General features: G+C 42.0%; 1 protein-coding gene across 2 annotated transcripts; it reads left to right on the top strand.

Annotated features, from left to right (window-relative positions):
- The first annotated feature begins 11317 nt into the window (after nucleotides 1-11317).
- GTF2I (general transcription factor IIi) lies at nucleotides 11318-104673 on the top strand. 2 transcript variants are annotated; one of them, XM_075852870.1, is made up of 33 exons: nucleotides 11318-11591; nucleotides 17306-17405; nucleotides 21003-21141; nucleotides 21557-21676; nucleotides 25332-25515; nucleotides 27793-27821; nucleotides 27964-28006; nucleotides 29628-29671; nucleotides 30004-30081; nucleotides 31438-31485; nucleotides 32002-32106; nucleotides 33691-33756; nucleotides 34864-35047; nucleotides 40076-40134; nucleotides 40239-40310; nucleotides 48620-48803; nucleotides 52988-53046; nucleotides 53219-53290; nucleotides 53991-54174; nucleotides 55852-55910; nucleotides 60856-60909; nucleotides 62929-63015; nucleotides 66852-66917; nucleotides 67653-67836; nucleotides 68321-68373; nucleotides 69450-69521; nucleotides 90371-90454; nucleotides 91556-91739; nucleotides 96876-96904; nucleotides 99573-99587; nucleotides 101447-101488; nucleotides 102468-102527; nucleotides 104064-104673. In XM_075852870.1, the coding sequence occupies exons 2-32, from the start codon at nucleotides 17310-17312 to the stop codon at nucleotides 102515-102517; spliced, it is 2745 nt and encodes a 914-aa protein (XP_075708985.1). In that variant the 5' UTR covers nucleotides 11318-11591; nucleotides 17306-17309; the 3' UTR covers nucleotides 102518-102527; nucleotides 104064-104673. The 2 variants fall into 2 exon arrangements, with proteins under 2 accessions (XP_075708985.1, XP_075708984.1); XM_075852869.1 differs by having other exon boundaries at nucleotides 11319-11591; nucleotides 99573-99614.
- Nucleotides 104674-121880: the final 17207 nt, after the last annotated feature.

Below are 121880 nucleotides of genomic sequence, written 5' to 3'. Positions count from 1 at the left end.
TTCTCACAGTAACACAGCTGCATATGCTCTACAATGAAACACTTTCATATTTTGCAAGCAAATTATATAGATTTCAGTTTGTAAAAAAAAAAAAAAATGTTTTCATCAGGCACAGATGCTGTTCATGGCGCTACCCTGAAATCTCAATTTGCTAGGAGAATAGTTGGTTTGAGAGTGTTTATTCTGTAATTAAACTACTTTTACTGCCATCTGCACACACTCAAGATTCTCCTATGTTTAGCAACTTCAAATGATCAATTGTCCAATGTTCATAAACACGGAAATTCACTTAAGTGGCAAAAACAAAATATTCAGTTCTGAATTTCAGTTCTGATAATTGTGGTAAAGACACTGTAGGCCCTAATACTTGGAATACAGTGAACGGACTTAGGATCTAAAAATAAAAACATCTGAAAATCACAAAAAAGGGAGGTCAAGAAAAAAAGATCTAAATGTTTCCTCTTTTCAGTATCTGTTAGGGATTCCGTACTGCACCTCGGTGTTTTTTTTCCCTCACGGATTCCATGAATCGGTGAAAAAATAAAAATAGTGGCACGCACCATCTGAGGCATTTGTCGGGTATTCTTTTCTAGAAGCATTACTCCTAGAGAAGAATGTGGTGCCTCATCAAACAATAGCACATGGAGGGTCTACAGGTCCATAATACAGACCCATAATACTCTGTGATGCTGGACAGACTCTGTTCACACAGCTGGGGCTGCACCCAGACTTTAGTTGCATTAACTGAAACTGCTGCGCAATCGTTGTACGACTTGTGTTCAACATTTCTTACTCCATTTCTTTTGTATTAATGTATTTGTTGTTTGACAGTCACACGAAAGTTGAAAGAAAATGCAACTCAATGGAGCAGATTGACTATTGGTATTGCACCTTCTTTTTGGCAGAAATCATTTTAGACAAATTCATCAATTAAATGTGCCAAAAAGAACAAATGCTTGGGACTCGCCCAACAAGGGGCATGGTTGAACAAAAGGGTAAATGGTGCAAGACAAAAAAAAAAAAAGAGGCTCTGTCACCAGATTATAAGCGCCCTATCTCCTACATAATCTGATTGGCACTGTAATGTAGATAACAGCAGTGGTTTTTATTTTGAAAAACAATAATTTTTTAGCAAGTTATGAGCTAGTTTAGATTTATGCTAATGAGTTTTTCAATGGACAACTTGGAGTGTTTTTACTTTTTACCAACTGGGTGTTGTACAGAGGAGTGTATGACGCTGACCAATCAGTGTCCTACACTTCTCATTGTTCCAGCCCAGCATGATCCACAGCACAGTGTGATTGTGCAGTGAAACAAGTAAACACGCCCAGAAATCAGAGAAAACACGCCCAGTTGTCCATTAGAAAGGCTCATTTGCATAAATATAAAATTGCTCATAACTTAGCCAAAAATAATCGTTTTAAAAAAAACAAAAAAAAACGTTACTGTTATCTACATTGCAGCGCCGATCACATGCAATAGGAGATAGGGATTTCAGAATCTGGTGACAGAGCCTCTTTAAAGTAAGCCAAACAAGAGGTGGTATAAAGTTAGACAGAAGTGTCTACAAATGCGCCAAATTTATCATCCAGCATGAGCCACTGTAATGAATTTGGGGCATATAGTCCAATTCAGAGCGGTCTAAATTTAAGACACTATTAGTAAATCTGCCCCAATATATTCCTATAGACTGCAACTTATGCACTTCAAAAAGTCAGTGTGTAGCCACAGCCTAAAATGCTGTTACTTTGTTACTTTACAGTTTTCCCTAAACTAGAATAGAAAAATTATTAAAGATTTACTAGTACAGTACTGTGATTGTCCTTGAACAGGCAACTGTCACTGTACTCTGGGGTTGTAATTATGGTGATTGAGCTACGGCGAGTAATATAGAATACTTTCCAAAATGGCAAAACAATAGTGTGTGGCCGGCTATTCTCTTCAAAAAAGTAATGCCATTCAAAATACACAATTCTCCTAATGCATCTGAAGTCCACCTACTGGGCTAGCACTTTCTGAACTATGTTCATCAAGAAGAGGTGCTGAGGCCGAAAGACAGAAGAGAATGTATACAGCTGCTTACGTGCTTTAACCCATCCCGCCTCAGGATGTATTTTGTATGTCATGGCTGGGAAAGGGTTTGCGCGTTGTGCTGTACTGGTAGGGCACATTTGTGTTCCGGACTAAGATATGCTAGCGCAACCCGGAAGCCTAACAATGGCCTCCTGATTTGCCATGCACGGCAGCGCATTGGGCCCTAAAAATAATAGGCGCTTGTGAGTTGAAAAGTTATAATACACTACACTACATAAGTAGTGCAGTGTATTGTACTAGAAATCAGAACTGAAGGTCCTCAAGCCCCCTGGTGGGACTAAATGGAATTACAAAAAAGTGTTTTAGAAAAATGAAAATTTCAAGTTATAAAAACAAAAATCTCCTTTTCTCCCTTATCAAATATTTTACAACTGGAAAAAAAAAAATGAAGAAAACAATATAGAATCGGTATCACCGCGTCTAACAACCTGAACTATAAAAATATCACATTATTTATCCTGCATGGCAAACGTTGGGAAAAAATCAAGAAAGCCAGAATTGCTTATTTTGGGACACCTTGCCTCCAGAAAGTGAAATAAAAATTGATCAAAAAGTCACCTGTGCCCCAAAATGGTACAAATAAAAACTACTGCTTGTCCTGCAAAAAATAAGCCCGAGCACAGCTCCATCGATGCAAGAATAAAAAAAGTTGTGGTTCTCTGAATATAGCGAAACAAAAACAAGATTTAGAAAGTGTTTTTTATTGTATAAAACGCAGTAAGGCCTCATGCACACGACCGTATCCATGTGCACGGCCGTGATTTTCGAGTCGGCCGGCAGCGGACTGTCAGCCGCAAGCCACCCGCAAATTGCGGGCAATGCACATGGCCGCGGCCATTATTTTCAATGAGCCCGGACCGCAGAAGACGGCCGTAATAAGACAGGTCCGTTCTTTCTGCGGTGCGGGCTCCCGGGCCGTGCACGGACCGTAAAAACTACGGTCGTATGCATAGAATTTCGGGGGAATTGCGGCCGCAAAAGCACGTTCGTGTGCATGGGGCCTAAAACTTTAAATTACATAAATTTGGTGTCGCCATAATCGTACTGACCCTCAGAAAACAGTTAACATGCTATATACCGCATGGTGTTCACTTTCTATAGGAATGCTCGAGAAAGCCGTGTGGAGATAGTCTAGTTGCAGAAAGAAACCAGCAAGCAAGACTGTAGAGCCTAATTGCTCAAGCAAGGACCAAAGGGTGAGATTACCTTATGTACCCGATGTGCTGGATGAATTGGAACTAGTGGCCAACAGAGAAGTTGGAAGAGAGCAGCAGATGGTAAGGCCGCAAGTGGCGTGGTGGTGATAGAGGTGCAGCGTCGGCCAGGAGTCAGAAAATGCGGCGGCGGAAGGCAGCAGCTGGGGACGCAAGTTTGCAAATATGGGATATTTTGTAGGCAAATAGGGGCAAGGAATGTGTTCTGCAAATAGAGATTCAAATGTTGGGAGGTATGCATTATACTGTACATAACAGAAAGACTACTGTCCGTGCTTCTATGGTGTGTACACACTAGGGCTGGGCGATTATGACCTAAATCAAAATCACGATTAATTGAACATGTAACCTCGATTACGATAAACGATTATTTAGACCACACCCCTTTTTGCATGCCACGCCCCCTATATGCATGCCACACCACTGAATTAATATTTATACCCTGAGCCTGCTGTATATAATATACCCCCTGACACAGTCCCCACCCTGTATATTGCCCCAATAGTGATCCCCACAAATAATGCCCTTATAGCTGCCCTCCGCACAGTATTAATTTCCCCATAGATGCCCCTACACAGTATAATGCTCCCCATAGCTGCCTCCACACAGTATAATGCCCCCCATAGCTGCCTCCACACAGTATAATGCCCCCCATAGAAGCCCCCACGGATTATGCTCCCCATACCTGCCACACAGTATAATGCCCCCATAACTACCCTCCACACAGTATAATGCCCCCCATAACTACCCTCCACACAGTATAATGCCCCCCATAACTGCCCCCACAGTATAATGCCCCATAGCTGCCCCCACAGTATAATGCCCCATAGCTGCCCTCCACACATTATAATGCCTCATAACTGCCCCCCAGTATAATGCCCCCATAGCTGACTTCCACGCAGTATAATGCCCCTATAGCTGCCCTCACACAGTATAACGCCCCCATAACTGCCCCCACAGTATAAAGTCCCCCATAGCTTCTCCCATGCTGTATAATCCCCCCATAGCTGCCCCCAATAGTGCCTGATAAAAATAATATACATACTCACCTAACCCCGTTCAAACGACGAGTGGAAGAGATCCCTCTGCTCCTCCGGTCTGTGCGACACGGCGCAGACAGCCGCGATGACGTCACTGCCTCGCTTCCAGCGATACTTAGTGAATGGTAGAGTTGGGTCCTTACTGAGTTCAACTGTATCTGAATCCTGGAGATGCAGATACAGTTTAAACCGGGAAACATAATCTGATCGGCGCTGTAATGTCGATAACAACAGTGGTTTTTATTTTGAAAAACAATCATTTTTGCGCAAGTTATGAGCAATTTTATACTTATGCTAATGAGTTTCTCAATGGACAACTGGGCGTGTTTTTACTTTTTACCAACTGGGCGTTGTACAGAGGAGTGTATGACGCTGACCAATCAGTGACTAATCAGTGTCATACACTTCTCATAGGAGTGTATGACACTGATTGGTCACTGATTAGTCAGCGTCATACACTTCTCTCCACAACGCCCAGTTGTCTATTAAGAAACTAATTAGCATAAATCTAAAATTCTTCATAACTTGCTCAAAAATGATCGTTTTTCAAAATAAAAACCACTGTTGTTATCTACATTACATTACGATCAGATTATGTAGGAGATAGGGCATTTATAATCTGGTGACAGAGCCTCTTTAATTCAATGAGGCTAATCAAGCTTTTCTGTGAGGAACCCATGAGAAGAATGAGCATGCTACAAAAAAAATTCTACCGCGCAAAACACACAGTCTGCACAGATTATTTTTATGAATGTCAATGGGGTTACAAAACTCCACTCGCTTCATATGTTAGCATATTGCGAGCAGATTTGATAAAAAAATTTCGAGGAAGTCCTCATCAAATCAAACGTGTGAACATAGCCTAAGGTGCTGAGGAGCTATTTTCATGAAAATCATGGTAGCAGCAAAAGTCCGCTGCACCTATAACAGAAGTAATGCTGACAAATGTTGCTAGAACTTCACACAATGGCTTCCATCATTAAGGTTCAGGAAAAAGCGGTAGTCTAAATTATCTCCGCAGACTGTGCTGACACCTAATATTAGATGTCAGTAGTCTTCTCTAATAAGATGGTCGGAAAAGGACTAGAGTACGAATTTAAGCAATAGTTAAAGAGGCTTTGTCACCAGATTATATGTGCCCTATCTCCTACAAAATCTGATCGACGCTGTAATCTAGGTAACAGCAGTGGTTTTTATTTTGAAAAACGATCATTTTTGAGCAAGTTATGAGCAATTTTAGATTTATGCTAATTAGTTTCTTAATGCCCAACTTTTGACCAAGTGGTCGTTGTAAAGAGAAGTGTATGATGCTGACCAATCAGCGTCATACACTTCTCTCCATTCATGTCCATTTGTATTCACTGTACAGCATGGTCTCACGAGATCACACTGTGCTGTCACATACAACTACATCAACGTTACTGAAGTGTCTTGAGAGTGAATAAACATTGCCTCCAGCCAAGACACATGATGTCTATTCACACTCGACACTTCGGTAAAGTTTCTGTGGGACTTTATTATAGCACAGCATGATCCCGCGATCCCTCAAAACAGCTGATTGGCGGGGGTCCCAAAAGTCGTATAGGTTATACTCTGTCAGTGAGCGTTAGTAATTTTAATCATGTGTGGTTTTTCAATGTGTTCTAAACTGAACCAATAAAAGTTAAATTTTAAACTCAAATAAAGAATCTCTTTGTATAGGTAGTTGGCCCTGTCTCCCATTGTAGAGCTATTTTGTCTTATGACTGCCAAAGGTGATGGCAGGTTTTTGTCCAAAAAAATTCAATCCAAGTAGTCTGTCTGCTGAGGCAGCATTCGTCTTCTCTATTGATAATATGCCACTCCACCACTCTGACATCCACACGGCTTTGCAAAAAACATATAAACAATATGTAACATCTTGTTGGGAAATAGCAAGTTTGCAGACATACATCCAACAAAAATTGTATATAGAGGTCTATACATTAACATTACACCCAATTCCTATCGTAGTGATACGACCTTCATAAAGGGCTGGGACGCCCTAATTGAAGCTAAGTCACAAGATTTAATTACACAGGATGAGTTTAAACGGATGTTCAACCCTAGCCCTACCTTGGCGGTGAACAGTTTTTTAAAACTGGGAGAGCTACCATCCACCTGCACTGAAGAAAGGTATACCGATAGGACAATAGTTAGAGGGAATGTGTCGCTAGAAAAATATATATATTTTTTTTTAGTTAAACAGTTAGTATATAAATGATTAAACATTGTTCTAATTTTTTCACAAGTCAGGAAATATTATAAATTAGATTCTAATTTATAACATTTCCATGTGCTGGTCACTAGAGGGAGCAATTCCCAAAATTGCAGCATTGGCATGTGGTAAAGCAACCTCATTGCTTTATGCTGCAAAATTGGCGAAGACACACTCGCTCTAGTGAGCTCAAACAATACCCCCTCCTTTATCCTGGCTAGTGCCAGGAGAAAGGAGGGGGTTGAATGTTCAAACCTCCTACACTGTGTGCCGCCATTTTTTGAGCGAATGCACAGTGTAGGAGGATTAGATACAGTGGTAATCACACAGTATAACACGAACATACACACACATCGCATACACAAACATAACTTACCTGCTCCTGCCGCCGCCGCTGGCTCCGCTCCCTGTCCTGGCTTCTGAACATATGGACGGAAGCCGCGACCGGAAATTGTCATCTTACTGTCCGGCCTCGGCTTCCGGTCCACATGAAAATGGCGCTGGAAGTCGCTCTGCCGAAGACCTTCCTTTTGGACTGTGTGGGAGCGGCGCATGCGCCGTTCCCACACAGACGGCGTACACTATAGTGAATTGAACGGCTCCCGTTCGTATTCTCTTTGGGGATGTATGTGCCGTATTCCATCTTATGTGTCGTTAATCGACACATACAGAGATGAAAAAAAAAATGTCAGCCCCCATACAGAAGTAAAAGAAAGAAAAAAGAAAAAAAGTACAAAACAAAAACACAAATAACATTTATTTTAATGACATAATAAAAGCAATAAGATATAAAAAAAAAATATTTTCGTGACACCTTCCCTTTAAGGGCTAGAAGTAACTGCTCTGATGAGCAGACCTTTCAATCAGAATGTGACAGATTATATCAAAAATTTCTAGCACGGGGCTATCCAAAAAAGGGTCTACATAGGGCCTATACCAGGGCCAGGGCGACCGATAGAAAAGACCCTCTTTATGGTACAAGTAAAAAATCCAGTAAGTCCTCTTTGAATATTAGATGCATAGGAACCTTCAACGTTTTTTCTTCGAAGATTACCAACATCTTACAGAAATATTGGCCTATTCTCCAGGCTGACCCAGATCTTAGTGATGCCATTTCTACCACCCCTAGCATCACGTACCGTCGATGTAAAATTCTTTGCAAATTTTTGGTACATAGCCATTATTCCATCCAATCCATTCCACGAAGTACTTGGCTGCAATTTCCGGTAAAGGGGTCTCACCCTTGTGGTAGATTCTCCGTTTGTCCCTTCATGCCCACCACCAAGAATTTTTACAATCTTTAAATAATTCTCATAATTTCCTGGTCCACCTGGACTCAGGTTATAACCACTGTTTAATGACATAATCCTACTCCCCCTCTTAACTTCCTCTTTCCATCAACTTTTGCCTCCCCCTTTTTCGTCTAAATTCATATTTTGCATTTTTGCTCAATATATTATTGATCTATCTCATAAAGGCCACTGAGCATATATATTTTGCTGTTGCCCATCAGTAGCAACAGTATGGATATAGTGGCTTATAGCACCTTATAATTTACTTCTATGGTTGCTATCGATATATTAATAAACCTCTACGTTTTAAGTCCACAAGTAAGTGCAACCAATACATATAAACCTTTTTATTGAATTCTTTGGCTCTCAAAGATGTCTAAGTACCTTGATATGCGTACTAGATCCATTTGGATACTCAGACTCTGATCCACCTTCCGTTCGTTATGTGGATAGTGAGCATCTGGTCTTCAGTAACTAAGTGCCTAAGCATTTGCAATGTACTGACTTCTAAGTGTATTGACATGCGCACTAGGATATCTTTTTGTACTTAGACACTGATCGTGGCATCGGGAGGCTTTTGATTGGATGGACGTCTTAGCCTATCGATTGGACTAGTTATACGTCCACCTTATTGATCCCCTGCACGCAACTCTATTGGCTCTACATTATTACACACCTATCCGTGCGTCATCCGGAGGTTTTAAAAGGGGGGAAGTTCGAGCATGCCGTTAGTTGCCGTTATATGCTTTCACCTCTATCTTGCTTCGGCACTACAAGAAGTGATATTTGAGCATCTAGCAACAGGCAAGAGCATTGGAATGATCAGTTTCCCATAGCTCCTGTTACAGCTTCCACTTTCAACGGGGCTCTGAGGCTTGACATGTAATTGGTTGCGACCAGAAATTGCTTACAGTAGATTTTATATATCTCCCCAGAATTTACGTATCTGCCACAGAATAACGGAAATGCAGCAAAATAAGTGCCATGAAGCTCCTTACATTATGAGTGGGTGGCATATCATATTACCCTGAAGAAACTCTATACACGTGGCACACGATTGCTCCAATTTAAGCGCAACTTACTTTTTTGGAGCTCTGAAAGGCGTAAAAGTCTACAACTTTCAGTATTATAAATAAAAAGGTATCAGAACATTAACCTAAAAAGCGTTATCCCAAAAAGACATTTTGCCATACGTACAGTATTCATCTCTATAGAGCTGTACAGGCCTGACATAGTAACAACTTACTATTACATTTAGGGTTCCCCAAAGATATATACATATGAATGAGTAACTTAGAACAATCAAAAGTAATGAGCAAAAAAATATATAAAAATCAGGTATAATTGCACAAGCGACATACACCTTTACTGCTATCAATGATTATTTTACGTATGAGTGATCATTTATCTTTATGTGCGTCTGAACTAGGAAATAATCGCTCAAAAACTAATGAATCAGACCGATTATTGCTACTTGTAAACAGGCTTTTGGGCCTAGCTTGGTAAAGTTCTCTCATTTTCTCAGTTGAGTCCCCACTGATTACAAGGGAATACACCCGTAGGTGAAGTGACAAGGGATGCCAATGGATAAATCCCACCGTAAGCCAACATACCAAAGCCCCACACAACTCACCGCTGCTACTGTACACAAGATCAGCACTTGGGCACGATATATATGTGGCACTATATAGGAAATATATAGCACCCTTTTATTACTCAGTTGCTTCAGCTTTAATTCACACATGGCGTCATTTGTCTGCAGCAACATCCGTATATATTAAAAGCAGATTTGCTGTGGAATTGCTACGAATTTTACCCTTTTGAATTGCAAAGGGTGAAATTCGTAGTAGCCCACGGCAAATTCACTTCCAAAATATGCAGATTTTGTGGCTGATTTGCTACAGACAAATCTGTGGCGTAAAAATACGCCTTGTGTGATTCCACCCTAAGGCCTTGTTCACACAGTGCACATTTGCTGCCTATTTTGCATGAATTTTTAAGCGAAAACCAGAATTGAATCCAGACCTATTGGATCCTTTTTATATCTCTTCTGTTTAGGTTCCATTCCTGGTTTTGACTTAAAGGCTATGTAAACCTTTGAAAGTGATTTATTTATTTTTTTATTATAAATAAAAAGGTGTACCAGTGTGATTGGTGCAACTTTATAAATAGTTTTTATTAAAAATTTGTTTTACTTTTTGAGATACAGCTGCTTTGTATTCTCTATACAGAGCAGCTGTATCTTTCGCTAAGACCTGTATCCGTCAATCCTGCAGACCTGATAACAGTGCTGGCAAACCCGGGCAAGTGCTGAGGCCCACTACCCTTCGGTAGGGCTGGCTAGGCCGCCGTGTGCTGAGGCTGCCGTCATGGCTCCTCCAGGAGTGGAATCCCCGGCCAGAGTGTTGCCAACGAGATTCTGCTTCTAGAGGGAGCCCCTGTCTAGGAGGCAGCAAAACTACCGCTGTAGCAGCCATAGCAGCTGGTACAGGGCCTGCGGCATGAGGGGGCCCGTGCTGCCCACTATCACGGCCCCCTTGCCCAGTGGCCCCGCTAGAAGCCGCTACGGATGCTACAGCGGTAGCGAGGCCAATCGATCGCTATTTATTCCATCAAAACGACGGAACCCTTGCATAACGGAGACAAACGGAAATCATTGGAACCAGGTACGTTACCATTGAAATCAATGGTGATGGAAACGGAAACCTATGGTTTCCGTTTGCGTCTGTCAGGCTTCCGTTCCGCCAGAAAGCTCAGATGTGAATGAAGCCTTAGTTATGAACTTAGATGCAATAGATTACAAGTGGATCCTGCGTGTCTCGCGGACTCACCGGATTCAGGTCTTAGCGAAATATACAGCTAGCAGCTCTGTATAGAGAATACAGAGCAGCTGTATCACAAAAAGTAAAAATAATTTTTAATAAAAACTATTCAGAAAGTTGCACCAATCACACTGACTGACCTTTTTATTTTTTTAAAAAAATCCCTTTCAAAAGGTTTTCATAGCCTTAAAAAAAATATGAAAAATGTGCAGCAAATCTGCACTGAGTGAACAGGGCCTTATATTATGCATTATGAGTTGCCATTTGTCTGCAGCTACTGTTTCGGATTTTTTTCTGTGACATATTCCATGTGACCAAACACTTACAGATACTGCCCATTATATACCAACATTGCCGACCTCCATCTACAGCAGCTATAATGTGTTACCCTCAGTATCCAACGCTGCATCAACAGTGAGAGCTGCAGTAAAGCACGTGGATGAGTTCAGCTACTACGCCTCCCACTCTACAGATCAGACGGGCAGCCATATTACAGCTAGAGAGGCCACTGCAGATCCAATTGCTTTGTTCTCCAGTACTGCACGTCGCGTCGTTACAAAAGGATGCTGGGATACGTAGTCCTTCAACCATCATCACGCTCATCAGTTACTGAGTTTAGGAACCACAACTCCCAAGGTGCAGCGCGGGAATGCGCATGCGTGGTTCATTACAGCTGGACAGTAAGCTAGGAAAAGAGAGAGGAAAAGAAAGAATTAAACAAATGAGGAGGTCAGTGTGTAGAGAACGGTCCGGACCGTGAAAGAACTATAGGGAGAGCCCTAGCCAGCCGTATTAATACAGTGGATGGCTCTGTGGTGGGTACAGGGAACGACAAGCAGCGCCTGAGCAGCTTCTCCACATCCCCAGAATCTGCTGAAAAGTTCGTGGTGTAGGTAAGACGTAGTCGGGGTCGCGCTGGTAATATACTAGTGGTCATTTTCATCTTTTTGTGCTTGCCCTATTGTCGCCCTGCGCGTGAACTTTCTAATCGGATTTTGATTGGCTGGCATGATATGCAGGGGCTGGGCTTGTTCTACAAAGACCTATGATTCTCCAGCGGTTTGTGGTTAGGAATCTGATATTCGTCAATATTATAAACAGATTTTATAACATGGACAATGTGTTTTTTTTTTTAATGATTTAAAAAAAATATATATATATTTTAGTTTGATATATCTGTATATTTACCTATGAATTATAAGAATTGTTAATTACAACCAAAAAGCAAATTCTACCTCCTTGGCATTAACCACTCGCTCTGAAATTATTTCCCTGCCCATAAAATAGATCAGCCATAATATCCATAAAATATTGCTAGCTGTAGTTCCTAACACAATAGCACCATTAAAGAGGCTCTGTCACCACATTATAAGTGCCCTATCTCCTATATAAGGAGATCGGCGCTATAATGTAGGTGACAGTAATGCTTTTTATTTAGAAAAACAATCTATTTTAAACCACTTTATGAGTGATTTTTAGCTTTATGCTAATGAGTTTCTTAATGCCCAACTGGGCGTGTTTTTACTTTAGACCAAGTGGGCGTTGTACAGAGGAGTGCATGACGCTGACCAATCGGCATCATGCACTTCTCTCCATTCATTTACACTGCACTAGCGATATAGATATATCACTATGTGCAGCCACATACACAAGCCCTAACATTACTACAGTGTCCTTATAATGAATATACATCACTACCAGCCTGGACTTCATGTGTATTCAGAATCCTGACATGTCTGTAGCGTCTCTGAGATTCCAGCAAGGCAAACGTAATCTCGCGAAATTACGATGTAACCTGTCATTTCAAACGAGATTACGCTTGCCTTGCTGGAATCTCACAGAAAAGATTCAGAAGTGTCAGGAGTCAGAATAAACATCACGTCCAGGCTGGTAGTGATGTATATTCATTATCAGGACACTGCAGTAATGTTAGTGTTTGTGTATGTAGCTGCACATAGTGATATATCTATATCGCTAGTGCAGTGTAAATGAATGGACAGAAGTGCATGACGCTGATTGGTCAGCGTCATACACTCCTCTGTACAACGCCCACTTGGTCTAAAGTAAAAACACGCCCACTTGGGCATTAAGAAACTCATTAGCATAAAGTAAAAAAATCGCTCCTAAAGTAAAATAGATCGTTTTTCTAAATAAAAAGCACTGCTGTCACCTACATTACAGCGCCGATCTCCTTATGTAGGAGATAGGGCACTTATAATGTGGTGACAGAGTCTCTGTAAGTCGTTCTCCAGTTTTCTGCTCTCTTTTGGAGGTGACAGAGTCCGTGACCTCTGTCACTTAGCAACGGTCCAAACATAATGGATCTAAGACTTCGTAAAATATGAATTGGGGCATCTGAATAACTCCTTGATGAATACATATAATGGAACACGTGTCCAGTTGAGTATAGACTCCAGTTAAAGAGACTCTGTCACCACATTATAAGTGCCCTATCTCCTACATAAGGAGATGGGCGCTGTAATGTAGGTGACAGTAATGCTTTTTATTTAAAAAAAACTATCTATTTTCACAACGTTAGGAGCGATTTTAGCTTTATGCTAATGAGTTTCTTAATGCCCAAGTGGGCGTATTTTTACTTTCGACCAAGTGGGCGTTGTACAGAGGAGTGTATGACGCTGACCAATCGGCATTATGCACTCCTCTCCATTCATTTAGACAGCAGAATCGCGTTCTTACTAGAACATGATCTGCAGCCACATACACAGCGATTCTGCTTGATTAACGTGAATCCAGTGTCCTGATAATGAATACACATGACCATCCAGCCTAGACGTGATGTGTATTCAGAATCCTGACATTTCTGAATCTTTTCTGTGAGATTCCAGCAACGGAAACGAAATCTCGCGAGATTACGGAGGTAAACGAGATTTCGTTTCCCTTGCTGTAAATCTCACAGAAAAGAGTCAGAAGTGTCAGGATTCTGAATACACATGACGTCCAGGCTGGATGGTCATGTGTATTCATTATCAGGACACTTGATTAACGTTAATCAAGCAGAATCGCTGTGTATGTGGCTGCAGATCATGTTCTAGTAAGAACGCGATTCTGCTGTCTAAATGAATGGAGAGGAGTGCATGATGCCGATTGGTCAGCGTCATACACTCCTCTGTACAACGCCCACTTGGTCGAAAGTAAAAATACGCCCACTTGGGCATTAAGAAACTCATTAGCATAAACCAAAATCGCTCCTAACGTTGTGAAAATAGATCGGTTTTTTAAAAATAAAAAACATTACTGTCACCTACATTACAGCGCCCATCTCCTTATGTAGGAGATAGGGCACTTATAATGTGGTGACAGAGCCTCTTTAAGAAGTCAGTGGCAAATATGTGTACGTTTTCAATGCATCAAAGTGTAAAAATTTTAGTAAATAAAGGTCTGTGAAGTGGCTGAGGCCCCATGAACACAACCGTAATTTTGATCTGCAATTACTGATCCGTAATTGTGGATCAAAATACGGGTCCATCTATTTCTATGGCCCACGGACACCTTCCCGTATATTTATGGGAAGGTCTCCGGGCCATAGAAATGACCCACAAAAAATAGGACATGTCCTATTTTTTTTTAATCTGCGGACCGTGCTCCTATACTTTATAACAGTAGCACGACCCACAAATGTGGGTGACAGTCCGTGGCCGTAATCAAAAAACAACTTTTTTGTAGCATGGATCTTGTGTGACAGGATTCTGTATCCATATCACAAAGGGTTTTCATAGTCAGCGTAGATGGGCTGGTTGGTTTTTAAGTATTGCCCTTTTTGTTTTGGTCTATACATTTTGTTTTATTTATTTTTGGTTAGCTTTTATATATGTATATACAGATAGCTGGACAGAACCCAGTCTTTTAGTTTTCACTTGCTAATAAATGGAACATGTCTATGGCCACTTCTCAGAGAACACGGACCAGACAGTCCCATTCTCAAGATTGATGGTCCCAGACACTCATACATTGCACAGAAAAGTTGTCTCTGCTGCAGTCGTGTCACATACTGCCAGATTTTTTTTTTCTCAAAAAAACATGTAATTGAACAGCCCTCTTTTTCTTCCGAAAAACCCCTTTATCCTCGACCAGTCCTATGATGTACACATGTCATGGGGTTGTGCAGACACGGGAGCTGTGTTACACAGAGAGAGGGAGCTCTCCCTGTCAGCCCATTGACCCTCCCGCTAAATGATTGTGGGGTGCGATCGCCCTTGGTCTGCCATCTCAGCACACCTATTAGGCCATGTCATGCCTAATAGGAGGCATGACAGGCATATAATACACTGCAATACAGAAGTATATAAGTGCACATAATTGGCATTGCTGCGTCTCTAATGACCCAAACTATAACAAGCCCTCACAACATTCTGTCAACTGAAAAAAAGTTATAACTCTTAGTATGGCGACACAAAAAAAAACAAATTATTACTTTGTTTAAATTGTTTTCATTGGACAAAAGTAGTAAAACATAAAGGAAAACTATATAAATTTGGTATTGCTGTAACTTGATTGACTCTTATAATAAAGTTATAAGTGTATACATATATACAGCATGGTAAACGCCTTAAAAACAAAAACCCAAAAAACAATGGTAGAATTGCAGTTTTTCTACAAAATGTTTTAATAAAAGTTAAACAATACACTATATGTATCCAAAAATGGTGCCATGAAAAAACACAACTTGCCCTGCAAAAAACAAGCTCTCATATGGCTGTTGATGAAAAAAATAAATAAATTATGGCTCTTGGAATGCAACAATAAAAAAACTGCGTCTTCTTTTTTTTTTTTTCTTTTTTATTGCTCCAATGCATCTAAAAAAATAAAACTGCAAAATATTACCTTAATTACCGCCAATACTAATTTTTACGGCGGTCATTAAGGGTACCTTTTCACGGAGCTGTGTCATAAGCACGGCATGGCCGGGCTGTCCTGCATGTTACCTCCGATGTTAAAACCCTTTAATGCTGCGGTTAATAGCAACCGCGGCATCTAAGTGTTTTAAGAGGGAGGGGCTCTCTACTTCATCCCATCGGCCCCTTGCGATGCGTTCGCGGGGTGCTGATGGACATACCTCTCAACTTTCAATGAGCCTAAAGAGAGACAACTCATGCATGCTGTGGCAATTTTTTTTTTTGTTAAGCCAAGTTTCTGATCACGCCCAATCCCTGACCTTACATGCCCCAAAGTTCCCTTTGTGCCCCCAAACAGTAATAGTCCCCTCTTTTGAATAACAAACAGTAATAGTGTTGCCACACAGTGATGAGACCTCCCTAGTGCCCCTCACAGTAAGGCCCTGTTTACACAGAGTTTTTCCCGATTTTGGGGCACATTTTGACCTGCCTGCACGCTTGCCTTGGTTTTTCTCCACGTTTTTCCGTTGCGGCCATTGAGGGCAAAAAACGCAGCAAAAACCGCTTTCTCTGCGTCCAATTGATGTCAATGGGAGGTCAGACACGGAAGCGCCCAAAGATAGAGCATGTTGCTTCTTTTACCGCTCGTGGGGAAAAAACGCCTCCTCCTCGCATTGAAATCAATGGGAGGCAACCTCGGGCGTTTTTTAGCGGTTTCCACGTCAAAAACAGCTCCAAAATACTCTGTGTGAGCTACTACTCATAATGCTCTTTTAGTGCCCCCACATGGTATCCTGCCCCCAAAGTAGCCCCCCAAACAGTATAATGCCCTATAGTGCCCCCCCACAGAATAATGTCCCTATTGTGCGCCAACATAGTATCATTCTCCTATATTGCCCACCACACGTAGTATAGTGCCCCCCCACACAGTATAATACAATACAGATTGCATAGTAAAGTCCCATAGTGGGACAAAAAAAATAAAAAATAGATCATTTTATAATTAAAAAAATAATTTCTATTCACTTCTTTGGGAGTTATGGAAACAGCGTAGCTCGCCTATATCCGTGCTCCTGGCCACCTCACAAATCAGTGGCCGGAGCACAGCAGGATAGGGAATAACGGGGGTCGGGGGCCCCATTCTAGAAATAGGTGCGGGTCTTACCTCTGTGACCCGCACCTATCGGATATTTATGCCATATTTTGTGGATATGCCATAAATATCCAAGTTGGGAATACCTTTTTAATTTTACATAATTTTTTTGTGACATTATTTAACAGACAAATACTCTTTAATATCAAGGTGAATATATATACTCATTACAAGTATTACTCACAATATAATTGTATGCAGAGCTATACACTCTGAAATCATGAAGCACAGAAAGTAATTTAAAATGATTCCTCTAGTTGAGCATTGGTTGTCAGAATTGGGATGATAAAATGTCCCCTGTATCTTTAATACACTGGTGCTGATCCATTCGAATAACCCCGGTTCATATGTCCTATTCGGGTATATGGATGTTATATGGGGGGTCCCATATTCAGGACTCTTTCTATTAGCCAGAGTGGACTTAGGAGTGTCCAGTTAAGAGTGTCTCCCGCTTACATGGTGTATCATTCATTTGTTTGGGGCGCCATGTAATACTACAGTAGATACCACAAGAAATATGTAGCCATGCTCAACTTCCCGGCTGATCGCTGGGGTTTCGCTAGTGTAATCTGAATGTTGAATTTTTTTTTCTTCTAAACAGGGAGATGTCTAACTTTACATCATGTGTTTTGCCGATGTACAATGAAACACTGGAAAGCAAGGAGGCAGTTAAATATATCATCTCATCCCTGGAGTCAATGGTAAACTGTATTACAAGAAAATTTGATTGCCTATCTTAGGCTGGAAAAACATCTCATTAAAGGGGTTTTCCAGTCCCAAAAAATTGATGGCCTATCCCGTTGAAGTGAATGGGAGAAAGTTGTAATACTGTGAACCGCCACTTCAAGTGTGTCGGCGATCCACAGTGTGAGCAGCAAAGGAAATGAAGGGGAAGCAGCGCTCGTACGAGCGTTACTGCCCCATTAAAACAGTTGATCGGCCGGGAGTCGGGCCCTCGACCGATTAGATATTGATGGCCTCTCCTGAGGATAAGCCATCAATTTTTTGGTACTGGACGACCCCTTTAAGGCCTCATTCGGACGAGCGTATTGAAATATTGAGCACTATACATACAACAAATAAGCCACTTATTGTCCGTATGTACATGCGTTTCAAATGTCAGTATTTTGTCAGTGTTCATATTTTCACCCATGTTTGATTCCGTATTTACATCTGTATTTATTCTGTATATTCATCCTTTTATTACTTTCTGGTTTCTAAAATTCCTCCCTAACATTAATTTACAAAAAAATACAGACAAAAAATGCATGAAATACGTGCTAAATTCAATTAAACATGCGAGTCGCATATTTTACATACATCCTTTGAACTTCAATGGGGTGTGAAGTTCTGGGCATGTTGCAATTTTGAAAATGCGGTCGTCGTGTGGAAAAACGAGAGATTGCTAAAATGCTAATAGTGTTTGTTTGCCCTTTTTACACAACGTATTATAGAATTTACTATATACGGTCAAAATACAGATGTTAAATACGCTCGTCTGAATGAAGCCTAAAGGGAACCCTTAACTGGATGTCCTAATAATGCAGAACTGTTGGGTGCAAAAATATCTTGATAGTAATGATGCTCCTCTGGTCTTTGTGTCCTCTTAGTTGTTTATCGGAACGGAAGAGTTTAACCCTGACTCCATAGAAACAGGGAGAGCCAGGAACCAGTGAGGCAGGGATCATGCAGGTGGCCATTTGTGTGGTGTTGTTTTGCCAACTGATTGAGCTTTGTTAGGTTTATTTAGGGATGCCCTAACCTAAAGAGAACTTTAGCTATAATGGTAATAAAACTTCCTTTAAGGTGGCCATACACATTAGATGTATGTCAGCCGAACTGGCCGATTTTGAGACCAGCCGATTGTCTAATGTGTATGGTGGCGCCCCGACTCTCCCCTGACCGGAGTAGTTGGGGGAAAGAAAGGTTGGGCATGTTAAATTTTAACATGCCTGATCCTTTAGTTCGTTATTAGATAAGCCGGCAGCGGCTTTCTCCCTGAGAACACATGGGATGCTCAGCCGAGCGTGTATGTGTATGGAGTCGGGAGGAATAGCTGTCGGCTAAACAATGTATGGCCATCTATAGGCTATATGCACTCAGCAGAGCTTTGTGCAGAAGACCGTAAGGCAGCACAGTCCCTGTGGATCTGTACTATGGGAGCCATAGGCACTCTCTGTGTGTTCCATGCGGCACTGTATTACGCGGCTATTCTCCCCTAGAATCAGTGCTCCATAATTAAGGCATCCAATGGAGAATGCATCTGTATGCCTCTATATGAAATTGGAGGCATACAGAGGTTTGTCAGGAGCTTTGTACTCTGTAGGCAAAAGTTAAAGGGAACCTGTCACCAGCATTTCACCTATTGAACTCTCCTCACCCCTCACTGGCCGCTACTGTTAAAAGTTCATTGCCGTTATCCCCTCTCCTAAACTCATCCTCCGAACGTAGATAACGGTCCACAAATATTTTCTCCTTTTATGGTAATAATCCGGCAGTCTCATTCGTTCCTCTTCATATGCCCGCCCACTGCTGAAAACTGGCCAATCCTGAATGCTGTTAATCAAAAGTAAGCTGTCACTGAAAAGTAAGGAGGCGGGGTTAACTCGGAAATGCTTGAAGAATGAAGATATGACTCTTTTCGACTGAAGATATGACTCTTATGCTCATTAGCATACAGTACAGGAACACTAAAAACTGAATACTAAAGGTAAAGAGCCGACTTATAATTCTAGGTTACATAAAAATGATTTTTCACCCACTTCCATAAGGTACTGCTGGTTTAATAGGTGAAAAAGTGACAGGTTCCCTTTAAGTTAGCTGCAATCAGATACTCAATGTACTCTGCTGTATTATAGCCTTCTGCCTACCATGGATATATGTTCAACATATGAAAACTTCCATTGTTAACCCCTTAATGACCGGGCCATTTTGCACGTTAATGACCAAGGATTATTTCTTGTTTTTTCACGCTCGCATTCCAAGAGTCGTAACTTTTTTTTTATTCCGTCGACATAGCCGTATGGGGCTTGTTTTTTGCGGGACGAGTTGTATTTTGTAATTGTACCATTTTTAGATGCTTATAATATATTGATTACGTTTTATTAACTTTATTTTAGGAGAGAATTGAAAATAAGCAGCTATTCTAGCATTAATTTTCACGTTATAAATTTACGCCGTTTACTATGCAGCGTAAATAACATGTTAACTTTATTCTATGGGTCGGCACGATTACGGGGGATACCAAATATGTAAAGGTTTTATATGTTTTTTCTACGTTTGCACAATAAAAAGCCTTTTAGAAAAAAATTACTTGTTTTTGCATCGCCGCATTCCAAGAGCCGTAACGTTTTTATTTTTCCGTCGACGTGGCCGTATGTGGGCTTGATTTTTGCGGGACAATGTGTCGTTTTCATTAGTACTATTTTGGGGTACATAGGACTTATAGATTAACTTTTATTTTATTTTTTATGGGGGGAATGGGAGAAAAGACAGAATTTTGCCGTTGTTTTTTTCGTTTTCTTTGGACGCCGTTCATCCGGCAGTTTAATTAATGTGTTCATTTTATTGGTCAAGTTGTTTCGATCGCGGGGATACCATATATGTGTATGTGTGATTTGTTTTGACACTTTTACTAAATAAAACCACTTTTTGGGCCAAAAAAGTAGTTTTATTTGACTTTGACTGTAATTTTATTTATTTTTTTTCACAAACTTTATTTAACTGATTGTAATTTTTTTTTTAAGTCCCATCAGGACACTTCACTATGCGATCTGTTGATCGCATATATAATGCTTTGGTATACTTAGTATACCGAAGCATTATTGCCTGTCAGTGTAAAACTGACAGGCAACCTATTAGGTCATGCCTCTGGCATCGCCTAACAGGCATTTGCTGAAGACAGACCTGGGGGTCTTTGTTAGACCCCCGGCTGTCATGGAAACCCGACGGCGACCCCCGATTTGTTTGCGGGGGCGCCGATCGGGTAACAGAGGGACCTCCCTCCCTCTGTCAAACACATTAGATGCCGCTGTCACTATTGACAGCGGCATTTAATGGGTTAAACTGCCGGAATCGGAGCGTGCTGTGTATAACAGCCGTGCTCCTGCCGCTGATCGCATGGGTACGCTGTCAGTACCCGCGCGATCACAGGACGGATATATCCGTCCTCCTGCGCGAACTAGCAGCTGCTGGGGACGGATATATCCGTCCTTCGGCGTTAAGGAGTTAATGTTGTTGTTTTTATATTGGTAACATTTTATTGCATATAATCTGAATGTTGCCATTGTTCTCTGCAGTGCAAGCAGTTTGCCAGGGTGAATGCAGAAGTAGCATGCATCGCTGTATATGATTCAGAAGCTTTGATCGTTGGCAGCAGGAAAGGAAAAGCTTTCTTTGATATCAGGACGGATTTCCAGAAAGATTTCATTCAGTATTGTGAGTATACCGGAACTTTAAGACTGGGTTCACACCTGCATCGGTATGCTCTTTTGTTCTGCTCTGTCAGATGAACAGAACAAGGGATAACGGAAGCAACGGTTCCGTTGCACGACGGATACCACCGGCGGTGACGGAACCCATTAGCTTTAATGGGTTCTGTCGGCTTTCCGTCGGGGTGTCCATCATTTTACCAGAGGCAAAAGCAGAGCATGCTGCAATATTTTCTTCGGTAATCACTGCTGGATCGGCGTCAGAGGCCCCTAACGGAGCCTCCAATGCAGTTGTGAACGAAGCCTTAATGTTGCTACACTAGAGATTTAACTTCAGAAGACTTTTTGAAAATACCCGTACACTGTAATAAAGTAATGCATATTGATCAATTCAGTACTGGTTGTTCTTTGGTTTCTTGCAGGTAATTTGGATGAAGATTGTACTTCAGAACCTGTAATGAAGACACTCAGATTAGCAACAAACTGTGCAGAGGTTGAATCACTCCGAAAATGTGTTGAAGATCTGTTCTGTCTTTGCTATGGTACAATGCTTATTTGTAATTTATGTATGTTATGTATCATTTTTTACAGGAATTTGCAGCTAGTTTTAACCCACGTACTTCTTTATATTCTAAAAAAAATCGAAAATCTGAAAGCCAATGTTGTCATCTTATACAGCCTATATTGAAATAAATGCAATTCAGCTGATATTGGCCTATTGTACATGAGTGTCCAAAACATATGACAAATGACTGACAGATTCTGGAGGCATTGGGGGGGGGGGGGGAATTTTCAACTTTTCTACAACAGTTTTCTCAAACGGTAGAAAAGTCACAAAAGTCACAATTTGCAGGAGAAATTGCTACTTCTGCGTCATTGTCACCGCTCACACCACTTTTCAGAGATTAGCAGATCGGTTGGGCGCACCCGCGGGGGAACATATTTACTATTATTTACTCTAGAAGCTGGCGTAAAACCACTTAAATGCCGGAGTCGCTATTTACTGTGGCATCTAAGGGGTTTAGCGACCGGGATCCGAGGTAACTCTGATCCCAGCCATTAGAGCAGGCGCCCGGCTGTCATTAGACAGCCAACACCCACTCTGCCGTGTGGTAAAGGTGGTCATTAGGGGTCAAACGGAAAGTGGCTGCTGTGTCAGTTTAATAAGACAGCTGATGCTGTAGCTGCCCGGCACAATTATCAGTGATTTGTAAGTGTCCCAGGTCGGGCGGCTACCACATCAACAGCTTTCCTAATTGACAGAGCGCCTCCAGTGGCAAATTAAGTAGACATGTGCTGTTCCCCAAACTTAACCCCTCCTTCCCCACCGCTGCCTTGCCACACCGTGTTTATAGCCAACACAATTTTTCTGTTCTAGCATTGACGATTAGGTGTTACCATTCCCATTGTCAAAGAACTTTGTCCCTCAATACTGACCGTGTCTAATCATCGCTGACAGAATGAGACTCTGTAGGGACACATCTTCTTAACAAGGGGAATGCTAACACTTAGTTGTCATTTTAACCTGGGCTACACTAAGATTTTATGTGGAATACAAAAATTTACTATAACAGAGATGTCAGGAGAGATGACAGGTCCTCTATAAATCAGGTGATATCTTTTCTGATGAGTCGTTCTCTTTGTTTTTCTTCTTCACCCGGCCTAGAACTCTATGACGTCTTCTGACGACTGCAGAGTTTCCTGCCGAGAAATTTATGACCTCTCGCTTCTGCAGCCATCCCCAGACTCTATAACAGCACAAATAAATTCAGACCCCGGACCAGTCCTCTAAATAAATATAGACCCCAGATCAGATCCCCTAAACTAATAAAGACCCCAGACCAGAGCTTTTAGATAAATATAGATTCTTAAACAAAGACCCCAGACAAGACCTGTTAAACTAATACAGACCCCAGACCAGAGCTTCTAAACTTAATATAGACCCCAGACCAGATCTTTTAAACTAATATAGACCCCAGACCAGAGCTTCTAAACTTAATATAGACCCCAGACCAGAACCCCTAAACTAATACAGATGCCAGACCAGTCCCCATAAATAGACACCAGACTCGTACCCCTAAATACAGACTCCTGACAGCTTAAACTAATACAGACCCCAGACCCCCTAATCTAATACAGACTCCTGACCTGTATCCCTAAATACAGACCTTAGACCCCCTAAACTAATACAGACCCCCTAATCTAATACCGACCCCAGACCAGAACGTCTAAATACAGACACCTAAATAAGCAGCTCCCACTCTCCTTCTCTGTAGACCCTTGTATCTCTGTCCTTTGACTTCAGTGCCTGTACATATATGGTCATATGACCTTATGTGTGTAGCTCCTTCAACAGTAAAGAGGACCTGCACACATGTGGTCATGTGACCTTATGTGTGCAGGTCCTTTTGCAAGTTCTGAACACATTTACACAGTGCAGTTTTTTACCGTTACTTGCGGCAAAAAACCTGACCAGGTTGGAATGTGCAGAGCCTCTGCGCCCCCCCTCCCTCAGTCCTAGCTGCGCCTGGTGCACATGCCCTAGCTATCCCCCCCCCCCAGCTGCGCCCCTGGATGTTCACAGCTCCAAATATAAATATGCAGAGTGCACACACATACAAATAGATGCGCACACATTTGATAGAAACAGTCATTGACCTCATTGAAAAGTGAGTACTACATAGTACACATAAATAATGCTGCCAAACTCTACAAATAAATAATGCCTGTTTACAGTACACAAATAACGCCCTTTTAACCCCTTAGTGACCACTAATACGCCTTTTTACGTCGGTCACTAATGGGCTTTAGGCTAGGCTGACGCCTTTTCACGTCAGCCTAGTCTAAGTCCTAAACGGGTCTCCCGTGCAGGCAGGAGCCGGGGCTCTGCTGTCTGATGACAGCTGAGCTCCTGCTCCAATGCCCGCGATCGAAGTTTACTTCGATCGCGGCCGTTTAACCCGTTAAATGCCGCCGTCAATAGCGACCGCGGCATTTAACTTTGTTTACAAAGGGAGTGAGCTCCCTCTGTCACCCATCGGGTGCCCGCGAATGCAATCGCGGGTCTCCGATGGGGTGTCATGGCAGCCGGAGGCACGTCCTAACAGATTGCCTGTCATATTTACACTGACAGGTAATAATGCTCTGGTATACGAAGTATACCAAAGCATTATAGCAGCGATCGGAATATCGCACAGTAAAGTCCCCTAGTGGGACTAATAAAATAAGTCATTAAAGTGAAATACAGATTATTAATAAAAAGTACAGTAAAAAAATAAATAAAACCATTTTTTTCCATAAAAAGTGGTTTTATTTAGTAAAAGTGTAAAAAAAAAAAAGGTACACATATGTGGTATCGCCGCGACCGTAATGACTCCATTAATAAAGTTAATATGTAATTTAAACCGCAAAGTGAACACCGTAAAAAAAAACGCAAAAAACCATGGCGAAATTGCAATTTTTTTCCATTGCCCCCCAAAAAAGTCATAATAAAAATGAATCAATAAGTCCCATGCACCCCAAAACAGTACCATTCAAAACTACGTCTTGTCCCGCAGAAAACAAGCCCAAAAAATCACTACATTGATGGAAAAATAAAAAAATTACGGCTCTTGGAAAGCGACGATGCAAAAACAAATAATTTTAGTTCAAAAGTGTTTTTATTGTGCAAAAGTCGTAAAACATAAAGAAACCTCTACATATGTGGTATCACCGTAATCGTACCGACCCATAGAATAAAGGTAACATGTTATTTACGTCGCACAGTGAACGGCGTCAATTTAAAAACGCATAGAACAATGGCGGAATTTCAGTTTTTTTTTATAATCCCCCCAAAAAGGTTAATAAAAGTTAATATAAAAATTATATGTACCCAAAAATGGTGCTATTAAAAAGCACAACTAATCCCGCAAAAAACAAGTCCTCATACAGCTATGTCGACGAAAAAATAAAAAGGTTATAGCTCTTTGAATGCGACTATAGAAAAATGAATAAAATAGCTTGGTCATTAGGGCCTAAAATGGGCTGGTCACTAAGGGGTTAAAGAGAAATTCCAACCAAAACTAAAGTTTTCCATGTGTTCCATTAAGGATTTCACGTGTCAGTCTCTTGCCTGTTCTTTTTTTGTAAGTTACATATGAAGTGGTTTATATATGCATTCTTTCCGGTCATATTTTTCTCTTTGTTTTTTTTTATCAGGTAAAGCATTAGGAAAATCAAATCCAGTACCTGTTCCCTATGATAAGATGGCTAGAGACCCCACTGCTGTCTTGGTGTGTGGCCTCCCAAATGATGTAGCAGTTAAAGATCCAGCAAAATATGACCTACACACTATACAGCAGATCTTGGAAAACCAGTCCAGCATATCTTTTACTATAAAAAGGTGATTACTTGTTAATTTACCACAATCACTGAACAAAAACAGGTTAATCGGGAGACCACTAGAGCCGTCACTCAGGCAGAGGGCAGGGCAGCGTGCAGTGCTGTGCACTTGCCTGCCTACGCGGCACTTGCAATTGCGGCGTTGAGGAGAATTAAAGCGGTTTTCCACGAACACAAAATTTTGTAACTAATATTCTATGTAACTATTTAATAAAGTTCCCAATATACAGTCTGTATTAAATCTTAACACTTTCCTTCCTATTCTCCATACCTCTGCCCTGCCAGAAGTTCTGCTTTTCATTTGTGTCTTTTTTTTCTTTTGACACAGGCTCATGCATGAGCGTTATTATACACACAGGCCGGTGTCGATACCGCACTGACCTATGTAACGACACAGGGCTGTTCTTTACTAATTATTCCGCCCCCTCTATGTGTCCATTGGCCCTCCACACTAGCTCTCCCTTCCCCTTTAGTTTATCCTGCCCACCTGCTATTCTGAGGTGCGGTCACCGCACCTCAGATATCTAAAGCGATTTCCATCATCCCTAAATATATGTACCCCATATATATGTAACTATATATATATATATAAAATGGTGCTGCTATTGAAGTACAAGCAAAGAATGAATGGAGCAGATATTGAGGAGGTTGTGGATCAATAGACTGCCTCAAACCCGGGACTTCAGGTTTGAGGCATCCTATTGGTCCACGGCCTCCTCAATATCTGCTCCATTCATTCTTTGCTTGTACTTCAATAGCAGCACGATTTCCTTTGCGTGCATGCTATTCCTCAGTGAACATTGGGGAATAGCATGCATGCAGAGAAAATGGTGCTGCTATTGAAGTACAAGCAAAGAATGAACGGAGCGGACATTGAGGAGGCTGTTGGACCAATAGGATGCCTCAAACCTAGGACTTCTGGCGTAGACCCGGGTTTGAGGCATCCTATTGGTCCACAGTCTCCTCAATGACCGCCCCTTTGATTACGCCTCAGTGCCCGCCCCATTTGCCTCTTATTGCTAAAACTCCCCATTGCTCGTTTGCTCGTGCGCTGCCTGGCATGGAAAAAAAAATGTCCCTGGAAACCCCCTTTAAAGGACGGGTGTCGCGAAAAATTATTTTTTTATATCAATTTGCTTTTATTTGTGTGTTTTGTGTTTCACATTTTTTTTATTTTTTAACGTTTTCTTCCCTATGGGGGCTGCCATTTTTTTTTTCATCTCTGTATGTGTCGATTAACGACACATACAGACATGGAATACGGCACATACAGCCCCATAGTGAATGCGAACGGGACCCGTTCCATTCACTATGCTGTACGCCGCCATTTTCTTGTGGACCGGAAGCCGCGGCCGGACAGTAAGATTACTACTTCCGGTCGCGGCTTCCGGACTTGTGCACTTGGAGCGGACGGACTGGAGGGAGCGGCGGCGGCAGGAGCAGGTAAGTTAGGTCTGTGTATGTACGTGTTTTACTGTGTGTTTACTACTGTATGTAAACCTACTACACTGTGTGTTAGCTCAAAAAATGGTGACACACAGTGTAGGAGGTTTGACCGTTCAATCCCCTACTTTCTCCCGGCACTAGCCAGGATAAAGGAGGGGGGGATTCTGAGAGCTCACTAGAGCGAGTGTGTTTTCTCAAATTTTGCAGCATAAAGCAATGTGGTTGCTTTACCACATGCAATGCTACAATTTTGGGAATTGCTCCATCTAGTGACCAGCACTGGGAAATGTTATAAATTAGAATCTAATTTATAATATTTCCTGGCTCGTGAAAAAATTAAAAAAATTAGAACAATGTTTAATCATTTATACAATAACTGTTTAACTAAAAAATGTTAAAAAAAATTTCTAGCGACACATTCCCTGCATAACCGAGACAAAAAGTATGTTTACTATGCCCTCCTGTATATCGCTCAAGGCCTCAAAACTGCTGACAGATTCCCTTTAACAAATATGTTTTTTATGGCATCCACAGTTGTAAACTGTGTAAAGTGACAGATACAAAATTAATCCTATGCCTAATGCCTAGAAATCTACAATCCTGCGCTAGTGACCACAATGCTTGGAAGTGCTGAGGGTGCTTTTCAAAATGTTCTGGCTCTTTTCCAGCGTAGTGACTGATTCTCCTGGATCTCAACAGGACTATGTAGATCTGAACTTGTCACCCACTGTCTATGCTCTTTGTTTTTAAGAAACAGCCCAAACCAGTGTAATGCAAATAAAATAATTCAGAAATTTATACTGAACTCTATTTTATGTTTTATTTTCCTCAGGCCCTTTCTTAATAGGAGAGGCTCAAGAGGTAAGTACCTAACAAGGAATCTATTATTTATTTTTTTCATCCCCAGATTTATTGTGTTTGGATTATCCATGCATATCCATCAGTTTATATCCATATCAATAGGCCATTGATAATTGATTCATTTCTCTGTAATCTGTTGTAGATGAAGGAGTTACTGCTGAATCAGAAGACTCTCTATCTGAAAGGTACTTTTTACGAAATAGTGACACTGTCCATTTGGTGCGGAGTGTCAGACTGTGTAGAGACACATCCTCCTCTTGAAAAGGGGAATAATTGATTTTTCAGTTCATTTTTTTTCATACATTTCGAGGTGGAATAAAAATAAAAAGAATAGATGCTCCAGAATTTCTATTTCATCAGGTACAAAATAATTTACTAAAATAGACGTGTGGAGAGCTGACAGGTTCTCTTTAAAAGGGAGGTCTACTGAAGACAACCTCCGTCTATGTGCCCTAGAATACCATATGGACGTCATAGAAGGGATGGTCAAGCAATACTAGATTTTCCCTGCAGTAGCCGCTACTGAGTAAGGGCTCATGCACGCGACAGTATATTTTATCCGCACTTACGGATCCGTAAAATACTGACACATTCATTTCTATCGGCCACGGACACCTTCCCGTATATTTACAGGTGTGTGTCCGGGCCGTAGAAATGACCAACAAAAAATAGGACATGTCCTATTTTTCGCATTTACAGGCCGTGCTCCTATACTTATTACTGTGACAGTCCGCAGTCCGTCCGTGTCATAATGACGGACTGTGCACACCTCTACGGTCCTGTGCATGAGTCCTAAATGTCTGGCTGCTCACAGCTTCCAGTTGTGAGCTGGACCAATAGTTATTATTTGGTAAGACAACCCTTTTAAGGAACTCGAGAATACTTTCGCTTCCGCATCACATCAACCGTAAAGTTTTTATTTTTACTATGACATAACTGTATGAGGCCTTGTATTAGTATGGACGAATTAGCATTTCATTTATATACATTTTTATTTATGGCAGAATGCATAAAAAAAGCAATTCCGTCATTCGCCAATCATCATAAATAATACATTAGCATACTAATTATTTGGGTTGTTATGGTGACATGAATACCAATTATGTATGTGTTGTTTTGTGACCATAAAAATATTTGTTTTTAAAATTCCATGTATTCAATTTTTTTTATGTTCCATATCTTTTTTTTAATTTAGTAACACACATAACTGTTGGCTGCCTGACTGCTTTTTAGATATGTTTAATGGCAGCAGCTTTGCTATAGTGGGTACAGGAGAATGGAAGTAGTCAGAAATTAAAGTTCTGTCTCCTGATAGGCTCAAGCTGCTGATCTGTTCCCCATGATTTACAGTGCAGCTCTGCTTGTTCACATGGTATTTGAGCTCATCGGGAGGCTAAAGCATTCAGTGTTGATTTACATTACATCAAGGATAGAATGATTATAAACTGCACCACCAGTGATAAAAAGAGGATTATAATAAAACTGCTACACGTATAATGAGGAAAATGATCCTTCGTAAGGGGGAGCCTGGAGATCTGTTTTTATGGTTTAGCAAGATTCAAGATGTACTTTATATTAATGTTTGAAGATGTATAAGATGCTTGCTATGTATATAAAGAATGATATTAAAAATATTCATGTTTGAAGTTAGAATTAGATTGTTTTATGATTCTTTGGCAATATATAGATGATAGAAATGAACAACACTGCGTGTAATTTTCATGCTAATTATTAAAGCATGTTAATGTATTGGAGTGGATATTTTCTGAAACTTTGTATGCTTCATTTTTTTTTTTCATATTAAAGCTATTATCCAGTCCAAGTGAAAGCAGAACCAAGTGATGATTCCGGTATGTCATATACCTTTTTTTTTTTTTTTTTTACTTTAATCGGCAGACTTTAGATGTTTATTTGCATAGATCAGATGTCTGCACAATGTCTGGAGGTCTGAAGCCTTCACGATCACCTATATTCGCATCTTGAGCCGGAGCTACCAGTCACAGATGGACATGACTTTTAACATTGGGGCAATATTTAACTATATGAGCACTTTTTAGAACTTACCTCCCCCATCAATTTTACTATATATATTTTTTACTCAGCTCTTTTTTTAGACCGCTATGAATATACATGTGCTACATTAGGAAAAACATGATAATGATCCTGCATGTTTTTAATATAGAAAATTCATTTGAGCTTACAACGGTGACAATAAAACAAGAGGCCGATGAACAGGATTACTATCAATTCAGATTCCAAGGTAAACCTTTTTATTTTATTTTTGCGTTTTCAATATATTTTTGGCATATTTTTGATTTTGTCACTTGCAATTCATTATAGGAATTGTCTAGGTCTTATTAAGGTATATAGAATACTTTAATAGCTTAGTCAACGTCCTAACCTGTTTATGTATTTCTGTATCTTTCATAGAGAGTAATGAAACGAGAGACGAGGCATCCCTATTCTCAGCATAAGTGGGAATCCTATCCGTAGCATCCCCACCGATATAATATTTGTATGCCACAAATGTTTATTATGGCAAAACCCCTGTAATATAAGCTTATTATTCACTTCTTAAGTAGTCCCAAAATCTTGCTATTCGTCATCTTTTCAGTTAGCCATTAAAAAGGTATCAAACTTGGTGTTCCTCCCAGTTTCCCCCCCGCCCACGCCTGATCTCAACAATAAGGGCACGGCCAGACATGGCGGAATTGCTGTGGAATTCCGCTACGGACAGTCCGCAGTGGAATTCTCCAGGGGCCATTTTTTTACAGTTTCAATAAATTTTTAGGCAAGTTAGTTCAGACGTTGCGGAAAACTCCGCTGTGTACCATAGGCTGCGGTGCGGAATTTTCCCTCCGCAGCATGCACTGTCTGTTGCGGAGAAGAAGCGGAATTTCACTGCGGATTTCAGCCTTTGCAATCCAAAAACTGAAATCTGTGGCAAGTCCGCTGTGTTTTCTGCAACATCTGAATTACCTGTCAAATATGCAAATGTTGGTGCAGATTCGTTGCGTAATTGCCCCAAATCTGCACCAACATTTGCAGCGGAAAAACTCTGCCACGTCTGGCCGTGCCCTTAGTTTATTTCATTGTGCTCATGTATAATTTTTTGTGTTGCTGTACTGGATGTACATTATTATGTATAGATCTCGTGTATTAGTGTGTAATGTTTTTCTCGTTTAATAAAAATGTATTGATATAAAAAAAAAAAAGGTATCAAATACTGCGGACTCTGAATTTTCATCCTTTTTAGCAGTGAGGATATTCTAAAATAAAGCGTGTAAAATAATAAAAAAAATAGCCTGTGTCTACTGCTTTTTAGGTGAATATATAATGTTGTAACTTGCATTCGCTGACAGATTCACCGGCCAATTGCGGGCAAGCGCAGCTAGCTTTTTATTGAAATCCGTCTGGTTGTAGATTTTAGCGTCCATCAATCATACTAGTAATATAAATAACAGTCAACAAATGAATTCAATTTTTTTCTATTTAAACTGCTTTTATACAACTATTTATTACATAACCAAATCTCACCTTAGTGAATAATAAAGCTTCTGATATGGGTCATATAGTGAAAATATCATGTCATTATACAAATATTCCCTGTTTCAAGGACAAGCTTATGGAGAAGAGTCTAATAAAGAAGTGGATCACCATGGAGGTAAGGGAATAGAAAATAATTCATAGAGAACTGCAGTGCAGATTGTTGATGTTTTTACTGTATATTTTTATACGATGCATGCATAACAAAGCTGGTGACTTCACGCAGTAGAAATGATGCAGGTTTTTTTACACCGTTTTTTATAACCCCGTTTAATCCTCAACAAGACGTACATGTAAATAAATATGTTCGTACATGTGGGCTTTACTGTTCCTCTCTAGATGACACACCCTAGTGTCATGGCTTCCGTTTTTATAAAATCCCGGGCTGATGTGACACATCTGTTATGATCCTTCATGATCTGTGATGGTCCATTGGAGTCCATTTTTTACCTCCGTTGACCTCTGTCCCTTCTCTCGTCAAAACCATACTATACCGTAGCAGTTTACTCAGTATATGATAACTAGTATTTAGTTATTCGGTGCTTATGTACAAATAGTTTTCAATAGCACTTGGTGTAGCCTACTATTTTTAGGAGTCATGGGTTCCTGTTTTTATTGTTTGCTTGTTTTTAAGAAAAGGAGTATGTTCCACCACATAAGAAACAGAAGAGCGCAGAAATTCAGCCGATCATTGACCAATCTGTGCAATGCAAGAGGAAAACAAAAGAGTTTAATTTTGGTAAGGTGCCTCAGTCACAAATATAGTATTTACTGTGGAGAATCGGCTATAAAATACATAAAATAAGCATACATTAGTACGAATTGTTCACTAACTGCACGGCAATACCAATAATACATTCTGATAGTAAGCACACATGCCTGTTCTATCAGCAATTTCTATCAGTCTGTGCTCTGTGACTGTTCATCTCACAGGTGCTGTTGCAATGTCCGTTCACACATCATGGCATTTTCTGTAATAACTCCATTCACAGAATACAGGCTGCTTTGCATGTAATCTGCTGCTATGCCTGGAAGGAAGTAGTGGGGCATTCAACTTACCCACAGATCTGCTGCCCTTTTAATGAACTTGTTCTAATGACAATACAATATTAACTGCTCCCCGCATTTGGATCTAAATGTACTCCATCAGCAGTAGGTATTTCCCTGCTATTCTGACAGACATGATCGCAATAGCTAAGGTCACATAAATCTGTTCTCGGCCATGTAATTCTCTTGGCACCACCGTCAGTGTTGATTGCGATGCTGTCCTTTCACTGTGAACCTTGGCCATGGGATCTCCTGGATTTTCCTATATAATAAAAGCCTGGGGCCTATAACAAATCCACCAGGAATGTCCTGTAACTATGCCTATCAGGAAATATTTTAGGTGTACCCTAACAGATACATGTGCATACTATTGTGCACAGGCATAATGTAGTAGCCTAACAATGTCAGTACATTACAGTTAAAAAAATAAAAGAAATGTTGAAGGGTTGTCCAGCATTAGAAAAACAATGGCGTTAAACTGCAATACCAGAGACAACCTATGGACAGATGTGGTGCTGTTTCTAAAATAAATTAGTCATGTTTTTCTAATTCTGTACAACCCCTTTAAGATTCCCAGATGGATCAAATATAAAATTATTTAAAAAAATTTGCATAAGGAAAAAGTTAAGAAACACAATTCTTTTCCATTAAATAAAAGTCACAAAATAGTAAAAGAACATACATATTTTGTATCACCATAATAATCTGTACAACTTATTTAATGTGTTCTTTATGATGTGCGATAAATGGCATAAAAAAAAAACTATTGCAAAATCACTTTTTTATAATTCGGTGTTGAACAAAAATTTATATAAATTAAATGCTAACTTATGTGTATCCTAAAATAATGCAAATCTAGAACTTCTGCAACACAAAACCAGACCTCTCTCGATAAGCTATGTTATAGCTACATAAAAATAAAAGGCAAACGGAAAAAATGAAGGTAGTAACGAAAATGGGACCCCTACTCTTTTTGAATAGGAATGCTATGAAAGTCTGGTTGGTGGGGGTCTGACCTGTGGGACCTTCACTGATCCTGAGAATGAGAGTCTAAATTCATACCACAGAAATGGCCATACCTGCATGATCATTCTCCATTAGAGTGAATGGGAGATATGAAACAACCAAGTGAACGCGCTTGGCTGTATTTGTATATCACGTGTACTTTATTGGAGAGGGAGCGGACATTTCTCTGAAAAAAAAATGGTCTGTGATATGAAAGCCGCTTTCAACTTACAGTTGTCTCCTTTAAATTTTCATTTCAATCTATTTTCAGAGAAATGGAACGCAAGAATTACTGAACTAAGAAAACAAGTGGAAGAATTGTTTGAAAAACAGTATGGTATGTTAAATATTGTATGTTACTATAAATGTATAACACGACCGGTCTGACAATGCTATGCTGGATACAACCTCCACAATACAGATTCTCTGAGTGGGAGATTCATTCAAAATCTCAACAACTGCCTTTTATCTGATTCCAAGGTTTTGCTAATATTATGTCTGGGACTATACAACATTCACAACCTCTGAATTACTTACACGTGGTCTCCACTGCTTCTATACATTAGTTAGAGTGTGAACTACAATCCCACCAGGCTATGCTACCCTGAAAGGAAACATAAAAAACGTATAACTGGTCTTTCAAGTTTCTGCTTTTTTCTTTACTGGATAGAATAGTGAAGCATGCTACGTATTATCGCCGTTAAAAAGCTAAATAAACTTGACGCATAAAGAACTAAGGGTCCTCTTACACGGCCTGACGCGGACTGGGAAAAGCGAGCACAGATCAACGAGACCGCTCGTTGATCGCGCTCGTTTGCTCCTTTCACAAGGAGATATGTACAGGGACGAGCGATTGTTATTACGATCCCTCATCCCCATACGTTTCTATCAGGTCTACCGACAAAAATAATATTTAAGGCATTTAAAATGATACAATCAGCCGATTAACGAGCGTTTGATAGTTCATCGGCTGATCGCTGCCCTGTTTACACATGGCAATGATAGCGAACGAGCGTTCTATGAACACTGCCCGAAAATTGGCCCGTGTAAAAGGGCCTGAACGGAAGCACATTTCCAAAACAATCATCTCCTCATTTGTAAACTGAAATCCAATTTGCACACAGTCATGATTTGGCAATACACTCTTCGCTTTCCCAATGCAGCTTTTTAATTCCCAATTGCATTGTACTCTTTCATTTGGTTGACTGTGTACATGTTAAACGGCATTTCCACCCAGTATACATTTATACAATCAGCATTCATATATAACATTAAGGTTTATTAAAAATATATCACGCATAATTGATTTTTTATTAAAGCTCACAAATTCTTAACTGCTCAAAGATGCCATCTTCTAAACATAGATTTATTTTATAAGTAACATTTTTGTTCAGTTCAGCATCTTATAATGATGAAAACTGTGTTTATGTATTTTCCTTAAAAGCTGAAGCCATAAATGTGAGTGGCCCGGTATCCATTCCATATCACCTTTTCCAGTCTAATTCAGAAGACCTTTATGTGGACGGGCTGCCTGAAGGAATCCCATTTAGGAGACCGTCAACTTATGGAATACCACGTCTTGAAAGAATATTGCTGGCAAGAGAAAGGATCCAATATGTCATCAAAAAGTATGTTCATTATAGTTCCCAAATCTCATAGTTTTATGCAGTTTGCATATATTGAGGACAAGAATATGTTTAAAGGAGACCTGTCAGGTCATTTATGCTCCCCTCGCTGAGGGCAGCATAAAGTACTGTCAGACCCACTGATTTCAGCAGTCTGTCACTTCTGTCTGTCTGTGGAGTACTTTCTGTGTACTCTCACAGTGAGCATTTCCGCGTGATGCAGAGCGCTGTGTGGAAGGAGTCCGGCGTACCGCGCTTTTACATATACAATGTTATCATCTCAGCTGGAAGCAAGGCCACCCATATTGTACTAGGGCAACACTTTCCAGCAAAAATCCCCAAACTGCAAACAAGGAAAGGACCCAAAAAAAGGTGCAGGGTGCGTTCCAAAAGAGGTTGAGAATGGATAACATTTATCCGTGCAAAACCTGCCCTGAAAGTCCTTACCTGTGCATATAGGATTGCTTCAAAGCGTACTAAACATCCATAGATTAACTTTTTTTATTTATTTACCCAATTATTATACCACTGCATTATGCCCTGATGTACTCTGCCCAGCTTACATACGACCCAACATTCTAAACTGAAACACAAGTAAATCTCCAAACAAAACTACTATTAAGCAAAATCCACACCCTAAAAGAAAAATGGCGGTCCCTCAGAGCCCTCCGCAGTTTATGACCGCATATGGGGTATTACAGTACTAAGGAAAACCTGCTTAACTATTTATGGGATGTGAGTCACGATTGGTACAAGCTGCAGAAAAAATATCTTGGACCCTAGTAGCTGACAAAAAATGCCTTTTTCCCATGCAACCTAACTACATAATCATGAAATAATAAAATGTAACGTTTAGTAATTAAATGAAAAAAGGCCACAAAAGGATTTAAAACCCAATGCCGTCCAATAGCTAAGACAGTTAGTGCAGATGACGTAATTGGAATCTGCTGCCGTCAGTGTAGTTATTGAGGCGCTGTATATTGTATTAACCAAGCAACTGACGTTTACTGTATTATGAGGTTATTATTTGCTAGCAGGATGCCTCATTTAAATAAAATTCACAGCCTCCCCCCCCCCCCCCCCCAAAACATGTTTCGCCGTCTTTGGTGTGTGCACAACATATTTGGCACTAAAACGACATTTCTGTGGAAAAATTGCAATTTTCACCCTGCAACATCCATTGAGCACTCATTTCTGGAAAACACCTGTGGGGTCAAAATGCTCACTAAACCACTAGATGGATGCCTTGAGGGGTGGGGATTTTAAAATGCGGCCACCTTTCGGGGCTTCAATTGTGAACCAATACTATGTAAATCACAAAATTAGTCCTCAAATGCGCAATGTGCTTTTTTACTCCTGAGTTGTATGTCCATGCAAAAGATTATGGCTACATCTAGGGTGTTTCTAAAAATCCGAAAACACTGCATAATAATAAGAGAGCATTTTTTCCACAGTGGCACAAGCTGGGCACCACATATTGGGCACTAATTTGTAGGGCTGGGCAATTAATCGAAAAATAATCAAAATCTAAATTCAGCGCAATTAATCAAAATCATCTTGCAAATTTAGGTCTTATAAATTATTTTCTCCCAGTTTAAACTGTATCTGCATCTTCAGGACACAGATACAGTAGAATCCAATGGTAGAGCACGGGAACGTAAGGTCCCTGCTCTACCATTCACCTTTGAATCGTTGGATGCGAGGCAGTGACGTCATCGCGCCTGTCTGCGCTGAGCTGCACAGACCAGAGGAGCAGAAGGATTTCCTCCACTCGTCATTGGAACGGGGTTAGGTGAGTATGTATATTATTTTTATCAGGCACTATTGGGGGCAGCTGCGGGGGCATTATACAGCATGGGGACGGCTTTGGGGGACTTTGTGCTATGTGGGGTGCAGGTATGGAGGCATTATACTGTGTGAGGGTAGCCATAGGGGCATTATACTGCGTGGAAGTCTGGTATGGGGCATTATATTATGTAGAGGCAGCTATGGGGGTATTATACTGTGTGGAGGGCAGTTATGGGGCATTATACTGTGTGGGGGGCATTATACTGTGTGGAGGACAGTTTGGGGGCATTATACTGTGTGGTGGTAGCTATGGGCGGCATTATACACTGGGGACAGCTATGGTGGCATTATACTGTATAGGGGAAGCTATGGTGGCATACTGTGTAGGGACAGCTATGGTGGCATACTGTGTAGGGGCAGCTATGGTGGCATTATACTGTGTGGGGGCAGCTATAGGGGCATTACACTGTGTGGAGGCGGTTATACAGGCATTATAAGGTGTGGGGGCAGATATAGGGGCATTATAATGTGTGGGGCAGCTATGGGGTATTATACTGTGTGGGGGCAGTGCAAGGCGGTGTATTATTTACAGTAGTATACAGCAGGCTCGGGATAAATATTAATTTAACAGTGTAACATGCAAATAGGGGGAGCGATATATTCAACAAGAAGTGTGGCCTAAATAATAGTTCATTAATCGTAATCGGGGTTACATGTTCACTTAAAGGGAATGTGTCGCTAGAAAAATATTATTTTTTTTAGTTAAACTGTTAGTATATAAATGATTACACATTGTTCTAATTTTTTTTATTTTTTCACAAGTCAGGAAATATTATAAATTAGATTCCAATTTATAACATTTCCATATGCTGGTCACTAGAGGGAGCAATTCCCAAAATTGCAGCATTGGCATGTGGTAAAGCAACCTCATTGCTTTATGCTGCAAAATTGGAGAAGACACACTCGCTCTAGTGTACTCAAACAATCCCCCCTCCTTTATCCTGGCTAGTGCCAGGAGAAAGGAGGGGGTTGAATGTTCAAACCTCCTACACTGTGTGCCGCCATTTTTTGCGCGAATGTACAGTGTAGGAGGATTAGATACAGTGGTAATCACACAGTATAACACAAACATAACTTACCTGCTCCTGCCGCCGCTGCTCCCTCCGCTGCTAGTCCTTGCTTCTGAACATATGGACGGAAGCCGCGACCGGAAGTAGGCATCTTACTGTCCGGCCGCGGCTTCCACTCCACATGTTAATGGCGCCGGATGTCGCTCGGCCGAAGACCTTCCTTTTTGACTGTGTGGGAGTGGTGCATGCGCCGTTCCCACACAGACAGCGTACGCTATAGTGAATGGAACGGCTCCCGTTCGCATTCACTATATGGATGTATGTGCCGTATTCCATCTCTGTATGTGTCGTTAATCGACACATACAGAGATGAAAAAAAATGGCAGCCCCCATAGAGAAGTAAAAGAAAGAAAAAAGTAAAACACAAATAAATAAAATGTATTTTAATAACATACTAAAAGCAAAAACATATAAAAAAAATTTTTTTATCGTGATACCTTCCCTTTAATGATGATTTTGATTTAGGTCATAATTGCCCAGCCCTACTAACATGGCATATCTTTAGAAAAATTGCAGTTTTCACTCTGCAACATCCAGTGCACACTAAGTTCTGCAAAACAACTGTGGGGGTCAACATGCTCACTACACCTCAAGATTAATTCCTTGAGGGGTTGTGTTTCCAAAATGGGGTCACTTCTTGGGGTTACCACTGTACTGGTACCTCAGGGCAAGGCAACATGGCGTCCAAAATCCATTCCAGTAAAATCTGAACTCCAAAAATCAAATTGCGCTCTTTCCCTTTTGAGCTCTGCTGTGTATCCAAACAGCAGCTAACAACCACCTATGGGGTATTTCCTTACTTTGGTGAAATTGGGTAATACATTTTGGTGTGCATTTTCTCCTGTATTCCAGGTGAAATTGAAAAATCTTGAGCTAAAACGACATATTATTAAGAAAAAAAAAATAATTCATTTTCACCGTCCAATTTTAATAAAATCTATAAAACATAGGTGGAGTCAAAATTCCCCCTACACCCCTAGATTAATTACTTGAGGGGTATAGTTTCCAAAATGGAGTCACTTCTGTAGTGACATTCTGCCTGCAAACCATTTCAGCAAATTCTGCGCTCTATAAAAGCTTAATGGTGCTCCTTCCATTCTGAGCCCTGCAATGTGCCCAAACAGCAGTTTATGGCCACATGTGGTGTATTACTATATTCAGGAGAAATTGCGTAACAAATGTTGGGGTGCTCTTTCTCCTATAGTCCTTGTGAAATTAAAATTTTAAAAAATTGTTTCCATTTTCATGACCCAATCTAATAAATTTGCTGAAACACCTGCGGGCTCAAAAGGCTTACTACACCCTTAGATGAATTCCTTGAGTGGTGTAGTTTTCTAAATAGGGTCACTTTTTAGGGTTTTTTACTGTACTCAGGGGCTTTGCACATGTGGCATGGCGCCAGAAAACCAATCCACTAAAATGTGCACTCCAAAACCTAATGAAGCTCCTTCCCTTCTGAGCCCTGCCCTGTGCCCAGGCAGCAGTTTATGACCACATATGGGGTATTTCTGTTCTCAGTAGATATTGCTTAACAATATTTAGAGTGCTTTACCTTCTGAATTATTTTGTGAAAATTACAAATTTTGAACTAAAACTACATATTTTTGAACAAAAAAATTTGTCTATTAAACACCTGTGTGAACTTAGACGTGATCGATATCAGTTGGATCCTGTGTGTCAGAGACACACAGGACCCGCTCTTAGGCCAAACTGCCAGTCCAGCTAAACTGACAGAAGCTGTATCGTTATCTCTCAGCCGATTCAATGTATACAGGATACATAATAGAAGCTGTATTGTAAAAAGTGCTTAGAATCACAAAATACATTAAATAAAAACAAAACAACATTCAAAGGTGTACATCGCTTTTAACATTTCCTAACTTTTGCAAGCTGCAAATATGATCAGGTTCATTCTACTTTCCCCTCATATATCCTTATTAATTTTCCATTCATAGTTCATTTTGTCTGAGAAGGACACACTAGTCATCCTGGATATTCCACTTTGCATATTTTTTTTTCTTTGGGACTTTGTGTTTTGTTAATGATCTTTTTGAATCCCTTAAATTATAAGAGCATATGAGAGTAACATTGTCTTAAAAAAATATCTTATTAGACCAGAACTTCTGAATACTACCAGAGAAGCCATAACCATTGAAAGGACCGCTCCAGGAGGTAATATGGTGTTATATTTACTGTCACGTTTTTTTATATGATGCGTTACATTTTAGATACATATTATGTTATTCACTTGAAATTAATTTCACGGTCATTCCTAGTGAAAGAAGAGTGGTATACGAGGATAACGAAATTAAGAAAAATTGTTGATCAGCTGTTCAGTAAAAAGTTTGGTAGGTGGTTTTTTTTTTGTGTGTTTTTTTGTGTTTTTTTTTACCGAATTAGATATATTTGTAACATTTCAATATTCTTGTCTTTAGAATCCTCTATTACTTTAAAAATGATTCTCTACTTAAAGGAATTTAAGTGAAGAAAACATACTTGATGACTGTGTTGTATGAAGTATTGGAGTGTTGTAGCTGTATACTTGACAGGCAGGGACTAGGGGTGGGATTGGCTGGTGCCTGCAGGTGCCTTTGGACTGCAGCTGTAGCTATAGTAAAAATCAATCAGTTGAGCAAAAAAAAGTCTTAACCCGTTAATGACCGCCTATAGGTGTTTATTCTGATGCAGTAGCCTATTTACTGTGCTGCGTCATAATAAATAAACAGAGCAGGGAGCCGTTAAATCTCCCTGCTCTCAGGTACCTCTGGTAGCGGATTGCTGGGAGCAGCCCTGCTCTAATGGGCGAGATCGATATCCATATCGATCTCCTTCATTTAATCCCTCAGATGCCAACTGCTCAATAGCATCTGAGTGGTTTTGGGGAGAGGGAGGGAGCTCCCTCTCTCACCCCACCGGCATCCTGCGATAAGATAGCAGAGTGCCAGTGTCTTCTATGGCAGCCGGGGGCCTAATAAAGGCCCACAGGTCTGCCTCTAGTTAATGCCTGCTGGGCCATGCCAGAGTCATGGCCCAGCAGATGCCTGTCCGTTTTACACAGACCGGCAGTAATACACTGCAATACAGAAGTATTGCAGTGTATTATAGATGATCGCAGTGTATTATAAATGATCGCATTGTGAAGTCCCCTAGTGGGACTAGTAAAAAAAGTTACAAAAAAGTTTAATAAATAAATAAGTGAAAAATAAATGAAAAACACACTTTTTCCCCTTACAAAATGCTTTATTATTATTAACCCCTTCCCGACATTTGTCGTAATGGATACGTCATGGAAAACTAGTGCTTCCCGCATTTTGCCGTATACATACGACAAATGGATGGCACCGGCTCAGAAGCTGAGTCGGTGCCATCATCACCGCATGTCAGCGATGTATTACAGCTGACATCCGGCTGTAATGGCGGGGACAGAAATTTAGTTCCGGTGGCTGCAATGGCAACTGGAGGCCTAATACTGGCCTCCCGGTTTGCCTAGCATGGAAGCCGTTCAGGCCTCAGCCTGGAGGCGGGGCCTAAAGGCTTCCGTAGCCGATGGCAAGATGGGGCCGGCTCAGGAGCTGAGTCGGCGTCATCTGCGGTGAATGTCAGCTGTATGTTACAGCTGACATCAACCTATAACGGCAGGAACCACAGCTAGCTTCGATCCCTGCTGTTAATCCCTTAGATGCAGCGATCGAAAGTGATCGCTGCATCTTAGAGGTTGCCAGCAGATCGGCAGCCCTGCCATGCAATCAGGGCTGCCAACTGCTGCTATGGCAACAGGAGGCCTAACAATGGCCTCCTGCTCTGCCATTACGGAAGCCAAATCGGCTTGCTGTCAGTAAATGACTGACCAATCTAAAACATTGCACTACATAGGTAGTATTGCAATGTATTAGAAAAAAAAAATCAGACGGTAGGACCTTCAAGTCCCCTAGTGGGACTTAAAAAAAAAAAAAAAGTGTGAATAAAAGTTTTAAAACATATAATAAAAGTTTCAAGTAATAAAATAAAATACAATCGCCCTTTTCCCTTATCAAGTCCTTTATTATCGAAAAATACATTTTCTGGTTTTTGGTCACTTTGTCCTACAAATATTGGAATAAAAAGTGATCAAAAAGTCGCAAGTATCCAAAAATGCTACCTATAAAAACTATAGCTCATCTCTCAAAAAACAAGCCCTCGTACAGCTCTGTCAACGAAAAAATTAAAAAGTTATGGTTCTCAAAACTTGGCGACAGAAAAAATACATTCTTTTTACAAAAGTGATTTTATTGTGCAAAAAGTTGTAAAACATAAACAAGTGCTATAAATTAGGTATTGCCAGAATCGTACTGACCCGCAGAATGAAGTTGACATGTAATTTAGAACGCATAGTGAACCCTGTATAAAAAAAAAACAACTATGCCAGAGTTGAAGTTTTTTGATCACCTGGCCTCCCACAAAATTAGATAAAAAGTGATCAAAAAGTCGCATTTACCCCAAAATGGTACCAATAAAAACTACAGCTCATCCCGCAAAAATAGTCCTCATACCACTACGTCTATCAAAAGATAAAATTAGTTAAAGCGTAGCTAAACTTTCGCAAAAAAAAATATTTAAACTGCTATTATGTCCCTCTATGTGAATACGTTACTCCTAGCAATTTTTTTCACTTCAAAGTACCTTTTTTGCAGCTTTTTTTCTTGTGATACCATCCACATCTATTTTCTCACAACTTCCTGATTCTGGCCAGTTGCTAGGGGTGTGTCTAGGGGCGTGTCTTGCTGTGTGTGATGTTACGATCTGTCTGTATCTTTCATGGGCAGTGAACTCTGAGGTGATCACTACACTACTGTGAGCGTGCACTGAGCTATGCACAGCACAACCCATTATATACAGAGATGTAAATATCTCTGAACACTCAAGAAGAAAGCAATCAGAGTTTTTCTTTTCACTTTCCCTGGCAAGTGCAGGGAAGATAAGACAGGGGGGGAGCAGTCCTAGTCTTATCTCATGCTAATTAGCAGCTCAGATTACAGTGTCCTGACAGTCTTTGCCGGAGAGAAGGGGGATAATCATGCAGGCACAGAGACCAGTGCACACAGTCTCTTCCATGCGCTCTGCTGCTAGAGAACTGTGTAGTGTATAGATGCAGAGATACCTTCCTGACATCATGATGGGGGTGTGCACATCTGACGTCAGGATGGGGCCACCACCCACCTGTACTCACATGCAGCAGAATTCGTACACTGATACATTCAAACGGTGTATGGATTTCTGCTAGCAACAGGAGAAATACAAGAAATAAAATGTGGTAGAAAAGTCTCAGAGTGGCCATTTAAAACACATATAACACAAAAAGGAGCCAAAATTCATTAATAAAGTACTAACTAAAAAAGCTAAAGTTGGATACAAAATGGCTGACTTCAAAATGGCCGCCATGGTCAACACCCACCCTGTATATTACAAAACATATTTATATTACACATGCTGCTAGAAAATAAAAAGTTGATCGAACGTTCAGTTACGCTTTAAGGCTCCAATAAGCCAGGAAAGAAAAAAAATGCAGTTGTGCTGACCCGAGGGGAACATTTCTTCTGTTTCAAGAGGCGAATTATAAGGCCCTAAAAAAGGGAACCAGGAACGGTAGGGCCCAAACATATCTGCTGGAAGCGAGGGCACCCGTATTATACTAGGACAACACATTCCCAGCAAAATTCCCCAAACTGCAAAGGTGCGGAGTGTGGACCAAACGGAGGATAAGGAATGACATTTATCAGTGCGACACCGGCCTGTGCAGAAAGGATTACTTCACAGTGTAACACACATCTATGGATTATTTGATTTGTTTTTTTTATTATTGTCTTTTTTTTCTTTTTACCCCATTAGTATATTACATGACTATGCCCCTGATGTACTCTGCTCAGCTTACATATGCCCCACATTATAAACTGAAATACCAGTAAAACTCCAAACAAAACTACTACCAAGCAAAACCATGCTCCAAAAGCCAAATGGCGCTAGCTCCCTTCTGAACCCTACAGCATGCCCAAACAGCAGTTTACTTCTACATATAAGGCATCGCCATACCCGTGAGAACCCCTTTAACAATTTTTGGGGTGTGTCTCCAGTGGCGCAAGCTGGGCACGACATATTTGCCACTGAAATGGCATATCTAGGGAAAAATAGAAATTTTTACTTTGCACCATCCTCAACGCAATCATTTATGGAAAAGACCTGTGAGGTGAAAATGTTCACTAAATCCCTTAATAAATGCCTTGATGGGTGCAGTTTCCATAATGCGGTCTTTTCTCAGGGGTTTCTATTATTGCTTCCCATCAGAGCCTCTGCAATTGTGAACCAATACTTTGTAAATCGCCAAATTAAGCCTCAATTTCGCATGGTACTCTTTCACTCCTGAGCCCTGTCAAATTTCCAGGCAAAAGATTAGGGCCACATGTAAGGTGTTTCTGAAACACAGCATAATAATTAGAGAGCTTTCTTTTTATGGTAACCAGAAACCAATCCAGCAAAATCTACACAAATGCTGCTCTTTCCCTTCTGAGCCGTACTGTATGCCCAAACAGCATTTTATGACCACAAATGGGGTATTGCCATACTCTGGAGAAATTGCTTTACAAATGTTGGGGTTCTTTTTTTCTTTTATTTGATGAGAAAATAAATAAATCTACGTCTAATTGAAGAAAAGGGCTTGTTTTTAATTTTACTGCCCAATTCTAATTCATTCCATGAAACACCTGTGAGGTGAAAAATTCTCACTACACCAGTAGATGAATTCCCCAAGGGGTGTAGTTTCCTAAATGGTGTCATTTTTTTTGTGTTTTCACTGTTTTGGTCCCTCGGGGGCTTTGCAAATGTGACATGGTCTCCGCAAACCATTCCTACTAAATTTGAGCTACAAAAGCCAAATGGCGCTCTTTCCCTTCTAAACCCTGTCGTGTGTCCAAACAGCCGTTTATGATCACATATGGGGTATTGTTTTACTCGGGAGAAATTGTTTTACAAATTTTGTTGTGCTTTTATCCTTTAGGCGGGATTCACACGAATGGGTCGTTCCCGAGCCCGAGTGCCGGCCGGTAAAATCGGCCATTCTGCCCGGCCGGTTTGCATAAAGTTTTGCATCCGTGCCGGGCCGGGCAGATCCGGACAGTGACATCAGCGGCAACTCCTGAAGGGGAATCCCCATGTGTTCGGGGATTCCGCTTCAGGAGTTTCCCCTGATGTCACTGCCCAGATATGGACAGAGACATCAAGCGCTCTGTCCAGGAGCGGAATCCCTGAAAACACGGGGATTCCGCTCCTTCAAGGAGCTAAAGTGCGGCTAGCACATAGCAGAGCGGGGAGATACCTCCCCGCTCTGCTATAGTGGCGTTGCTACGGTAGTAGCAGCCGCAGCAGCAGCAGCTGCTAGCGGCGCCATCGAAGGTGTCGCCGGGCCAGGGTGCTTTTCAAGCAGGGGAAGGGAGCCAGCGCAGCGCTCCCTTCCACCTGCTGTACACCCCGGCCCTGCCACACAGTGTACAGCGATGCCATTCGTCAGAATGGCATCAACTCCTCCTCCTCACATGCACTCTGCGCTGTGAGGAGGAGGAGATAGAGCGCAAGCGCCGGGAAACCCGGCCATCACTCGGAACACATTCCGGTGATGGCCGTGTAATACCCGGCCCCATAGACTTCTATGGAAGCCGGGCGGCCGGGTACCCGGGCGAAGATAGAGCATGTCCTATTTTTTGACGGCCGGATTTCCCGGCCGTCAAAAAATCGGTCGTGTGAATAGCCCCATTAGGGGTCTATTATTCCTAATGCAGCCGGGTGCCGGCCGATTTATGAACGGCCGGCACCCGGCCGGGAAACTCTGCCGTGTGAATGAGGCCTTAGTCCTTATGGAAATGAGAAAAAATTTGCTAAACCTACATTTTCTTTGAAAAATGTAGTTTTTTATTTTCACCGCCTATTTCTAATATTTTCTGCAAAAAAACTATGCGGTCAATATGCTCACTATACCCCTAGATTTCCTCAATGGGTGTAGCTTCCAAAATGGGGTCACTTATGGGGGTTTCCACTGTTTTGTCCCCTCGGGAGCTTGGCAGATGTGACATGGCCTCCGCAAACCATTCCTGCTAAATTGGAGCTCCAAAGGCCAAATGGCGCTCTTTCCCTTCTAAGCCCTGCCATGTGTCCAAGCAGCCGTTTATGACCACATGTGAGGTATTGTTTTACTCGGGAGAAATTGCTTTACAAATGTTGCAGTGCTTTTTCCCCTTTAGTCCTTGTGGAAATGAGAAAAAAATAGCTAAACCAACATTTTAGTTTTCACGGCCTACTTCCAATAATTTCTGCAATAAACCAGTAGGGTCAAAATGCTCACTATATCTCTAGATAATTTCCTTGAGGGTGTAGTTTCCCAAATGGGGTCACTTTTGGGGGATTTCCACTGTTTTGGCACTGCAAGAGTCCTTCAAACCTGACATGGTTCCTAAAATATATTCTAATAAAAAGAAGGCCCCAAAATCCACTTGGTGCACCTTTGATTCTGAGGCCGGTGCTTCAGTCCATTAGCACGCTGGGGCCACATGTGGGATATTTCCTAAAACTGCAAAATTAGGGCAATAAATATTGAGTCGCATTTCTTTGGTAAAACTTTCTGTGTTACAAAAAAAATTGATTAAAATTGAATTTCTGCAAAAAAAAAAGGAATTTTGTAAATTTTACCTCTTCTTTGCTTTAATTCCTGTAAAACGTCTAAAGGTTTAAGAAACTTTCTAAATGCTGTTTTGAATACTTTGAGGGGTGACGTTTTTAAAATGCGATGACTTATTGGGGGTTTCGAATATATAAGGCCCTCAAAGCCACTTCACATCTGATCTGGTCCCTGTAAAAATAGCCTTTTGAAATTTTCTTGAAAATGTGAGAAATTGCTGCTAAAGTTCTAAGCCTTGTAACGTCCTAGAAAAATAAAAGGATGTTCAAAAAACAATACCAATCTAAATTAGACATATGGGGGATGTTAATTACCAACAGTTTTGTGTGGTATAACTGCCCGTCTTACAAGCAGTAACATTTAAATTTAGAAAAATGCTAATTTTTAAAATTTGTCGCTAAATTTTGGTGTTTTTCACAATTAAATACTGAATGTATCGAGCAAATTTTGCCAGGAACATAAAGTCCAATTTGTTCCGAGAAAACAGTCTCGGAATCGCTTGGATAGTTAAAAGCATTCCGAAGTTATTAACCTATAAAGTGAAACATGTCAGATTTGAAAAATGAGGCTCTGTCTGGAAGGTCAAAAGTGGCCAAAGACGGAACGGGCTAATAAAAAGAAATAAAGTTACACATATTTGGTTTCACCGTGTCAGTAACGACTGCAACTATAAAGTTATTACATTATTTTACCCGCACGGCGAACGCCATATGAAATAAAATAATAAAATAATGCAAGAATTGCTGTTTTCTGTGAATCCTGCCTTAAATTTTTTTTGCTAAAACGTGATCAGAAAGTTGCATTCGCTCCAAAATTGTACAAATAAAAACTACAAGTCGTTGCGCCCAAAAAAGCCCTCATACAGCTGCATCAGCGGAAAAATAAAAAAGTTATGGCTCTTCAAGTATGGAGACACAAAACCAAATAATTTTGAAAAAAAAAGTGTTTTTACTGTGTAAAAGTAGTAAAACATAAGAAAACGATATAAATTTGGTATTGTTGCAATCTTAACAACCCGCTGGAATAAAGTTATTGTGTTATTTATACCACATGGTAAACGGCGTAAATTTAGGATGCAAAAGTAGTGAAATTGCTGTTTGTTTTTTTTATCCCCCCTCCCCCCAAAAAAAGTTAATAAAAGTTAAACAATGAATTATACATACCCCAAAATGGTACTATTAAAGAATTCTTGTCCCACAAAAAACAGGACCTTATACAGCTATGTCGATGCAAGAATAAAAAAGTTATAGCTCTTTTAATGCGACGATAGAAACACGTAATAATTAGCTTGGTCATTAAGGCCTATAATATGCTCGTCACTAATGGTTTAAGCTATGGCTTAAAGGGTACAGAGGTCATCTCACTTTTTGCAGTAAGTTTCTATTGTGTATACAGCAAATTAATTTCATATGTTTTATACAGCCCTCTGGGCGATGCACATGAGATTCTGTCAGGGTATGTGCACACGATAGCAGGCCTTTACGTCTGAAAAGACAGACTGTTTTCAGGAGAAAACAGCTGCCTCGTTTCAGCCGTAATTTCTCCTCCTCGCATTTTGCGAGGCTTCTCTGACAGCCGTAAATTTTGAGCTGTGCTTCATTGAGTTCAATGAACAACGGCTCAAATTACGTCTGAAAGAAGTGTCCTGCACTTCTTTTGACGAGGCTGTATTTTTACGCGTCGTCGTTTGATAGCTGTCAAACGACGACGCGTAAATGACAGGTCGTCTGCACAGTACGTCGGCAAACCCATTCAAATGAATGGGCAGATGTTTGCCGACGTATTGTAGCCCTATTTTCAGATGTAAAACTAGGCATAATACGCCTCGTTTACGTCTAAAAATAGGTCGTGTGAACCCAGCCTTAGGCTTGCCATCACTGCCGTAAATGAAGTAGGGTTTAAATCACACTACATAGAACTAGATTAGGTGAACCTTTACTATATTTTCTTCTGGTTTAGCTGAAGCTTTGAGAAAGACAGAGCCGATGCCTGTACCATACCAAAAGTTTGAAGCTAATCCCACCGATATGTACGTGGAGGGGCTGCCAGACAATATCCCCTTTAGAAGCCCATCATGGTATGGGATTCCTAGACTGGAAAAGATAATTCAGGTTGGCAACCGGATCAAATTTGTAATAAAAAAGTAAGTGGTTTATTTACGGTATTGATAAAAGAAGTTTACTTTTAATACTTAGGGCCATTAGACTGGTCGTGAATATGGTCACCGAAATCAATTCTTTAAGAACACATCTGAGCTGTGCACATCAATGTCTATGTGCAGAGCGCAGCATCAGTACTGCATGCACGGACACATAAGTATTAATAAAAACCACTACGTCCTCAGCTGCCGTCTCTGCAATCTGAACCCTTTGGCCATGTTCAGAAGTCTTAGTCTGGGGCGACATAGACTTGATCTGAGAGCTAAAGCGCTGTCCATAGGAATGCATTAGGCTAGGGCTGTTTATCTCATTACAGAAAAATCACTGTGATAAATCGCTGTCCATTGGAATGCATGGAGTATCTTGAAAATCTGTTCAAAATCGCTTCAGTCAAGAGATTTGCTAGCAGTTTTTCTCTTTTTTTTAAATCACTACATGCTGGGATTTCAGAGCTACACACTTTTTGGGAGCAATTTTTAAGAGATTTTCAAGCTATTCAATGCTTTGCTATGGACAGCACTTTTTTTTTTTATAGGAGTTGAATAGCCCAAGCCTAATGCATTCCTATAGGCAGCAATTTATCGCTCGCTACAAAACAAAAGTCTAAGTCTAGCCCCAGCCTTATTAGTGGAAATGATTAGTCTAATGGGCCATACGTGTTTAAAGTGACCTATCCGGTTTAAAGGGAATGTATCTTCAGAAAACGACATATTTAAAAAAATAAAAAAAAATGTTTTATTATAATATTTTTTTTATGTAACTAGTAACTATCCACATAAAGTTATTTAAATATTCCAGTTTTTACATTGACCACTAGAGTTCATATAAGGGGAGCTGATCAAGCGCTAAATGATGGTCTATATTGTCGATCGGCGCTCGTTTACTGCCGGTGTAAAAAGACCTTAACACTATACACACAAAAAAGGCTCTGTATGCTCCTTCCCTGTTCTTCGGGGATGGGGTGTACTCCGTCACTTCCTGGAGACTGTAAGAAATCTATGACATTTCTCTGTCAATTGACTCCCATTTACCATTTATTTCATAAAGCACACACACCCTGCTGCACTGTCTATATAAACTATACAGGAAGGAAGTGTGTGTGTGTGTGTGTGTGTGTGTGTGTGTGTGTGTGTGTGTGTATGTGTATATATATATATATATAATGTGTATGCAGAGGCGTAGCTAGGTTCTCCAGCACCCGGGGCAAAGATTCAGTTTGGCGCCCCCCCTCCCCAATCTCTTTCCCGACATCTCCTTCCCCCTCGCCGTGTTTGTTTTCACTACCAATCGACGTGTCATTTCTTTTTATGTAACGCGAGCATAAAATTATTTGTACATTTCACAAGCAATATAGTTCTATACACAACACCAGAACCAAGCTCAGTACATATATACAACACCAGCACAAATACAGCTCAATTTAGTGCAACCCCTGCCGTATAGGTTTGTATGGTGTAAAACTACAGCTCCCAGCATAGCCCGAACAATGGTAAGGATATGCTGGGAGATGCCGTATCACAAAAAATAAATCCTATCATAATCATTCCACCCATCATCTCACTGCAGATCATACAGTGACTACATTACTGATTAGAGGCAGAGTGAACATTTACATTAAGTGACTCAACGGTGACGTCTCCCATTCTAGTTCTTTCTCTCCATCCGGTCCAGACCTCTATGATGACGTCTCCCGGTCATAGCCCATTTCTGCAGTTTGCCGCTCAGATGTCTTCAGCTTCTCACTTTTCCAACATTTCTGCACCTATAAATAAATATAAAGTTATCATTATACCACACACTACGCCCCTAAATATAATAGCGCCATACACTGCCCCTCTAATTATAATAGCACCATACACCATGTCCCACACACACACTGTGCCCCCTCTAGATAGTGCCTGCCATAGAGCCCCCTGTAGATAGTGCCTGACAGAGCCCCTGTAGATAGTGCCCCCATATAGACCACCCCTGTATATAGTGTCCCACAAATAACTCCCCCTATAGTGCTCTATAGATAGCCCACCCCTGTATATAGAGCTCTACAGATAGCCCACCCCTGTATATAGCCCCCTGTAGATATAGCCCACCCCTGTATATAGCGCTCCACATATAGTCCACCCCTGTATATAGTGTTTCACAGATAGCCCACCGCTGTATATAGCCCCCCCTTGTACATATAGTCCACCCCTGTATATAGTGCTCCACTAGATAGTCGACCCCTGTATATAGTGCTCCACAGATAGCCCACCCCTGTATATACTATATACAAGGGTGGGCTATCTGTGGAGCACTATATACAGGGGTGGACTATATGTACAAGGGGGCTATGTACAGGGGTGGGCTTTCTGTGGAGCACTATAGGGGTAGCTATTTGTGGGATACTATATACAGGGGTGGGCTATATCTACAGGGGGACTATATACAGGGGTGGGCTATATCTACAGGGGGACTATATACAGGGCTGGGCTATACACAGGGGGGCTATATCTACAGGGGTGGGCTATACACAGGAGGGCTATATCTACAGAGGGGGGCTATATACAGGTGGGCTATATACAGGGGGAATATATCTACAGGGGGCTATATCTACAGGGGTGGGCTATACACAGGGGGGGCTATATCTACAGAGGGGGGCTATATACAGGGGTGGGCTATATACAGGGGTGGGCTATATACAGGGGGGCTATATCTACACCGGGGCTATATCTACAGGGGTGGGCTATATCTACAGGGCTGGGCTATATACAGGGCGACTATATCTACAGGGGGGGCTATATACTGGGGTGGGCTATCTATGGAGTGGGGTGGGCTATATCTACAGAGGGGGGCTATATACAGGGGTGGGCTATATACAGGCGGAATATATCTACAGGGGGCTATATCTACAGGGGTGGGCTATACACAGGGGGGCTATATCTACAGAGGGGGGCTATATACAGGGGTGGGCTATATACAGGGGTGGGCTATATACAGGGGGGCTATATCTACAGGGGTGGGCTATATCTACAGGGCTGGGCTATATACAGGGCGACTATATCTACAGGGGGGGCTATATACAGGGGTGGGCTATATATGGTGCTCTATAGACAGCCCACTCCAGTATATAGCCCCCCCCTGTAGATATAGTTGCCCAGTATATAGCCCCCCTGTAGATATAGTCCCCCTGTAGATAGACATCCCCCGTAGATAAAGCCGTCCCCCCCCCCTAGATAAAATCCCCCGTAGATAAAGCCGTCCCCCCCCTAGATAAAGTCCCCCGTGTAGACAAAGTCCCCCCCCCCCCCCCGTGTAGACTAAGTCCCCCCCGCAGATACAGCCACACACTTCTATTACAATTTAAAAAAAATAAAAACATTTCAAACTCACCTTATTCCCGCTCCCACGCCGTCCAGCAGCCATGGAGACCTGCTCTCTTCTGCGCAGGTCTCCAGGGGGTTGAACACCGCGTCTATGAAAGGCGCTGATTGGCTGGGCAGGATGACTTTCCCTGTCAGTCAGTCAGCGCCTTTCAGCGACGGAAGCTTCACTGGTACAAAAGGTACCAGTCGCTTCATTCGTGGAAAGGCGCTGAATGGCCGGGCACGGAACGTGCCCGGTCATCATTGCTTCCAATTGTACCTGTGTCCTTGCGACACAGGTACAATTATAGTGCAGGAGGAGGTGGCGCTGGCGCCCCCCTCTGAACTGCGCCCGGGGCACATGCCCCGCCTGCCCCCCCTAGCTACGCCCCTGGTGTATGCGTATATTCTATATTATGGCATTTATTTATTTTTTACTATGAATTATTATTGTATGGCTTTTCCTGTTTTCCTTACATACCTGCTAGAGATACTTGCTGGAGCATTGTATGCTATTCATCTGAATTGATCTTTGGTTTGGAAAGTTGTGTTGAATGTGATAAATGTCTCTAAACGGCACTAAAAGGCGTTTGGTCATTCCATAGTTTTAGATCCAGTAGAGGTCTGAACTCATTGACTTCAATGATAAACTTTTTGTAGAGTTCCCATTTAACTTGATCATGTGAGGGCATTTAGTTATTTGTTTGTGAAATTAAGTTTGCAAGTATTATGAAATATTATGAATATGAACGATATATGATTGTATTATATTATTTATAATTTTTGTTCAATTACTGTATAACTTTCATACACCTTTTTCCCCTTAACAGGCCGGAGCTACTTACACAGAACACCGCAGAATCTGTTCAAAACAGAACAAATGCAGGAGGTACATATGACAAGACTTGATACTTGCCCTGTAATAATGTTGTAATAGTGTGAGTGCTTATATAAGCCGAGACTTTACTTCTCAGTATCATTGTTACTGTTTTTTTTCTGTTTAATGTACTTAAATTTTTAAATTAAGAATACACTGGGCACTTTGTGTGTCTTTTTTCCAGCAAAAGAAGACTGGAATGTTAGAATTACTAAATTAAGGAAACAAGTTGAAGAAATCTTTAACACAAAATTTGGTAAGCAATGGGTCAATAATGTTTTTTGTTATTATTGCAATTACTAGTAATCGGTCATTGACATGGTGGCAGAATATGGGAAGAGAGAACACATTAATGAAAATAAGAATAGTAAGTAACCATAATAAAGTCCACATTCTCAGTCACAGTCCATATTTCTGTTGATTAAATGCATCAAATAGGATCTGATGAAAAGTGATACTGCGGTGCTAATCCAAGAAGTTTGCCATTCAATATATATATATATATACCAGAAAACTAACGTACATTAATGGAATCTGCCCCAATATTGTAAGCAAACCAACATTCATTTGAATGGTCCTATGCTTAGAATGTTGTCAGATTTTTAGTGACCGAAACCGTAGTACCAAAGAAATTTGAGAACAATATAGAGCCCTTTTTATTCTGGAAATTAGTGGTGGTCTGAGATCAAATTTCACCAATGCTTGGTTTCGACATGTATCTATGACATATTAGAAGATCAGTTTGAATAGTCTTTCCCTTTAAATTGTGATGAGGTGAGATGATCAACCTTGAAGTGCAGGTGAGAAGTTGATGGGTTCCACCTGAGCAGAGTGTGGAACAGAATGGGATTTTAGGAGTAGGATAGCTAAATAAATGTAATGAATGCGGTATTAGGTGAGCTTTTAGCGGGAATATCTGAGATTGTTTTATTTTCTCTTTCTCTCTCTTTTTTCAGCACAATCATTGGGACTCCCAGAAGCAGTTAAAGTTCCTTATCCAGTGTTTGAATCCAATCCAGAGTTTCTTTACGTGGAGGGATTGCCAGAAGGAATACCATTTCGGAGCCCCACATGGTTTGGAATCCCTCGTCTAGAGAGGATTGTGAGAGGAAGTGCCAAAATCAAGTTTATTGTTAAGAAGTAAGTAGTTTCCTCTTTGATAAATTGTATCAACATATTTAATTACTTCTAGGCAGGGGCAGACTGAGCATTCTGGTCATCCAGTATCGCCCCATGGCCTGGCAGCAGAACGGGCCTTAAAGAAGTTGTCAGACAAAAAGAAAAACAAATTATTGTTTTGCTTTTGTAAATTAAAGAAACGTTCTAATATACTTTCATTTTCAAACCTGCACGGATTGCAGGTTTTCAGTCCCTTCGGGTAGACCTGTAAGTTCTGAGCTGCCGTTGTTGATGTGATGCCTCGACACAGGCTTCGGGGGAAGGAGCTCCTCCCTCCTCTCTGTGTGTCATTGACGTGGATAAAGGGACTGGCTACCTGGCTCAATTCATCATCGAAGGCTTAGCTGATGAATGGAGTCAGGCAGCCAGTCCCTTCATCCAGGTCATCGACACATTGAATGGAGGGGGGGCTCCTTCCCCCGGAGCCTATGTTGAGGCGTCACAGCAAGAACGGCAAATCCAAACTTTCGGGTCCACGTGACAGGAACTTAAAATCTGCGATCCATGCAGGTTTGAAAACTAAAGTTTATTAGAAACGTAATAATAATAAATTGTTTTTATTTTCGTCGGACAATCACTTTAAGGTCACCTTTGCGCCATAAGCAAATGATAGCTCAAGTGATTACATCAGATTTCATTTGTGTAAGGCCTTATATACAAGACCGTAAAAAATAATGTTTTTTACATCCATACATATTCTTAGAAATCATCAAAAATAAAATCCTCTGCTGTCCCAACGGTCATTCGGACTTAATATGGATCCAATACGAATAGTTTATCAGATCGGTATAACGGATGCATCCAAGTATCATCCGAGTTTGTTTGTGCAGGAAAATGTCTGGATAGAAACATTTATTATTAAAGGGACAGTGTACAGACAGTATTATGATATTAAAGGGAACCTGTCACCAGCATTTCACCTGTTAAACCAGCAATACCTGGTGGAACTGGGTGAAAAAAACATCTTTATGTAACCTATAATGATTTTCTTAGTAGGCTCTGTACCTAGAGTCATATCTTCAGTCAAAAGAGTCATCTCTTAATTCCTCAAGCCTTTCCAAGTTAACCCACCTCCTTACTTTTGATTGACAGCATTCAGGGCGGGCCAGTTTTGGGCGGTGGGCGGGCATAAGAAGAGGAAGGCGTAGACTGCCGGATTATTACCATAAAAGGCGCAAAATGTTTGCAGACCGTTTTTTACGGTCAGAGGAGGAGTTTAGGAGAGGATAACGGTAATGAACTTTTGACAGCAGCGGCCAGCGAGGGGTGAGTAGAGTTCAAAAGGTGAAATGCTGGTGACAGGTTCCCTTTAAGACTGGAGTAGACTAGAATATTACACAGAAATAAAACAGTCAGTCACCTAATGCCATTACTTCCCAAATCAAATATATGAGGATTCTATTTGAGAAGGGATTGCATAAGCTATATACAGCACATGCCTAAAACAGAGAATAGTTTAGATTTAAATACTTACAGGAGTAAATGCAAGTCCCGTGCCACTTTAGAAACAAATGCTAAAGCTATGTCTCATTGATAAATGTTGTATTCGCTTTGGTTTACATGGTAAAGGAGTTGAGAAAAACGCGTCAATTTATTGCTTACATGTAACAGCCATACTGTTCTCATTTCCTATAACAGGCCACAGCTTGTAGCACCACATCTGCCTCCTGAACTTGTCAGTAAAATAAACATGGAAGGTAAGGTAATCTTACTTAGAAATAAAAGCATTGAGGCATTTGGTAAATAATTTTTTTTTGTTTCTGCATCCTGTGAAATCTTGGGCCCACTAAGCAGAAAATGACAGGAGAAAATAGATCTGTAAACATAGAGATGCAATTCTTCAACCCCTTAACGATCGGCGTATAGTGTTTTTACGTCGGCCGTTCGGGGTAGTTCTTCTAAAGTGCCGCCTTTTCACGTTGGCACTTCAGAAGAAGTTTTCCCGCATTCGGCAGGGTGCTCCTGAAGCCTAGGTTGTTGCTAACAGACTTAGGCTTCAGGGGCAATGATAGGAGAACAATAGCAGTGGTCTCAGATCATATTTAACCCCTCAGATGTAACAGTCAATAGCGACCACCGAATCTGAGTGGTTTTAGAGGGAAGGGGCTACCGATGCGATCACGGGGTGCCGATGGTTTCCGTGGCAGCCAGGGGGCTTACAAAGACCCTCAGGTCTGCCTTTAGTAAATGCCCCAAGTAAAAAAAAAAAAAAAAACCACTTTTTCCCCTTACAAAATACTTTATTATGAAAGAAAGTAAAAAGTTACTCATATTTAGTATTACCACATCCGTAACGACCCCAACGCTGTAAAAAATAAAATAAAAAACAATGCCAGAATTGCTGTTTTCTGTTCATCTTTCATTCAAAAAAATTTGATAAGAAGTGTTCAAAAAGTCGCATGTACTCCAAAATGGTACCAATAAAAACTACAAGTCGTCCCGCAAAAAAAAGCCTTCATACAGCTATGTCAGCAGAACAAGAAAAAAGTTATGGCTCTTAAAATATGGCGACACAAAAACAAATAATTTAGAAATCAAAGTGTTTTTACTGTGTAAAAGTAGTAAAAGAAAAAAACTAGATAAATTTGGTATCGTCGCAACCATAACGAACTGCTGAATATAGTTATTGTGTTATTTAGAACACGCTAAACGTCATAAATTTAAAACACAAAAAAGCGTGGCGAAATTTCTCCTACTTCCTCACGAAAATAGTTTATAAAAGTTAACCCCTTCACAACTGCTATACAGCTATATATGTTCCAACTGCCGATGCCCCATGCAGTTGCCATGTGTATAAACTTTGACAGGCTTGAACGGGGTTTAATGAGTGCAGTGCTGCTTCAGTGTGAGCAGTGCTGCACTCTCATGTCTGCTGGGGCTTTAAGATCCCCGGACTACACCCCCCACTGTAGATAGCGCCACACACAACCCCCTGGAGATAGCGCAAAACCCCCTGCAGATAGCGCTACCTAACCTCTCTCTAGGAGCGGAATCTCCGGCTAGCTCTCTAGAGGGAGCCCCCGACGTCTCTCCATCCCCGCTGTAAATAGTGCCCCCCCTGTATATAGCAAACACCCCCCTCCCCCGTATATAGAGCCACCTAAACTCCCACTAGGAGTGTAATCCCCGGTGTCAGATCGCTCTGTGACGGGGATTCCGCTTTTAGAGAGAGCCCCTGACGTCACTGGCCAACACTCTGACCGGGGATTCCGCTACTGGAGAAGCCCCTGGCGTCACTATCCATATATGGACAGTGACATCAGCGGCTCCCTCTAGGAGCGGAATCCCCGGTGTCAGATAGCTCTGTGCTGGGGATTTCGCTTCTAGAGATTGCCCCTGACGTCACTGTCCATTTGGACAGTGACGTCAGAGGCTCTCTCTTGGAGCGGAATCCCCGGCCGACACTCTGACCGGGGATTCCGCTGCTGGGGAAGCCCTTGGCATCACTATCCATATATGGACAGTGACGTCAGCGGCTCTCTCTAAGGAGCGAAATCCCTGATGTCAGATCGCTCTGTGTCGAGTATTCCCCTACTGGAGAAGCCCCTGGCGTCACTATCGATATATGGACAGTGACAGCGGCTCTCTCTAGACATCTCTGCGCCGGGGATTCTGCTTCTAAAGATTGCCCCTGGCGTCACTGCCCATTTAGACAGTGCTATTTACAGGAAGGAAGTGTCAATTACGGAGGGTGGGGGGCTGATACATATAGGGGGAGTGGCGGTATCTGCATGGGGAGGCGCTATCTACAGAGGGGATGTTGCTATCTGCAGGGGGGTGGCGCTATCTGCAGGGGGTGGCACTATCTGCAGGGGGTGGCACTATCTACAGGGGGTGTGGTGCTGTCTGCAGGGGGTGCTATATACAGGCGGTGTGGCATTATTTACATGGGCACCGTGGCATTATGAGGGCACAAGCTACAGGGTACACAGTGGCGCTATCTACATGGGCACTGTGTGTGGCACTATGTGGGCACTGCGGAACTATTTACAGTGGGCACTGACACTATTTACAGTGGGCAATGTGGTATTGCGTCACTGTCTACATGGGCACTGTGGTGTTTTCAGGTGTCTACGACAAAAAACACTAACGATTCATCAATTTTTTTTACGTCCATGAAAAATGGATGGCAAATGTCGGTGAAAAAAAGTCAGACGGTCAAGATGCAAAACAGCCATGAAAAACTGACAATTGATCCGTTAACTGCCCTTTTTGTCACATCGTGTGAATATAGCCTTATTTATATCCCTCTTATCTGCTCACAGCGTTCCAGGGTGACAGTGTATATATATATATATATATATATATATATATATATATATATATATATATACACACAATGGAAAAGCAGCAGCACTCACAATGCAATTCCAAGATGGTCTCAGGTGCAAGCAGGTAATCCCGATCCAGGGGATATAGATCAATATTGAAGAAAATCCCACAGCACTCCGTGTTAGTGAATAAAATGGTGGTTTATTAAGCCAGCACAAGCTGCAACGTTTCCGTCCTGCTATAGGACCTTTATCAAGCATAGTGATACAAGCAATGTGTGAATCATATATAGTGAGTGTCTCATTAACATAATGAGTAAACATTAAGACAGTATATATAACAAAACCATACTGATATACATTCAAATCCGACACTTTTAAAAAGATTTCTAGTGATCAATTGCCAGTGTTGACAACAGTGCATACAAAATTACAAAAACATTATTAAAATATGCAAAATCTGTATGATTGTCATGAAACTGAAAGTGCAACAATATGTGTGTGTGTGGGTGGAGAACACACACACATATATATATATATATATATATATATATATATATATATATATATATATATACATACATACAAAAAAGTTTTTTTTTCACATTTTTAGTGATTTGTCTGCTCATAATAAAAATTGGAATTAATTTAATTAATCTATAAGAAAATGAAGGCCTCATAAGTCTTGTAAAAAAATAGTTGGGATGTTCAAAGCGGTTGCAAAGATATTATCATTTAAAGAAGTGCATATCAGAAATGGAAAATTTGACCTGGACACGGGTATCAATGACCCTTGGTCATGAAAGGGTTAATCAATGAATTCTAAGTACCCCAAAATGGTGCTATTAAAAAAATACAACTTGTCCCGCAAAAAACAAGTTTTCATATGTCGATGGAAAACTAAAAAAAGCTATAGCTCTTTGAATGCACTGGCACCTTTTTAAAAATAAGATGTCTTCATGGGACTACCTTTTTAAAGTGCCCTAATGGTATAATTTATTTTATTTTCAATAATTGAAAATCACTTAGATCACTGTGTAGAAATTTGTTTTCCTTCTCACGTGAAAGTGTCCTTATATTCACTGTCATTCAATTTTACTACACAAAACATGAAAATGAGTGAACTTATTTTTATATTCACTATGAATGGTCATTCTGTAGTAACCATTCTTTTTCCATTCTCCGTTTTATTATAAACAAACATATAGACATATAAGTAATTGCATAGGCATAAAGGTAAACAAACACATACATTTTCCATTGTATTGGGTAAATGGTTAAAGAGGCTCTGTCACCAGATTTTGCAACCCCTATCTGCTATTGCAGCAGATAGGCTCTGCAATGTAGATTACAGTAACGTTTTTATTTTTTAAAAACGAGCATTTTTGGCCAAGTTATGACCATTTTTGTAGTTATGCAAATGAGGCTTGCAAAAGTACAACTGGGCGTGTTGAAAAGTAAAAGTACAACTGGGCGTGTATTATGTGTGTACATCGGGGCATTTTTATTACTTTTACTAGCTGGGCGTTCTGACGAGAAGTATCATCCACTTCTCTTCAGAACGCCCAGCTTCTGGCAGTGCAGACACAGCGTGTTCTCGAGAGATCACGCTGTGTCGTCACTCACAGGTCCTGCATCGTGTCAGACGAGCGAGGACACATCGGCACCAGAGGCTACAGTTGATTCTGCAGCAGCATCAGCGTTTGCAGGTAAGTAGCTAGACTTACCTGCAAACGCAGATGCTGCTGCAGAATCAACTGTAGCCTCTGGTGACGATGTGGCCGACACGATGCAGGACCTGTGAGTGACGACACAGCGTGATCTCTCGAGAACACGGCTGTGTCTGCACTGCCAGAAGCTGGGCGTTCTGAAGAGAAGTGGATGATACTTCTCGTCAGAACGCCCAGCTAGTAAAAGTAGTAAAAACGCCCCGATGTACGCACATAATACACGCCCTGTTGTACTTTTACTTTTAAACACGCCCAGTTGTACTTTTGCAAGCCTCATTTGCATAACTACAAAAATGGTCATAACTTGGCCAAAAATGCTCGTTTTTTAAAAATAAAAACGTTACTGTAATCTACATTGCAGCGCCGATCTGCTGCAATAGCAGATAGGGGTTGCAAAATATGGTGACAGAGCCTCTTTAATGTATGACATTTAGTTAGGCTCTGTTCACACCTTCGTTGACGGCTTTGTTAGGGGCCTCCGTCGTAGATCCTGCCAAAAATGTTGGAAATGTAGCGCATCATGGATACCGGTGTGAACCTAGCCTTTTGTATGCCATTTAGCGGATTCTCCTGGTAGCCCTCTGTGCATCTATAAGAAAATTAGCAAAATACCTATTTTTGTGGGGTTTTTTTGTTTGCAGGAGTTCAGAACTCAGACAAAGAACAGAGTCCAAGAAGTCAGTCTGCAGATTATGGTAAGACTATTAAGATATCTGCAGTCCCTCTGGAAGTGCAATTTGTAAGTAAATAGGTATAATTATAGCCCAGAAATTGAATAAACTGAGGATCTATAAGATGCCTGTAGTTCATAGAAGACCATCTATTTATCTGCTTAATTCACATGTTATCTGAAACCAATATGCATTGAGTTTTACTCGGTTCTGTTATTGAAGTGAATGTATCACTACTGCAACATAGGAATCTTGTTCCCACCACATGTAAAGTCTGTTTGGACCTCCAGACCTTCATCTGCGCTATATGTAAGAGAGTGACATCTTTGTTTGAGGCAAATAACAAACACTTTACTAGATCATAGGTAAGATGTTACACACAACATGGATTAAAGTCTAAAAATCAAAAATTCTAGAACCCCCTGGAGCTCCCACATCACGGCTTCCTGGAGGCATGGGCAGAGAGGATAAATTAAGATTAATGTGGATAAATGTAAGGTTATGTACTTTGGCCCAGTAAAAGCTTCGTTCTAGCGATTGGTGGGGGTCCCTCCAATCCAATCTTCTGACATGTCACTGTCACGTTGTGTTCGTGAACCCACTATGCCGTACCGACTTGGCGGTATGGCAGCTGGCCAACAGGGTGCAGGTTACAGTCTATAGTTCGTATAGGGTACCTGTGGCAGCTCGGACAGTAGCAAGGCAGGCTCGGCTGGGACTAGGCAGTAGGTAGACGTCAGGGGTGGTGAAGCAGGACAGGCGTGGTATACATCACAGCGCGACTTCAGCTCAGCATGGCACTTGACCAGGCTAGCACGGGATACAGGTAACGGGATACAGGAACTGGGAAAGACTAGGAGACCATTTGCATAGACAAACTTAGGATACGACAACAACGCTCAGGCGTGGGAGGAAGGGGGTGGCCGGGACCCGGCCGAGGTCAGCGGAAGTGAGCACTGGCGTCTCCTGAGGAGGAGACTGGGGCCAGTGCTCACAGATCCATGGCTGCGGGCGTCAGAGGCGAGTGAGCCTGATGGCCCGCGGCCATGGGCATGACAGTCACTATGACATGTCAGAAGTTTGTCAAACGTTTAGCTACAATTTAGATAGTAAAGCACTGGGTAAAAATGTCACTTAAAAAGACTTGGGGATATTGATGGACAGCAAACTTAACTTTAGCAACCAGTGCCAGGCATCTGCTGCAAAGACGAATACAGTTTTAGGAAGCATCAAAAGAGGCATAGATGCTCATGACAAGACTATAGTTTTGCCTCCATACAAATCACTTGTCAGACCTCACATGGAATATTGTGTACAAATGTTGGCACCTGAGTATAAGAAGGACATGCAAAGAAGGGCAACCAAGGTAATTAAGGTAATTGGCGGATTGCAGTACCAAGAAAGATTATGAAACTTGGGGCTATTTAGTTTAGAAAAACAGACGGATGAGGGGCGATCTAATTACAATGTACAAATATATAATTGGACTGTACAGAGATCTTTCTAATGATGTTTTTATACCTAGGGCTGTAACAAGGACTAGGGGGCATCCTCTACATTTAGAGGAAAAAAGGTTTCACCACCATCACAGTCGGGGATTCTTTACTGTGAGAGCGGTGAGACTATGGAACTCTCTGCCACAGGATGTTGTGGTGGTTGATTCTTTGAGCAAGTTCAAGAAGGGCCTTGATGCCTTTCTTGAAAAAAATAATATTACAAGTTGTGAGTACTAGATTCTGGAGATGAGATGTTGATCCAGGGATTTATTCTAAATGTCATATTTGGAGTCAGGGAGGAATTTTTCCCCTCATGAGGCAATTGGCATCCATCTCGTGGGTTTTTTTGCCTTGCTCTGGATTAACACGGTAGGATTATTGGTTGGACTTGATGGACCTGTGTCTTTTTTTCAACCCTATGAACTATGTAACTATATGTATAATCAGACTCTGCTCCATGTACTTTAGATTGTTCTATTTAACCTTCTAATTCTTTGCCGTCCTAATTCAGATTTGTTTGCCTATATTTGCCTTAATTCTATTTCAGGTCAATCCAAAAATGTAGTGATCTGTACTCCTCAAATCAATGGCTCTACAGTGACCTGTAAACCCAGGGGCAAAGAGTTTTCCTTTGGTAAAAGAAATTAACTATTTTGTAATTCCAATGTTGTCCTTGCATGTATAATAAATTTAATTTACCATAGTTTCCTAATACATACCTATGTGGAGGCTTTAGGCTTTATGTGCGGTTTTGATGCAATTTTTTGTGCCGTTTTTTAAGCCACAACTAATAGTGGATTAAAAAAAAAAGAAGTAGAATCATTCCGATGTACTTCCTATATACTTCCCCTCTAGAGATGAGCAAATTGATTCTACACAAATCAAATTCGGTCCGAATTTTCAAAAAGATACGGCGAGCGCAGTTTCCTTTGCCGTGTGCAGTGTTATTTAATAGATAGACATGCCTGGTCACATGCGTCTTCATCAGCGGCCATCTTCAGAGCGAGAGCGCGGTCAAGTCTGTGGAAAAGGCTGTACTAACAAGGTAGCAGCGCTTCACAGGGGAAGACCTCGTCACTGATATTCTAATAACCAATTTGAAAGACTCCTGCAGGGCATAAACTTTCAATGTAAAACCACGATGTTTATTAGTTGCATTTAACAAGCTTGATATGTGCAATATGGTGCATAAAAATGTCATGAGAGACACACCCAGACAAAAGAATATATCGGAACTGAATAAAATTTTGGGGAAATTCACTTATCTCTATATCTTCTCTCCCTTTATGATCCACCCCTGGCATTGGCCTCCAAAAATTGCATTAAAACTGCAAGTGTGAAAGCACCCGAGTGATTTGACTATGTCTGCAGCTGCTCTGGCACAGTCAAAACAAGGCAGTGCCTGCCAATTGAGGGTAGAGAGCAAGCTGAAAGTCATCAAAAGGGTGCAATCACATGCGGCAGATTTTGTTGAAGAAATTTCTGCGACTGAAAATCAGTTTCTATTCTTAGTGGAACTCGCAGAAATCCAGCATAAATGCTACAGAATTTCAGCAGTTGAATTCTGTGCAGAAAATCCGCAGCATTTACAGTAGCTGCAAAGTGGATGAGATTTGAACACATTTCATGCACACGCTGCAGAAATAAATCTGCTGAAAAAAACCTTTATAAATTGACCTGCGGTGCGTTTTTTAAATCCGCAGCATGTCAATTTATGCAGTGGAATCGTTGCAGGTTTTTCCCATTAAATTCAATGGGGGGGTAAAACCCACAACAAATAGCAGATGTTGCGATTTTTGCAGCGGAAACGCTGCGATTTTGCTGCAAAAATCACGTATCAGAAAAAAAACTACTTTTTTTAATAAGATTATTAAAACCAAATAATACTTACCTTTCCGGGTGTTGTCATAATGATGCGTCTCTCTGTTCTCTGGTCAGCCTGGACTCCTGGGATGATGTTCCATCGCATGTGACCGTGGCAGCCAATCACAGGCTGCAGCGGTCACATGGACTGCAGCGTCATCCCAGGAGGCTTGGCTGACCAGAGAACAGAGGGACGCGTCGCTATGATAACGCAATTTAGTGCGGTTTTTCAGACATAGACTTACAGCTCCTTGAGCACTCGACATACTAAAGAGACACATAATAAGAATAATACAATCTTAAAACAGCAGTTAGTCTGCTTAAAGAGACTCTGTCACCACATTATAAGTGCCCTATCTCCTACATAATGTGATCGGCGCTGTAATGTAGATAACAGTGGTTTTTATTTTGAAAAACGATAATTTTTTAGCAAGTTATGAGCAATTTTAGATTTATGCTAATTAGTTTCTTAATAGACAACTGGGCGTTTTTTAACTTTTTACCAACTGGGCGTTGTAAAGAGAAGTGTATGACGCTGACCAATCATCATCATACACTCCTCTTCATTGATTAGCTGTACTCGCAGCACAGCGTGATCTCGCGAGATCACGCTGTTCTGTCACTTACTCTCACAGTACCTTTACCGAAGTGTCTTGAGAGTGAATAGACATCGCCTCCAGCCAGGATGCCATGTCTATTCACACTCCCGACACTTCGGTAACGTTTCTGTGGGACTTAATCACACAGCACAGCGTGATCTCGCAAGATCACGCTGTGTGTGCAGTGAAAGAAGCTGGGCTGGAACGATGAGAAGTGTATGATTCTGATTGGTCAGCGTTATACACTTCTTTTTACAACGCCCATTTGGTAAAAAGTTAAAAACGCCCAGTTGTCTATTAAGAAAGTAATTAGCATAAATCTAAAATTGTTCATAACTTGCTTAACCCCTTCCCGACATTTGACGTATCCATACGCCAAAGTCTGGTAGGGGAAGTATGGAATGGGCTCACGGACGGAGTGAACCCGCTCCATACGATGCCGGTGTCGGCTGTATGTTACATCCGACACTTCAGAGTAACGAGCGTGAACGCGCTCGAGCACGATCACACTCTCTTAACTCATTAAATACCGCGGTCAATAGCGACCGCAGCATTTAAATCGTTAGAGGGGCGCAACCCCCTCTAACAGCTCATCGCGCCCCCCACAACGTAATCACGGGGGGGGGGGGGTGATTGCTATGACTGCCTGGGAGCCTAATGAAGGCCCCCCAGGTCCGCCAACTTTGCACTCCTATTAAGGGCTTAATAGAAGCCTGTTAGAATCACGATATACTGCAATACATTAGTATTTCAGTATATTGTGCAAGCGATCCAACGCGATCGCTGGTTGAAGTCCCCTAGGGGGACTAATAAAAAAATGTAAAAATTGGTAAAATAAAGTTGTTTTTTTTATGTAAAAAAATTAATTTAAAAAAAACCTTTTCCCATTTTCCCCCTAGAGCATAGTAAAAAAAAAACAAAAAAAAACATAATTGGTATCGTCGCATCCGTAAAGGTCTGAACTATTACAATATATCATTATTTAACACGCACGGTGAACGCCGTAAAAAAAAACTGTAAACACCAGAATCTCTCTATTTTTTGGTCACCTAATCTCCCACAAAAAATGAAATGAAAAGTGATCAAACCGTCGCATGTACCCCAAAATGGTATTATTAAAAACTACAGCTTATCCCGCAAAAAATTAGCTCTCATACCACTTAATCGACGGAAAATAAAAAAGTTATGGCTCTCAGAATTTGGCGACGCAAAATTAATTTTATTTCTTACTTAGGTTTTTACTTGTAAAAGTAGTAAAATATAGAAAAAAAACTATATATATTTGGAATCACCGTAATCGTATTGACCCACAGAATAAAGTTAACATGTTGTTTTAATTGCACAGTGAATTCCGTAAAAACGACACATAAAAAACCATGGAGGAATCGCTGTTTTTTTTTCATTTTTTACCCCACAAATAATTTTTTCCCCATTTCCTAGTACATTATATGGCACAATAAATGGTCCTACGAAAAACTACAACTCGTCCCGCAAAAATCAAGCGCTCATAGGACTATATCGACGGAAAAATAAAAAAATTATGGCTTTTGGAAGGTGGGGAGGAAAAAGCGAAAATGAAAAAGGGCTGCAGCGGGAAGGGGTTAAAAATTATCGTTTTTCAAAATAAAAACCGCTGTTGTTCTCTACATTACAGCGCCGATCAGATTAGGTAGGGGATAGGGCACTTATAATCTGGTGATAGAGACTCTTCAACAATGTTTCCAGGAAACCGTGTAAAGACAAACAGAAAACATGGCAATCAAAATAAAGCACAAATACATTAGATTTGACATCTACAGACTATAAAGACAATGGAGATGAAAGGTGGGTATTCCAAAACACCATGAATCATTGACATGAAAACATATTGAAATATCCTGTCACTGTCTCTATTCTTATATCACTTGTAACATCTGTAATTTAGAGGGAATTTATTAATCTTTGATGCAGCAATATAATCTTTAGTAATCGTCTATAAAATTAATTGTCCCATTTCCTCTTACAACAGAGGCCTGGAATGCAAAAATTACAGATCTAAAGCAAAAAGTTGATGCGCTATTCGACGAGAAATGTGGTAACTATCTTTATAATCTCAAAATATTATAAATTATATATTCCCACTAATAATAGTCTGCTTATTTATATATTTTTTTAATTTAAATTTTTAAAAGAATAAAACCAAGTGCATTTCTACTGATACATCCAAGAGATGTCTCGTCTCATTGTGTTGAAACGAAATCCAATTTGGCGGCTTAGTGGTTGGTGCTAACGTATGGCAGATATATTTTTTTTATCGTGGTCTATATTCTCTGCCTTCCTGTATGTGAACAGATTGTCTATTGACCGCTTTAGTTTGTAATATTATGGACAGCCACATATCACTGTTTATGGCTTGTGAAGCTTAAATAGACAGCGTGCCACAAAATTTGTCATTTTTGGCTGCGCATCGACATGTGGTTATATCAGTTCGCTGTTTTGTATTGGTTGTAACTGGTTTATAAATTTAGTATGTCAGAAAAGGGATTTAGTCTGAAGTTTTGCCTATTGTCCCATCTTTAATGCAGGAGCTTAGCTGAACCGTTGTAGCATGAACAGTAGACGAGTAAACAGGAATTTTACAGGTCTATGGGGAAGATTTTGAAATGTAGTAATGCATATCTGACAGCAAATATATATATATATATATATATATATATATATATATATATATATATATACTGTTCTGTCCCCAAAGACCATAATGCATAGAGTACTCTCATCTCTATAAATTCTTAACATGTCACCAACTAATATGCTTCTTTGTACTTAGGGGAGGCTCTAGGTATAAAAGAGCCATTTAAGGTGCCGTTTGCGCTGTTTGAATCTTACCCAGAAGACTTCTACGTGGAAGGCCTTCCCGAGGGAGTTCCATTTCGCAGACCCTCCACTTTTGGCATTCCTAGACTAGAGAAAATTCTCAGAAACCGAGCTAAGATTAAATTCATAATTAAAAAGTAAGGCAGTCTATATTTAATTCGCTATTAAAAGGGTTGTCCAGTTTTGAAAAATTTGTTATTTTTTGTTTAGCTGAAGGTTATACAGTTTTCCAATATACTTTCTGGATTAATTCCTCCCAATTTTCAAGATCTCTTGGTTTTCATTAGGAACATTCATTGTTTACTTGTAGGAGATACAATTCCGTCCATGGTCGTGATGGACACGCAGGTGCTGGGATCGTTAGAAGACTCAGTTCTAATACACATAATGTAACGAGCTGTTTACCTGTGTTCACTGGAAGTAAACAATGAGTGTTCCTACTAGATAACAACAAGCAGAGATGTTGAAAACTGTGAGGAATTCATACAAAAAGTATATTGGATTTTTTTTTTATAATTTTTAATTATACTAAAGATAACATTAATTTACTGAAACCGTGCAACCTCTGTAAGAAAGCTCAATGTCTGTGTTTGTACTATAATTGTAATTATCTTTTATCAGACCTGAATTGTTTGAGGCTGCCGCAAAAGACACATCTTTACAATACCCACAAAGTAAGTATTCCATTATTAAGCCAATCACCTGAGTATAGTACCAGTCGTGACATCCAGAACATTATTTTCTTCATTTCTTTTTTGTTGTCATTTAGTAGTCCTATTAATTCTAATATTGCATTATTGACTGTAAATAATTCTTATTCACTGCATAAGAAAAAGTTATGAAACCTTCTAAGTAAACTTTTATTCCTCACCTTTTACTATCTAAGGCTTCGTTCACATCTGCATCGGGACTCCGTTAATGGTTTCTGTCTGAGCTTTCCATTAGGGGAACCCATGAACAAAACCGTTTTGATCACCATTGATTTCAATGGTGACGAATCCGGTGCAAATGGTTTTGTTTGTCACCGTTGTGCAAGGGTTCCATCATTTTGACAAAATCAAGACCGTAGGGAACCCTTGCACAATAGTGACAAACGTGAAACCATTGGCACCGGATCCGTCACCAATGAAATCAATGGTGATGCAGCAAATGGAAACCTACGGTTTTTGTTTGTTTCAGTCAGGGTTCTGTTCATGGATTCCCCTGACGGAAAGCTCCAACGGAACCCATGAACGGAGCCCCGACGCAGATGTGAACGAAGCATAAGCTTCCAGGGAATTAATGGAAATATTCATTGTTTACATGCAGAGGCTAAATACCTGTCCTGATCTAGTCCTGCTTATAACTGAGGGTTTGTTACATTGTATCAGTGTAATCTTCGAGCTAAATATCTTCTGTCCTGAACTCTAGGCTAATAGCTCTTACCTACACTGATTGACTTTAATAATCCTAGCAGCTGTGTAAGCAGAACAGGTTAGGTTTTCAGCATGTGAATGTAAACCGTGAATGTTGTCAAATCAGACATAAAGAGTGGACAAAAGACTCAAAGCAGACATAAGAATGAGCAACACTTTAGAAGAATTACTGTTATATAGGTTAGCAACAGGTTTAATCTCATAAACTGTAAGCATATCAGTGATCTGTACCTTTTTCGAGATTGGTGGATCTAATCCGGTTAAATCAATATTATTTATCTTTTATAAATTCTGAAACCGAAGTTGCCTAAATGAATTTTTGTTATCACTTTAAGAAAGAATACAGGCACTTAATAAATCGGTCACTGGATTTGAGGATCTCAATATCATCCAAGTAACTGTACCAGGTATGTGCCATGCATCCATTCTTAGTACTTCAAAGCTGAATGCTTAAAATGTACCATGTGTTTCTTCACAGCCTGCCAATAGAAGTCTATGTAGAGGGGAAGGGGGAGCAGGAGCAGGAAGAGAGAGACACACACACACTGGCACGCTCCTCATACAAGTCTATAGAGAGGGGAGGCGGGCTGCTGGTAAGAGTTATACGTGACCCCAGTGGTGGATTCTCATAAACTCTGCTCGGCTAAGCACTAACTAAACATGCTTTTCCATCACTATATGGGTGACATACTACAAGACCAAAGTCTGTGTGTTACCTCACACCATATGCAAACATCCAGCAGAAGACCAGCAGCCCTCAGTATACTGTCTCCAGACAGACAGGTTCTGTCTTTTCACATGGCCCCCTCAAGTGCACAGAAAGCACACCTCTTAAAGATCAGTGATCCCTGACACTGTCTATGCATTAATCAAGTCACTCTCATATCCACTGGTACTATATATATTAAATAATAGTCCTATATGGATTGGAAAAAAAATCTTGGGATCTTTTGAATCCATATTCCAGGAATTCCTATGGAGAGGGAAGACTCCAAGAATCAGCCTTCAGTACATCCCTGGATGACGTTTCAGCCCATGTGACCGCTGCAGCCAATCACATGCTGCAGCGGTCACATGGACTGCCGCGTCATCCAGGGATGTCGGGCTGGATGTCAAGAGAGGGACGCGTCACCAAGGCAACGGCCGGGTAAGTATGAATTTCTTTTACTTTTACCTCGGAAAGGGCTGCCCCTTCTCTCTATCCTGCACTGATAGAGAGAAGGGGCTGCCGATTAGTGCAGTGCAATTTTGCTTTGAAAACGTGCCCGTAAATACGGGTGGAATACGGGTGACACCGGAACCGTATTTATGGGCACGGGTCCGTAAATACTGGTGCAAAACGGGTCGAATACGTGTGACACCGGACCCGTATTTACGGGTGGGAAAAAATACGGTCGTGTGCATGAGGGCTAAGGAAACTGGAGTTTAGCTATTCCTGATTTGGGAAGAGCTTTTTGGTGTTCCAAATCCTGTGGATGCAGGAATGGGGGACGGAAGTTAATTAAAATGTATATAACAGGCCGATTCTACTAAATATACGGGGGGGGGGGGGTTCGTGGAATCCCTGGAATGTGAAGATCTAAGGAAAATATTCAGAAATAACTGGATATATGATTGATGTGTAGGGTGTGGAAAGAGGTTAAAGGGTTGATGGGTATTGAGGACCCAAATATTTATACTACTCTGAAACAATTTAAGGGTTTGGTTTGTGTAATCCGGAATGGAGGGTTGACATTTTGGATCAGATTTAGGATTACTAGATTGGCACAGCTCTATAATATAGAAGGTATTAAATCATTTCAGCAGATCTCTTGGAATATGGTGTTGAAGAATCGCTAGTATTTTTTATTATCAATTAATTTTGGGGCTTAAAAAGGAGGGCCTGTTGAATATTAAGAAATTTAGTGATCTTGGTTGTCTAAACTACATAATGATCAATAAGAAAAATAAGAAAAAAATGGCAAGAATCTACAATCATCTGGGAGATTATAATTATGATAGGTTGGTCAAAATTAATAAGAAACGGGAATCGGATTTGCGGGAGATCTCAGATAGTGACTGGGTTAGGATTGTCTCTAACACCTGTAAGATGTCATTGTTCGCTTCCCAAAGGATATCACAGATCTACATCTTATATAAGTCACATTATACTTCTAGTAGGATGAAAAGCATGGGTTTGCAGGAATGTGATAAATGTTGGAGATGTGGGAAAATGGGTGGAAACTTAATGCACATCATATGGGAGTGTCCTTTTCTACATCACTACTGGATATCTATATTGGGGATCCTAGAAAGGATCTATGGAGTTAAATAGCCTCTGGTGTGTATTCTGGGGCGGGACCTGGAGGGTATAAAATGTAAACATGAGCGACTGGCTGTATTAACTTCTTTATATGTGGGAGGCGTAGCCAACGAGCAAGATGAGTGGTCGCATCTTAGCTGAGCTCCCGGGGACCGTAATTGATCATGCCATCATCCTGGCATCTGCATTCTCATAGAGTGACCAGACAACCTCTAGCCTTTACCCACCCTGCTCCGGAGATCAGGTGTGGCTGCATCGGGACTCCATTTGCGGTGTAGGGGTTCTTTGCGGCCTGCTACGGCGTTCATGCCTGCCTCGTGATCCCTTTCTTTCCTCCCCGAAGGTGATGGACGTCGCTGCTCCGTCGTCTGACTGTGAAGGAGGTCATCGGATGCTGACTGGCCTCCCGTATACACACACTGGCATATTGGACTGGGACCTGACTCCTCGTGGGGGCTGACGGTTGAACTGCGGCCTATGATTGCAGTCTAACATCTGGGCTGTGTGCGGTGCTGTTCTTTCTCCAACTTCGCACGTCTTGAGCGACTATTTTGAGTGACTGCACAAATATTATCTGGGACTCTGTCTCACTCTGGCCTGTCTGCTTGCCTAACCTGCAACACTTCTTCTCGTATTCAGCTTAATACACAATTCCTTATTCTGGTTTGACTGTTTGCATTATCCAGTGTATGTGGAAGAGATTATATCTGCTGTCGCAATATTACTTACACTTTTACTCTGCTACTGTGGTGAAGCCTGCTATTTTTGTTTATCCTCACTTGCATATACAAGCACACTTGCAGAAAGGGAAGCATCAATCAGCAGTGGATAAGTTAAAAGATTTTGCCCATAATGAACATGAGGATGATAATTCCACTCCTCGCAAGACAAGATCTCCGCACACTAGGAATAGAGAGGGGGACCCTCGTCTCCACGGTGTAATGGATTCAGATACTGAACCTGAACCTACACTTCGCCAGATGTCTATGCAGCTTCTGACAGCTATTGATGCTTGTAAGACCTCTCTCACAGGCAAGATTGATGAGATAAAGATTGACGTCAGTCTGCTCCGCCAGGACAATCAAATTTTGAGGGGACGCATAGGAGAACTGGAGACAAGACTTTCCCATGTGGAGGACAGAGTTGGTCCTCTTGCTACTGCCCTAGCTGCTACCACACGCAAAGTAGGCACCTGTCAATCCAAGACTGATGATCTGGAAAATCGTCTTTGACGCAATAATTTGCATAATATTGGCTTACCGGAGAAATCTGAGGGACAAACCCCTGAAGTATTCATTGAATAATGGCTGAAAACTAAATTGGGGGAAACTGCCTGCTCAGCTTCTTTTGTGGTTGAAAGAGCTCACTGTGTTCCGGCTAAACCACCGCGGCCGGGTGCTGCCCCTAGGCCTTTCCTGGTTAGATTGCTGAATTATAGGGATCGAGATACTGCACTACGTTAGGCGCGGCTGAAGGCCTCATTGAAATTTAACAACTTCACTGTCTCCATATTTCTTAACTTCTCAGCGGATCTTCAAAAACAGCGTGCCACCTTCACCGAAGTCAAGCGAAGATTCAAAGAACGCAACGTCCCTTACTGTATGGCATACCCTGCCCGTCTTCGTATTGTTCATATTGACAGGGTGATCTTTCTTCATAGCCCAGCTAAAGCTCATGACTGGCTTCAGATGCATCCTCCATTGGTTTGAGTACCTCCAGAATGTTACTGATCAGTTGTGTGCTCCTGCACTGCCGAGCCGTCTGAAATCACTATATAATAATTCTGTTATTACTTACCTCATAAGTCTTATTCTTTATACGCCTGATATGCCTCTTTTCTATGTACACTGATATTGTGCTCTAACATATCTTCTTATAGATATAGCTATAGATATAGACTTGGATATACCATTTTATTAGCTCAATGAATACGTAACTGATTCTGATTTGGTTCACTAATACCTATACACCTTTTGTTGATGATGCCAGGTTGTATACCTGACCTTGTTACAGTTGGGTAATCCAAATGTTACTCTGTTATGTTTTATAGCTGTTTACCAATATGTCTATTCCACAAGTTTGGATAAATATGTATGTGTATTTTCTTCCTTGATTTTCCTTGGATGTTCATCTACCGCAAGTAAATGGGTTGATTTTGGGTGATATATATCTGTTCTGGTTTCTATGGCTATGTCTCTGAACTGTGTCTCTTGGAATGTGCGAGGTCTGGGAACTGTGCCTAAGCGTACCTGTTTTCTCACATTAGACGATCCAGCCCCCACCTAATCTGCTTACAGGAGACACACCTCACAAGCGATAGCTCCAACTGCCTCAAAAAACCTTGGATACAATGGGCGTGTCACCTCTTCCTCTAGAGGGGTATCTCTATTAATACACCATTCTGTGCGTTGGAACCCCATACAAACACGAAGAGTTCCCGCGGGAAGATTTGTGTTCACTTATGCTAAAATAGAAACTAAACCTTATGTTATTTTATGTGTTTATAACCCACCACAGACCTATATTAGTACTCTCCAGGCGGCGATTGCCTTTGCCCATCAATTTCCAACCTCTTATATTTTATGTATGGGCTACTTTAATCAAGTGATGTCCCCGTCTATGCACCTCTTCTCACAGGGTACCACCCCCCACTCTATCGTCCTCTACTCCCTTGTGTCAGCTGATAGAGGGTATGGGCTGGATCGATCTATGGAGACACCACCATCCACAAACTCTGGAATACACCTGTCACTCCACAGGGTGACAAACCCTATCTAGAATTGATTATGTTTACGGTTCTCCTAACCAGTCTTTGTACGTTACTTCAATCTCTCATTCCCGTAGAGGGATTTTTAGATCACAGTGCGATACTTGTTAGATTGGAGTTTCCTGGGCGACGTTTGATACCTGGCTGGAATTAGCACCCCTTTTGGTTAACACTTATCGGCCCTTCTGATCGTATCCCAGATCAAATAGCTTAGTTTTTAAAGGTACATGATACCCCTATCCCTCATACTTTAAAGTGGGATACTTTCAAGGCTCACCTACGAGGCTGTTTACGGTCTACAATTTCGTATATAAAGAAATCCATTGCCCACTCCGAGAGAACAGCAGAGGAAATCGCTGCGAAATCACTCTATATCTCGGACCCCACAGAGGCCTGTAAAACTAACTGGTTACACTTAACCCAATTGTATGAGCACCAGCTCCACCTTAAGACGAAATGTAAATAGTTTTTTACGTGTCAATTTTATTTTGAAATGGGCAATCAATCTATCCAGTTATTATCCCATTTGATCAAACAGGATAATACTTCTAACTCGGTTTTAAAAATTCAAGACTGTGATGGCCGTCTACTGACGGAGGGAGATGCCATTTCCACAAGATTTAGGGAATATTATGCTAATTTATATAGCTCCTCTAATGACCATACCGTTGCTGATGTTCTGTCTTATCTGAGCTACCTGACCTTTCCCACCCTTTCCCCTGCTCACATTAATTTACTTGAAGCCCCTATCTCTATAGAGGAACTTCAGATGGCCATTCATGAAATGGCACCTCATAAATCCATGGGCCCAGATGGCCATCCCATTGAAGTATATAGGAGATATCAAGAGCATATTAACCCATTATTACTACATACTCTTAACCAAGCCCTATGTACTCATTTACTTCCCTCTACCTTTTATGACGCCTCTATTATAGTATTACTGAAGTCTGGGAAAAACCCTGAAGAATGTGGCTCCTATTGACCAATATCCCTGGTAAATGTGGATTATAAAATCCTAACTAAAATATTTGCTAAACGACTAAACCAGGTTATTTGAACCTATTATCCACCCAGATCAGACTGGGATCATGGCTAGCAAATCTACTTCTATAAACATTGAAAGGGTACAGACAATAATACAGGTGGGTAGAGCACATAATATGCTCTGGGCTGTTGTGTCATTGGACACCATGAAGGCATTTGTCTCCGTTGAGTGGCCCTTTCTTGTAGCATGTCTTCAGCGTTTTGGCTTTGGACTTGATTTTTTGTCATGGATCCAACTTCTCTATAAATCCCCACTAGCTAATGTAGTGGTTAATGGCATACCCTGTGATATTTTTTCTCTCACTAGAGGCACGAGACAGGAATGACACCTTTCCCTGGCCTTGTTCGCTATTGCCAATGAGGCCATCCCAATAAGATTAAGATCTACTTCCTTGATCACAGGTGTGCAGTGGGGAGGAAGAACCAATGTAGTTGGCCTTTACGCGGATGATATGGTCCTTTTTCTCCGTAACCCCAATGAGTCGCTTGGTCATGCCATTCATTTACTTGATACCTTTTCTCAATTCTCTGGGTTAAGAGTTAACTGGCAGAGATCTGCTATAATGTATACAGCAGTTAATCCGATACCAGATCCTTTTAGTATCCCAATGCGGCTTTTTGGTGGTCACTAAATTCACATATGTCGGTATAGTGATGGTTCTTGATCATGCTGATACGAAGGCTGAAACTATTGACCCACTTTTGTCCCACATAGGTCTAAAGCTCAAACTATGGTCTAAGTTGCCTTTTATCGGTAGCGGGACGTATTAACCTTATTAAAATGGTCATTCAACCAAAATGCTTGTATATATTACAATATATGCCAGTACCCGTTCCCCAATCATACTTTGGCTCATTGAATTCTCTCATAATTCCCTTTTATTTGGTGCTCCTCAAGGTCCGAACTTAAATTGACTACCCTGCATTGCCCAAAAGATGATGGAGGAATGGCATTGTCAGACCTATACTTGTATTATTTGGCGGGTCAGCTACGGGGATTTGGGAATTGGTTTATTGATACACCTTTATTAGACTCCACTTATTTACTGGACTGCATGGTCGCTGGCAATAGCCTGATTTAGTTATTTAGAATATCCTCAATTCACGAGACCTACCGCGCTACTTCCCATACACAGGGTAGCCTTAGCAGTATTACGTATCTCCAAGAATATGCTAGATTTTAGTGATACCCTCCCTGAGTTACCTTTATGGCATAATCCCACATTGCCGTCTATACAGGTATAACGGTTCTCACCGGTTTGTTTGTGGATCATCTGTGTCGTCCGGGAGTTGGTGCTTGTAACCCAGGGCAACGCTTGGCACAGCAGGTATAGAGGCAGTCGGATGTATAGGCCAGAAGTCAGGACAGGCAGCAGACGTCGTAAAGGGTATCGATAGCAATAGGTCAAGGCAGGCAAGGATAGTCGAGTACAGGCAGAGGTCACAACTGGAAATCCAGATAAAGTCAGAAGGCAAGGTAACTGGGAAACTGGGTACAGGGAAGCTCATGGGGAACTTGATTGAACAAGCAAGGATTCAGAGGGAGGAGGATCCTTAAATAGGAAATCTTGGACATTTTGGCACACGCTGGCCCTTTAAGAAGGGAAGAGTCAGCGCGTGCGCCCTCTAGTGGCTGCAGCCACACATCGTGGATGACGGCCGCGGAGGGAGGTAGAAGAAGCATTTACCTGACACCGCCCAGAGCCAGGAGAGCGTCCGGATCGGGTAAGTGGAGCTTGGGACGAGCATGAAGGAATAGAGGGTGCAGGAACCGGAGCAGAGACTGTGGAAGAGGCGGGGAAAGGCGCGGCAGCCGTTACAATAGGCTATGCCTAATCCTTCATTTTGGCAACACTTAGGGATAATGACGGTAGGGGATGTGTATATGGATGGGGCATTTTTAACCCTCCTTCAATTGCAGGAGATTCACTATCTCCCCCCGGTTGCAATGGTACCAATATTTTCAACTTCGCCATGCCTTTCACTCTCAGTTCCCACCAAATACTACCACCAAATCGTTGTACCCTTTAATAGGTATACTGAAGTCACAGGGTCCTAGGAGTCTTATCTCGGCATTGTACACTCATTTGTTGTCTGCCAAAGTGGCCTCAAATCTATTGGCGGTATATGATAAATGGCTAATGAAGTTCCTGGATCTTACTCCTCAAGATAAAGCTGCAGTTTTAAGCTCTCACCTTATGGTCTCTCCGGCTATTAATAATAAAATGATTCAGATGTGTATTATACATCAGGCCTATCCAACCCCTACTAGACTATATAAAATGGGCAGAATGTTCTCTTCAGCTTATCATAGATGTCACCGCTAAGGCTGGGTTCACACGACCTATTTTCAGACGTAAACGAGGCGTATTATGCCTCATTTTACGTCTGAAAATAGGGCTACAATACGTCGGCAAACATCTGCCCATTCATCTGAATGGGTTTGCCGATGTACTGTGCAGACAACCTGTCATTTACGCGTCGTCGTTTGACAGCTGTCAAGCGACGACGCGTAAAAATACAGCCTCGTCAAAAGAAGTGCAGGACACTTCTTTCAGACGTAATTTGAGCCGTACTTCATTGAACTCAATGAAGCACAGCTCAAAATTTATGGCTGTCATAGAAGCCTCGCAAAATGCGAGGAGGAGGAATTATGGCTGAATCGAGGCAGCTGTTTTCTCCTGAAAACAGTCTGTCATTTCAGCCGTAAAAGCCTCTCATCGTGTGCACATACCTTTAGAAGCAGACTTCTGCCACCTTATGTGGGACTGCCCTTATATTTCTACATACTGGTCACAATTGTTTGATTTTTCTTACATCTCTTCTACCTGGCATTTTAACTAACTTCCCTAAAATTGCACTGTTTGAACTTTTGGATGAAGAAGCATAGACATTTATATCCATCTTCTTTAACCCATTCAGGACGTTACAATGCTTAGAACTTTAGCAACAATTTCTCACATTTTCAAGAAAATGTCCAAAACCTATTTTTATAGGTACTAGTTCAGTTATGAAGTGGCTTTGAGGGCCTTATATATAAGAAACCCACATAAGTCACCCAATTTTAAAAACTGCACCCCTCAAAGTATTCAATACAGCATTTAGAAAGTTTCTTAACCCTTTAGGTGTTTCACAGGAATTAAAGCAAAGTAGAGGGAAATTTACACATTTTTCTTTTTTTTTCTGGTAAAATCCATTTTAATCCAATTTTTTTCCTGTAACACAAAAGGTTTTACCAGCGAAACGCAACTCAATATTTATTACCCAGATTCTGCAGTTTAGAAATATCCCACATGTGGCCCTAGTGTGGTAATGAACTGAAGCACAGACCTCAGAAGCAAAGGAGTACCTAGAGGATGTAGCTACTTACCTGCAAACGCTGATGCTGCTGCAGAATCAACTGTAGCCTCTGGTGCCGATGTGGCCGACACGATGCAGGACCTGTGAGTGACGTCACAGATCTGCACTGCCAGAAGCTGGGCGTTCTGAAGAGAAGTGGATGATACTTCTCTTCAGAGCGCCCAGCTAGTAAAAGTATTAAAAACGCCCCGATGTACGCACATAATACACGCCCACTTGGACTTGTACTTTTAAACACACCCACTTGGACTTTTGCAAGCCTCATTTGCATAACTACAAAAATGGTCATAACTTGGCCAAAAATGCTCGTTTTTTAAAAATAAAAACGTTACTGTAATCTACATTGCAGCGCCTATCTGCTGCAATAGCAGATAGGGGTTGCAAAATCTGGTGACAGAGCCTCTTTAAGGCACCATGTCAGGTTTTGGGAGATCTTGTAGTGCCAAAACAGTGGAAACACCCCCAAAAATACACCATTTGGCAAACTACACCCCTCAAGGAATTCATCAAGGGGTATAGTGAGCATTTTAACTCCACAGGTTTTTTGCTGAATTTAGTGGAATTAGTCCGTAAAAATGAAAATCTAAATTTTTTTCCAATAAAACTTAGAAATTATCAATTTTTACAAGGAATAAAGGCAAAAAAGCACCTCAAGATTTGTAAAGCAATTTCTCCTGATTACGGCAATACCCCATATGTGGTAATAAACGGCTGTTTGGACACACGGCAGGGCTCAGAAGGGAAGGAGCACTATTTGGCTTTTGGAGCTCAAGTTTACTCAATTGGTTTTCGGGTGTCATGTTGCATTTGCAAAGCCCCTGAGGGACCAAAACAGTGGACATCCACCAGAAGTGACCCCATTTGGGAAACTATAGCCCTAAAAAGAATTTGTCTAGGGGTATAGTGAGCGTTTTGATCCAATGGGTTTTTTGCAGAATTTTAGTGTAATTAGGCCTTCAAAACTTCTATTGTTTTTTATTCTTTTTTTTTTTTACGGCGTTCACCGTGCGCTATAAATGACATATTTAATTTATTCTGTGGGTCGATGCGATTACGGCGATACCATATGTATATAGGTTTTTTATGTTTTACGGTGTTTGCACGATAAAATCACGGTTTTAAAAAAATGTATTTAGTTTTTGTGTCGCCATATAATAAGAGCCACAACTTTTTTATTTTTCTATCAGGAAAGCTGTGTGAGGGCTTGTTTTTTGCAGAACAAACTGTAGCTTTTAGTGGTACAATATTTGGGTACATGCGACTTTTTGATCCCTATTTATGTAATTATTTGGGAGCTGAAGTGACTAAAAATAGCGATTCCGGTATTGTTTTTTTATTCTTTTTTTTTTAAACTTGTTTTTATTGAAAAGTGAGTTTGTTTTATCACATTATGAAGAATAAAAAAACAAAATGCAAAGGACAACAGTGTCCCTATCAATACACCTAAGCACTCGCAGGTGCTGAACAAATCTCAACAGTATTGCCATCCTGTTTACTTCACTTACCCAAAAAAAGGCATAATAAATTTTTTTACAGATAGTACATCCATTCGCTTCACATTTTCACAACTGTATAAAATTCACACAATATGTTTATATGTGAGAGGTCCGGGAGATCCACTACATTATCCGTCTCATCCCTACCTGCCTATCTTCTCCTCCCCCCCCCTCCTTGCATCCACTGCCGTCTCTATTTCCCTCGGAGTGTATGTTGTCTCAGTGCTGTTACACCATATGTCCCATATTTTGTGGAAGTTGTCCGGCCGATCTCTATGTTTAAAAATGATACGTTCATATGATATACTGGAATTAACCATCTGCTTCCATACTGTAACCTTAGGAGGTCGACGATCCATCCATCTCATAGAAATGCCTTTGCGGGCCAAGAAAAGGGTCTCTTGTAGAAATATTTTGGTATGACGGGACCATATGTCTTCCTCCAGTATTCCAAATAGACACAACTCTGGAGTCCCTACAACAGGAAATGGTAACATTAAGTTGAGGAAACCGATGATCTCTGACCAGTAAGAGCGGAGGTGTGGGCACATCCATACCATGTGCCAGAAGTCAGCTGGGGCATGTGAACATTTCGGACAAGCCGGTTCTGATATGTATTTCATTTGAAATAGGCGCTGAGGCGTCAGATACGCCTGATGAATATAGTACAGCTGGATGAGCTTATTATTAGCAGCGGGTGACACATGTAAGTGTGATTGTAGTAGGTCTTCAATGGAATCCTCCGTCAAAGAAGGGATTAGTTGAGACCACCTGGAAATAATCGGCAGTGGGTTCGCATTAGCCTTCTGTTCAATCAAGTGAGCGTAAATAGTAGAGATCAGACTTCTGGGGCCCTGTGATCGGACCACCCCGATGAGTGGGTAGGAGGAGATGGGTTGACGCTGTCTCGGAAACTGCTCAGCAAGGAGGTGACGCATCTGCAGATATCTGAAGAAATGCTGTCGAGGAAGCCGAAATTTTTCTTGCATTTGTTCGAAGGACAGAAGGATATTATTTTCATACACGTCTCCAAGCACTGTGACACCCACATCAATCCAGTATGCGGCATCTGGGAACTTTACCAAGGATTCCAACACCGTGTTATGCCACAGAGGAGTTTCTGCGGGGATGTCTGAAGAACTCGATATAGTCATAGCCACTTTCCAGACTTCCCTTGCCACTCGACAGACAGGCAGTAAAGAGGATCTTGGCACGTCCTGATGAAACAACACCGGCCACAATGACTTATGTGCAGAATAGTCCAGTAACATACCCTCAAGGCCCGGGGGCCGTTTGGTTTGCGTCCAGGTGCTTAGGTATTTGAGTTGGCCGGCCAGATAGTATAAATAAATGTCCGGGAGAGCAATACCAGCCATCTCCTTTGGTCTTTGTAGCTTCTGTAAGGCCAGTTTTGACCTAGACCTTCCCCATATAAAGGAAATGATGAGGGACTCCAGTTTCCGGAAGAAGGACTTTGGTATGGGAGTGAATATATGTTGTAAAATATAAAGACTCTTAGGAAGTATCACCATTTTAATCAGATTAATTCGTCCCATGACCGACAATGGGAGGGCCGCCCATATCTTAAACTTTTCTCTGGCAATGGATAATAGAGGATACACATTGAGTTGTAGGGAGATTGCCGCCTTTCTGGTAATGAGTATACCCAGGTATTTAAATTGGTCAACTACAGCAAGTCCTTCTCTCGTGGAGCCCGCCGACTGTGTTTCCCCAGGCTGTAAAAACAAGATGGTCGATTTGGACCAGTTAATGCGCAGTCCAGAGTAATCTCCAAAGGTGTTTATAAGATGCATCATTCTCGGGAGGGAAGACTGTATCTGCGAAACAAATAACATAATATCATCTGCGTACAGTGCAATACGGTCCTCACCCGTCTTGTGTGGGACCCCTTTTACTTCCGGATCTGATCTGATGAGTATTGCCAATGGTTCCATTGCCAGTGCAAAGAGTAGGGGTGACAGGGGGCAGCCCTGCCTAGTTTCCCTACCTAGGTCAAAGGAGGTAGATGTGAGGCCATTCAGCGCTATATTAGCCCTGGGATGCTTGTAAATTATCTGTATCCATGACACAAATGCAGGGCCGAATCCAAAACTAGACAGAACACTAGCTAAGTAGGTCCATTCCACAGAGTCGAAAGCCTTAGCCGCATCCAAGGGGGCCAGGGCCCAGTTGTTTTTGTTACGCTCGCCTATCTGCGCCACCGTCTGGACTCTCCTCAGATTATCAGACGTACTCCTCCCAGGGATGAACCCCGATTGATCCGGGTGAATAATGTCAGAGATGACGGAATTTAGTCTAAGAGCCAGTACTTTAGTCAGCAGTTTGTAATCTGTGTTGAGTAAAGAGATGGGCCTGTAAGATCCGCAATCCATTGGTGTTTTATCCGGCTTCAGAAGTACAATTATAGTCGCATCATACATTGAGGCCGGCAGAGTTCCTTTTCCAAAGGAGGCATTCAATATTTCCAGTAGTTGTGGTAGGAGTTGCTCCTGATATTTAGTGTATACCTCCAGGGGAAGTCCATCAGGGCCCGATGCCTTGCCCTTTGCCATGGTGGTCAATGCTTCCGATAGTTCAGGTAGCGTGATAGGGGCTTCCATAAACTCCCTCTGTGACTCCGTTAGTTGTGGAATCTCCATGTCCAGTAGGTAATCCCTGATGTTCTGTGGAGACACCTGTATTTTAGATTCGTAGAGTTCTTTGTAGAATTCAGTGAAGCGAGACATAATCCGCTCATTGTCGTGTACCACTACCCCTGCAGCGGAGTGAATACGCAATATTGCTGGCGAGGACGAATTACTATGAATCATGTGTGCTAGCAAGCTGCTGGATTGATTACCCAGTTCAAAGTATTTCAGGTTGGAGAAGAATATGCGACGCTTCGTTTTTTCCTGCAGGAGATGAACATATTCCCTGCCTCTCTGTAGCCACGTCTGTTGGTTCATTGGAGTGGGATCTTCTATGAATGCGGCCTCTAAAGTTGTACATTCAGCTGCCAGCAGTTGTTCCATCTCAGAGGCCTGCCTTTTGTGGTAGGAGATCGAGGATTGCAAACACCCACGCAGGTATGCCTTCAATGCGTCCCATAAGGCTGAGTGGTTGTCAAAGGGAAGGTTTTCTGCAAAGAACACGGTCAATTGATCCGGGATGCGGTCCTGATCCCCAAATACTTTAAGCCAGAATGGGTGAACTTTCCTAGGCCCTCTATATAGGTGATGGGGTCGTAAATTGAGCTTTACTATTATAGGAGAGTGATCTGACATTGCTCTGGGTAAGTGAGAGATACTTTCCAACATGCCGTAAGCTCTGGCGTTACTACACACATAATCAATCCTGGATAGTGAGTTTCTCCCAGGTGTGAAGCATGTGTATTCGCGACCATTGGGATGGCGCTGTCTCCACATATCTATCCAACCCATCTCCCCCAAAAAGCCCGCCAGCGGAGTAGACCCGGGCAGATGCCCAGGGACCGGACCTGGATAAAACTTGTCTGTGGAAGGATCTAGAAGAAGGTTGAAGTCTCCCATACATATCACCCCAGCTGCTGGAAATTGGGATGCAAATTTGGCCGCCTCATATAACACAGTCATGGAGGCCGGAGGAGGAAGATAAAGCCCAATCAGTACGAACTGCTGACCTTCAATCCATGCATGCACAAAAATTGACCTGCCCTCCTTGTCTGTCTGCAGTGCACCCGGTTCCCATCTGAGCGATCTATGTATCAAAATGGAAACCCCTCTAGAATATGTACTGTGCGTAGAATGGGCCGACCACTGAATCCATGTTCTATTTAAGCAGCTGACAGTAGATTGTATAAGATGTGTTTCTTGAAGGCATATTATCTGTGGACCTTGCTGCCGGATAAATGAAAAAGTCAGGTTCCTCTTATGGGAGTCTCCCAGACCCCTCACATTCACAGAAAGAATAGACAATGTCATAATACTTCAATTGCTAAGAATATACCAGTAAGAGAACAATGCTAAATGCTTTCAGTTGAGATATGCAGTAAAACAGTCAGGTTATCAGCAATAACAAATATAGAACAACCAATGCTATGCACTGATTGCTACGCTTTTTTATTATCACAAAAGTGATAATTGAGGCAAAACGGGGGATCACCTATATATCAGATGACTAATACAGGTGAGCAGGAACAAAGAAAAAAGAAGGAAGCACAATTGAGGTAAAAGGAACCGGCGTTGTGATTCCCAATTTCGCGGGTAATTGTCCGCTAACTACAAACATTACATATTGTTTTTCTTAGAAAAGATAAGCCAGTTTCCACCCGCCCATTATGCAAATTATCAACTTAACTTGAGAGGTCATGTATACAGAGAGTAATACCCTTTATAGTCATCTGCTTTACGGCGCCCATTACATCAATATAATAATAAACAACGGTATTACTACATGTTTCGCAATTCTTCTCTCAGAACTTTGCATATAAGAAATTACGAGAATAATATAAGGCAGAACTTGCATGAGAACATCGTTCCAGGATAAGATAGATTAATACTCATCTGGACATCCAAAACGAGATCCCGTGCAGGAAGGCAGGTGTAACAAGTGTTCACAGTGAACAGTTCCATATGTTGTTGCAGTCTCCAGTTCTATCTTCGAGGAGAGCGTCCCAGTGAAGACAGCCATTCATCCGCCTCCAACGGTGTGTTGAAGAAAACCGTCTTGTCTTGGTGTATAACCCGCAATCGCGCTGGAAACGCCATTGAATAAAGAATTTGATGATCTCGCAACCGTTTCTTGACTGGTACAAAAGAAGCCCTCGTTTTCTGTAATGCCGCAGAAAAATCCGGAAAGAGCAGGATAGTGGTATTCTGGAATCGGATTTCTCCATGCGTACGGGCAGCTTGCAGGATAGCGTCCCGGTCCCGACTGCTGAGGAAGCGTGCTAGCAGAGGTCTCGGTGGGGCGCCCGGCGGCGGTGGTCTGCCAGGTACACGATGCGCCCTTTCAATGGTATAAGATGACGATAATACAGCATTTGGTAGAATTTCTTTAAACCAGGCTTCAATAAAGGAACTGGGGTCTCTGCCTTCACAGCGCTCAGGGAGCCCAAGGATCCGTATATTATTGCGTCTCAGGCGATTTTCCAGGTCGTCTGCTCGCTGTAGCCATTGAGTAGCCACTCTATCCAGCTGTGCCAGCTTTCCTGTCTGTGGCGCCACTTTATCTTCTAGCCCAGAAATGCGGTCCTCCGTCTCCCTCACCCGGTCCCTTAAGTTCTGCAGGTCCTGTCTGAGGAGTCCCACATCCGACTTTACTTCAGCAATCTTTCCTGTCAGGGAAGAGGTGGAGAGCTGTATAGCGTCCAGGAGCTTGGCTGATACCTGCGCCAGCGTTAGTTCCGGCTCAGGAGCAGGCTGAGCCTCTGGCTGTGTGTTCTCTGGTGGAGGAGGCGGCAAGGAGGAAGAGGCGTCGGCGCCATCTTGAGGAGCAGCGCGGGAAAACTCCTTCAACTTCTCTGCAGCCATGGAATGCCGTGTACGGTTCATGTTACCCTCTTTATGTCGGCGAGATCGTCTTCTGGCTCTGTGAGGAATTGTAGCGGTATGTCAGCAGGATAAATGTAGGGAAATCGGGGCCGAAAGCGGAGCTCCTAAATCATGCGACCGGTCCCGTCGGCAGTTGGCCACGCCCCTACCTTTTATTCTTTTTTTATGGCGGTCACAGTGCGGGATAAATGACATTATATTTTTATAGTTCAGGCCGTTACGGACGCGGCGATACCAATTATGCATAGTTTATTTATTTATTTTTTAGCTCCTATGTGTAGAAATTTTTCCTTCCCTTTTCCCGTCCCTTGGTTGAACTTGATGGACATGTGTCTTTTTTCAGCCGTACTAACTATGTAACTATGTAATAATAAAGTACTTTATTAGGGAAAAAGGGCTATTTTTTATTATTTTAACATTTTTATTTTTGTACATTTTTTTTTGTAACTTTTTTTTTTAGTCCCACTAGAAACTTGAAGATCCAATGGTTGGATCGTTGTTATAATACCCCGCAATACTTATGTATATGCATATTAGGTCTTGCCTCTGTCAGGACCTAATCGCCTTCCATAAATGGCAGACCGGAACCCTTTGTTAGGTTTCCGGTTGCCATAGCAATCACCCCCCACTGCAACAATCAGCCACCGCAATCGTGTAGCGGGGTGCCGATGTTGTTATAACAACTTAAATGCGGCGGTCGCTATTGACTGCCGCATTTAAGGGGTTAATCGGTTCGGATCACCGATGTGATCCGATGTTTTCCCCCAGTACTATGGCTGCTAGTAGCAGCCTGTACTGGGAGATGCCGGGCTGCGGGGAACGCCTGTGTGCTCTGTTAGGAGTACACGTAGATTAATGGGCTGCAGGCACAAGGACCAGCTCTGCAGCCCGTTAATCTATGTGGGGTGGTCGGGAAGGGGTTAAGGAAACATTATTCTTGGCCAGGAAGGTCATAGCGCTACATTGGATGGGAGAAAGCCCTCCGTCTTTGTCAAAATGAAAGGCTTTAGTTAAAGAGGCTCTGTCACCAGATTATCAAATCCCTATCTCCTATTGAATGTGATGGGCGCTGCAATGTAGATAACAGCAAAGTTGTTTTTTTTTAAAAAACAATCATTTTTGCCCAAGTTATGAGCAATTTTATATTTATGCAAATGAGCTTTTCAATGGACAACTGGGCATGTTTTCTCATTTTACCAACTGGGCGTGTATTGTGTTTTTACCAACTGGGCGTTGTGAATAGAAGTGTATGACGCTGACAAATCAGCATCATACACTTCTCATCGTTCCCACCCAGCTTCTTTCACTGCAGACACATAGCATGACGTCACCCACAGGTCCTTCAACCTTGGCGTCATACAAAGAAGATACATCGGCTCCAGGCGTCCAAAAGGTTAATATGCTCGTCTCTAGGGAGTTTGCTATGCTTACCTGCACATGAATATGCTGCAGCTGATGCAATTATACCCTCTGACGCCTGGAGCTGATGTGTCTTCTCTCTTCCGACGCCAAGGTTGAAGGACCTGTGGGTGACCTAATCGTTCCCTCCCAGCTTCTTTCACTGCAGACACACAGCGTGACCTTATGAGCGCCTGGTTTATCAGCATTGAGGCTGTCCTAACAAATGTCAAACAAATTTGGGGTTTGTGGTTGGATACTGCTGAAACTTTGGATACGGAGGTCTCTGGACCCATCGAGACTCTAATATTATTTTCTTGACTTACATAAACTAGTCTTTACTAATCCTTATCTGCACGTTTTGTCTGTAAGTGGCTTAGACTATGGATTTCGTTGTTAATGTTTATACTGGTTTGTACTTTGAAAAGATGTAACCTTCGAAATGTTGCTAACACATTGTACTCATTTCTACCTTACGACATTGATTGTACTGTGTTATCCGTACACTGAAGATTTTGTATTGTTATATGTATATGATTTTGTCTGCAACGTTTTAAATGAAACCAATTAAAAAAAAAAAAGAACTTTATGTGTGGCTAGAAAACGAATTCTATATTATTGGAAAAGAGAAGAACGTCCCAAGGTCGATGATTGAAAGAGAGACCTAAAAAAGATATGTGGCCCATGAAAAAGCTGCAAGTTCTTCTGATACCTTAAAACAGAAACGGAAAGAAAGATGGGGGAAATTTGTTAAGAGGAATTAAAATATTTTTTTGTTGTTTAAGTTAGCCCCTTCCCGACATGCGTATATATGTGGCGCTGTCGGGCAGGACTTCCCGCAAAGCGCAGTACCATTACGTCATAGGGACAGTACGTCCAGGATGTGGCTCCTCCTGAATGGCATATTCCTTTACTTTGGCCTTTAGGAATTATTTTCGAGACATCTCCCAAGCCAGGGTTGATGCCTGTAGTGCTTGTATTCTCGGATAGAGGCCATACTCTATGCCCCTTCTTCTCTCCCTTTTGAGGTGCAGGAGGACCGGGGACAGATCCCACTCCTCTTCAGGTTCTCTTTGTGGGTACCCTGTTAGTCTTCTATGAAGAGACTGCTTCCAACCAAGATTAGCGCCCTCCTCTAATGTATCCTTGGATTCGCAATCTAAGCTGGACTCCCAACTGACAGCTGCAATTCTGGCGTTGATACATGCTGTCAGGGACACTTTTCATAAAAGGGATGACCCCATCCCCCCTTCACAATTAGAACGTCCCTTACAGCGCACACCAGGCCAACTAGTATTCCTCTAAACCTTAGCAAGTTTGTGGATATGTTATGCAGGGCAGCATCTTAAAAGGAGATGGTTGTCTCAAAATGCAGTTCTACTCTGGCTTCTCTTTCACGAGAACTTTGATGTTTAAGTGGTCTAGGTCTCTTTCTCTGGATCCACGTATCTCACTGATGTCTAAGGACTCCTCCATCTTACTTGGATGTAGTGTCACTCACTGACCCTCTTGACAGAAGGTTTGATTTCCAGACAAAGCCTGATTTTGTGACAGTAGTTTCCCCTCTGCGTCCAGTACTTCCCCTGTGTGAGTAGGATTTTTTTTCGTTTGGAGTAAACAACTGCTGTCTTGGAAGGAGCGCCGCAGCAGAATATGCTGCTTTTGCATCTCCGGTGATTCACACTTCAATTTTCTGAGGCTTCCTTGGAATCCCGCTTAAACACCCGTACCTCAACTAGCTTTTTTGTCAGCCGGCGTTCTTTTTCAGGAAAAGCACTCATTAGCCTTCCAGGTCTCTGTTCTCTGAGTTTGTGGTCCTTTCCTAGCTCATCTTCCCAGAGGTCGTTCTCTTCTCAAAGACCAGACAAGTCAGCTGGTTGGCTTATCAGGCCCAGACGCCTATCTTTCAGGCATAGACCTGCTTTGCGACAGTGCCCTAGGGCCCAGAAATTCTCCTCTGCCAGGACAGATTGGCCTGAGGGGTTTCCACCCCACTTGTGCCGTCTGTCCTTTCTTTCAACAGACATGACTCGCTCATGCATAGGAGGCCTGGATTTGGGAGTTAGTGTGAACAGGTCCTGAAATACAGCACTCCCTTTCCCCTGGAAAGTTCTTCTGTCGACTCCCACGTCGTTCTCTGGATCACCCTTCTGTTTTTCCCAGAGCATTCGTCCCATTCGACTGTAGGAGATTATTGTTCCAGTTCCTTAAGTGGGACGTTCTCAGGGGTTCCAATCAAATTTTTTCCTAGTATCCAGGAGGGATCAGATCAGTCCATCCTTTCCGGAAGCTGGAGAGGTTTGAGTTTTCGCAGGGAACCCCAGCGGTTTTTGGTAGCATTTGCAGGCCCCTCCAGGGAACGTTCCTTTTTTCAAGAGGGAAAAGTATCAGACCTCTAGACAACGTAAAACTTCCTGTACTCACGGTTTCCAGGAGTTATGCCGGTAGGAGTCCTTGTTGGCCATCACGCTATGAATGTTCCCTTTGGTGGCTTGTCATCTCAACGAATGTCAGTTTGTCCAGGTGGGAGTCTGTTTTTAGCCTATACATTGTCCAGATACCTGGTCAGCAGAGTATCCCTTTTACAGATCAATTTTGTGGAACTGACCGCAATATTCCTGTTCCTCTCCCGTTGGTCTCCAGGGTCACTCAGTTAGGCTCCAGACCGACAACTTCAAGGCCATAACCTGTCAGGACCACCAAGGTGGCACAAAGAGTCGATCAGTTCTGTGGGAATTTTCTCGGATTCTTCTATGGACAGAAAATCGGGTACCAGCATGGTCAGTGGTCCACACGTCAGGTGTGCATAACTGGGCCGCAGACTCCTAGGTTGGGAGAAGCTGGATCCAGGATAGTGGTCGCTTCACCCAGAGATTATCCATCCTCTGTTATCAGAAGTTTCAAGAGAGATGATCCCGCAAGTCTACTGGCGCCGGATTGGCCTTGTGCGGCTAGGTAACCTAGTCTATGTGCTTGCGGACGTACCTTGACATTTTTCAACTCGACCCAACCTCCTTTACTGAGATCCGCAGTTTCATCCCACTTTACATCACTTGCATAAGGTTCAGATGATTTTGAGATCCAGGAATCTTCAATCAGCCAGGGTGCACCACCATACCTGGAAGGCTTATTTTTCCTGTTGTGAATAGCGTAGTCTCCATCCTAGGATAGGTTTTACACCCAGAGGCCTATCTTTCATGCACTCAGGCCTCGACTTGGGACTTGTCCCTTCTGATCGTTCTGTTTTGTACCTTGGATTTGTTTAACTGTGTGGCTGTTTCTACAATACTATGTACTGACTAAATCTTTTGCTGAATCATTACCTTCTATTTAATTTTTACATGTTATTTTATAGATATGGACTCCGAGAAAACTGTTAAAGTAGACAAAGCTCGTCAGCTGAGGGAACAGGTTAATGAATTGTTTAGTCGGAAATTCGGTAAGTAGTGAGCAATGTTAGCAAATGCTCTTTTGTATTGTAGCAGAAAATATACCCAATAATATAAACCTCTTATACCTATTATCATATACTTCATTTGGCCCTGTAAAAGAAAGTCCTTCTCTGAACAGAGCGGAGCCATAAACAATGTGATTTTGACTGCTATCAATTCTATTTATGAAAAAAACACAACTTTTAAATATTATATTTTAGAATAGATTGTCTGCTTTCAAGCAACTTCTAAAGGTTATTTTGAGTTTATTGCAAATAGACAACACCTGTACCCTCCCCCTATGATAAAGTTAATTTACAAAGATCACACCAAATTTAACACGATTTGGTGGAGACTTTTGGATTTCCTTGCGGTTTATGGGGAATTTCATATCCAAACCTTGTGAACATATCCTTAAAATGTAAACACACAAACACACACACACACACACACACACCCATGTATGAGCATACATATAGTGCCACTGGTTGCCTTATTAGTATATGGTATACTGGATGGGTTATAGAAGTTGAGTTGTAAGGTGGCCCATTGTGTTTATCACATAAGAGCCCACACAAACCTGTATACGGCCATAGGTAAGGTATAACATTTCTCATCACCTATTCCTATTAGAACCCCATGGTGATATAAATGCAGAACCACTGGAGAGCAGTAGGGGGGAGACTTCTTCTGCAGCCAGTTGTCTTACAGCCAGATACAGCATTGGGAAAAAGAGAAGGGGACATAATTAGTCTTCTGGGACACACAAGATTTATGTTTATATTTTACAAAATACAGTATGAACAAAGGAGAGGAGGAGATTATGGAAGGAATAGCTGGAAATTTTTATAAATGTTTTAGTGTATTTTTTATTTCGTTTTTTTATGGGTTGTGGAACCTGGGGATTTACGCCGATTGCCATATTTGGATGACAATTGGCCACTAGCCCATATGGGTTTGTTTTTGCCTTCCTTGATGAACACTACATGAGGATAATTGTTTGAAGGATATGTACTTTGGAGAATGCATGTGTTGTATTTAACTAATTTAGTATCACCCATGAAAAAAAATGTTATTCAAGTTATTTATATACCAATGCTGTTTTGTAGGAGAGGCAATTGGCATGAACTTCCCAGTAAAAGTTCCATATAGGAAAATAACTGCCAACCCAGGATGTGTTGTAGTGGATGGGATGCCACCAGGGGTTTCTTTCAAAGCCCCCAGTTATCTAGAAATAAGTTCAATGCGCAGAATCCTGGATTCAGCAAAGTTTATAAAATTTACAGTCATAAGGTGAGTAAAAAAAAAAAAAAGAACTTGACTTACACCTGGTCATCACATGCAAAAATATCCAATATTTCAGGTAATCCTTAATACTGTGTAGTAGATATAACTTTTTTCAGGCGTTTGATGTTATTTAACATTATTGTGATGTGTTAAACTGATGTCTAATGTAAAAAGCAAAATTATTCAGAATAATAAATAAATGTGTAAATCTGCTGTGACTCTGAAGCACAAGCAAACAAGCACAAAGATATAGTTACAGCCTGCGGTCACTACGATGTATGCAAACACTGAATTTGGGTGAAGAACATGTGAGCGTTGTGATGTATGACGCAGCATAGTTCACTGCCAACGCTGTTGCCTACCTGTGAGTTTCCAGGAGTTGTGAGGGGACGACATGCTCCACGTGTTGTTTGGCCTTGCTACACTGTCCCCATGTGGGGGATGCATTGAAAGGAGAAGGGTACTGGTAACGCTAACCAACAAGCCTGACTGGTGGGCTTCCTTACAAACTACAAAAGTAACTACCTCCCTGCTTTTGTGGGGCCATATAAATGATTTGAAAAAGTATTTGAACTTTTCAATGTTTTTTGGGAAGTTGTCATGCCTAAAAATTACATTTGGTAAAGTCGGCAATGGTATTGGGATACCAAGTACTAAGTTGCAAGTGATGGGGTAGGGACTGTGTTTCAGTTATTTGGGGATTCAAGTCGCACCAAATGTTTATTAATTTTCTAAGTTAAATATTTCCCCAATGCTAGATGTGGTGAGATCCACGGTTAGGGCCTAGAAGAGGCTCAACTTGGTTGTGACCGACCTGTGACAAGCACCTCAGTCCTGGCTCTTGCATCCCCCTACACTACATTTTGATAGGATTCAAGAGCCGGAACAATTGCTGCAAGCAGAAGCAGTCAGAGTGTCCCGGTTCCTGTATTCCCTCTGCAGCTGCTTGTGGCATCTGTACTGGCTCATTGATCAGAAGTTAGTGCAGAGGGGATCCAGGAATCGGGACAGATGCCACAAGCAGCAGGCATAACCAGAAGATGGGCTCCAACTGTGATGATTGTGTGGGGGGGGGGGGTTTGGGTCTGAGGTTCTCATCACATTCAGTGTATGGGAATGTGAAAAGCGGCAGCATGTTATAAAGCAGGAGGAGCTGAGTAGATTGATGTATAGTATTGTCGGAAAAGATTTAGTAGAACCTATACAGGGAAGATTAGTTGTCAATCATTGGGTGAGAGTCCAAAGCAGAGAACTGGCAGGGTTTTAGATTTAAAAAAATAAAATACAACCACAATACTATATATTAATCTGCTCAGCTCCTGCTGCTGTATAACATGCTGCCAACAGATCAGACTACATTTTCAATGTAGCCAGAAGTAGAGAAATCCCACAGCACCGAAACGCCAAAAGGGTGCACGCCTCTTCAGAACCCGGTCCAAGGTCCCCAATATCAGACAGAAAAATGGACAAGGAGGCAGCACTTCCAAAATTGTGAAAACCTTTAATCACTCATGCAACGTTTCAATCCCTCAGGATCTTTCTCAAGCGTAAAGATGCTTGAGAAAGATCCTGAGGGATTGAAACGTTGCATGGGTGATTAAAGGTTTTCACAATTTTGGAAGTGCTGCCTCCTTGTCCATTTTTCTGTCTACATTTTCAATGTGACCGGTTCTCTTTCAATGGTCAGGTTTTTAGCGCACATTTCGTCCCATCTGCCAAGACAGGGCGGTCTCATTCTGTTGGGTCCCTAAACTAACCGTATACCCATACAACATGAGTCGCCTCTTTCTTGGGTCTAGGCCTATATCTGTATGAGGTCGCCTTGTCGCGGCATGTGGACAATTTGATCAAAATCTGCACTAAGAACCTCACATTTATAAGTATAATAAATATAGCAGTAATGCAATTTTTAAAATATTAAAAATATTACATGTTTGCATATATCTTTACTTCCACAGGCTGCTGCATCTTTCTGTTTGTGTTGACATCTAGATATTTATTTCTTCCAATTCATTCTCCATTCTTAGAAATTTAGACTCTACTTTGCTGACACTTAAAGGGGTTGTCCGAGATATATTTTTATTTTAAAGTTAAACACACAATGCACACATTAAGTATTCCCTAATATACTTACCTGTGCAATCTTGCTTCTGTTCTCCGTTCTGGCAGCTCTTTTCTGCCGATCACATGTCTTCTGACGTCACGTTTTCTTCCTCCACTGTCGTGTCGTGTCCCGATCACATGGTCTCGCCCCAGCGAGACCTCGGATGGGACACGACACGTCACTGGAGACGTGACGTTTCTGCGCGTGCCCGCCCGCCCAGGCTATGCATCTTTTCACTGTGAACGCGCCTATGCATGTTCACAGTGAAAAAAGTGAAGAGGGACGGCACCCGCGGACTAGAAAGGTACAGTGACCTCTGTACTTTTAGTTCTTCCCCTATCAAAGCCTACACATAGTAGGCTTTGATAGGGAATTATACAACACTATGCAGCACACGGGTCGCATGCAGCCCTTGAGGCTGTTATCTGCGGCCCGCGGGACACCGTGCACTGTTTAACAACTGGTTCCCGACCGCTGGCTGTATTTTTACGGCCAGCGGTCAGGGACGGGTCCTTAAAACCCGAGCCATAGACTTTCTACGGCTCGGGTTTTAACTTGCTGCCCGCGCGATCGGGCAGCTGTATGTCGGGTCTCCGGCTGTCAGTGACTGCCGGGGACCCTGAGGAGAAGACAGAAGCAGCTTTAGCTGCTTCTGTCTTCTCCGATGTCTTTTTACACAGCGCTCAATGAACGCTGTGTATAGGAATAGAGACAGCGGCCCCGCGGCGCTGTCTCTATTCCTCCCGGTATCATGTGACTGGTCACATGATCACCGGGTGCCGTTAGTGGCAGACTGCTGCTGGGTCTTACTAGACCCAGCACAGCCCTATTAGTGACAATCGTCACTATGAGAGGGCTGATTTCCCCTGTAACTGGGGCTGCTGTGCAGCTCCAGTTACAGTGGAAAAACATGTAAAAGAAAGAAAAAATATATATAAAGTTCCCCAAAGGTCTTTTCTGACCTTTGGGGGACAGACCATAGTAATAAAAAAAATAGTAAAGTAAAGTGCAAAAAAAAATACAATAATAAATACACATAAAATACCCACCCCAATAAAATACCGTTCCCCCCGCCAATCATTGTTGTAACGCTAGCGCTGACCCAATTACCCTAATATAGACATGTAATATATAAAAATTTACGGTAGACAATGACGATCACAAATAAAAGGTCTATTTTAGGGTAAAACTATGTTATTACCAAAAAAAAATAGCTGAAACGTAAAAAAGCTTTTTTTTTACTAATATTTTCAAACTTTATGAAAGAAAATTCTAAAATGGCAAAAAAGGTGTGTATAAAAATGATAAAAAAAGAAACCTGCATTGTCTATGGAAAAAACGTCGCAAAAATCACGTAGTTAGCCCAACAAATAAAAAAGTTATAGCCATTTAACGAACACGTGCTAAAAATGGCTAAACGGTGTCTGGTCCTGAAGGCGCAAAATAGCCCGGTCCTGAACTGGATAAGACCTTCTGGGGTCCTGTATCTAAGCCTACATTGTTAGGGTATGTTCACACGAGGGCGTCCATAACGGCTGAAATTACGGGGATGTTTCCGCCTGGTTTTTTTTTAAGCGGAAACAGCGTAGCAAAACTTGTAAAAAACGGCCCGAAAATGCGTACCATTGATTTCAATGGGAGGCGTCGGCGTCTTTTTCCCGCGAGCAGTAAAACTGCCTCGTGGGAAAAAGAAGCGACATGCTCCATCTTCGGGCGTTTACACCTCTGACCTCCCATTGACTTCAATGGGAGGCAGAGAAAGCGTATTTCCGTTGTTTTATGCCCGCGGCGCTCAATTGCCGTGGGCGAAAAACATGACGGAAAACGACGCGAAAAACGCAGCAAAAAAAGCCGCAAAAACAACGCCAAAAAGGCTACGATAAACGCCGCGAAAAACATCGCAAATAAAGCCGCGAAAAAAGAGGCAAAAAACGCCACGAAAAACGACAGGAAAAACGGCATGAAAGACGCAACGAAAAACGCAGAAAAAAAAACGCAAACAGCGACGCAAAAAAAAGAGGCGAAAAACGACGCAAAAAAGGCTACGATAAACGCCACGGAAAACGTTGCGAAAAACATCGCGGAAAAAGCCGCAAACAAAGAGGCAAAGAACGCCGTGAAAAACTACTGGGAAAACGCCACGAAAGACGCAACGAAAAACGCAGCAAAAATAGCCACAAACAACGATGCAAAAAAAGAAACGATACGAAAAAGGCTACGATAAACGCAACGGAAAACACAGCAAAAAAAGACGCAAACAAACAAGCAAAAAATGCCAAGATAAACGAAGCGAAAAATGGCCCGAACAAAGCGGCAAACAAAACCGCAAACAGCGCACAAAAAACTCCGGGAAAAATGACGCAAAAATCAACGTGCAGGGAGAGGTAAATCTGCCGCAAACTTCAAGACGGAATTTTGAGGCAGATATTCCTCCGGCAAAAAAACTCTGTGTGAACATAGCCTTAGTGGAGAGAGACGTGAGATAGAGGAGGGTGGGCGAGGGTTAGGGTGAGGGTTAGGGTGAGGGTGGACGAGGGTGAGGGGAGACACGAAGAGGTTTATAGACCTGAAAAGAGAAATAAAACATAATGGGGGGAGAATGGTCACCATCCTTCAAGAATGTCAGCAAGGAGGCAATCCAGTGAAGGAGGTCAGCGGGAGGAGCAAGGACAGCTCACATGAACTCTTGGAAGCTACGTGCACGCTCATTGCAGCCTGCAATGAGCGTGCACGGGAAAAAAGTTTCATAACAAGGAAAGATCAACAAACCAGAGCTGAACTGCATGTAAACAAACTGTGCTGAATTCAAAGAAGAAATGTGCGAAGTAGAATTTTTTTTTAAAATAATGCTTTATTTAGGTTGTCTGTATAAGGGGTAATGTATGACACAGTTTTTGAAAAAATGTTGGTATCTCGGACAACCCCTTTAATTATAGTTTAGCCGTATATATTAACACTTGACTAATAGATTCTTAGTTTGAAAAGGAGCAAAAATTTATTTCAATTTAATTTAAAATTACATTTTTTCATTTATATAGACCTTTTCCTGGACTGGTGCTTAATAACCGTAAGTATACTACTGAGATGGAAAGATGTAGTTATCAGAAAAGGTTTTTCTCTTTCTTCAGTTGGGTATACAGTGAAGGAAATAAGTATTTGATCCCTTGCTGATTTTGTAAGTTTGCCCACTGTCAAAGACATGAACAGTCTAGAATTTTTAGGCTAGGTTAATTTTACCAGTGAGGGATAGATTATATTTAAAAAAAACAGAAAATCACACTGTCAAAATTATAGATATTTATTTGTATTGTGCACAGAGAAATAAGTATTTGATCCCTTTGGCAAACAAGACTTAATACTTGGTGGCAAAACCCTTGTTGGCAAGCACATTAGTCAGACGTTTTTTGTAGTTGATGATGAGGTTTGCACACATGTTAGATGGAATTTTGGCCCACTCCTCTGCAGATCATCTGTAAATCATTAAGATTTCGAGGCTGTCGCTTGGCAACTCGGATCTTCAGCTCCCTCCATAAGTTTTCGATGGGATTAAGGTCTGGAGACTGGCTAGGCCACTCCATGACCTTAATGTGCTTCTTTTTGAGCCACTCCTTTGTTGCCTTGGCTGTGTGTTTCGGGTCATTGTTGTGCTGGAAGACCCAGCCACGAGCCATTTTTAATGTCCTGGTGGAGGGAAGGAGGTTGTCACTCAGGATTTGACGGTACATGGCTCCATCCATTCTCCCATTGATGCGGTGAAGTAGTCCTGTGCCCTTAGCAGAGAAACACCCCCAAAACATAATGTTTCCACCTCCATGCTTGACAGTGGGGACGGTGTTGTTTGGGTCATAGGCATAATTTCTCTTCCTCCAAACACGGCGAGTAGAGTTAATGCCAAAGAGCTAAATTTTAGTCTCATCTGACCACAGCACCTTCTCCCAATCACTCTCAGAATCATCCAGATGTTCATTTGCAAACTTCAGACGGGCCTGTACATGTGCCTTCTTGAGCAGGGGGACCTTGCGGGCACTGCAGGTTTTTAATCCATTACGGCGTAATGTGTTACCAATGGTTTTCTTGGTGACTGTGGTCCCAGCTGCCTTGAGATCATTAACAAGTCCCCCCCCCCCCCTGTGTAGTTTTCGGCTGAGCTCTCACCTTCCTCAGGATCAAGGATACCCCACGAGGTGAGATTTTGCATGGAGCCCCAGATCGATGTCGATTGACAGTCATTTTGTATGTCTTCCATTTTCTTACTATTGCACCAACAGTTGTCTCCTTCTCACCCAGCGTCTTACTTATGATTTTGTAGCCCATTCCAGACTTGTGCAGGTCTATGATCTTGTCCCTGACATCCTTAGAAAGCTCTTTGGTCTTGCCCATGTTGTAGAGGTTAGAGTCAGACTGATTAATTGAGTCTGTGGACAGGAGTCTTTTATACAGGTGACCATTTAAGACAGCTGTCTTTAATGCAGGCACCAAGTTGATTTGGAGCGTGTAACTGGTCTGGAGGAGGCTGAACTCTTAATGGTTGGTAGGGGATCAAATACTTATTTCTCTGTGCACAATGCAAATAAATATATATAATTTTGACAATGTGATTTTCTGTTTTTTTTTAAATATAATCTATCTGTCACTGGTAAAATTAACCTAGCCTAAAAATTCTAGACTGTTCATGTCTTTGACAGAGGGCAAACTTACAAAATCAGCAAGGGATCAAATACTTATTTCCTTCACTGTATGTTCTCACCCATACAGCTTAGATTGTCGGCCGATCCTACAGCGGGTTTAGCAGAGTTCTGTCTTAAGTGTATGGGCATCTTTAGCCATAAAATAATTAAAAACATGCCATAAAAAGATCACTCCTGAGGAAGCAATTCTTCTTTGTAATCACAAAATATTTTGAATTTGAATAGTCTGTTGTTTTTTTATTTTGTGTTCCGGCTATGTCCTAAATAAGTGCTAATATTATAAGCAATCGTAGTGGATGTTGTAGACCATCCACAATAGCTCTCTAGCAGACTTCCAATCCGAGTCCGGAGCAGAAAATAACTATATATTGTCCCTCAATCCCACAGGGACGATACCCCACTCTAGTGAATCTATTTCACACTTCTATTCCAAATTGTCTTCCTAGTATCCTACTGTTCCCTTTTTTTTTTCTACCCTATGTGCTCTAAGGGTATGTGCACACGACCTCTTTTCAGACGTAATGGAGGCGTTGTACGCCTCGAATTACGCCTGAAAAGACTGCTCCAATACGTCGGCAAACATCTGCCCATTGCTTGCAATGGGTCTTACGATGTTCTGTGCAGACGAGGTGTAATTTTACGCGTTGCTGTCAAGAGACGGCGCATAAAATTACGCCCACGTCAAAGAAGTGCAGGACACTTCTTGGGACGTAATTGGAGCCGTTTTTCATTGATGCCATTGAAAAACAGCTCCAATTATGTCCGTAATGTACGCCGCGAAAAACACATGCACTTGTAAAAACGTCTGAAATTCAGGAGCTGTTTTCGCCTGAAAACATCTCCGTAATTTGACGTATTTTTCGTTGCCGTGTGAAAATACCCTAACATCTATGCTCGGTCTATAAATTGTTTCTAGTAAGTTGACTTCATGCACATGTTGATAGGTGTCATCAGTAGTTATCTTTTATCCTCTTGTAAATTTCCATTTCCATGTCTCAAGTTACATTTCATATTTTATGTCTGCGTTTTTCTGTGATTGCATTTCAGAAGTAACAGATGAAAGTGAGTCTGGGCTATCTACAGAATCCGGTAAAAGATCAGTCTTAGGTTTTTTGAAGACCAGCGTATAGGAAAATAAATCATGTTTGTAAAAGTGTTCTCCCTGGATTGTACTGCTCTAAAGGTGTCTTTTATTCAGTCAATGCATAGAATAAAAAAGGAATAAATGCAATACAAAAACAAAACAATAAAATCAATAAATGTCATAAAACATATACTGTGCATATTTACATTTTCGGTATCCCCATAACCATACCGACTTGTAAATAAAATTAACATGCTATTTATAGTGCATGATGAACAGTGTAAAGATATTCCCCGAAAAGTTAAATATCACCCAAAAATAGGGCACATCTGAGCGATTTTGTCAAGTTTTGAACCCAGAAACTCAGGTGTACCAGGCAGTAGCTCTTCACATCGAGCCATCTGAAACGTTGGTCAGCTCCACTGCTACATCTAATGTCCAGCTCCTCCTGGTTCTTTCCTCTCTGGATTGCTTGCCGTAATTGGTCTCACCCTTTAGGCTTACTATAAATGTCTGGCCCCTGTATTTCCTGATTGCCAGACTATTGAGCTTCCTGCCTGTGGTCTAGTTCCTCACTCTTGAAACTATTGGTTCTCATCTGTGCACCAAAATTGCATTGTTTTCTGTCCACTTCTCTGACTCACGCTACAACCTGTTGCTACCTATCTATGTACTAAACCTGGGCTCTTACTGGAACACTACTGCTATGATCACCCTCCTGCCTGATCGCTTCAGTAATTGCTAGCCCTGGTTCTGATCCCAAGAGCCACCTGTTCACATATTGCTGAAAAGGTTATTACTGGCTATGATAGAGAGGTGTCAGAACACACAGCCCCAAATGCAGCAAGCTGCGATGCACTGAGTAACATCAGACCGGTCAGACTGCTCATGCTAACCACTGTCCACCGCCAAAAGTGCCTACCGTGGTCACGTGAGCATCAGACCTGGACCATGGAACAGTGGAAGAAGGTGACCTGGTCGGAAGAAGTCTTCTTTTACATCATGTGGACATCCGCGTGCAAGTGTGTCACTTACCTGGGGAAGAGATGGCACCAGGATGCACTACTGGAAGATGGCAAGTTGGCAGAGGCAGTGTGATGCTCTGGGCACGGTTCTGCTGGGAAATCTTGGGTCCTGGGATACATATGGCTGTTACTTTAACATGTAACATCTACCTAAACATTGCTGAAGACAAAGTACACTTCTTCATGGCAATGGTATGGCAGTGGCCTCTTTCAGCAGGCAGGTGGTATTAATATTATGGCGGATAAGTGTATGCATACATAATAAACCGTTGGCAACTTACCTTTAATTTCCTGAACAAAAAGACAAAGATTTATCTGTCCAACAACAAGTAGCAGCAACTATGTAAAAGAACAGTGTCCAAAATGTTTAAAAAGTTATATGCCATAAAAACATTCACTGCGCTCTACCGGTTCAAGCAACGTGAAGAGGGATGGCAGTAGATGGGCAACTACTTAACATGTAAGCCTGCTTCTCTTTGGGCTGCTTGATGTGGAAAATAGCTGCACAGCGGTCGCTCTTTACCGGGAGGCAAAGAGAACTGTGGACGTGTTGATCAGGCCTCACACTTGTCTGCACTGACAGCAATATAACACCAGATTTTCCAATTCTACCTTCAACAAATGGTATCAGTCCCTGCTGCCAAAGACTGGTGACAATGTGGCTGCATAAAGCACCAATTGTTAAAGATTAAGTTCGGGGCGGATGCATTTGTCATTAAAAATGTCATAAACTGCTTACAAAAATGACAATTTTCTTTGGATAGCTGAGTGAACCTTCTACTTATGCAGTTTAATGTTTTATTTATTTACAGGCAAATCTGACCAGATTCATACAGCAGAACCAGCAGCAGAAGGTATTTAACTTTTACCTGCAAACAATGTGGGAGATTTATTAATACTAGTGACTAGTTTCCTGCATGCAGCGATTGCCAGATTCATCAACAGGCCTTTAAGAAACAAAAATAAAATCTATCATTTAACAGAATGCCCCCATGGAGCATAAACTAATACTGATTAAACATCATGACATATACACTTTACTGTTCAACAGTTGAATTAAACAAGTTCTTTTCCATTCCTCTCCATTAAAGAACCATGAAAAAGATAGTCCGGGCCAGATCAATGGTGGTGGAGGCCCTATGGCAAAATATTAGTTGGGGTCCCCTCCTCCAGTTGTAGTGTCATATAATGCCTCGATAACTGACATTGGACATACACATTAATATTAAACTGATCAGCCGATGTGAAAATAACTTCACAACAGTCTAATGCGTATGAGAGCTACTCCACTGTACTTTGGTGTCTACTCTTGGGTAAAACAAAGTTTGGCATTTTGGATTTTAACATGATTTTCTTCATTTAACCAGGACCAGAGGTATCTGACAGCTGCTTATCCCCTCTCGTTAGGGTGCAGTCACATGCTGCAGATTTTGTTGCAGAAATCAGTTCTATTCATTGGAATGGAAATTTCAGAAATCAATGCACCTGCAGCAGAAACAACGCCATTCAAATGAATTTAACTTATTTTCAATCTTTCACGTGTGACTGCACCTTTATGGCAATAAACACGCATGCTCGATCACCAGATTTGGACTTGCTAGCAGTGCATATTCATATTTTATGCCGTATATTAAAAATGTTATGTTGTTGGAGGCAGGCTTTAAATTTGTTGGAAATCCCATGTTTTGCTACTGAGCACGTCTACAAAGAAATGACGAGAAGTTGGTAGTGAAGGTAAAAGGGCAATTGCTTTTTCGGCCTCCCTATAATTCAGCCCTGCATACAGCACATTATACATGACCGAACACTAAGGTTTTCTCTTCTTTTTAACAGACCTTCCAGGTGAATGTAATATAAAACAGGAGTCAGGTACAGTGTGGTGAAAGTCTTAAGGTAATTTAGCTCTTCTATTGTAGCGGTTTGCAAAATATCTTGATTTTTCTTTCTTAGTGGGACTGTAAGCAGAGCTGGACTTGGTTGGTTAGTGTCCTCTGCAGTAGCTTCTATAGACAGCTCACCTATAGTGTACCATACAGTGCCCAAATAATACAATGCTACAGCATATAAATAACATTGTCGTAAGGAGCCCAAATAACACTGCGAGAGTCTCCGAAATAATACTGCCCAATCCATAAACTAGGCAAGGTGTCCCGTGCATTTGACTTTTCATAGGTTTAGACACCAAGTGTAGGAGCGTGCAAACATCAGGGCCCCTGGAGCCACTTTTAGTGAGGATAAGTAATGTTCCCTGTGCAATTGTATAGGTTGCAAACCCCTAAGGCCGGCCCTGACTGTACGGGTATATTTACCGGTGGCAGATTTGTTGCAGAAATTTCTGTGACTGAAAATCAGTTTTATTTATCTGACCTGGGTTGTTTCTGCAACAGGCGTGTGGATTTCTGTGAGTGGGACATTCCCAGAAATTTCTGCAACAAATCTGCTAGGTGTGAATATACTCGTTATCTAAAAAAAAAGTTGTAATTATGTTTAAAGCTCAAATTAATCCATAGCCATGTAAGGGCGGATTCACACGAACGTGAATTGCGTCCGTGCAGGCCGCGTGGTTTTCACGCGGCTCGCATGGACCAATAGAAGTCTATGGGGCAGTACAGACAGTCCGTGCTTTTTGCGCAGCGTTTGTCCGCTGCGTAAAAAGCGCGACATGTTCAATATCTCGGCGTATTTTGCGCATCACGCACCTATTGAAGTCAATGGGTGCGTGAAAACCACGCAGGTCGCACGGAAGCACTTCCGTGAGATTTGCATGTTTCGCGCAACAGCTGTCAAAAGGATGAATGTAAACAGAAAAGCACCACGTGCTTTTCTGTTTACAAACATCCAAATGGCGTGTCATAATGATGGCGGCTGCGCGAAAAGCACGCAGCCGCGCATCATATGATGCTGCCTCACGGAGCAGGTAAATGGCTTTTGCGCAGGCAAAACGCCGCGTGTTTTGCGTGCGCAAAAACGCCACGTTCGTCTGAATCAGCCCTAATACAGTGATATAATGCTATATTTTATTATAATGGGGATGGTTTAGAACTGTGTGATAGACATATTTTTCTGATAGACCATCTTTCTTGGTATTAATGTTTAATTTTTCAAATATTATGCAGAATGTAGCTGGTAGTTCATTTTAATAAACTAAACAGCGATTCTGTAAAAAAATGTTTTACTATTTAGTACATTTTTTAATCTCAAGATGTTAACACTGAAAAGAGACGTAGGAAAATGAGAGGAGCACCTTCTATGTGGACCATGTTTTGTAGTCAACTTAGAAAAGTCAGTGAACCGATGAGTAAAACACTGTATTAAGAAATGCGCACATCCAATTGAACATTATTTTATTAGAAGTGTTGGGGATTCATCATCTCCCTGAATTCATATGATCATCCGATTATAATGTATTTTTTCTGCTGCATATTCTAGGGAGGCCTCCAGAGTGGACACCCAATGCCAAGAGATGTGTTACTGAGTAAATGTGAATTACAGAATATAGACTACCTGTTTACAGAAAACCTAAGATGGGCCATTCATAATATACACTGCATGTCTTCTGTATATATTGCAAATTGTCTTCTATTTATTAAAGGGGTATTCCCATCTTACACAAATATGTCATATTCACAAGATATGCCTGATAGGTGTTGGTCACACCCCCAGGACTCTCACCTATAGGGAGAATGGGACACTGTTAATATGCCATAAATCTGTAAAATAGGAATACCCCTTTACAGTTGGTATTAACATATACTATGAAAGCATTCTGATTATTTTGGGATAAAATCTCTATTATGAACGTTCTACATTTTGCCTTCTATCAGTGCATTAAAACCCCATCCCATATAATGTATTACACTACAACCAATAAATAGTTTTCTAAGAGTTACTGTAAGTCTTTCTAATTTCTCAATTCAATTGGGGATTTCGTTCCATGTTCTTGGGTTTACCTGATGCGGCTCCTGAAGTCTGTGGTGGGTGGGCATCACTTATTAAAAAAGGATATTTGTATCAAAAAATAAAATCACATTTTATTCTAGTTTTAATATTATGTTTTATTTTCGCACACAAAAATTGAGAAAATGGCTCAGACAAGGTAAACCACCTAATGGAGGAAACCTACTGGGAAACAGAAAAGCTGGAGATAAAGTAGAAACCATTATATAGGAATTATCTATGTTCAAAACATCAAACACATAATCTGCAACAGTCTACTCTGTCGGCCACCATCTCTATATTATGATGACGTGTTGCTTCATCAGTGCACACTAGCATGGAACCTAAAAATAGAAAAGACACTACAAATGACAAAATTAACAAGGCGATTATTTCATACTGATTTGGTTGGCCCGGGCGTGGCCACATCAGGGGTGGGGGGCAGCCTCTCCCATTGGAAACACATTGCGCAGCTGTGAAAGGGGGGGGGGTTTCCCACCCACAATGAGGACACACTCAACATGAGGTACGGACACCATTACCGGGCGTCGGCTGGCCCTGTGTTTTCTAATACATATAACATACAATACCTTTCTTATTCCTAACTTCCATTCACTTCACCAAATCATGAATAGGATCGGGTGATCCTGATGATTTGAATATGGACCGTAAACCATCCATTCTAACAGTCTATATTATACACGTAATTTATATAACAATCTTCGGTCTACAACTCTCTGGTCTGGCCACTATATTACCTACAAATCTATTACACCTCTTATCAGTGCATTGCATCCCGCGTGCACCTGTCTCACGTCTTATCACACGTCTTATCAGTGCATTGCACCCCGCATGCCTGCGTATAGGACAGGTTATAATACTATCCACGACTTATCACACATATATATTGTGTCCGCGTATTTTCTATCTAGTCCCTAATTACCCAGAGGATGGTTAGTCGGGCGCGACTAAGGTCTCACAGGTTTTTTTACCTCACAGCGGAAAATATCACCTCTGTCGCCTGAGATAATCCAGGAAATCAACAAAAGGGTTCTACAGATCGCCACAAGATTGTCCACTAACACAGATAAGTCGAAGATTCATAGAATCAACTCGCTTACCGTGTTGCGGAGGTGATCAAATTCCTTCAGTGGGCAACTTTGAGTTATCTGTTTCACCCTGTGATTGTCGATTGTCCGGATTTTGATATTTCCTCGAGTGAGGTCCCTGTTCGGGCGCCAAATGTCAGGTCCGTATTTCACACCGAATAACCACCTCTGTAAATTGAAAGCTGAAGGCATGCCTGGAGAGAAGTACACCACACAGAGATGTTTGGTACACAGCTTCCCTCTGTCAGCCAGGAGGAAGACTGAAAACTTTTTATTCAGAACAAAGAAACACCGAAAAAGACACATGCCTCCAGAGAGATGTGGGAGTGCCCAAGCCCCCACCGGTTTCACAGCTGTAACTTCTCAGACTCACTCTTCTTGCATTCCAGGGGGCGGTGTCTTCCATAGGTGTGTCCGACATGAACAAAGAACTTATTATATATCAGTATATTACACAAAGAACTGAAATGTATATACATATGTGTGAGGATATTTTTCAAACAATATACATGGTAATGATCCCTGACAAGGGTGGTGTTGCTGCTGCAGCCGATGTAGGGCTATAAAAATGATCCTTGGGGCAGTAGGGACCGATAGCTCCCATATGATGCCCAGTCCAGTACAGGGACGGGAACGCCTGATAATCTGTTGACCTATAATAGTATGGCTGAGGTGAAGCAGTCGGAGTGGTTGGTTGGACTGGGGCGCTGAAGCCAGAGTGAGAGCCACCTTCTTCCTGGTGACTTGACATCTGACAAGGTCAGTGTCCTCTTGTGAAGTGGGAGACGCAGAGGCTGATGCAGACGTCCCTGGTTGTCCAGGGTCGTCTGTCCCTTGAATTTTGATGGATAGGGTGTGGCAGGGGTAGAGGCTTCCCCCTCTGCAATGTGCTCCTCCTCCATGTTGTCTGCGGTGCTAAGAAAATAAATATAAATTACAGTCCCTTTCTGACCAAATAGCAAATAAATAAAAAATATTGTTTGTTTTGCATATGCCCAAAATAAAAAAAATACCCAATACAATTTTTCATTGGCATCGCCATATTCTGACAGCTATTTGTTTTTTATATTTTTGACTAGGAAGCTGTGTGAGAACGGACAAGAGGTAGTTTGTTTTTATTTAGTACAATTTTTGAATACGTACCACTTTTTGTTAATTGGATTAAATTTAGAAGTAAATTATTTTTTTTTTCATTATACCATTCAATGTGCGGGATAAGTACTCTCCTATTTATAGTTATGAATTTTTGTGACACACCTATATAAGAGATAGATAGATAGATAGATAGATATATTGATTGATTTTGCATTTAGGAAACTCAGGAAGTTCAACCATAGCTCTGAGTTTTTACAGCTCCCTTTGGCTACTTCTCTCCTGTAAAGATGGGAACTCAACTTGACCTATCTGCTCCCAGACCCTGTCCTTCTTGGGCAGGTCATGGTATGAATTTGCCCGTTGTCCGACATCTCAGGCTTCTTCTGGAAAAAGCAAATTAGTTTTTCCACATCCATTGCACGGGGCATGGCTGGAGCTTCTCCTAGCAACAGATCTGTGAAAAACGGATAACATGCGTGTGCTGTTAACTCAATTTACCCAGCAGGATCGCATTCCTGATCAAATTCACATTTACACACAGGGCAATGGAAATGGTACGAACCACTCAGCTTACTGGGATGCATTAAAAGCCTACTGGAGGGGCTGTCTCCAGTCCTCCATTTCTTATATTAAAAAGGAATCGGTTAAAAGGGAACAGGAACTAGCTAACTCCTGCAAGGTACTAGAAGCCACTTATGTCTCGGACCCATCGGAAAATAATAGGGTTAGCTGGTTACGAGCAGGAAGACAATATTTAATGTATCTGACGGAAAAAAGCAAGCGTAAAATGTTCTTTGCAAACCAGAAGTACTTTGAACAGGGAAACCAATCCAGCAGCCTGTTGGCACATCTCATCCACCAGAATACTTCCTCCCCAGCTATTTTGAAAATTAGAAGCCCTAATGGTGTTATTCTCACTGCAACGTCAGATATACTTTCTGCATTTTCTGATTTTTACAAAGACTTATATGTCTCTAGAACTACGGAAACTGCAGAAGAGTTGCAGGTATATTGTGAATCTATCACCTGCCCCTCTATAACTAATGAACAGAGTCTCCTACTTGATGGCATGATCACGATAGAAGAGCTGACTGAGGCAGTGAAGGATATGTCTAAGGGGAAAGCCTCGGGGCCGGATGGCATACCTTTGGAAGTTTATTTGAGATACCAAGAGCAGTTACTCCCAGAACTCCTTCATACCTACCATAAATCCTTGTTAGCGGGGTCCCTCCCCGACTCCTTTTATGAAGCCACAGTAGTGGTGATACTTAAACCGGATAAAGATCCCTTGGACTGTTCTTCCTACAGGCCCATAGCATTACTTAACGTAGATTATAAAATTTTAACTAAGGTATTGGCAAATAGACTTAATGGTATTATGCCCTCTATCATCCACCCTGACCAAGCTGGGTTTATACAGGGGAGAAGTACGTCAGACAACCTACGCAGAGTCCAAATTGTTTCTCAGATTGCATCGCGACAGGGTGCGGACTGGGCCTTGGCATCTTTGGATGCAGCAAAGGCCTTTGACTCTATTGAATGGCCATAGTTACTCCATGTTCTGCGTAGGTTTGGATTTGGTCCTGTGTTTTGTCAGTGGGTCTCCTTATTGTACCTACATCCCAGAACGGACAGCTCTCTCCATACTTTGATTTGGCTCGTGGTACCAGACAGGTGTGTCCGCTTTCACCTTTATTATTTGCAATCGCTGTAGAACCCTTAGCTATTCTACTTAGATCTGATGTGATATACCGGGGCATACCCCTAAACTCTGCGGAACACCGAGTGGCACTATATGCTGACGACCTGTTGCTATTTATGTCATCTCCTGATGAGTCCCTAGATGTAGCAATGACCATAATTGATAGGTTTGGAGATTTTTCTGGACTGTCCATTAATTGGGGCAAGTCGTGTCTGATGTACTTTTCCCCGCGCAGAAATGTGAGGGTGGGTTCATTGGTGGGTGGTTTCTAGATTTAAGTATTTGGGAATTCAAATCACGAGATTAGACGCTGACATGGTACAAGCAAATGTTGCTCCCCTAATTCCGATGTTTCGAGATAAATTTAAGATCTGGTCGGGACTGCCTCTATCCATAGCAGGACGTATTAACCTTATCAAAATGGTGGTTCAGCCTAAATGTCTTTATATTCTGCAACACATATTTGTATATATCCCAAGGTCATTTTTCCAGGAAATGGAATCGCAACTAATTAAATTCATATGGGGATCCTCTAGATCTAAGTTACATCTAGCAAAATTGCAACGACCCAGAGATTTAGGGGGAATGGCCCTCTCTGATTTATATTTATACTATCTAGCGGGCCAGCTCAAGTATATGGCTGCCTGGGTGTCACCTGAGGCACCAGAGGGATTGGAACTATGTCTGGCAAACTATATGGATATTCCTACTCTGGCCTGTATTAGAACCCTCACTTCCCCTTAGTAGGAAATCTTTACCGATACATAAGGTTGCTCGCAATGTCTGGTCGGCAGCACTTAAGATCTCAGGAGAGGACCAAATAATAGCGGAAACACCCCTATGGCAGAATGTAGCATTAGATCAGTTATTCTCCTCACAGGATGATACATTTTGGTCGACACTGGGGGTGAATACGGTGGGAGATTTATTTGTGAATAATGTGATGCTGTCCTTTACTCAAGTTGAGGAAACCTATCAAGCTCCAAGACGAGCTTTCTATAAGTATTTACAATTGCGCCATTCACTGCTGACTCAGTACAGGGGAAAAGAAACACCTATTTCCACTTACCCCTTGATTGGGGTTATTAGATCACAGGGCCCCGGGGGGTTGATTTCCTCCATCTATTCTTACCTTATACATGCGAAGGCAAATAAAGCAGCTCTCCCAGCAATGGGCAGATGGCAGACCTTGATCCCATCCCTAGATGAGGATTCCAGAATGGATCTATTAGAGTCACATAGATTTGTTTCTACTGCTATTAACAACAAGCTTATACAGCTTTACATCATACACCAGAGTTATCTTACCCCGGTCCGTCTTTATAAAATGGGTAGACGGCCTAATCCCAGATGTCACAGGTGTCGCTATGAACCGGCTGATTTTCATCACATGATATGGGAATGTCCTTTACTTCAAGTTTTCTGGACTGAAGTTACTGACCTGTTATCCAGGGTATTGGAAGTCCCAGTTAGACTGGAACCAGGAGTTTGCCTATTTGGATTGGTGGAGGATGGGATGTATCCTAATCCAACACGTACGTGCCTTCGGGAGACGTTATTTATGGCTAGGAAGGTTATCGCTATTAGGTGGATGAATCCTCGTACTCCTACTAAATCTATGTGGATAGAACTGATTAATTCTATGATACCTTATGAACGAATTGTTTATGTTAATAGAAGATGCCCTGATAAATTTCATCGGGTGTGGGATCAATGGTGTAACTCTGAGCTCACATCCTACTCCAACAATGCTTTATCTAGGGCTCTTAGAGCAGTCCCCACTCAAGGTGTTTTGTAAAAAAGGGGGGAAGAGGTTACCTCTCCTATCTGCTTGGGTAATGTAGAGTTTAAGATGGGTTGAGACATTATAGATACCTTAGGTCGCTTAGATGGAATCGGGATTTGAGGGCTCTCTGTCTTCTGCATATGGTGATATATTATTGCTTCTAAGAAAATATGGAACATTGTGCACTATGAACGATTGTGAAAGGTTTATATACTATGTTTTAGTTTGATTCATGTTTAAATTTGAGATTGATTGTAATGGCATGCATTGCTGACATGATATTGTAACACGCACTTTTGTATTAATGTTGGGCATGTCCGCTGTGCGGGGGCCCAGAAATGTATTTTATCATGGTGTTTATGTATCTCCTTCAATAAAACGAGTTTAAAAAAACAAAAACATGCGTGTGCTGTCAGAGTGCGGTCCGATTTTTTCAGACCCATTGATTGGGCGAGAATCAGATCAAAGTACTGCGTGCTGCAATTTTCAGAAAAATCGGACATGTTAATTTGTCCATTGACTTAATTGCGTCTGTGTTCAGTCCGTGTGCTCTTCATTCTTCACACCGACAGCGCTCGGTATTGAACAATACTCGTCTGAACTTTGTAGCAACAGTTAAGGCCTCATTCAAAACATTAAATTTTCTAAAATGTCTTTGAATGCTATAACATTAACATAACCCTTCACTGGAAATAAGGGCCCAAGCCCTGAAAAACAGCCCCAGACCATTATCCCTCTTCCACCAAATTTACAGCTGGCACTATGCATTCCGGGAGGCAGCGCTCTCCTGGCATCCACCAAACTAAGGCCCCATGCACACGACCGTGCCCATAATCACAGGCATGGCCGGCCACGGACAGTCATCCACATTTGCAGACCGTGCTCCCATTATAAAGTATGGGAGCACGGTCCACAAAATAAAAAATAGGACATGTCCTATTTTTTTACTGACGCTTTCTACGGCCCGGACACCTTTATACAGGTTTTACATATACGGGTTGGTGTCCGTCGGCCATAGAGATGAATGGGTCCGCAATTATAGTCCGTAATTACGGATGAAATCTACGGTCGTGTGCATGGGGCCTTAGATTCGTCCATCAGACTGCCATATCAAAACGTGATTCATCACACCAAAGAACATGCTTCCACTAATCTGAAATCCAGTGGCAGCATGCTATGCACCTTAGGTTCTTAACCTTTGGTACCCCAGTTGGTACATGCCATGTTTCTAGGTCAGGGGTCCGTAACATTCGACACGGAGTTGTTGTGAAACTACAATTCCCAGAAATCCCTGAAAGCCTTTGGCATGACATCCTGGGAGTTGTAGTTTCACAACAGCTGGAGTGCTAAAGGTTGCTGACCCCTGGTCTAGGGGGCACTTGCACTGTGCTCATGCTTTACTTTTATGGGAAGCATAGTGTATGATCATAGCTTTAAAAATATTTATATGTCATTTGTTTGAGCAGGGCGTATATGGCTTATGAACGTTAAGAAACACTGCTGACATTTCGCATTAAGATCTTAGGATTGTGTCTAGCTGCTCGATTATGGAAACCCACTTCATAAATCACCCAACCCATAGTTCTTGCTCTGATTTGACTTCCAGAGGCTATAGTAAGTGATTTAGCAGATAGGCAATTTTTATGCACTACGCATTTCAGCACTTGGCAGCCACACTCTTGTATGGTCTACTGCTTTGTGGCCGAGCTGTGTTACTCCTAGACACTTCCACTTCCCAATAATAGCACTTACAGTTGACCAGGGCAGATCAGAAATTTCAAACTTAAAGGGTAATTAAACATTCAACAAACTTCTGACATGTCATGATACGTCAGAAGTTTTGATCAGTGGGTGTCAAGCACTTTTCTCGGAAAGCCGATGTAGCGGTGTACGGCTCAATAGGAAGTCTATGAGCCCGTACACCACTACATCAGCTTTTCTGAAAAAAAAAAAAAAGGCAATCAGAAATGAAGCAGCTCAGCGCTCATCCGCCCCTTAGTTTTAGCGATCGGTGGGGTTCCCAGTGCTCGGACCCCCCCCCCCCCCCCCGATCAAAACTTCTGACATCTCACTATGACATGTCAGAAGTTTGCTGAAGGTTTAGTTACCCTTGAAGCTACTAAACTCTTCAGTACGACCCATACTACTAGCAATATTTGTCTATAGCGATTGCATGGCTGTGTGCTTGATTTTAGGTACCGGTTTGCAACACGCGTGGCTGAAACACCAGAATTCTATAATTAGGAGGGTGTCCACATACTTTTAACTATATAAAAGGTACATGGTTTTGCTCTTATTCAAGCTGTAGCAAAGGAACCATCTCATCTTTGACTCTTCCGTACAGAGGCCCCTAAAAGCAATTTGGGATAGTCAGACTAGGATTGGTGCTCTCCTGCCCATTTCGGTGCATCAAAGTGAGTCTTTGCCAAAAAAGGGCCAGAACAATCTATTTATCTAATACCTATTGAAAGCTCCCTATAAGGCCCTGTTCATACTGAGTATTTTGCAGGCAGAAAAAAAAATCTGATTTTGACCGGCCTGCAATTTCTCGCTGCGGTTTTAGCTACGTTTTTCAGCTGCGGCCATTGAGCGCCACAGGCAAAAACCGCTTTCTCTGCCTCCCATTAATTTCAGAAAGAGCATGTCGCTTTTTTTTCTTGCGTGTGAGGGAAAAAAAACAAAAAACTTTTTGGGGGCTGATTCCGAGGAGGTTTCCGCATAAAAAAAAAAACTCTGCGTGAACAGGGCCTAATGCTGGCTGCAGTCAGACAGAAATTATTCACTTTGGGGCTATGAAAAACCTTTTGATGCTGTTCAGATAAACAAAAGTTTTGGGACACCTACAGAAGCTTTCCTGACATCCCATTCTAAATCCATAGGCATTAATATGGGGTTGTCCCTTTTGCCTTAAAAAAAACCCAGCTTCCACTCTTCTAGGAAGGCTTTCTACAAGATTTTTGCCCATTCATGCAGAACAACATTTGTGAGGTCAGCCGCTGATGTTGGACGAGAGTGCCTGGCTCGCAATCTCTGTTCTAGTTCGCCCCAAAGGTGTTCGATGGGGTTGAGGTCAAGGCTCTGTGCGGGCCAGTCAAGTACTTCCACACCAAACTCACCCAACAATGCCTTTATGGATCTTGCTTTGTGCAATGGGGCACAGTCATGATCGAACAGAAAAGGGCCTTCCCCAAACTGTTTCCACAAAGTTAGAGGCATAAAATAGTCCAAAATGTCGTAGAATGCTGAAGCATTAAGACTTACCTTCACTGGAACTAGGTGGCCTAGGCCAACCCCTGAAAAACCACCCCATAACATTATCTTTCCTCCATCAAACTTTAGTTGGCACAATGCCGTCAGGCAGGTAACGTTCTCCTGGAATTCATTAAACCAAGACTCGTCCATCGGATTGTCCGATAGAGAAGCGTAAGGCCTCATGCACACTACCGCATTGGTTTTGCGGTCCGCAAAACCACAGGTCTGTTGCGGTCCATTAGACTGCAAAACAACCTATGTTGTGAATCTGTGTGTCATCAGAACTCAACAATTCACCAGTATTGGTAAATCCGCAAATCCAGACCGTAAAATGCCCTGAGTTTTTGCGCTCTGAATTTGCAGCCCCAACGTACCCGTGTAAACCATGGGGCCATGAAATCAAATGGGTACGCAATTTATCTACAAAAATGGAAATAAATTGCGAAAGCAAAAAGCACCGTCATTCGCATGTAGCCTCATTCGTCACTCTACAGAACACATTTCCACTGCTCGAGTGCAGTGGCGGCGTGCTTTATATCACTCCATCTGACACTTGCTATCGTGCTTGGTGATGTAAGACTTGCATGCAGCTGTTCGGCCATAGTAACCCATGTCATGAAGCTCCTGGGGTACATTATTTGTGCAGATATTAATGCCAGAGGAGGCTTGGAACTTTGCAGTTACTGAGTCAGCAGAGCAATGGCCACTTCATTGCTTAGTTGCTATTGTTCCTAAACACTTCCACTTTGCAATAATACCCCTCACAATTGATCATGGAATATCTAGGAGGGAAGAAATTTCATAAACCGACTTGTTACAACAGTGACATCCTATTACAGTACCACGCTGGAATTTAGTGTGGTATGGTACACCAAGACTTGAAGTTTCACAACAGATGGAGAGCCAGAAGTGGCAGACCACTGAATAACTTAAATTGAGTGAATGCATCTTTGATCCCTTTCTGACATATGTCGCAAGTATACATCATGGAAAGCACCTACACGACCGCTGTGATTGGTCGGTCTGTATAGACAGACCAATCGCAGCCATGGTGGGCGTTTCAAGCCGCACCAGCTCGGCCCGCCTCATTCTAGTTTGGACCGGTGAGTAGAGCTGGTGCATAACTACTCCGTTCCATACTAACCTGCGTTGAGGCCCTCTGCACTGGTGATCATCATCAACTTTGCTGCTGATTATTATATTTATTTTTTTAGCAGCAGCACTATTGATTTGTCCCTAAATTTCCATCCCAGTCTGCACCATCTCCCTCTGTGCACCCTTCGGCCACTGAATACTGATCACCGTTCGCATCTGTGGTAATTTGACGCTTCTTTATTTTTATACCCACACCATTTTACTGTGTGCACTCTGCAGCTGCCAAGCACTGATCACCGACTACCATCACTGATCAACATCTGTACTAAATGTTTGGCGCAGGTTCTTTTTGGGCCTATTCTTACTGAACCATTTTCCCATGTGCGCCATGCAGCCACTGAGTGCAGAGTCAATAACCAGGCTCAGTTGAAATTTGTTGACACTGGTCTTTTTCGGCGATATATAAAAAAAACAAAAACCTGTTCGGTGCTGCATTGGTAGGACATTAGCCAACCTAAACCTCTGCTACTCTAACATTCTACCTATGAAGGTACTAGCTACTAAACCAAATCAACAAACCGAAAGCTCCGCTACTCTGATTAGGTTTAGCTAGTACCTGCATTAGATAGGACATTAAAATAGCGGTCATAAAAGGTAAAGATGTCAGTTTTGTAGTAAAAAAATATATATATTTCAGGAAGTTTTAGCTATACATTTTTTTTTCCAGTGTGTAAAAAAATAATAAAAAATAAATGAAAATAAAAAATCTACGTTTTCATCTTTTCTCTTTCTTCTCTTCTACACGTGCATGTAACATTTCTGTATACAATGGGAAAAAATAAAAGAAAAAGGCAGAACACAGGCAACCTCCAGCGTGTCCGACCCATGGGAACCCCAGCCTAAGAAAGGGTGATAGCAGGACACTAAACAGCGAGAAAATGTTGTTGGTAAAGTATAAGGACGGACTTCCGGTTCCGGTGCTGGTATGTGAAGACGCGTGTAACATTGCTCCCGCTCCTCCAGACCTAACAAAGCGGTTTGCTCTTACAAATCTCTCCTCAAGATACACTGGGGTGGAGAAGACCTAACATCTAAACGACTGGCGTTACCTATATGGAGCGTTACTTGCTGAGGAGCAGCAGAAAACCGGATTTGGAAGGCATGGGGGACGACGCTATGGAGGAACAGCCGCCCAAGATGGCGCCGTTAGAGGAGAGACGGGACAGTGCTGACTTGCCGACTCAGCTTCCTCCCACGCAACTTCATACCTTGCAAGAAACTTTGGATTACAAATTATTGGCTAAAGCAGTGGCCGACCTTATAGCTCCGGATCTGTCCAGCACTCTGGTATCGATGGTGCAATCCACCTTAAACCGCCTACAAGAGAGCATTACCCAGCATGAGGACCGCATAAACGAAGCTGAACAGAGGATTTCTAATGCTGAGGACGAGTTGATTGCAGTGGTATCCCAGACAAGTGATCTGCATCAGACCGTTAAACAGCTTTACGACCGCATTGAAGACCTTGAAAATCGGTCCCGCCGGAACAACTTGAGACTGGTCGGTTTGCCGGAGTCCATACCAGTTAAGGCTCTTAGAAAGCTGTGTGAGTGTGTTTTACCACAGGCCCTGGGCTTATCAGGGATCCGACGGGTGGAGCACCCAAACTGCCTGCCTCTGACCATAATGTTGGCAATACTGAGCGGCCCCGACTAGTCATAATGCGATACTTGGATTTTGTGGATAAAGAAGACATCCTTCCCGTACCCGAAAGGAACCACTTACCTTTCAAGGGGCACGTATACTCCTCTTCGGAGACTACTCAGCAGATGTGACAAGACAACGACGAGCTTTCAGTGCCACGTGCTCCTTGCTGTTTCGGAAGCACATTCGATTTCAACTCCTGTATCCTGCTATTCTTCGCATTAAACACCCAGATGGAACTTTCCAGACGTTCAGAGATCCGGCGGTAGCGGACCGATTCATAGCTTCTGAATCTTCGCCTACTACATCGGTGATCTCGGAGGCAGGGGCATCCATCTCTTCACCTAGACGCAGGCCACCCTTGTCGACGCGAAGCTCTCCTTCTTTGACCGAAGCAAAGGGGTCCCCATCTAGTCCGAAGGCACAGCGCACTACACACCGAGGACGTCAAAGCGGATTGCGACTGCCAGACTGAGGACTGTACCTGAGCGGGATGGTCTCGTGTCGCAACACTGGGACTTACTTGAGTATACCTAGTTAATTGTCAATATGGGTTACACTGCTGCGGGAGGGAAGGGTATTAGTCTGGTCTCCCAAAAAGTCAGGTCTTGGGGTTTGCCCTCTGAGGTCGTTCTCCCTTGTTCTTAACCGTACAATAGGGAGGGGAGTAGATGTGTAACGTTAAGTACCAGAATAATGGGAGTCCTAGACATATATTGTTGGATATACTTGTTACTTGTTTCTATGCACTGTTGCACTTTGTTTAATGTGCCTTTTACTGCATTAGTTCCCATTGGAATTTACTGTTGCACTCTTAGGCTGCAGTTACTCACTCGGGAGATATATTTTAGCTGTCACCATCTTGGCCCCTCAATAGGGATTAACGCCCGCGTATTAATGATCTATCCAGTTGCTCATATTCATAGTACACCTGTGACATGAAAATCGTAACTTGGAATGTTAAAGGGCTTAGGTCCCCAGCCAAACGTATGATGGTCTTGCGCCATTTGAAAAGACTTCGGGTAGATGTCGCCCTACTGCAGGAGACCCATCTCCTTAAAGAAGATTTCCCGCGCATGCTCAAATTATGGGTTGGGGAGGTATATGGGTCCCCTGCAGTGGAGCGGAAAGTAGGGGTTTTAGTACCGATTCGTAGGGCATTTCCTCATAGTCACTGATGTAGTTGCAGATGACGAAGGCAGGATGGTACGCCTCCAACTCAACAGTCCTCAGGGTGCGATGAGGTTATATATTGTGTATGTTCTGAATAGCTCACAGAAACCCTTTTATGATAAATTTCGGGCCACCTTACTCCTTGATTCATCCCCGGAAATAGTGGTGGGAGGGGATTTGGGGTAGTGTCGCAGCAGGAGGATAGATCGTCCAGACTAGCTACAGATCTGACGACCCCTGTCGCGGGCTCTAATTTGGCGGGTCTTTTGTCGGTTGCATCATTGATTGATGGTTGGAGACATGTTCATCCTGGTGACCAGGAGTATACTAATTTTTCTCACCCCCACTCTTCTTGGTCGCGTATTGACTATGTATTACTTAGTCGGGCATTAATTACCAAGGTCAAAGAGGTCTCAATTACAGACCTAGTTATTTCAGATCACGCACCTGTCTTAATAGACCTGCTTGATACTCATCCTAAGGGAGACGCTTATTTGTGGCACTTTCCATCCTTTTTGGCCAAAGATGAAAGTTTCCTGACGCTTCTGAAGGGTTGGTGGTTTAAATACGGGGCTACGAATGAGCAACATGTATCCGATCCTCAGCTATTTTGGAACACGGCAAAAGCAGTTTTGAGGGGACGCATTATAGCACGTTAGTAAACTTAAAAAGGTGGTACGGTCACAATACGAGAAGACTAGTGCAGCATTGAGACAGGCATATACCGATTTTCTAGTAAAGCAGAACCCACTCTCTAAAGCCTTATGGATATCAGCCAGGGGAGAATTTGATACATGGGCTGAGCGTCGGGAGGATTTCATTAGGACCCAACAGGAAGTAGGCTATAGACGTTTTGGAGATAAACCTGGGAAATAGTTAGCAAACCTGGCTAGGGGAAAGAGACCTTTTCACTGTATCCAACGCCTGAGATCCCCGGGAGGCAGGGTTACAGAAGACCCAAAGTCCATTAACACATCACTGGGGAATAATTATGCTTCGCTGTACCGGGACGACCCGGGGGAGCTGCCGGAGGGCGAGACCTTTTTGCAAAACCTCTCTTTACCTCAAATTTCTGAGGAACAATTACAAGCGCTTAACACGCCGATAACCGCGGAGGAGGTGCGAAGTGTAATTATGGCCTTGCCCTCAGGCAAGTCTCCTGGGCCTGATGGATACCCAGGTGAATTTTATAAGGTTGTGGGGACACAAGTGGCGCCCATCTTGACTAACCTGTTTAACAACGTATTGTCAGGACAGGATCGGGCTTTCCGAACTAATCTAGCCTACATCAAGTTAATACCTAAAGAGGGTCGAGATCTTCAATGTCCCTCCTCTTACCGGCCGATTTCGCTGATCGATCAGGACCTCAAGATATTGGCTAAGCTCATGGCCAACCGTTTGGCTTTGATATTGCCCTCACTGATAGGCCCATCACAGGTGGGTTTCGTAAAGGGCCGTTCAGCTGTAACGAACATCCGAAGAGTTTTATTGGCAATGGATAAGGTTGGAGATGGCCGAGGGGGAGAACCGCCTGCCCTGATCTCCCTAGATGCAGAAAAGGCATTTGACAATTTGAGATGGGGGTGGTTGGGTCAGGTGCTGGATGTCATGGGCTTTCAGGGGGCTTTTAGATGATTTCTGAGAGTTCTTTACACACAACCTAAAGCGTGTACACACACGCCTGGATTTATCTCCCCGTCCTTTCCTTTGCTAAAGGGGACGAGACAGGGATGTCCGTTGTCCCCTTTACTATTTGACCTGGCTTTAGAGCCCTTCGCCCGGTCCTTGGATACAGACCGGACCTTTCAGGGTATTTCGATCGGAGGGGCGACTCTGAAGCTGGCTCTTTTTGCGGACAATATCCTCTTATTTATGGCTCACCCGGATACAGAGCTGCCCAAAGTACTGGAGGTCATATCGGATTTTGGCGTTTTTTCGGGATTCAAACTGAATGTGTCAAAATGTGAGGCTCTGTTTTTGGGCACCACAGATCCACGGGGGGGGGGGGTTACCCACTCAGTTGCACAATATTCCAGTGGCCAAACGATCCATCAAATACTTGGAGATTCATATTGGGCGCACAGCCGACTCCCTTTATCGTTTGAATTATCTCCCCTTATTTACGAAGATCTTACATGACTTGAAAAGGTGGCATGGTTTACCACTCTCTCTATTGGGTAGGAATCACCTTCTTAAGATGATGAGCTTCTCGAAGCTATTGTACCCTTTACAAACCCTGCCACTTCTTTTAAAGCATACAGATGTCTCAAGACTACAGTCGGCTTTTGGTCACTTTCTATGGAAAGGGAGGAGGCCTCGAATCCGTATAGACAAGCTCATGGCCACTAAGGAGAGGGGGGGGTATTAACTTACCTAACATACGGGGGTACAATTTGGCCTGTCTAGCAAGACATGTTATAGACTGGGTGGCGTCTACTAGTTATCATTCAGATCACACGCTTGAATCACATTTTTGTGCCCCATGGGACCTCTGCACACTCCTACATTCGTCCCTATCAGCCATGCCTGGGTACATAAAGCAATCGGTGCTCTGTAGAGATACTTTCATGACGTGGAGGGCGATGAGACGAAGTTATGGTTTATCTTTGCGTTTCCAAATATCTTCCCCTATGGAATCATCCGGAATTCGCTCAAGGAAGACAGAGTAGTCTTTTTGCAGAATGGAGGGCGAGGGGCATTCTAAGGGTGGAACATCTACTCCATGACACGGATCCGAGATGGCTTACGGGTCAAGAATTAATAGACAAATTTGGGCTGAGACCTTTCCAAAGTATCCAATATGCTCAGGTCCAGCATTTCTTTAGGAATGCGCTAAGGGAGGTGGGTCGAGAGGTGATCGCAAATAAAATGGATAAAGCAATTTTTCAACATACGGGAATGCTGCCTGTATCACATATCTACTGCAAAATTAGGGATAGTTTGATTGTTACTCCGCCGGAACAATTTTTTATAAAATGGGAAGAACAATTAGGAGACGGGGACCTCAGGGACAAAATTCTGATAGGATGGGGTTCAGTTCGGAAACATGTGATGAGGTGTGGAGAGATACTCAGTTTCGCATAATGCACAGGGCAATCTTAAGTTTTAATATACCGCCGAGCACTGCTATGCCTGACCGCCTGGTGGCCTGTCCTAAATGTCATGTCCAAAAAACAGATCTGTTCCATGGTTTATGGCAGTGCTCGGCAATTCAGCCCTTGTGGTCTCAGGTCCGTGACATGATGGATACACTATGGGGATTGACCCTGCCAATGTCGCATGTCCTTTTCCTTTTTCACTATTGGGAGGAGGAGACGGATGGTGGCAGAGCGGAAGGGAGGCACCTGCCCCAACTGTTTCACCTGATCTGTTTGGTAGTTAAACAGCTACTGCTACAACAATGGTTGGTATCAACTAGGGATGTCACGATACCAGAATTTGGACTTCGATACCGATACTTGGTTTAGTATTGCGATCGATACTTTTGCCAACAGTAATTAAAAAAAAAATTCTTCCGTTTTCTGAGGTGAGGCGCGACGTGTGATGAATTTTGAACGCACCTCACATTAATAGTAATTAATCTCATCATGTTTCTCAGTCATAATGGGTTAATGTGTGAGGTAGATGATGGGGTTAATTACTAATGTGAGGAACATGGAGGTTAAATTCATCGCACCTCACATTAATAAGTGATAGAAAGCTGTATTTCTTTTTTTACAGCGCACACATCATAAATGATGCAAAAAATTGTTGTGCGCGCCATCACTGAATGTGTGAATATTTTATGTATTGAGACTTATTTTAATGTTTATTGTAAAAAAGGTGAATGTGTATTTTTTTTAAAATTTAACAATACTTTGTTTTTAAACTTTAATGTACTGCCATATATAAGATATGTGCCAGTACTTGAGCCTGTGGACGGATAGAACACAGGCAGTTGTTAGGACATACCATATTTCATGTTGTTAGGACATACTTGGGTAAGACGACCCTGGGCTGTCTGCCCATATATGGTATGGCCCTCGATCGCGTCACAGGAATTCCCTGTGACGCGATCCAGGGGCATCCCCCTTCTCACTTTCCCCTGAATGCTGCAGTCAGCAGTGATCGCAGCATTCACGGGAATAACGGCGGAGATGAGGTTTCTCAGATCTCCGCCGTTATAGAGCGGGGCTGCGGCTGTGTAATACAGCCATTGCCCCGCTCCTGACAGGAAGTGCACACACGGTCAGCATGAGGAGGTGCGGCCGGCGCTGCACTAATGAGCGGCGGTCCAGGCACTGAAGACAGAACATGGGGGTGTTTTGCAGTGCGCCCGCCATGTTCTGTCTCTAGTGCCGCCGCTCATTAGTGCAGCGCCGGCCGAATCACATCATCCTGACCCCACGCACTTC

This window comes from Rhinoderma darwinii, chromosome 2 (assembly GCF_050947455.1).
Source record: "Rhinoderma darwinii isolate aRhiDar2 chromosome 2, aRhiDar2.hap1, whole genome shotgun sequence".
In the NCBI taxonomy this organism is placed as follows: Eukaryota; Metazoa; Chordata; class Amphibia; order Anura; family Rhinodermatidae; genus Rhinoderma; species Rhinoderma darwinii.
Note: the sequence above shows the minus strand (reverse complement) of the source record. Positions and strands in the feature narration are given on the sequence as shown.

Coding starts and splice junctions, on each gene's coding strand:
- GTF2I (XM_075852869.1), top strand. CDS start 17,310: ATGTCTAACTTTACATCATGTGTTTTGCCGATGTACAATGAAACACTG. Junction 32,107..33,690: donor AACAAAAGAGTTTAATTTTG/GTAAGGTGCCTC, acceptor ATCTATTTTCAG/AGAAATGGAACGCAAGAATT. Junction 33,757..34,863: donor ATTGTTTGAAAAACAGTATG/GTATGTTAAATA, acceptor TTTCCTTAAAAG/CTGAAGCCATAAATGTGAGT.